We start from the raw sequence: 144179 nt of genomic DNA on the forward strand, positions 1-144179 counted from the left end.
CCAGTGGTGAAATCGGCCTCGTCAATAGGAGTTTCTGTTGGGTTGGGTTGAATTTGGTGATGGAATCTGGGAGAAAAGAGTATAGAATGACTCTACAGTGTTTGACCTGAGCAGACAGATGATCAGACAGTGGATGGAAAAAGGGTAGCAGATGACTGTTTGGCCCATTTGTAGGGATCATTTTTACCCCAGACAGGAAGCTTTGAAAATGTTTGGGGTGATAGTTTAAGGGATATTATCAATGGGTTTGTAAATCATATCAAACACAATTGTATTTATAAGAAAATCAATTAAAATGGTTTTCAATTGACTATTAACAATAACTAAATATCTAAACGCAATAAATTTCATTGATTTTGTAAGGATGTTTTGTAAGATGCTGTCCTAATCGTAGATGCTGGTAGGCTGTTGGAAGTGTCAGTTTTTGATAGGATTAAAATGTTGGAAGCATTTGGGGCGCCTGGCTGGCTCAGTCAGTTGGGCTTCCAACTCTTGGTTTCAGCTCAGGTCATGATCTCAGGGTCGTGGGCTCAAGCCCTGCATCCCACTCACTTTGGAGTCTGCTTGTCTCTCTCCCTCTGCTCCTCTCCCGATCATGCTTGTGCATGCACTCTCTCTCTCTCAAATAAATAAATACATAAATCTTTAAAAATAAATAAATAAATGTCGGAAGCATTTGGGGCACCTGGCTGGCTCAGTCAGTAGAGCATGAGACTCTTGATCTCGGGGTTATGAGTTCAAGCCCCACGTTGGGTATAGAGATTACTAAAAAATAGAATGTTAAAAATAAGTAAGTAAATAAATGTTGTAAACATTTGTGAGTGGCGCTAAGAGAGTACCTGGGGAATACATAAGATGACTGACTGGCTTCAGAGGCCCAGGCACAATATAGGTCACCACCAGGTAATGCTCTGGTTAACAATCCAGATCAGTATATCCCGACAGAGCCTTAAATTCCAATTCCAACAGTCTGTCCCCACTTATAGCCAGCTGCCCTTCCATTCATTGCTGTGATAAATATCTATCGACTGGCCTTTCTATCTCAGCTATTGGTCTGGAGATAAAACCCTCAGCAAAGTCCTGACTAATGTGGGAAACAAAGGCAGAAGAAAAATTATTAAATTTCCTTACTACTTACAGCTGATGGACAAGTCCTTGAAATAGGCAGAGTGACATTCCTCTAGGGACTCAGCTGCCTCGATGTTAATACCTTGCTGAGGGCAAAAGACAATCCAGGATTCTGTAAGTCTACTTTAACATATAGAAATTCCTTTGGAAGCTCCCTTTTTCTTTATCTCCCCCCCACCCCCTCCAAGAGACATGTTAGGAATCATCCTCCAAGCATATAGCCCACTGATATATATCTGAAGGGTCTCATGACTGAGAGTTTACTAAACAGTAATAAATGACCTTTCCTCACAATAGCTAGGCCCCTCAGGGTCCTTGAAAACTTGTTTCCAAAATACCTGGGAAGTTTGTTCTGTCCCTAACTCCCTCCCAACTTGAAAGTCTATAATGGACTACTCATGACCCCAGTGCCGCTCTTTCTGCCCACGGGTCCTGTCCCCAGGGTTTAATAAAACCATCTTTTTGCACCAAAGATGTCTCAAGAATTCTTTCTTGGCTGTCGGCTCTGGACCCCAACAACACTACTCCAAAAAAAAAAAAAAAACACGTCAGGGATGGTGAGAAATTATCTTTTTTGAAGCTGAAGCCAATAGGAGTTGCTGTTGGGTTGGGTTGAATTTGGTGATGGAATCTGGGAGAAAAGAGTATAGAATGACTCTACAGTGTTTGACCTGAGCAACTGGGTAAATACAGATGCTTTTTATGTAAATGGGTAAGACTTGAGGAGGAGCAGGCTTTGAAGGGAAAGGTAAGAGTTATTGATAGGCTAAACTTGAGACACTGTTAGATGACAGTGGAGATGTCAAATGGGCAGCTAAATATGGAGGCTGGGGCTGAAGGAGAGGTCAGGGATGAGATGTTAATTTGGGAATCATAGTGTATAGATGGCATCCAAAGCCACTGGGCTGGGCGAGATCACGTAGGGAGTGGGCTTGGCTAAAGAAGATGTCCATGGCCCAGCTCTCCCCAGTGAGGTATCATGAAGGTGAGGGGGAGTTCAGCCAAGACTAATGAGAAGCCAGGGAAGTCGGAGGCAAGTCAGAAGAGTGCAATCCAGAGATGAGAGGGTTTCAGCAAGAAGTAGAGCGTGACCAACCCTGGCAATTACAATCAAGATTGATGAAGACTGTGAGTCAACCCAACATTGGATTTGGCAACATGAGGGAAAAGAGTTTTTCAGGGCACATAGTGGGAATAAAACCTGATGGGAAAGAAAATGGGAGGAGAGCAAGTAGAGACTGTGAATATAATCAACTCTTGAATTTTCCTCTGAATAGAAGCAGAGAAATCAGACAAACTGGAGGTGATCTGGGGCCAAAGGGTGGACTTTTTTAAAAAATGGGAGATATTGTAGCATGTTTATTTGCTGATAGGAATGATTCAGTAGAACAGAAAAAAAGTGATGATGCAAGAGTCCGGATGAATCCCAAAACAAATAGCCCAGTTACTCAAAGCTTTGGGATTCCAGGATGTATGCTCCCTTCCTTCCTCAACGGCTTCACTAATACCTGGGGTGTAAATTGGAAAGGGTCCCAGATCTGGAGCAGATAGATGACAACAACAGGTAATACATGTACTTGGATGTTCAAATTTCTCTTGTAAATTATTACCTCATTATATCTTGACATTTAACAACAGGATTTTACATTTAAATTTACATTCTTCAATCTTTTTTTTTAAATCTTAACACAACAAGAAAAAGTGAATTGGACCATTGTTGGGTGGATACCTCAGGTTTCAATAGCGACACCTAGTGGCAGTAAATAGCACCAGCTAAAAAGAATTGAATTTCTGACAAGCCAGTTTTCCCTTTTTTTCTTCCTCAGGATGGTTGCAACTGTATTGTATTAAATAAACATCCCTAAAGTTTCTTGAAGTGGTCCGAGGAGGGACGTCTCCAGAAAAGGGAAAAATCTACTTGCCTGGTGGATAGGATGGGGGTCCAGAGTCATAATTTAATTTGAGTAACAAGGCCGGGCGCGGTGGCGCGCGCCTGTAGTCCCAGCTACTCGGGAGGCTGAGGCAGGAGGATCGCTTGAGCCCAGGAGTTCTGGGCTGTAGTGCGCTATGCCGATCGGGTGTCCGCACTAAGTTCGGCATCAATATGGTGACCTCCCGGGAGCGGGGGACCACCAGGTTGCCTAAGGAGGGGTGAACCGGCCCAGGTCGGAAACGGAGCAGGTCAAAACTCCCGTGCTGATCAGTAATTTGAGTAACAAGGACAAACTATTCATCTTCTGAGCTTAAATGCTCTTTGAGTAATTTTGGGGTGTTGGGTTCTCCCCTGACCTGAATTTTCTGAGGAGTGGTTTGGTCTGTTACATATAATTGTTTTGCTGAATAAACTGAAGGGAGGGTTGGAGTAGACTCTAGCCAACAGAAGGTCTCACCTTACGACTTTGAACTATGGTGTAAGGGCAGTTGCTGGGGCTCACGTCCAATGAATTTTTGTTGACTCTTAATTTATAGCTTCTCCCAAGACCCCTAGAAGATGGCTACAGTGAGTTTTATTTTATTTTTTTAAAGATAGATTTATTTATTTGAGAGAGCACACATGAACGAGCGGGGCAAGGAGGGGGCAAAGGGAGAGAGAGAATCTTAGGCAGGCTCATGCCCAGGATGGAGCTCGACTGGGGGCTCAATCCCAGGACCCTGAGATCATGACCTGAACCGAAATCAAGAGTCGGTCCCTTAACTGACTGAGCCACGCAGGCCCCAGTGTTAAAGGCAGGTTTAAATTTCATCTTTTCTGCCAATAGCTTGATGCTGCTGAATGTCCTCAAGAATCTACAATTCCCCAAATGCAAGAGCTCATGCAAGTTCATTAGTGTCAAGGCACATCACATTCTCAGTCTTTATTTTAAATAATGAAAAGAATAAACTGGGCAAATAGATGAAAACATTCAAGATGATAAAGGGAGAAACACAGCTGAAAAAATGTTTCTACCCTGAAGTATTTACCATAATACTACCACAAAAGATCACGACACATATGGGATATTACAGGGATTAGGAGAGAAATAAAATTCATGGATTGGGTTTACAAATCAACTTCTCATTTGGATTCTGAGGCAAAAAACAAACAAACAGAACAACCAAAAACCATGAGGCAAAGTGCCAGTAACTGTAGATTTGCGGTCATTTGGTTTTCAAGTACTTTGTGAAAACAAATTTCTTCCCATCCTATTCCAGCCTGGTATGTATTTTCGTATGAGCTTCGTTCTTGGCACTTTGAATGTGTAAGGAAAAATTTGTGTTTGGTTGGAAATTATACATTGTTTGTACTCTAGAGGACACCCCTCTGGATGTTATGTGATTCCAGTGACATGGAAGCCATTTTGTAACTTTGTAAATTATAGATTACTGAGAACAATGCAGAATAATTCCTGTGTATAGACATGCAAATTCCATCCAGTCTAGTAGAGATTCAATTGACTTCCTTCTCCTACAGTGAAAGGGGTCAGTTTTGCCTCTATTTGTGCATTCATTTCAATATTCCTACTTTAAAGATATTTCATTTTTTCAACTTCTCCTTTAAACTGGTTGTGAGACTCTTCCCAATTTCATGAATAAAATAACACATTTTCACTTTATAACTGTATTTATGTCATGATTCTACCTTACTTTGAAAATATCATTTTTGAAGTTACCAAATTATTTTGAAAATAATCTTTGAAAATTATCATGGTTTCTATCTTTTTTTCCCTAAAAGTTCTTATGTTAATTCTATTTTATATTGCCTTACTGGGGGCACCTGGGGGGCTTAGTCGGTTAATCGTCTGCCTTCGGCTCAGGTCATGATCCCAGGGTCCTGGGATCGAGCCCCGCATTGGGCTCCCCACTCCGCAGGAAGCCTGCTTCTCCCTCTCCCACTCCCCCTTGCTTGTGTTCCTGCTCTTGCTATCTCTCAAATAAATAAATAAAATCTTTAAAATATATATATATATATATTGCCTTACTATATTTTATGTAGTTTTTAAGTTGCCCTTAAACTCTTTATGAAATAAGTTAGGGTATAAATGAATAGAGTAAGTGCTTAACAATCAAAATTTTTGTTTGTTTGCTTGTTTCTTTAACAAACAAAATGTTTAGGGGATCTCTAAAGTTCTTTCTTTGATATTCTATTCATCTGGGAACAGGAACTTCCGGGTAAAGCTTTTTGTCCAATATGACTTTTTTTATTCTGGTAAAATATATAACATACAATTTGCCATTTTAATAATCTTTTAAGGCATATGCTTTTTAAAAAGGAGGGTATGATAGTTCCTTGATAAAATACATTGATCTAGGGGACAGTGATGTCTTAGCCATGTCCCAAGTTCAGAATTTGATCCCCCTGATTTGCCACTGGGAGGGTCCACCAGCCCATTTTCATGATTTGGAACAAAGGGCATTAATACCATGATGCGGTTGGGTAGAGAGAGCTTGGGTTACCCCACTTCCTACTGTCACTGTTGGAAACCACAAATGCTTGATTTAAATAAATTTTTGAAGACAGAATTCAGCTATGAAATTTCCTGTGATAACCATGCTTCCTGTGACAACTTGGGGGGGGGGGAACTAATCAGAGTAATCAGCTTCTTGCAGGAAACTTGTGATATATGCTGACTGTTGGTTTTGCTTAAGGAAGTTGGGAAAAAATGAGGGAGGGACCAGCTTGCCATTGGCCAGAGTTTCAATCATCTGTATAACTCAAGACAGAAAACAAGTCTTAGTGGTTTTAGAAAAGACTGTTTTATGATCTGTCAAAATTGAAGGTGTCTTGATTGCCTGGGACAGACCCTTCATCATTGTCATTATTATTTATGAAGAAACTAGAGTGTCAGGACACTCTGAGACACAGGATGGACAAAGGATGCTACCGTCCTTTTTTTGTTGACAAAATCCAAGACTGAACGTGACCCCGAGGTCATCTGTACTGCTTCGGCACCTCTGCCTGAAGGGGCGTGTCTTAATTATCCAAACAGTCCAGAGCACCAGAACCCCGGGCATATGGGGGCGGGTCACAAAGGGATGGGGCTGTCCCCACTCCAGGCCACCGAATCTGCCAAGGGGAGCAGGCGACTGTTCCAAAAAGGGAAGGTGTTCTGAAGGCTTTCATTGCTTTCTTTGGGACAGAAAATGTGAACTAGAAGCACTCAGTCTTAACTCTCAGACACGATGGGTGAGATTTTTTTTCCTTAATAGAAATATTTTTTTAAATAACCAGTACAGTCTTTTAATAGAGACATTCTTCATAGGAAAATTGCAAACATTACAAATTCCCTTCTGAAGAACAAACTCATAGTCTGTGTTCTGGGAAGGTACACAAAGATGCTGACAATACTTCCCTTGAGAAAAATAGGTAACAGTCAGTTAAATGTCTGCCTTCAGATCAGGTCATGGTCCCAGAGTCCTGGGATGGAACCCCACATTGAGCTCTCAATGCTCTCTGCTCAGCGGGGAGTCTGCTCCTCCCTCTTCTTCTCCCTCTGCCTGCAGCTCTGCTTACTTATGCTCTCTCTGTCAAATAAATAAATAAAATCTTTAAAAAAAAGAAAATTTTACAATTATATATAATGTCATAGAAAGTGCTTATTATAAAACAAGTGAAAGGATGTAGAATTATAAATTGAATATGATTAAAATTATTTAAAAAATATTATGTATTGAAAAATAACATAAAGGAAATCAATTAAATATTAATGGCAGTTGTGTTTGTTAGAAAATTTAAGTGATTTTTTTCTTTTTTTTACTTTTATTTTCCTGTTTTCTTTGTGATAAAAATAAAATACTATTTTTATTTTATTTATTTATTTATTTATTTTTTCTTTTTTAAGATTTTTTTATTTATTTATTTGAGACAGAGAGAATGAGAGACAGAGAGCATGAGAGGGAGGAGGGTCAGAGGGAGAAGCAGACTCCCTGCCGAGCAGGGAGCCCGATGCGGGACTCGATCCCGGGACTCCAGGATCATGACCCGAGCCGAAGGCAGTCGCTTAACCAACTGAGCCACCCAGGCGCCCAATTTTATTTATTTTTTTAAAGATTTTATTTATTTATTTGACAGAGACAGAGATAGTGAGAGCAGGAACACAAGCAGTGGGAGTGGGAGAGGGAGAGTAGGCTTCCCGCCGAGGAGGGAGCCCGATGCGGGACTTGATCCCAGGACCCTGGGATCATGACCTGAGCCAAGGCAGACACTTAACGACTGAGCCACCAGGCGCCCCTAAAATACTATTTTTAAAACTAACATCTCAGGGTGCCTGCTTGGCTCAGTTGGAAGAGTGTGTGACTCTTGATCTCTGGGTCGTGACTTTGAGCCTCACGCTGGGTATAGAGATTACTTAAAAAATAAAAACAAAACTTCTAAAAAATTTAAAAACCAACACCTTTTTTTTTAAAAGATTTTATTTATTTATTCGAGAGAGAGTGAGTGAGAGAGAGAGCACAAGCAGGGGCAGGGGGCAGAAGCAGAAGGAGAAGCAAATTCCCTGCTGAGCAAGGAGCCCAATGTGGGACTCAATCCCAGGACTCTGAGATCATGACCTGAGCCGAAGGCAGACACTTAACCGACTGAGCCACCCAGGCACCCCTAAAAACTAACATCTTATCTTTGTTTAGCATTTTCATGTTACAAATGTCTTTCATAAACTGCATATCATACTTAGAAATGCAGTGATCCTATGCGATAAGTAGGGCAGAAAATATTAGTCCCGAATTACGGAAGAAGAAATTGAGGTTCAATGATTTGTCCAATATTACATTTGTCCAAGAGTCTGCATAATGGATGCATGAAAAGTAAGTAATGTTTTTAAATGCCTATGAGGGGCTCCTGGGTGACTCAGTGGGTTACGTGTCTGCCTTCGGCTCAGGTCATGATCACAGGGTTCCTGGATTGAGTCCCCGAGTTGGGCTCTCTGCTCAGGGGAGAGCCTGCTTCTCTCTCTCTGTTGCCCCTGCTTGTGCTCTCTCTCTCTTCAAATAAATAAACAAAATCTTCAAAAATAAAAATAAAAAATAAATGCCTGTGAAACTTCATTTCAAAATACAACCATGTCCATGAATTCCTTATGATTAAACCTATGTCTATGAAGCTATTTGGATTGTCATCAAACAGGAAATGGAACAATCTTATTAATAACCATTAATTTCAATGGCAAGACTTATGTGAACAAAGAGCAACCTCAACAAACCAACATTGTGGGCTCTCGTGTCTTATTTAATTTTCACAACTTTATATGATGGGTGTAATTATTCCCATTTAAGAGGTAAAGAGGCTGAGGTTAAGATAGGTTAAGCAATTGCCCAAGTTTGTACAGATGATAATTGGCAGCTGGGATTTGATGCTAGATCTTTTGACTCCAAGCTCAGAGGTTATTTTGTTACATGATAGTTGCCCATCACAGCCACATATCCTCTCCTCTCTTCTTCCAAAATATTAGCACATTTCTTTCCATTATCCAGGCTAATTGCTCTCTATTGAGGATTATTTCCCCTTATCACTGAGGTGGACTCAGTGCCCAAGATGGTTCTGGCATTGGGAAAACATAGGCTGAGAAGAGTATGACCAGCATTTCCTTCTGACCTCTTTGGTATAGGGCTTGAAGACCTGAACTAATGGCTCCAGGAACTGCTCCAGCCTTTTTCATTCTACCAAGCTCTTTTTTTTTTTTATTTAAGATTTTTAAAATTTATTTGTGAGACAGAGAATGAGAGACAGAGAGCATGAGAGGGAGGAGGGTCAGAGGGAGAAGCAGACTCCCTGCTGAGCAGGGAGCCCGATGTGGGACTCGATCCCGGAACTCCAGGATCATGACCTGAGCCGAAGGCAGTCGCTTAACCAACTGAGCCACCCAGGCGCCCCTACCAAGCTCTTTAGAGAATCTACTCACTATCTCTGTATCATCCATGACCTTCTTCATTGGGGGCCTCACTTATAGAGCATATCAGGACCTAAAAAAGAATTTTTAATGTTTTATTTAAAAAATTACTAAGTAATAACAAATAATAAAGAATAATTGCTAATTACTAATTTATAATCAAATACAAATTTTTAATGTTTAACTTAGTTACAAAAGTAATATTTGTTCATTAAAAGTACAAGCCAAATGTATAAAACCAAATATTAATCCTCTCCAACTTTTCTCCATTCTTCACACCTGAGGTAACTGAAGTTAATAGTTGATGTAGAACCTTATAAATATGCACAAATATGTATAGGTTACTTTGTGGTTTGATATTTACAAATATAGGATCATAGTGTACATATTGCCCAACAATTTGATTTTTTTTTCCACTTAATTATATTTCATATATATCTCTTCAAGTCAATGGATATATTTGTTTGGATATAAGTTTAGTTGCTATAACAAAGGGATTACAAATTACGGAAACTTAAATGAGACAAAGTTTATTTATCCAGTCAACCTGACTGGGCTAACGCAGCTATTATAACTATGTTCCATGAGCATAAGCATGAGTTAAAGTAAACATACTTGAAATGTATGGAAAAATAAAAGTCCTCAGCAGAGATACAGAAGCCATGTAAACCTCAGAACTAAAAAATATAGTATCAGAAATTAAAAATTCACTGGATATGCTTAATGTCAGGATGGAGAAAAGAACCGGTGAACTTGAAAGTACATCAATAGAAATTATCTACTCTAAAGAGCAGAGGAAAAAAAGACTGAAAAAAAATTAAACAGATTCAGAAACCTGTCAAAAGGTTGAACACATGTTTCCTTGAAGTCCCAGAAGAAGAGGTGAAACATTTGGCTTAGACAAAAATTTTGAAGGAAAGAGATGGCTGAAAACTCAGAATTGGTGAAAGACATACATTTAGAGATTCAATAAGCTCAGCCATCCCCAAACAGGATAAATTAACACACAACCATTCCTAGACACTTCATAGTCAAATTGCTGTAAAAAAGAAAAAAAAAAATCTTAAAAGCAGCTAGAGAAAAAGGACACATTACATACAGGGGGGATCAATATAGGATTCTCATCAGAAAACCAAGAAGTTTTTCTCATCAGAAGCCACAGACAATGGAGGAACATATTTAAAGTGATCAAAGAAAAGAATTGTCAACCTAGAACTTTATAGCCTGAAAAAATTACCTTCCACAATGAAGCTGAAATAAAACACATTCTCAAAGGAGAAAAACTAATGGAATTTGTCTCCAGCAGCCCTACTCTAAAACAATTGTGAGAAGAAGTTCTTTGGGCTGAAGAGAAGGGATCCCAGAAGGAAATATGTATCTTCAGGAGTGAAAAGAGCAACACAAATGGTAACTATCTGTTCATATAAATATGAAATATATTATATATAAACATAAAAGATCATTTTTTTTCTTCTTGAGTTCTTTGGAATATGTGTGACTGTTGAAACCAAAAATTATAACATTATCTGGTGGGGTTTTCAATATATACGCATGTATTAGAAATGACAACTATAACATAAAGGTCAATTGAAGGGGAGTTAAAAGAAGTATATATATATATTATATATATATATATAGTTACAAGGCTTCTATATTTTACTTAGACTGGTAAATATTAACTCTAAATTGCATACGTTTAAAAATGTATATATAATTCTAGAGCAATTATTAAAGGGGAAAAATATGAACAGATATAGTCAAAAAGCCAATAGATAAGTTAAAATGGAGTACAAAAAAAATGTTTCTAATAATCCAAAAGAAGGCAGAAAAGAGGAACAGAGAAATGAAAAACATGTAAATAATTACATTAAATATAAATGGCCTGAACATATTAATTAATACTGTCAGATTGAATAAACAAGACCCAATTATATGCTATTTACGAGAAACCCATTTTAAATATGACACATACATAGGTTAAAAGTAAAGGACGGATAAAGATATACCATGCAAACACTAATCAAAAGAAAGCTTGAGAACTTACACCGATATCAGACAAAGTAAATTTCAGAAGAAGGGATACTACCAAGGAGTGATACTATACAATGATAAAAGATTAATTCACCAAGACAACATAACAATCATAACTGTGTATGTACCTAATTATAGGGCTTCAGATTGCATGAAGCAAGAGTTGATGGAATTACCCGAGAGAGAAAACTCTTCCCCAATCCTAACAGAATACACAATCTTTTCAAGTCACAAGAAATATTCACCAAGATAAACCATTATCTGGGCCAGAAGAATCTTAACACATTTAAAAGAACTGAAGGGCGCCTGGGTGGCTCAGTTGGTTAAGCGACTGCCTTCGGCTCAGGTCATGGTCCCGGAGTCCTGGGATTGAGTCCCACATCGGGCTCCTGGCTCAGTGGGGAGCCTGCTTCTCCCTCTGACTCTCTCCCCTCTCATGCTGTTTCTCTCTCTCTCTCTCTCTCTGAAATAAATAAATAAATAAAAATCTTTAAAAAAAATAAAATACAATAAAAAATAAAAGAACTGAAATCATACCAAGTGTGCTCTCTGACCATAATGGAATTCAACTAGAAATCAATAACAGAAAGATGTCTGGAAATCCAAAAATCTATAAATGAAAACTTAATAAATATCACTTGAGTGTTTCCCCAAAGTTTTAGCAAAGCAAATCCCCATGTAGGAGTATGTTTGTTTCCTGGAGAGAACTTTTTTTTTTCAAAGGTGGTTTGGAGGACAAATGAGACTCAGGAATTATCTCTGGTACAAATACCTTAGAAGAGGGAGTATATGAATAGAAATAGCATGGGGTCTGGGACTGTCTGTGTGACATTAAGGAAAACACTCCACCTCTGTCTCACTTCCCTGTGGCAGAGTCACTACTGAAGACTCTAGAATCTGAATATTGGGCTTCCAATCCTGACACCATCACTTACCCGTGTGTGATCTTAGACAAATTAATTGACTTCCCTGTGCTTCAGTTTCATCACTGGTGTAATAATAATAGTAATAGTAATAATAATAATAATTCAGGTCATCATATGTCCTAGTTTGCGACAGTCCTGTCTTATGTTTGTTATTTGGCTATAATTAGTAATAGTGTCCTGATTCTGGTGATAAATTATATGCTCACTCTAATAATAGTACTTATATATTACAGGGTTGTTGAGAGGATTGAATTTGTCATTATGCAGAGTGTTCTAGAATGGTGCAGGCAGTCAGGCTTATATCCATCCTTTCAGTATATTTGATTGCCTGCTGTGGTCCAGGCGCTTTCCTAGACGCTAGGCTATGGTGCAAACACCACACTCAGGGTCGGGGGCCTGGCATAGTGATCAGGTGCACAGACTCCGATGCTAGACTACCTGAGTATGAATCCTGGCTCTACTCTCTAATAGCTGTGTGACTCTGAGCAAGTAATTTTAGTTCACATTGTCATATGCGTTGTTATGAAGATTAAATGGGTTAAATTTGCAAAGCACTTAGATTAATACCCGGTACATAGTAAGTGCTATATAAATATTTGTTAAATAGAACTTATATTCCCAATGTTGGAAGATTAAATGCATTGGTATATGCAATGTTTATATGTATTTGTACTGGATATTTACCTTTCATTACTGAAGGTGTCCATTCTGGTATTTTTCTCAACACAAAGGAAATCTCCAAAGGTGTATGGGTGGCTCCCCTACTTCTAGGGACAGTAGACTTCCAGCAACTTTTAGAGGACATTTTGTTTTTCTAGATTAAAAAAATATAGTCCTGTTATAGTCTCACAACAACCGTAGTATTATTAACATGGTTCTTACAACGAGACAGGCTCAAAGACTCGCCAAGGTCACAGAGCATTGCGTCTTTTTGATCAAGTCTTTGGCAAAGATGTTAAGGTAAGTGTTGCATTTCAGTGTGTTTCTAGAGGACAGGAAGCAAGCTTCATTTGCTGAGCAAGTTCAAGTAACACATTATCAAAACCAACATGAAGAAACTAGATTGTTCCATTATCGGAGATAGAAAAGCTGTAATAATGAAACCTTAATTCAAATACAGGCAGTCTAGCTCCAGAGACCATATACAGAAAATTGCTGCACTAGGAAGAGAAGAGATCCTGAAGTTGCTGAGCGCTGTAAATACACTAGTTCGCCTTCCCTGTCATGGGATGGGGCAACACCCCCTCTGAAGTGTGCCACCTGCAGCCTAACTGTATCTGCCACAGGTTAGGGACCCTTCCCACCCACCAACTCAGAGCCTTCAACTGATTTCACCCATCACTGTTTCCAACATCCATACGCCCAGGGAGCACTTTATTTTCTGCTCAGGGACTCCAAACAATTCCAATAGCTAATGCATGTGGGTCTAATTCAGGCTTTGCCAGCTGTAACCTGACTACAGTGACATTTATATGCCATAATACATGCAACCGAGGCACTCAGCAATGCTCCCTCCTCACCCCCAGCCTCTTGGAATGTGCAAAATGTGCCTGTTAAGTAGCATAATCCTTTTTACTTGGAGTGCCTTTCCCCCTGGAGCCTTGCAAGTACTCTCCGCTAATGGCCCATTTTTAAGGATCTCCTTGAGACCAGAGAGGGCACCGGGCCTTAAATCTAAGAGCACCCGAGCCTGTCTCCGTTTCAGACATTTCTAATACGCTCAGAAAGAGGCCTTGAAAAAGGGACTATCTTTATCCTTGGTTTCTCCTGTGCCCTCAGGAAGCCCTGATTTAGAAGATGCCCCTCACTTAAGCTGAAGCTGCTGCGGCTGATCAGGCACATTGGACTTAGAGCTGGTGTCCAATATGCCCGAAGCAGGCCGTCAGCTTTGACCCGTGTCCCAGCCTCCTCTGGATAAATGTGTGGTGTTTCATGGATCTAAAAGGAGAGGAATAAAGAGCCCAGACTAAAAATTTCAGAATGGTAAAAAAAGAGGAAGAATCAGACATTTTTCTCTTCAAATACTAATCATTTTAAATGAGCAATTTTAAGGATGCATTGACCCTGCCTGGCAGTCCTTGCAAGGAAATCTTCCTTTCCTTTCTTCATTCTCTTCTTGGACTCCCTCCCAGCTATTAGCTCAAGCCAGAGGTGAAGCCCCATTGAATGAAACTGCTAGAAATGCTATGATTCACTCAGTGGGTGGCTCTGAATTAATTGTTGAATTGGTGGTGGGTGTTACTTTTTCTACCGGGTAGTGAGTTTCTAAATCTTGAGATGCCAGGCAAAAGCACTTGTGAGAGAAAGCACAGGGGAAAAGGATGAAGAATCTGAGATGTGCTTTCTCACCCCTGGAGCCTTTTCTGTCTTCATGCCATAGGGAACAGCAGAATCATCCACAACCCATGTATAATTAGTGGTAGTGAAACCGGGAGCTATGGGGAATATCAGTCCTGAGCAAAGACAACAGTGGCAAATCTTGATCAATTTTGCAAAAAACACAGGACTTTTAAAAAAGTGTAAATACAGAGTGTCATATATTCGTTGCTAAATTCATACGGCTCTACTTAAGGTAATTTTTAAAAAGTAAATGTTATGCTTTCAATTGTGTTTGCAGCCGCCGCCGCCCCGCCTGTAGCCCGCCGAGCGCCGAAGGAGAAGGGTGGTAAGTAAGGAGGTCTCTGTACCACGGCTCCTAGGAAGCACAGACTGCCGCCGGCAAATCGACCGGTGGTAAAGCACCGAGGATGCAACTGGCTACAAAAGCCGCCCGCAAGAGTGCGCCCTCTATTGGAGGGGTGAAGAAACCTCGTCGTTACGGGCCCGGGACTGTGGCACTCCGTGAAATGAGACGTTAGCAGAAGTCCGCTCAACTTCTGATCTGCAAACTTCCTTTCCAGCGTCTGGTGCAAGAAATTGCTCAGGACTTCAAAACAGATCTGTGCTTCCAGAGGGGCAGCTATTGGTGCTTGGCAGGAGGCAAGCGAGGCCTCTCTGGTGGGCCTCTTTGAAGACACCAGCCTGTGCGCTATCCATGCCAAACGTGTCACAATTATGCCAGAAGACATCCATCTAGCGTGCTGCATACGTGCAGAACGTGCTTAAGAATCCACTACGATGCAAAACATTTCATTCTTTAAAAAGAAAAGAAATTCTCCCTGTTACTTGTGGTTCTGAACGTTATTTTTTTTCCACAGGGTCAAGAGGTACCTAAGTATATGACTGCAAGTGGAAAAATAAGGGACAGAAATCAGGTGTTGGCAGTTTTTCCATTTTCATTTGGGTGTGAATTTTTAATATAAATGCGGGGACATAAAGCATTAATGCAAGTCAAAATGTTCCAGTGAACACGTTTCAGCTGTTCAACTTTATAACAATTATAAATAAACCTGTTACATTTTTCTGGACAATGGCAGCATTTGGATTTTTTTAAACAAGTAAATGTCTTACTGACAGCAACTAAATGGTGTTTGTGGCATTTTTATCATACAGCAGATCCATCCATTCACTATACTTTTCTGGGTTGTCTTACATGCAAGTATATGTTTTTAATGTTGTCTGTCTTCTGTGCTGTTCCTGTGAGTTTGTTTTAAAATACATTAAACTATAAAAAGTAAATGTTATAATGTCATAAGGGAAAATTCCCTTTAAATTTAAAAGAATATATATATCATATATATTTACCTTTATATCTATTATACATATATGTGTGTGTGTATATATATATTTTGTTGTTGTTGTTGTTATTAGGAGTGACCTTTTATTTGGGAAACTGCCAGAACCACAGCATGTTACTGGTCTACATCATCCTGATTAATGCCTGCTCAATGAGAGAAATTCAAGGGTGAGGTATTCAGGGTTGTCAGTGAACTGACCACATTGGGCTCGAGGGTTTTGTTCAGGACATTAAGTTCTTACTGTCACCTAATGTAGCCACCAAGGAGAAACTTGTACTATCTCTGTGTTTCTTCACTAGGGGCAGAGAGGACCCAATCAGAGTACAGGTTTCCCTAGTTATCTGAAACTAGAGTGTTCTTATGAAACCTGAAAGCAGGAATGGCATAAATTGAAGAAGCTATTACCATTAATTTATATGGTAAATTTATTGAGCATCTCCAGACCAAAAGCATAACCTCTCTTTGGCTTTTCTGATACCTGAGGACACATCTTGCTAACAGATGCACAAAATAAATCAAGACAAAGCCCAGATGCTCGCAGACACAGTTCAAAGCCCGGCAGCTTGCAGAGACGTGGCTCCCAGGGAAGGAGTGTGGCGGGCCATTCTCGCTGCTTGGGGCATGCTGCTGCTACAAACCTCGCCGCAGAACAAATGCCGAGTGCTATTTTCACTTTTCGCCTTTTTTCCTAAAAGCAAAAATCCTCTCCGGATTACGTTCAATTAGCGAAAACCCGTACTTACGTTAGCTCTTTCGTAACAATGGTGCGCTGTGCGCTGTCGAAGAGCCGGAGATCTGGGTTACAGGAGCGGTGCCAGGAGCTCTACCTGCAGGGGCTTGAGTGGAGCCAGCATGTGAGCTCACACGGAGGCCTCCTCTGGGTTCTTTATTAGACTTGTCTTCCTCCTCAGCTCCAGCACCTCCAGTGATGCAATTTGGTTTTCTCCCTTTCTGCAACGAGATCCATCCAATGGGTCACGGGCTGTTTACTGCATTTACTGCTCAAATGCAGGCACATCAGCCCATTTACCTGCTCTGAAAATACTGTGCGTTAGGGGTACCTGGGTGGCGCAGTCAGTTCAGCACCCAGCTCTCGATTTTGGCTCAGGTCTTGATCTCAGGGTTGTGTGTTTGAGCCCCACAATGGACTCCATGCTGGGCTTGGAGCCTACTTAAAAACAAAACAGAACAAAACAAAACTGTGATTTAAGTTTGTGCTAATAGAACATGCTAATAGAACTCTGGAGCTTTCTGGCATTCAGAAGCAGAGGAATAAGTCATGCCATACTTAATAATCAAGTTTTTATTATACAGCTCTGTACTATTTACAACAATATTTTTTGGTGCTTCCTTCAGCAGTATGTATATTAAATTCTTTTTACCAGCATCATATTAATTGGTGGGCAGCCTTGTTTGGTGGGGGAAGACATGCTTTGGAGTAAAGCAGAGCTATGTTTTAACTCTGGTGCTTCTACTCAGCAACTCTGGAACCTCAGGGGCTGAACGCTTTACCCCTCTAACCTCTGTTCCTCATTAGTAAATATGGATGATGTTTCCCAGCTATGAGGAGTGAAAATGATACCTTATTTAAGTTCTTAGTAGAGTGGATGGTCTGAGGAACACACTTTGAGAACCGGAGACCTATTCTCGTCTTACTGTATTTTGTATTTAATAGTAAGAGTATTCTTGTCTTACTGTATTTTGTTTTCTTAGATAGGACATTAACCTCCCATTCACACTGATATGTCTTGCTTTTATTCTTTTTATGACTACTGGAGTTTTTAAATTACTTGACAAAATCTCCTGTCTTTAGTTATTAACGTTTTTTTCTGTTACGAATGGAATTTTTATAAAGTTTATAAATTTTAACTTGGCAGACAAGGCAGTTGATTTGTGTGGATTTCTCTTATATTCCACGACTCTCATTAATTTTTCATTTCCTTCATTTTGTTGTTGTGTTTGTTGACTTGCCTAAGTTTACAAATAACAGTGTAACAGGTACATGAGGGAGTTCAGGCTGGAAAGTTTACCATCTGGTGCAGGAGTACTGATGTATTTTGATGATTGGTTCAGCCATACTGGTGTAGATGAGCTCAGGATCAGCCTTATTCTTTTTTTTTTTTAATATTTTATTTATTTATTTGAGAGAGAGAATGGGAGAGAGAGAGCATGAGACGGGGGAGGGTCAGAGGGAGAAGCAGACTCCCCGCCGAGCAGGGAGTCCGATGCGGGACTCGATCCTGGGACCCCAGGATCATGACCTGAGCTGAAGGCAGTCGCCCAACCAACTGAGCCACCCAGGTGCCCCGGATCAGCCTTATTCTTAAGTAATAAAAAATCGACTGGTCATGTCTAGTGCCAAGTCGCTGATTAAAACTTTATCTCGTATATTAGGCAAAATGCTAAACTTCATTTCACTTTAAAGTCTTTCCTCTTCCCCAACTGAGGAAAGAAGGGAAAATCAGCTTCTTTCTTTCCTTCTGCTCCCCTCTTTCCCAGTCACCAGGATGACTCTGGCAACTCCCCGACTGGGTTGGGGGCCGTGGAGGCAACTGATTAGAACCAGGGAAGGTGGGACTTTCACAGGCACAGATGTAATCTGGAGCTGGTGTCTTTGATGTTGGCAGTATGGAAGACTGTCTGTGAAAAGCAGAGAGCTACTGCCTTCATTTCTAGGACTGTACTACGTGGGAGTGTGTGTTAATAGGGGCTGTAGTTATGAGGAGATAGGCAGCCGGCGGGATCGAATGTGGATATTGCCACCCACTGGGCACAGAGTGTAATGCAGCACTTTCTCAGAGCAAACTGGACAATAGTCTATGCTTTTAAAAAAGCCCATGTTTTTAAAAAAGAGAGAGAACGGTAAAAAGAAACCTCCGCGTACACATCACCTGGCTTCAGCAGTTACCTGCTTATGGCCAAACTTGTTTCATCTGTTCCCCACCTACCCCTGCCTTACCCCTGGGCTATTTTGATGCAAATCCAGACATCATATCATTTAATCTGCAAGTATTTCTGTGTATACCTCTAAAAGAATAATTTTTTAAAAACAGCACTGTAGCACCTAAAAAACCCCTAACAATTGTTTAATATTGATTATACTGTTACTGTTCACATTTCTCCAGTTGCCTTATAAATTAGGACACATCACAATTGGTTGAGGTTTCTAAGTCTTTTTTTTTAAATTCTTTTTTCTATTCGACAGAGAGAGAGAGAGCAAAGCAGGCAGAGAGGCAGGCAGAGGGAGAGGGAGAAGCAGGCTCCACACTGAGCAGGGAGCCTGACATGGGGCTCAATCCCAGGACCCTGGGATCATGACCTGAGCTGAAGGCAGCCACTTAACCGACTGAGCCACCCAGGTGCCCAAAGGTTTCTAAGTCTTCTAACAGTAAGTTTCCCTCCATCTTTTGTTGTTGTTCTTATAAGGTTTTGTTGTTGGTTGGTTGGTTGGTTGGTTTTGTTCTGTTTTGTTTTGTTTTATGATGTATTCATTTGTTCTGTGGAGTTTCCCACAGTTTGGATTTTGCTTATTGCATTTTTCAGAGTTGTTGAGTGTTTTCCTTTGTCCCCTGTTTTTCCTATAAACTGGTGGTTGGATCTGGAGGCTTCACCAGTTAGGATCTGCTGCTTTGGGAAGAAGAAGTCATAGGTAGTGCTCTGTACTCTCGTCAGGAGGCACAGAATATCCAGATGTCTGTTGCATTTTTGTGATGTTAGCTGTCACTGATAATTATTGTCCAGATCCATTAATTCATAGAGGATTGGGAAATGATGGTGTTCTCTCTTAATGTAATAGCTGGAATACTTTTATAAAGAAAAATTTTCCTTTATCAACTTTTTGGTTTCGAAGGGTCAGGATGAATACTTGATCATTTCCCTTTATTTAGGTCTTCAAAATACTGTGCCCGTTTCCTGGCAGTGAGCTCTGTTTGTCTTAATATCATTTTGAACTTATGCATTTAAACATATTTGATGTGTTTCAGTCTGTTGTAGTTACTGTGGTAGGCCATGTCCCATGTCCATGTCCTGATCCCAGGAAACTGTGAATATGTTCCATAATATGGCAAAGAGAAATTAAAGTAGCAAATGGAATCAAGGTTGCTAACCAGTTGACCTTAAAATAGGGAGATATCCTGGATTAGTTGAGTGGGCCCAATGTACTCACAAGGGTCCTTAAAAGTGGAAGAGGGAGCAAGAAAGAGGAGGTCAAGAGTGATGGGAGCTGAGGACTCTACCATTGCTAGTTTTGAAGATGGAGGAAGGTGGTCATGAGTCAAGGACTGCAGGCAGTCCCCTTGCATTTCTTGGAAAGTCATGCTGGAAAAGATAAACTGGAAAAGGCAAGGAAACAGATTTTTCCCCTAAGGCTTCCAGAAAGGAATGCAGTCCTGCTGACATCTTGATTTTAGCTCAGTGAGACCTGTGTTGGCCTTCTAACCTACTGAACCATAACTTTGTGTTGTTTCAAGCAACTAAAGTGTGGTAATTTGTTATAGAAGCAATAGAGAACTAGTACAGTTACTATCCTTATTGATGTCATATTGATTCTTCTTTGGCCAGTGCTATCCTTTTCAAACTGGCTTCCAGATCCTTGAGTTTTCTTGCTTTCTAGTATGACAATATGTTTCCAGCCTACCTCCTGGTAAACTCTTGGAGTTTGATTTCTACCTAAACTTATCTTGTTCTCCTGACTGTAACCAGTGATCTTAAATAGGAAAATCCAGCCTTTACAGTGTCTTCTCTGCAGCACTTGACATTACTCCTTTCCTTCCCAAAAGACATCTATCCTCCGCTATGATAGCGCCACAGGATCTTGTTCCGTTGCCTTTCTTGGGTCTTGCTTCCTAACCCCCTAAGGCTGTCCTCAGGCCTCATTTCTTCTTTCTCCACACTGGTCCTTAATAATCCCCCCATGCCAGTGGTTCCTTCGCTTCTATTTCTCTCCCTCATCTTTCCTGGTACCAACATAGGACCTCATTTCCAACTGCTTGTCATTGATGGCTGTCACCTATACAATAACCTGTACCTCAAATTCATGGCAAAACCTTAACTGCTATAGTCGCCCATCTCTCTTCTATTTCTGCTAATGATTCTGACACTCAGATGCAAACTCGGGGTGCTATTTTAAAATCTTCCTTGTCCTGCGACCCTCCTAAAACAAGAAATATAGCTGCCACCAAATAATTATATTTTCACTTTTGTTTTGATATAGGAAATAAGAATTTTTAAAGTTTGTTTTGCCCTTGAGCATCCATTTATGGACACAGACCTCCCATGAGAAGCCAAATAATCTCCAGAGGGTGCTTTGTGAGCATGGAACTAGAGCACGGGAGTTAGATGGTTTGAAGAGTTAATGGTGTTCAGCTAGGATGATGTGAGTATATGGGTCTTCTCATGGGATTGCAACATTTGAAGTCTTTGCTAAGCCTCCCTCTTCACTGAGAAAGCTTAGGGGGTTCCTACCAATGCTTCTGCAACCTTTCTATGCCCCCACGCCTGACCAAACTTCTTTTTATTTCCTTAGAAATATTAGTATCTTTCAGGCATAAAAAAATCACAAAATTAACTGAGATGGATGTCTACTAAATTAGGGGTAGATAAGTCTCTGTTTAACACTTTATATAGCTTTTTAAAATTTCTTAAATTTATTATTTATTTATTTTTTATTAACATATAATGTATTATTTGTTTCAGGGGTACAGGTCTATGATTCATCAATCTTAAACAATTCACAGCACTCACCATAGCACATACCCTCCCCAATGTCCATCACCCAGCCATCCCATCCCTCCCACTTGATATAACTTTTAATAAATATCACTTGAGGGGCACCTGGGTGGCTCAGCTGGTTAAGTGGTCGACTCCTGATTTTGGCTCAGGTCAAGATCTCAGGGTCCAGGGAATCAATCCCTGTCTCAGTTTCCCCACTCAGAGGAGAGTCTGCTCAAGGATTCTCCCTCTCCTTCTGCCCCTCCCCCTGATAGCTCTGTCTCAAATAAATAAATAAACCTTTGAGAGACAGAGAGAGAGAGAGAGAAATACCACTTGAAAACTGCTATTTGTATGTATGCCACGATGCTAGATGCAGGCCTTAGTGGCCTATGCATCATTGTGGAGCTTAGCGCCCTCTTGTGTTCACTACAAAGCCAAGCACAGCAGCTCTCCAGGATTTGCCAATCATATTTTGAACCGCATCTTCTATTTTATGGGGACTGTCTGAATTTGGCTATCAGTTTTTAAAAGGACCTGTCACCCTGAGAATCATATGTACACAGAGACAGCTCTAGGAAAAACCGAGGATGTAAAATTCTTGAGCTCCTTTATTTTCTCTTTCATCCTATTCTCCCAACACTTTCTTTTCCCCCATTTTATTCACTCCAGAGCTCCCATATCATATCTGATCCTGTGACTTATTAAGTCATCTAAATTTACATATTTTTTATGCTTCCAAGAAATATTTTCATATATTGGGCACCAAACTATGTTGTTTAGATGGACCCAAAGAGAACTCAGTCAGCTGTATCAGATAATGAAGAGCACCGGGGGGGGGGGGGGGGGGGGGGGGGAGGAAAGGGGAATGAGGAACAGGGGAGCTGGGAGGCAGTTCTACTTCTCTGTGAACCCCAAATAATGCCCTGTGTTCTGAAAGAGTCTGGAAAATGACTAAACATAGGTGGGTAGAATGACCAGACTGACAGCCATGGGCTTTAAACCTCCATCACTATACTCACCAGCTGTGTAAACTTAGACAAATTATTTAACCTTCCTGAACTCTAATTTTCTAATCTGTAAAATAGTAATAATATCTACCTCACTGGGCTGTTAGGAGGACATCAAATACTGTATGTAGCATATTAATAGTATACAAAAGGTATACAAAAAATTCATCTTGAATTAAAAAAAACAGACATAAGGCAAACATAACACTCAAAGGCCAAATCAGGACAATAGGAAATTGCTTATTTTTGTACTGAATGATACAGAGAGAGAAAAGGACATATTGCTCTGGTAAATGGTTATTTAAAAATAAAGTGTCACAGCTCTAGGCTCCAATGGGAAAAACGTTTAACCTCAGAAACGAGCTGGCTCTTTAGTCAAAGGCACAGAACTGACTGTGAAGAAAGGGACAGATTCACAAACTTCCAGAATCTCAAAATGGCAATGACAGCTACAAATCAAAGAAAAGGACATTTGTACCCTAGCTCAATGTTAAGGCCCAACCAAATATCCAGGACACACTAAGCAGGATTAAATTATACACAGTCATGAAATTCTTCTGGCTCTCCCTTCAGATAACTTAAATAAACATTTATTTTGAACTCCGTGTAAGGCCCTTAACGGACATGCCAGTCACAGGGCCTGCCAGGCCCACTAGCTACTTCCTCTCTGAGAATCCAGAGCTAACTGAAGTAGGCTCTTGCTAGATTGTTTTTTGCGTTGAAGAAGACCACCAATTAGGACAGAGGTGGGCACCTGGAAACTTATGAAGTGGCTTGGTTTAAAACACTCTACTTATCAGGAATAATTAATAAGGTAATTGGATTTTTTCCCTCAGGTAGTTGAATGGAAAAGAGTCGCCTAGTTGATAGCAGGGGTAGATAAGACAGAAAAGAGAAGAAATCTAAAACAGGAGTCACATTAATGGCAGCATGTTAGGTTAGCATCTTTAGATCAGCAATTCCTGCTGGAGGAGCAAACATGTTAATCTGGCCCTGAGAGCTGCCTTCGACTGAGAACTTAGAAGCCTGCATGATACCAGCCTCCGTCCCTGCAATGAGTTTTTTCCAGGAAACGCCCACTACTTGAGATAGTGCGAGATCTCTGGCTCGTGCAATCAAAGAAGAGTAATTAACAATAGTGCGGGGATTGAAATTAAAGGAGAGTCTCTGCCATCACTGAACTTAAATTGTAGTTGGGAAGATCGTGCATATTAATTCATGGCACATTAAGTTTCCTACTGTCGAATAGTATATTAAGTGCTAGGGATACAAAGATAAACAGAACACGGACCCTCTGCTCCAGGGGCTCAGAGACTGCAATGGGAAATGGACAGTGTGAAGGGAATGCCCAGCATGCAGAAGGGATGGGGGAGGGGCAAATCACTAATGGTTGTACCAAGAATCTGGTTGTTTTTTTTTTTTAGAGATAACAAGGTACTTAAAAGCCTCAATCTTCTTTGTGTGTTCTCAGCCACTAACTAGTACTTAGGTGTAATAGTCCTAAATTTTGTTATCAGCGTGTACAAATGTTCTGTGTGTCACTGCATTTTAACTGTTCAGTCAGGGTGATGGACTGTTCTGCGTCATCCACAGCCTCACCAGGGGTGGTTACGATGACTACACCGGATTAAGGTTAGCAATTGTGGCATCAGACACTGAGAATTAGGGGCCAGAGGGCAGAACTGTGTTAGAAAGAGTAAGGGCTTGGGACTCAGACTTGACTTTGATTCTTAGTTCTACCACTTGCTAATGAGCAATGTAACATTTCTCAGCTCCATTTCCTGATAAAGTGTATTCAGTAATCTCCCCAACCCTGCCCTGCAGAGGATTGTTGTGTTAAATGAGACCAGGCACAGAAAACACCTGATACCCATGCAATGGGAGCACAAAATCTCAGAACTATAAAACAGCTACCATTCTTGCTTTTAATAGATCTTTGACCCTGCTTACCAAACATAGTCACAAACTGACTCATTTATAATTTCTGGAAGAGAATGCAACCTACGAGAGGGCTACTAAGGCTTTTATTTCAGGAATAATTGGAAAAACAGAAGGAAATATATATATGAATGTCAAAATGAGCCTTTTTTCTTGCCTGATTTGGAGGTGGCAAAGCACTTCAGAATTATCAACAAGGAGAGAGGAGGATTTAGAAAGCAGGCAGTCCTGCTTTGCCTAAGTGTTACTCACTCTGGCCTGGGATGCAGAGTGACACTGGTGTGGTGTCAGGAGCTAAACTGGAATGAGACACTGGCAGACTGTGGGGAACGAGAGAGAACATCAGCCCTCTGTCATTAAAGCAGGGCTCAGATGCCAGGCAAATTCTTTAGGGGCAGGTCACAGGTAGAGCCTGAGAAGAGCGGTTCAGGTGGCCTAGAGCTCACCTCTCTCACACATGTGGAGCTACCATGAAGTAGATTGCAGCTACTGTTTGAAGATAATGGAGAAGCTATCAGGTCTTGAAAAGATAAAATCTTAGAGAAGGGAGGATTTGAGAGAGAGGTGAACCCACAGTGTGTAGCTGCATTTTCCTTCTGGGCAATTACTGATCCCGGGTGTGGGTCAAAAAGCCTAAGAATCCAGTGGAAGGGCTTGGGCAGAGGACCTCTACTAAAAGGTAGAGAAACTTCTCAGGGATGAAGAAACATTAAGTAGAAAATGGAAGGGTGAATGTCTCTAAGAAGGGGCAAAATGTATACCCAACATCCTGCCCTTAAGACATTTGCCAAATTTTTAAGCTGACCAAAGAAGCCAAGCAGACAGGCTCTAAAGAGCACAATGGAGTTCGTGTCAGTCTAGGAGTGCTGAGCAGACAAGGGTAGATAGAGTTCAAGACTTATGTTGGGATGAGCCCAGTCAACTCCCCACACCCAATCTTAGCCAAAAGGCTGAGAAGTGATCTGCTGGAACCCTTAATGGTTACACTTTAACAGCAGGGTTGAATCAGACCTAGAAAAAGCCTTTCCAGAATTTCAGTCCAGCCTTGGGCCAGCTCAGTCTCTAAATGGATTGAGATAATTAGCCTCCATTCTAACTACCCTGCAAAGAAAGGGTAAACTTCTACTGGAGGAAGATATCATCCAGAGCCACTATAACTTTTAATACTCCATGTCAGCATTCAATTAAAAATTACTTGGCATGTCCCTAGGCGTGCGGGGTGGGGGGGACCACATGATAATCACCTGTGACCAACAAAGAATAACCAGCCCCTAAAAAGGAAGTAAGCCATCAAAGTGTTATCAATAGAGACGTTAAAAGGATTTAAGTTCCCTGGTTAGCTTTCTATTTTAAAAGACCAACACTAAAGGCCCTCTTGGCAACCCTGCCCCAACCCTGTTGGGACCCCTCTCACCCTTTGAGAGCTTTTTCTGTATCTTCACTTAATAAACTTTTTTTTTTTAAAGATTTTATTTATTTATTTGAGAGAGAGAGAATGAGAGACAGAGAGCATGAGAGGGAGGAGGGTCAGAGGGAGAAGCAGACTCCCTGCCGAGCAGGGAGCCCGATGCGGGACTCGATCCCGGGACTCCAGGATCATGACCTGAGCCGAAGGCAGTTGCTCAACCAACTGAGCCACCCAGGCGCCCCCACTTAATAAACTTCTTACACACACACACACACACACAAAATTACTTGGCATGTCAAGAGAAACATCAAAATGACTGAAAACTGATGAGGAAAAAAAATACAATAGATCTATAAGTGATCCAGATATTGACACTATTAGTCAAGACTCCTTAAGGACAAAAAAGAGTCATATCTTGAAGATATAAAGTGAAGATTGCAATAAAGTAATATTTACAGTAAAGCAAATGAATTTTTTGGTTTTCCAGTGCATATAAAATTATGTTTACATTATACTGTAGTCTATTAGGCGTGAAATAGCCTTATGTCTTAAAAAAATGTACATACGTTAATTAAAAATACTTTATTGCTGGGGCACCTGGCTGGTTCAGTAGGTAGAGTGTGTGACTCTTGACCTCAGGGTGTGGGTTGAGCCCCATGTTGGGTGTGGAGATTACTTACAAATAAAATCTGAAAAAAAAAAAAAAACTTTATTGCTAAAAAATGCTTTCAGTGAACTGTAATCCTTTTGCTGGTAGAAGCTCTTGCCTCCATGTTGATGGCTGCTGCCTGATACGCTAGTGGTTGCTGAAGGTCGGATGGCTGTGGCAATTTCTTCAAATAAGACAACAGTGAGGTTTGCTGCATCAACTGACTCTTCCTTTCACTGTAGAACTTTCAAAATTGGAGTCAATCCTCTCAAACCCTCCCACTGCTTTATCAACTAAGTTTACGTACTATTCCAAATCTTTGTTGTCATTTCAACAATCTTCACAGCATCCTCACCAGGAGTAGATAGATTCAATCTCAAGCAACTACTTTCTTTGCTCATCCATAAGAAGCAACTCCTCATCTTTTCCTTTGCATTCACAACTTTACTATTTGGCACAAGAGGCCTAGCTTTTGGCCTATCTCAGCTTTTAGGACATGCCTTCCTCACTAAGCTCAGACATCGCTAGCTTTTGATTTAAAGTGAGAGACTGACTCTTTCTTTCACTTGAACACTTAGAGTCCATTGTAGGGTTATTAACTGGCCAAACTTCAATACTGCTGTCTTGGGGAAAAGGGGGCCTGAGGAGAAGGAGAGAGACGGGGAAACAACAAGTGGAGCAATAAGAATATACACACTTCTCAATTAAGTTTCTCCATCTTAAATGGGTGTGGTTTCTGGCACCCCAACACAATTATAAAGTAACATCAAAGATCACTGATCACAGATCACCGTAACAAATATAATAATATGGTAAAAGTTTGAAATATTGCAAGAATTACCAAAGTGTGATACAGAGACACAAAATGAGCAAATGCTGTTGGAAAATTGTGCCAATAGACTTGCTTGAGGCAGAGTTGCCACAAACCTTCAATTTGTAAAAAAAAAAAAAAAAAAAGTAGTACCTGCAAAGTGCAATAAAATAAGATATGCCTGTAGATTTCACCAGGGAATTGGAAATTGTAATGATCGTGACTGGAGTGGTTTAAGATAGGAGGCAAGGAAACTAGTTTTAAGACTATGGCAGGCTTTCTCAATCTTGGCAGTATTAACATTTTAGGCCAAAGAATTCTTTGTTGTGGGTGCTGTTCAGAGAACTCTAGGATGTTCAGTAGCATCCTTGGCCTCTACCCACTTGATGCCAGCCAACAGCATCTCTGCACAGTGGTAACAACCAAAGATGTCTCCAGACATTTGCCAAATGTCCCCCTCCTCTGCCCAAGGTGCCACATTTACCCCCAGTTGAGAACCATTGTGCTACTATAATAATACAGATGGAAGATAATGCAGACAAATTAGGAACTGATTTGAATGACAGTTAATACATAGAAATGAAAATACAAAGTGATGAGTGAAGGATGATAGAGTGGGGCAAATCTAGAATATACGACTAACTTCATATATTTCATATTTTGGATGCTATAATACTCAAGATAGGAAAAGGATCAGGTTTTGGGGGAAAGTTAATGAATTTATTTTAGGATATGTTAGGTTTGAGGTGCCTCTATCAGTTTTCTATTGCCATTGTAACAAATTACCATAAACTTTATATCTTATGGTTCTGGAGGTCAGAATTCCAAAATGGGTCTCAGTGGGCTAAAATCAAAGTGTTGGAAGGGCTGGTTCCATCTGGAGATTCAAAAGGGGAATCCATTCCTTGTCTCTTCCAGCTTCTAGAGGCTGTCAGCATTTCTTGGTTTGTGGCCACATCACTCCAATCTCTGCTTCCATTGTCACGTTGCCTTCTTCTCTGACTCATCAAGCCCATCCAAATAATTCAGGATAAATTCTCCATCTCAGATCCTTAACTTGATCACATTTGTAAGGTCCCTTTTGCCATATAAGGTAGCATTCATAGATTCCAGGGATTAGGGCATGGACATATTTGGGTGGCCCTTTTTCAGCCTACCACAGTGCCTAGGGGTAATCCAAATAAAGATGTCTAAAAGGCAGTTGAGCATATGGCTTTTGAGCTCGAGAGGGATTTGGACTGTAGTTATAGATATGAAGTCACTGGCATGTGTGTAGATATGCCAAAGGGGGAAATGTAAAGAAAAATATCAAAGATGTAACTGTGGGGGGCACTGACATTATAAGGGGTGGGCATCCGTTAGGATTAGAATCAGCTGCATATAACAGAAACTTAAGTAGCAATGGCTTAAATAAAAAGGAAGTTTATTAAACTATTAAAGAAGTCTGGGTTAGTATGGCACTTTGACCACATCACCAATGTGCTAGTTCCCTCTATCTTTCTGCTCCACCATCCTAAGGTATATGGCTTCCATCTTCAATGATGCAACATAGTCAAAAATGGCTGCCAGGGTTTGGCCATCTTATCTAGTTTCTAGGCAGGAAGAAGAGAAGGGGTAAAAGGGCAATCCTTCTAGCTGAGTCAGATCTCTCTAGAGATTTCTTGTTAAGTCCCACCCAACTGACTTCCACTTGACCCACTGACCGCACCTAGGGAAGTTGGAGAGTGTAGTCTTTTATAGGTATATTACCACCCTAAAAAAAAGAAAAGAAAATCAAGGTTCTGTTACTAAAAATGAAGGGGAGATGGGTATCAAATAGGCAAAGAGCAGTCTCTTTGAAAATGGACAACACACACACACACACACACACACACAACCAAAAAACGCTACAAATGAGGCTGAGAAGGAATGATCAGTGAAAGAGGAAACGAACCAAGGGTGAGGAGTTTGGAGCTGTGTCCTGGAGGGCAGTTCCCTGTCAAAAAGTAGCTGGACTCAGAAATTGCACCTGCATGTAAAAGGCCAAGGGTAAAGTCATTAGCTGTCTACTTTCAAGATATTCTGCTGGAGAACGAGCAAGGGTAAAGGAGGCAACTGCTCCAGCTAAGAGGGTTTTTTAGAAAATCACACACCTTACCTGAATTCTCTTGTATCTTCCAATAGAGGCCTTGGTTGTGAACTGCTTCATCAACTTTAGGATGGAAAATAGAAAGAAAGCTATCAGAATTTTCAGGTAGGGTATCTACAAAAAGGAGTTGGCATATGCAAGCTACCTTTTGTTTTGCTTTGCTATAAAAGAGCACTGGAGTCTTTACCTTACCTTGATTTACAGTACTTTATCTTGAGAGATATCACGTTGGAAAAGGGCAAAGTGAGCAGACCCTTCCTGTTTTTCCACGAAACACTGGTTCTTTAAAATCCCTTTCCCCCCTAATATTATGTACATACCAAAAAACCAAATATCTTAACCTACTCTGATTCAGGAGACTCACAAATTAAAAATCTTTCCCACAGGGACGCCTGGTGGCTCAGTCAATTAAGCGTCTGCCTTCGGCTCAGGTTCATGATCCCAGGGTCCTGGGATCGAGTTCTGCATTGGGCCCCCTCCTCAGTGGGAAGCCTGCTTCTCCCACTGCCTGCCGCTCCCCCTGCTTGTGCATGCTCTCTCTCTGACAAATAAATAAATAAAATTCTTAAAAAAAAATCTTTCCCACAGATCTCTTCCCATACTGTCTCTAACCTGGGTACGTGTTTGTTTGGCTAGAATAGTGATATTTTGTTACATCACACATGACCCATCCAAGAATTATACAAGGTGCTGGTTTCCAGAATCAACATTCTTTAAAAATACAACGACTGAATGTTGCTCATGACAAGTTGTAACCGCTGTGCCAAGACAGGAAACAGAAGCACTAGTTCTTCACAGGCAAGGGACTTGCTGGTATTATCTTACTATGACCTGGATTAAGCCTCCAGATAAATCCTGGGAGGTGGAACAGTGGAGGGCTGGAGTCAGCCTCCTAAACATTGTCCTCTAAGCTGCCTTTATTATTATTACTTATTTGAGAGAGAGAGCGTTAGCAGAAGGGAGAGGGAAAGAGAATCTGAGCTGAGCTCAGAGCCCAATGTGGGGCTCGATCCCAGGAGCGAGATGTCATGACCTGAGCTGAAACCAAGAGTTGGATGCTTAACCAACAGCCACCCAGGAGGCCCTCTAAGCTGCCTTTAATGCACATGGTCCCATCTTGATTTGTCTCCTTTCTTGTTGAAATTACCTTTAAAGATTCAGAAGTTGGCAGACTGGCATAATCCCAATAAGTAGGCATTAACAACTAGGTTGCTGGAAAAACTAGACACACGAGTGTATGAAAATTAGGTGCCCATTTAATCCTTTGATCACATCTCAGGCCACCCTCCAAAAAGGTAAATGGAATTGATGGATGTTGCACTTCACTGATTCTTGTTCCTGGTCACGAATAGGGAATGAGGCATCACCCCATGAGTGAGTTACTAGAATTATGGTCTGGAGTCATGGATACAAATCTCTGATTCTAGGCACTTCTCTTCCATTTTACCACTTCAGTTAGGAGTCCTCTTGGTCTCCCTTCCATGCAATCTGTCCAGCTATTAATTTAATAAATTGTGTACTGCCCATCCAATTAAAAATTAGCTATCATTTCAGTGTATAGAATGTCAGGCAGCATGCTAAGCACATTCTCTTGTTTAATCCTTACAACAATCCTGTTGTAATTGTCAGTTTACAGATGAGTTAACTTAAGGCACAGAAGTGTTACTGTGCAGGAGTCCATTAAGCAGCGTCAGCAGAGGGTTCAGATCCTTGGGCTGTCTTCTTCCAACACTCACCAAAAGTAAAATTTATCTGACAATATGATATGCTCCAACTCAGGGAGCATATCAGTGAAAGAGGAAACGAACCAAGGGTGAGGAGTTAGAACCAAGGGTGAGTGACTTAGAAAACCTATAGATTTCCCCTATCCTCCCCAAATTGTAAAGATTTTTTATCTCTTGGTTCAAATGTATTACCCCTGCCAAGCTACAATTTCATTAAACTAAGAAAAGCTGTAACTTCCAGAACGTAAGTGTATTTTTCTGTTGGAGTATGGGTCCCAAAGTGAAGCTCCTGCATGGAAATGAAAGCAAGCATTTACCTCTTCAAACTTCTATGGGAGAGGAAGCAGAAGACAGAGGGTTGGGAATTGGGACACATCTGGAGCTCCTGTTGATGTAATTGAACATTCTGAACCATATCTGAATTAATAACAGTGTTGAAGGTGGGGGATGGGAGACAACGAAACCCTTCCTTGTAGTCAGGAAGTAAAGAATTCGTATCTGAAATGGGAGGCAAGGTCATCCATCTACTACGAGAACAAGGAACACTGGAGAGATAAGTTTGAGGAGCATGATTTTATAACCATGAGGAAGACTGGGAAAGAATGGTTATATAAGGACAGTTGTGCTGGGTGTCTGCTGGTTCAGTTGAATCAGAGGTTTACAACAGTGTGCCAATTGGCAGATGTGTGTGATTTTCTCCAGTAATGCTCAGATTGGGTGTGGAAGTGGAGAAATCAGATAGCTGGGCTGCTCCCAGGCCGGGTGTGCATAGAGCAGATGCCCCAAAAGGCAACACAGATGACAACGGTAGAGGGTGCAGGCAATGCAGTGACTGAAAAGATAGAGAGAAGTTGGCTAAGGAAGGAAAGCCACAAGGGAATGATCAGGGACTGGGGTTTTGAGGAGTTCAAGGAAACAGAGATTAAGAGAGAGATGTTGTAGTATGAGGTTGTATAATAGGACTTCAAATTTCAGAAGTGGAGTAGTTCTGGAGCAATGACAAGTTTAAGTTGCAATGAGGAGAAAGAAGCACTGAGTTAAAATCAAGTAAAAAATTTTGAGGTTATAGGGGCGCCTGGGTGGCTCAGCCGTTAAGCTTCTGCCTTCAGCTCAGGTCATGATCCCAGAGTCCCAGGTTCAAGCCCTGCATCGGGTTCCCTGCTCCGTGGGAAGCCTGCTTCTCCCTCTCCCACTCTCCCTGCTTGTGTTCCCTCTCTGTTTCTCTGTCAAATAAATAAAATCTTAAAAAAAATTTTTTTGAGGTTATAATTGCATTAAGGACAGGTCATTCATTCACTTTTATGTAGTTATTACCAGTATAATTTTTTTAAGAGTTGGAGTACGTAAATTCTCAGTTAATGTAGTGAAGGTCCAGGAGTACAGAAAACAGAAAAGGATCCACAAAGATATCATGAATCTCACACAGGTAGTTCTGCCTGTGAGAGGAAGAGTAATGATCTGGAAGATGACAAGACCACAGTGGCCTCTGTTGTGAACAGTGTGAGAGGACAAGCAGGCACCACCTGCAAGTACTGCAGAGGTTTAGACACCTGGAGAACGCAGTCTTTTTTTTTTTTTTTTTTTTTTAAGTTTTTTTTTGAAAAAGAGGGAGAGAGACAAAGCATGAGGGGGAAAGGTGAGAAGCAGCAGACTCCCCACTGAGCAAAGAGCTGGATGTGGGACTCAATCCCAGGACTCTGGGATCATGACCTAAGCCGAAGGTAGAAGCTTACCGACTGAGCCACCCAAGCGTCCCTGGAGAATGCAGTCTTTAGTAAGAAAAGGAAGTGTGAGTTCTGTAGAGACTAATAGATGACCCGGTTTAAATGGAGATGGAGTTTTAGAAGACAGTGTAAAAAAGGCAGGGTCAGTTCATGTGATACTACTCCAAGGTAATGCCTGTGTGACCTTTGACAGAAACCTCTGAGCCTGTTTAAATATAAAATAGGAAAGATACTTGTTCCATACACCTAATGAGGTAGTGAAGATAAGCTGAGAAGTGAATGAACTTTATAAAGCAATCCGAGTTACAGGGCTAGAATTTGGCCAAAATGTCATGTGAAAAAAATGAATTTGGGTTAGCAACAGATTACAGCGAAGTGTGTAAAGACTTTACGATGCCTATTTTATTCCACATTGAGTGGGAAACTACTTAAACCAAGGGAGATTAAAATAACAGCAGTCAAGGGTGTCAAAAGTCCTAGAGATCATCAGAGCTAATTGAGAATATGAAAGAACACTAGATAGGAGAATTCGACCACTGCAACCTTGGAAGAGGTAAATTTTCACTCTTTCAAGGAATTTGACATGGCTATAAAATTAAAAGTATTCCAGTGCTCACCAGTTAAGTGCTTTCACAGATGTCAATGCTCAACAGCAATCTTATAATGTAGCCATCTATGGCTATGTAAATTTAGTCATAATTCAAGGGCTTAATCGCCAAATGTGGTTATTGGCTACTGTACTGGACAGCCCAAGTACAATCCATCATCACAAAATTCTATTGGACAGTGCAAAATCCAGTGTAGGTGGCACTTGGGAAACACACCTTAAAAACCTGACTCACTTGTGATAGCACCAAGCCACCTATAATGGAGCAATAGGAATGAAAACATGGGTTAGACAGTGCTTTTTTTTGGTCTTCTTTTTAAAGATTTTATCAGAGAGAGCACACAAGAGCAGGGGAGATGGAGAAGCAGGCTGCCCACTGAGCAGGGACTCAATCCCAGGACCTTGGGATCATGACTTGAGCCGAAGGCAGATGCTTAACCAACGGAGCCACCCAGGCGTCCTTGTCCTATTTCTAAGAAAGCATATATACTTCATAGATGGGAACCTCACTTCCAAATTAACTGTAGATCACTTAAACGTTATATATAAATCACCAGGGACACTTAATGAGTACAATTGGCCTAGAACACAGCAGGTACTTAGTAATTATCTCTGCCAACACAGGCTTTAGTTGATGTAGGAGGCACAGAAGTAAATCAACTCCCTGGCCTCCAAGTCTTCCCATAATGATCTGTACTTCTTATAAGCTAAATTGCTGTACTGTCTCTGAATACCACTAACTTCTGCAGTTACCAAGTTCTCTGTTACGTAGGCTTTTCCTCTGAGTTACAGCAGGCTTTGTTTTGCTTTCCCAAATTGTTTCTGCATGTTTCGTGACTTCTTTGCTTACTTACATTTCTCTGATGATTGAAAATAAGATTCTTAAGCTACAAATTGCTTTGTCAAGCCTTAACAGGCTATCACCCCCATCACCTTTGAAACCATTAACAAAGCCTCTTCCCACTCTCCTTGTCCCAGAGATGGCTCTCATCGCCACCAGATTTCCTTCACTGAGAATTTCACCATCTCCATAAAACCTCCAGGGCCTACTCTAAATCGTATGGCATGGACCACGTATGAAATAACTTGGTACACAAATTATACAGTTATATACCTCAAAACTATAACTAGAAGCACCTTATCCTATCCACATTTGGCATAAACACTCCAGTGCTCATTCTGGCTGAGGAAACTCTAAAGATAAATTACTGATGTGTTGTTCTAGTTCAGGGTGTCCTAGAGGACTAAGTAAACACAATTGAGTACTATAACTAGTAACACTGCTCCACAAGTACTTGGAATGGTTTTACTCAAAATTTTGGCATCAGTCATTAAATCAGGCACATTAGAAAAATCATGATCTGTGATTTTGTTTTTAATTATCTCAAGCCTCATCACATAATTTACAAATTTGTGCTGATGATAGATCTCTTTATTTTAACCCTTCTAACGAGTTGGCAAAAGCACCATTACCGATCATACATATATGGTATTTCCACAGCTGTGTCTTTGCATAGCTGTTTAGAAGACAATCCTGAATTATAACTTAGTCTGACTTAGTAGAGAATTCACAAGCCAAGTCTGCTGCTATATGTTGTCACACTGAATTTTAAAAGCATCTGACCTTACAGATCATCTATAAAATGTGAGAAGTGTTAAATATTCTTTAATATTGAACATAAACCACACTAAAATGCCTTTCATTAAGCAAAAGGCAACATTTTAGATACAGAGAATTTTAATTAAATTGGCATAGTTAAGACCAAAAAGATAAAGTGGACATTGCCAGCCTATCTTCAACCCTTGCCTTTAACAGGCTAACAAACACAACTTGAAACACAGCTGAGTCTTGCTGGTTCTGAGACAGTGAAGGGATTTCTTCAGTATTTAAATATATTAATATAACCAGTTATATAAATCTAAATATAAAACCAATCTCCTATAAGTTTAGAGATGGCATTTACCATCTCTGCGAAAAGCTGAACATTACTAATCAATTCCAATCATATTTTAAGAAGGGGAAAAGTGACAGCACTTGCTGAACCAGAATTACTATCAAAGTTCAAAAAGCTGATCATGTTCTTTTAACCACAAGCCAATCTTATCTAAATCAGGACTGTCCAAAAAAATAGTCTGTCAGCCATTCATGATCTGAATTCTGGTGTATGCGATCAATTTAAATACGGTACACACAAAAAAAAGTCATGAGACACTTTTGTTTTGCAATAAATAAGGCAATAGCCAACTATTACTCCTTAGTAGCTACTTTGAGATAAGCTATCAAGTCTGCTCTTTCCCCTGTCTTCTTAATGCCAGCGAAGATCATTTTTGTTCCAGGGATGTACTTCTTGGGATTCTCCAAATACTCCATCAGTGTCTCTTCTCCCCAGGTGATGCCTAAACAAGGAGGGATGTATTGTTAAGTATTTTACACTCCCGATAAAGGTCTCACCATTGGTTATATCCATGCAATTTGTGCTTCTGTTATTTCAAAACTGACCCCAGCCCCCAGCCCCTTACCTTTGTTCTTGTTGGCATCCGTGTAAGAAAATCCAGGGGCCTGACCTGTCTTTCGGCCAAATAAACCATGGAGATTTGGCCCAGTCTTGTGCTTGCCTCCCTTTTCCACGGTATGGCACTGGGCACACTTCTGAACAAAAATCTTCTTGCCCTTCTCAACATCACCCATTTTTTAAATCTAAAAAATGAAAGACTCCATTTATTACCTTTTTCTTCCACGTAAAAATCCAATGGAAACCAATCAGTGGTCAGTCTAGTGACTTAATTACTAATCCACTGCACATCTAGGATGTAAGTACCAGGATGAATCTTGTTTTACTCCGTACACTTGCAACAGACTCTTTAGTACCAAAACCACTAGGTGAAAGGAGAAATTCCTGAAATACACATCTATGTGTACTCAAGTGATGGAATTAAACCCCAAGTAAGCCAAGTGGGAACCTAGTTCTAATTCAAAAGTTGAGGTCAAGGTCACAGAAAGTCACAACTCTGAGTAAGTTAAAAACCATGATTACATTAAACCAAAACTACCAAAATGTCAACCTTCAAGAAAGCCTAATTATTTACTCATACTACAAATTGAAGCCACTTCTGAGAAGTCAAAATACGTTTTAAAAAAACAGAAGTGGTGCTTGATCCAGCCTGCTCAGGTCACTATAAACTGCCTTGCTGTGTGGGTGGGAGGGCAGTGGTGGGCTGCGAGGTTTCCCAGGGACCCCCATCCTCCAGTCTGGATCTCAGGAGTCAACCACGAGACCACCCAATTAGGCCGATTTCAAGAAAACTGATGAAACCTACCTTCCCGAGATGCCTAGGCAGGTTAAGGGGAAAAGCGACAGGTGACCCAGAAGAAAAATAACCCCCTTTTGGAGGAGCAGCAGTTTTTGCTCCCTTTGAAGGAGAACGTGAGGCGCTACGCGCCGTCCCTCACCTTCCCGCCCTTATCTCGGGAAGTCTTGTCACTTCCACAGCCCCTCAACCCCGACTACGAGAACTTGGGTCTCAGTCGTATTGCAACAAGGTCTCCTCCGGGCTTTCAGGACCCTGAACAAGTCCATTCCCCGACTTAGATGGGGTTCCGCCCCACCTCAAGCCGTAGCCCACCGGGTTCTGGCTGACCACAAGCTGGGGTCGTGACTCGTGGGCCCCACCCGCAGAAGCCGGCGCTGGCCTCCGCCTGCCCGCGCACCCTTCAACCAGTCGCGCGCCCCCGTGCTCGGCTTGCAGCCCGCTGCGGCCCCCGCGCCGCGCGCTCACCGCTCTTTTGTTGCGCGCGAAACCAAGGTACCCACTCGCAAGCCGGACGTCCCAATCTCTAAGTCCAAGGGCACGCCGGTCCGCACGTAAGTACCGGTGTTGGTGCAACCGAACTCTCTCCGTCCCCTCGCAGCGGGACGTGCGGCGGCGCCCCCTAATACGTAGTAACGTCACCGCTCCTCATTGGCTTCAGTCTCCAGGGCCTGCGTCAACGACCTGCACGTATGCCGGCTAGCAGGGTAGGGTGTATCGCGTGAGTGCCCTTCTGCTCTCTTGACGGCAGTTACGACAACGAGGTGGTGCCGGGAAGGGCTGACATCACCGTTTTGCCCTTGTGTGCATGCGTGTACCCAAGGGGAGGGTGGAGCGGAGTCGCGTGGTGGATGGAGGGCGTTATCCTGCCAAGGTAACGGCTCTTGTGCTAGTTGACGTAATGCGCTTTGAGGGGGGCGTTTTGCCTGCCCGGAGGGGAACGCCCCAACTCTACGCACGTAGAGGTCTCCTGGCTACCGTGCCTTCAGCTGGCGACCTTTACCAGTTTCTGTGATGGTTCCACGGCTGGCGCCAGCCGCACCCAAAATGGAGAGCCTGGAACCAGGAATTTTAAGAGTTGGACCCGAGCTCCCGACATGTTCTTGTTTCGCCTTCCCTCTGATACTTTAAGTCATGTTTCAAATCTCCCCTTGATGGACGCCCCAAGACTGGGGAATGGGGAAGGTGCTGCAGCTGCGGCAGAAACTGGATTGTAGCTCTGGCCGCATACTTGCCGGCTTTTGTGCCGGCACCCGTCTCTCCCTTGCGTTTATGTACGGAACAAGGAGGATTTATAGGCTACATTAGGAAGAAACATTTTTACATGGTTAGAGAATTGTTGGAAATCTAGAGAGGATTTGCGTCTCGTCCAACCTAGGTTGAATGACATGTTCCAGTAAGAGAATGTGGTTGGGGTCGTGAGAAAGCAGGTTTGATACCACCGCTTCCAGGTGTACTTTTCCTCCAGAACTAGCTCCCTTTCCAGACATACTCAATTCCACTGGCAGGCTTCTTCTGGACTCCCTTGTCCCTCCGATTCAGCCCCCAAATTGTGAATGAATTTTTCCTCCCATATTCTAGCACTGCCATATTCAGTCAAAGGTTTATTGAATGCATATTATGTACCTGGAGTAAATAAATCATTGAGGACTCTTTCTCTGGTGGAGCTTACATTCTAGCAATCTTTGTCCTGCCCCCAATTTAAGCAATAGATACTATTGCCTTACACCCCTTCCAAATCACTGGTACTATGATAACTGCTCCAGACCACCCATCTCTCCATATAACTGGATTATTTTGTTTTCTGTGTCCTGATTTCCAGTTCCCTCCTCTCTTATTGCACACGCTACTGCCACAAAAGGGTGCTGTGAAACAGCAGAAATCACACTATTCAAGATCTTCTGTGGCTTTTGGAAGCGACCAAGATAGCATTTAGGTGTACTCCTGAAGTAGGCTTATTTGGCTAACCAAGTTTTTAAAAGACCAAGCTTAGCAACACCTTGCAAATTTAACCTGTACTTCGGAAGCCAAGTACTGATATTCTCACCCATATCCCTCCAAGAAATACATGGTCCTTAAACAGGTATAGTTCTATCAAAATCTGTTGTGTTTGTTATATCAGAAGTTACTGTCTTTGTTCATAGGGGAGTTAACTCATGGGGAGTATCAGCATTGTGCTGATACTGCAGATCGTATAGATGTAGCATTAAATCACTTGGCCCAGTGAATTGATTGATATCATTTAAAATTTATTCCCATGAAGGGGAGAATAGAAAACAGAAGTTCTTAATACTTTTAATTAAGGACATTGTGGATAAAGAGTTTTGTTATTGAAAGTAATGGGAAGATGAGGAAAAAAGTAACAGCAAGAGTAAATACTTGACACATTCCTTTAGTAAAGCAGATACCGTAAATTATGTTTTATAATACCTATGTATTCACGTTTGGAAGAGACACATAGTACTTACAGTTTACTCAAGATACCTGAGAGAATTAGTTGAGAACAATAATATTCTGTTTTTTATTCTATGTAGTATCTGTTCTGTCTACTTCCATCTTATCCCATAGGTTTGGTAGTGGCTGGTAAGGGGTAGAGCTATTATAAAGCAAATGTCTTAGATATTTCCTTCTACCAACATAATGGATGCCATTTTTTTTTTTTTAAGATTTTATTTATTTATTTGACAGAGAGAGACATAGCGAGAGAGGGAACACAGCAGGGGGAGTGGGAGAAGGAGAAGCAGGCTTCCCGTGGAGCAGGGAGCCGGATGCGGGGCTCGATCCCAGGACCCTGGGGTCATGACCCGAGCTGAAGGCAGACGCTTAACGACTGAGCCACCCAGGCCCCCCTGGATGCCATATTTTTAAAGACCCCGGATAAAAAAGATCTAATAAGATACCCTCCCTCCAGATCAAAACATTTAACAAGGTCACAAGAAAGTAAGAGAAATCAGGTTAGAGGCAGGGGTGAGGTGGGGAACAAAACCTGAAAATGAACAGGGTAAGCTTCAGCTGACTTTAGGGCCACCCTAAGGACTTTTGCTGAAATAAAAGAACTTTAGGCTTTAGCAGCAGCTCAGCAGAATGAAAGTAAAGCTCATAAAAGGTGAGAGTAAGGGGGTGAGGAAATAAGCTCGGCTGAGACCCCTGCATAATGCTGAAACACTTGAATCCAAAGGATAAAATAACAGTCTGTTCACCAGCAAAGGGAAGAACCAGGTTAGTCTTGTCTGGCTTGGCCTTAGATGATGTAGGAAAGAACATTAGGGTTTGAAGCTGATGACCAACAAAGAATTCCTGAGATGTCTTTGGTGCAAAAAGGTGGTTTTATTAAAGCACGGGGACAGGACCCGGGGGCAGAAAGAGCTGCACCGGGGTCATGAGGAGCGGCCCATTATATACTTTCAAGTTGGGTGGGGGTGTAGGGATAGCGTAAGTCTCTAAGGAATTTGGAAGCGAGGTTTCCAGGACCTTGAGGGGGCTAGCTATTGTTGGGAAAAGGTCATTTATTACCGTTAATAAAACCTTAGTCATGAGACCCTTCAGATGTATATCAGTGGGCCATATGCTTGGGTTTGGGGTGATTGCCAACACGTATCTTGGGGGATTTAGAGATAAAGGAAGTTTCTAAAGGAGTTTTTATATGTTAAGTAGATTTACAGGATCCTGGGGGTGGGGGTGGGGCTAGGGTTGTCTTTTGCACTTAGCAAAGTATTAACATTGAGGCAGTTGAGTCCCTAGAGGACTGTCACTCTGCCTGTTTCAAGGACTTGTCAATGGGCTGTAGGTAGTAAGGAAATTTAATAATTTTTCTTCTGCCTTTGTTTCCCACATCATTAGTAGGTACTGAGTGGAAGGAAAAAGTGTTCCCTGAGAATTCATAACTGCAGGTTGGCCCTCATGCAGTTTTAGGGTTTGATTTTACTCTACCTGCATGGCCTGGGAAACCTCTAGCTGAAAAATTAACACAGTAGTTGTGGATGGGCAGTGTGTTCTGGTGTCTGAGAAGCAAACATAAATCTGCAAAGGACTATTTTAACCCAGGCTCTCAGGATTCCCGCACTTAAGAAATGCTAGGCATGAGATCATTATGAAAAACAACAAGGAGCAAAATTACACCCACAAAGGGCCATAGGAGTTGGAATTATTAGATATCATTGGGGAAGTAAGAAACTTACCAAGAAAGAGATGTCTCCTCACTTTACTATATTATGAAAGTAAATTTGTTCATTATTGAGTTAAGTACAATAAAGTGGTTGTATATAGGTAGTTCACAAGGAACTACCCAATCAGAATAAAATTTCACACGGTTTATACAGCTAAATTAATTATAATGCTTTTATACCATGCAGTTTTTAGCTAGCATGTAACAAACCTGAGGCTTTAGGATCAATAGTAGCCTGTTTCCCTTTTGGCAGCACAATTATTGCTTAGTATTTGGATTAATGGTAACCAGTTTTCTGTAGGAGGACTGTCATCACAGTTTGTGGCCAGATCCTTCTTGGTTGAGTTTTTGTTTTTTTCACATTCTCTCACCCTAAGTTCACTCAGGAATTGGGGTAGCCATTTGTTTAATTAGTTTTCCTCATCCAAAAGAATAATAAAACTTATTTTCCCTAGAAACAAGTAGATACACCTACTTTAAGCTCCTAAGGTGAAGCTCTGTCTTCCTAGGTGTTTACATACCAAAAGGGATAAAGCCCAGACCACTGAGAGAATCTTTTACGTTCTTAAAAGGCTGGAGTGAGGACTTTGGCCTTTTGGATTTTCTTTTTTTTTTTTGGATTTTCAAAGGAAACAGTCCTAGAAGAGGGAAACGAGAAAATGGTGTCATTTTCCTTTAAAAATAGAGAAAATTTTTTATTTACCTCTTGAATGGGTAATATGAAATGACATTTAAAACATTTGGACAAAGCAGAAAACAAAAGCGTTTGCAATGAACAAGAGACTATCAAAAACAACCAGGCAGATATTTTTTTTTTTAAAGATTTTATTTGACAGAGAGAGAGAGAGAGTACAAGCAGGGGGAGCTGCAGGGAGAGGGAGAAGCAGGCTGCTGCTGAGCTGAGAGCCCACTCGGGGCTCTATCCCAGGACCCTTCCCTAGCAGAAGGCAGACACTTAACCGACTGAACCACCCCACCCGGGTGCCCCAACCAGGCATATTTTAAAAAAGGCCAAAGCTAATTTGTAGACAATAACAGAGCAGATTTGAAGAAGAATCAAATAGAAATTCTAGAACTGAAAAATAACCAAAATGAAGAGGATACTGAGACAATATATAATATACTTTTTTTAATTTTTAAATTTTTTTTATTATTAAAAAAAAATTTTTTTTTTAAAGATTTTATTTATCTATTCATGAGAGACAGAGAGAGAGATGCAGAGGCAGAGGGAGAAGCAGGCTCCCCGCGGAGCAGGGAGCCCGATGCGGGACTCGATCCCAGGACCATGACCTGAGTCGAAGGCAGACACTTAAATGGACTGAGCCACCCAGGCGTCCCTATAATATACTTTTAAGTGGAGTCCCAGAAGAAGAGAAGAGAGAAGGGGTAGAAGCAGTATTTGAGTGAAAGATACCAGTCCATAGGTTTAAGAAACCAAATAATTCCTAATACAGTAAAAAAACTAAAGACAAAGACAGTAATAATGTAAAAGCAAATTGAGAGAGATACTGACATTCAAAGAACTCAGACTGACCACTGAGTTCTTTACATCAATAACGGAAGCTAGAGGTCTGTATATGGATATTCTCAATGTACTGGAAGAAAATAACTGTCAAATTCTTTATCTGGCAAAATATTTCTTAAGAAAGAAAGAAAGAAAGAAAGACATTTCAAACAAAAACTGAGTTTGTTACAGCATATCCACAATGAAGGAAATTCTAAAAGGTGTTTTTTATACAAAAGGAGTATTACAGATTAAGAGATCAAAGATGAAAGAAAAAATCAAGAGCAACAAAATAGGTAAATACATCGTTGAATTTAATGGACATTGTTCAAATAATGGTAATGTCTTTTGTAGCTGAAATATATACAGAGCAATGCAAGATGGCAGCCACGATTGACTTGGGAGTAAAAGTCCCCTGCAATGTTAGACTGTTGGAAGAACTGGAAGGAGGCCAGAAAGGAGTAGGAGATGGCACAGTTAGCTGGAGTCTGGAAGATGTGATGTCATGACACTTACAAGATGGCCAGGGATGATAATTGGGCCTCCAAGAACGATTTATGAAAACTGCACATACAGCCTAAAAATAGAATGTGGTCCTAAATACCCAGAAGACCCCCCCTTTTGTAAGATTTGTAACAAAAATTAATGTGAATGGAGTTAATAGTTCTAATGGAGTGGTGGAGCCAAGAGCCATATCAGTCCTAGCAAAATGTCAGGATTCATATAGCATTAAAGTTGTCCCGGAAGAGCTCTGGCACCTAATGATGTCTAAAGAAAACATGAAACTTTCAGCCGCCCAAAGGACAGTGTTAACAGCAATTAATCAAAAAGAAAAACCACACGACCCCCTCCCTGCCCCCCACTTCGATTTAAGCAGTCTTCATTTTCCATAGTAGTATATTTTCTAGGTAACGTCTTAAAAACCTCAAAATACTGGGAAGGATGCTCCCATTCAAAGGCAGTTTATCTTAAGATACTGTAAACGATACTAATTTTTTGCCCATTTGAAATATGTAAGTTGTGGTATAACAAATCATCCTGTCAAGTGAAACTACTGTCCACATACTTGAACTTGTGGGATCAAGAAAGTATATTTAAATTGAGTCCCATAACCAATGGGGCACATCTGAGTCAACTATGAAAAGACACATCACATAATCACCTTGCTGCTGATTACATGGCCTGGGTTCTCTGCCTTCTACCCTTCTCCCTCCCTGCCTTCTCCCTCCCTCCCTCCTTGCAACAGCCCTCCAGCTGGGGTGGCTTGCTAGAGTAGGTGAGAGGTTTCAGGTCACAACCTGTGGGACTACTGATGGGTGGGCGGAGGTACTCCATCTGCACCCCTGGTTTCTTTTTCTTAAGTCTTAAATGATGCTCTCTCCCTTCCTAGCCATTGTCCTTTCTTCACTTCCCACTACCACTCTTGGCCAAAACATAGATTGTAACCCCCTCTGCTCCCCTCTGAAATTGGCCTTTTGTGAGGAATTCAGGGCTTTCCCCATATCTTCTCCCCCACCTTAATCAAGGGGTACTGCTTTTTCCTTCTTCCTCCTAACAGCCCTTTTTGTACCATCACAACCCAACACTTTTCATGATACTTCCTTGCTTTGGCCAGAAGCCATCAGGTAAGGTTGGAAAGAGCTTCTGACTTCCTTCATTTAGTTTTGGAACCGCATTTACTCCACCAGCCTGGGAATGAATATTGGGTCCTCAGCCCTGCTACCCTCTGCTCTCATCATCAACTGATGGCAGTTTTTTGTTTTTTTTTTTTAAGATTTTATTTATTTGATAGAGAGCATAGGCAGGGCGGCAGGCACAGGGAGAGGGAGAAGCAGGCTCTCGCTATGCAGGGAGCTCCCCGACGCAGGTTCGATCCCAGGACCGTGGGATCATGACCTGAGCTGAAGGCAGCCGCTTAAGCAACTGAGCCACCCAGGCACCCCTGATGGCAGTTTTTTAGCTCAGGTTTTGATAAAGTGAAAAGAACAGTCACCAGGGGTACTCAGACCTTCCAGCTCTCAAAATTCTTGGTGGTGAAACTTGGAGAAAGGCCACAGAAGACACCTGTAAGCAAGCACACACAATCCCTCTGAATGAATTGTTTTCTTTTCCTGTAATTGCTTTTGCTTTTAAAACTTGAAGAAGTTTTAAACAGGGTTCTCATTTGGTAATCTTGCAATCCATTTGAGTCTAGTTTGGAATCTGACAACTGGGACAAAAAGAACCTTGAATTTGGTGCATATTTTGGTTTTGGTGCTGCTGTTTCTCATGGTCCTCAGCAGAGATTAAGAAAGAACTCAGTTTGCACAGCAGATCCCTGAAACTGGTGGGCTTGACTCGCTGGCAAATTGCTGCGTTTTTCCACTTTTCTGTTCAGGACCACTAAATGCTGAGATATAGATGCATACCGAAATAAAAGCATTTCATTGTGTTCTAAAGTTTTTTTTTTTTTTTTTTTTTAATTTAGTGTTTGTGTAAAACCACCTTTGAAGCAGCAGCTATCAAGTCTGAAAAGCAATTGATGTTTCCATTAATCTTTTTCTGGGGAAACCTTAATTCTAAGGATTTAACCCCTGAAAGTAAAGTTTAACATAACAGTATTCCATAAGCAGCTTTTTTATTGTCAGACTATTTTAATACAATAAAAAGTGTACATTAATATTAGAAAAAATATATATATATACATAACTGTAGCATATAAATCAGAAAAAAACACAGTACAGTGGTCACGTATGACAGATTTAAACCGCTCATACAGAATGTAATGGTTCGGGTTACAGTGTGGTTGGGGTTTTAACGCCAGCTGTCTCCAGTACAGATCTTCATCTTTTTAGTATCCGTGATTTTTGGAAATGTTTTTATGTCGCAAATGTTAGATCTTTTGTTGGGTAATGAGGTGGGGATGCATAGGTAGATAGCAAGCTTTGTTCTTGCTTAATCTTGTATTCTGGATGTTTGTCCTTTGTTAGATATGTGGTTTACAAACTATTTTCTCCCAGTCCGTGGCATAGCTTTTCATCCTCTTAACAGGCTCTTTCACACAGCAAAATTTTTAAGTTTGATGAAGTCCACTTCATCAAGTTTTTTCTTTTATGTATCACATTTTTGGTGTCAAGTGTAAGAACTCATGTCTGAATGAAGCGCATCTAACAAACATTTTCTCTGTAAAGCACATCAAAGACTTCTTGCTCTTAGGGATATTAGACAGCACTTCAGCACTATGCTTGAGGACCATCTTAAACAGCAAAATTACCAACAAAAGATAGAAAAATGTGAAAAACATGGCACGAAGTAGACTGAAAAGGATACTTTTTAAAAATTTATTTTTAAAGATTTATTTATTTGTCAGAGAGAGAGCGAGCACAAGCAGGTGGAGTGGCAGGCAGAGGGAGAAGCAGGCTCCCCACTGAGCAAGGAGCCCATTGTGGAACTCAATGTGGGGCTCTATCCCAGGACCCTGGGATCATGACCTGAGCTGAAGGCAGATGCATAACCAACTGAGCCACCAGGTGCCCCCCCCACCCCCAAAGGGCACTTTTAATATGAGAACTAAAATAAGAAAATAAGAGGGCAGTGTGTAGCCTTGTTCAGCCTCAGCTATGGATTCTCTCTCTCCTGGAGAGCTGATATTTGTCAGTTTTCTGGAAGCCTAGTGTGGAAGGAAGCTGCATGTCTCAGCACTGAGGAGTTGGTATTTATAAGATCACTGTTCTGGTTATTTTCTTCTTGCCTGTCTATATCCATTTTCCACCTTTCTTTGCCTTAGTACATTGGTATCTAAGGACTACATCACCTGAGTCTCCTTGCTCTCTGGCTTCTGGTTGGGTATATTAGTGGGAGGCACTGTAATACTGGACCCTCACCTCTCCTAAAGGGTTGGGAGTGGTAAGGCTTCTTGCTGTTGCTGGTTCCTGGCTGCCTCACTATTGGGGGTTCCCTTAACCCTGCCCACATCTTTGTAAATTGTTCCTTTACTAAACTCCTCTCAGTGGAATCCTTTGACAAGGGTCTGTTTCCTGCTGGGACCTGACTGATCCAAGTACTTATTCCTCCTGGTTTCAGAACAGCATCCAGTTCTCAGCTATGCCTGGTATTCTCCATGCCAGAAATCCTGTTTTACCCTTCTTCAGAAAATTATCCTCTGGACTTCTGCCAGGGTGAGGGAAGTTGCCTAGCACTGTGGAGTGAGACAGGGCAGGGAGAGGGTCTAGGGAGCCAGCTGTGTCTTAGCTTTTGTCCAGTCTTCCTTATTTAGCAACGTCTCACTCCAACCCCACCCCTGGCCTTTACTCCCAGACCCAGAAGCTCTAGGTACTGATTTCCTAAACCTTTTGAGGAGTCTGCTGTGTAAATCAGGCTGTTTTCCCCACTGCCGGTTTAGAGTTCTTAGTGTCTTCAGCTAGTTAGGATCTATCTTTCATTTATCTCCTTTCCAAGATATTCCTAATGTCTTGGCGCTATTCCCCTTACTGACCTGGCTGGTTTATAGTTTTGTGTATAGGATAAAACAAACAAAAAAATACAGTAAAAAACCAAAATAATTTACCAAAGTTTTAATGTGCTTTTTAGAGTGAGATTAAATACATGGATTCAATATATCTTAATCTGGAAGACTCCATAAATATTTTTCAAAATTGAGCTTATGATGAGCATACTTGGAGGGTAGGTATTCACTGTCACCTAGTAAGGCCTTAACAACCAGAGAGTTAGGAGTAGGTCTGACATCCTCTTAGGAGTATTGAGAAGGGTGGCTAACACAGATGTGTGAAGAGAAGTCTGTGTCACTCCTGCATAGAGGTGGATGGAGTGAATGCTCATGGTCCTAATGCAATTCTGTGTCCCTGCAACCCAGGGGAAAATGTGCAATTAAAACCCACAATTCCTATACTGCAGAATTGCATCTTCCAGAGTTCTTCAGAATTGTCGTCTGATGATAACCTCTAAGATAAAAAGATCAAATTAATTTGAGAAATGTGTATATCTCCCCCCCTCACATTCCCAAATATGTTTCATATTAAAGGCTATGGAGAATCCTGTGATTAAGTAATGGGATTGGTTTTGTTACCCTCGGTTTTCTCCAATATTATTTTACCATGTAACTTTTTGCATCCTGTATATCCCAATACTAGTGCTCTAACTATACTATAACTAGTGCTCTAAAATAGAGATTGGAAAAAATTCCATAATTGTAGTCCAGAATAGTTTTAAAGGAGGTGTAATTAAATGACATGGTCATGAAACATAAAAATTAAAAGAAATCTCAACAAAATACTCCTTAGAAATTCCTTATGAACTTTCCATGATAAACTATGTCTAAAATGTGCCTGTTGGCTCATTAAATGAGTTGACTTGCATTTGAGGGTTAGCCAAACTCTTGGTAGACAACTTCCAAAAATATTTGGCTTTAGAGTAATTGATATCAAGCCATCTGCTATGGTGTGCATATTTATGTCCTCCTAAAATTCATATGTTGAAATCCTAACCCCTAAAGTTTATTAGGACCTTTGGGAGGTGGTTAGTTCATGAAGGTGGATCCCTCATGAATGGGATTAGTGCCCTCATAAAAGATGCCCAGAGAGATTCCTTGCCCCTTCCACCATGTGAAGTGGGAGAAGTTGGCCGTCAGTGGGAAGCTGACACCAAATCTGCCAGTGCTATGACCTTGGATTTCCTACCGTCTAGAACTGTGAGAAGTAAGTGTTGTTGGTAAGCCACCTAGTTTATGGTGTTTTGTTTTAGCAGCCCAAACGGACTAAGACACCATCCTTTCTTGCCACAGTTAGAACTCACCAGTTACTAATTAAAGGCATTGTTAGATCTTCACAATAAAATCATTTTTTTTCCTGCATGAAAGAAATGGTTATGTTTCTCTATCAGAGGGCTAAAGGAAAAGAAACATCCAACTTTGAATGTGTGCATGCAAAGCATTTTCAGTTTCATTTTTTTCTACCAATTTATTTTGTCCACATGTTTACATTAAAAAAGGGCCCGTATATTTAATTAATTAAGTTAATGTAATTTATAGAGCTGTCTCTCAGTTAACTGAGTTTTGTCTTTTGTATTTGGTGTTATTTTGTACAAACATTTACAGAAGGGGACATTGTTCACATATTTATTTTATTAGGGTACTATAGTTTGTATAGACATCTGTCAATTATTGGGCATATAAATTTCAAATACTCATTTTTATAAAACAATGATGTAAACTTTGTCATACACATTGTTTTTCAAGATTTTGGAAAATTTCCTTGGAGTATAATTTGAAAATGAGATTAAAGACTATAAATTTTTCTGGTTCTAATATTTTATTGAATTTGTTAAACTTCTCAAGAAGTAAGAACATCCCCTTTTCTGGGTTCCTCTGACCAGATCCTAACTTAAGTTCCTGAAAACAAACTTCATTAGCAAGATCATCATGGCTCTTCTAGAAAACAGAATCCAACAACATGGAAGAGGTTCTTTTATATTTTTACTTTCCTTGCAAGAAGCTGAGTTTTGAAGGAAAGGATGAATATCTCAATTATAGAAATAATAGGAATTATGGCCATAGAATTGGTGTTTCATTCCTGAATACTCCTTATCCCTGAGGTCTTTATGGTCTTCTAGAACTGATTTATGGAAATGTTTTTGTGCACCAGTTTTTGAAAAAGAGTTCTTAAGCTCCAGCAGGTCAGTCTGAGGCTTGGCCACTCCAGCTCTAGGAATCCAACCCAGAATAGGTCTTGTTTCCTCGTTGTTGTCTGTGTTCAAGGACATCTGTTCTTCTCGCTTACTTAAAAAATGGTCTAAATCAAAAGCTTCCAAGTCTGGTTTACTTTCTAAAATACTAGGCTTACTAAGGCTAACAGAGTTTTGACACATAGTACAGTGGTCACGTATGACAGATTTAAACCGCTCATATGGAATGTAATGGTTTGGATTACAGTAAGGTATATGTTGGGGTTTTAACGGCAGCTGTCTCCAGTACAAATCTTCTATCTTTTGAGTATCCGTGATTTTTGGAAATGTTTTTATGTCACAAACGTTAGTCAGATCTTTTGTTGAGTAACTAGGTGGGGATGCATAGGTAGATAGCAAGCTTTGTTCTTGCTTAATCTTGTCTTCAATTTCCTGTTTTTTATGGGTGACACCCGCCACTGTGTTATCTCGAAGTGCCATCATTTCTGTAGAACTGGGTACAAAGGTATGAAAAGTACACAAAACCCTAGGGGTACAATCTGGACAGGAAGGTGGTCTTTGCTGGACAGTAGCCTCCAGAGGACGTCGGTTCTGAATCAGTCGAGCAATTCGTCCTTCCAAGGGTCTGGGAGGTTTTAAGACGGGATGGAATTTTTCTTGCTGTAGTGGTGGGATAAAAAGGAGAAAATCAGTTAATCTGGCATTATTAAGTTTATCGCTACAAATGTCAGGTCAAAATTCATACCCATTTTCACTGAGTAAACATGGGATGGGTGTAGGAGTGCATATTGCAATGTTTATTTATTTATTTATAGACATTGACATTTGTGCCCTAATAAACACATGTTTTTCTCATCTACTGGTTTTTGCTGATAAAGGGGGATAGATATTTTTACTTGGCTATAGAAAAATTCCTCCATCTAGGAACTCTTTGCTTTCAAACTTTCAGAGATATTGAAAGAATCTCAGGAGCAAGACTTCTGCCATCCCCAACAGATGATGTTAACAGTTACGTGCAGTTATTTAAATCTCAGCGAAAGCCTTCCTTATTGCCCAAGCCAAGGGTTCTTAAACCTTGGTTGAATCAGAATCAGCTTTGGAGCTGGGAGAAAATGAGATTCCTAAGTTTGATCATCTGAGATTGTGATTCAGAGGTTCATTCAGACTTAGGAAGGAATCTGCTTTTTTTTTTTTTTTTTTTTAAAGATTTTATTTATTTATATGACAGAGAGAGACAGTGAGAACAGGAACACAAGCAGGGGGAGCAGGAGAGGGAGAAGCAGGCTCCCCGCGGAGCAGGGAGCCCGATGTGGGACTCGATCCCAGGACCCTGGGATCATGACCTGAGCCGAAGGCAGATGCTTAACGACTGAGCCACCCAGGCGCCCAGGAATCTGCTTTTTTAACAAGCATCTTGGGTGATGCTGCGGCCAGTGATGTGTTTTGCTTAGAGAAACACTGGTGTGTGGGGAGCTAGTCATATCTGTGCTTTTTGAGATGTTTTACAAATATTGTGAATCATGTCTGGTAACTTCAAAAGTGTGTGTATTTAAAAGGTTATTAATAGACATATGTCTGTGGTTGGGGGACAGGAGGAAGATGGGGGAGTTGATGAGGAAAGGGCATGTGGAAACTTTCTGGGATGATATTCAATATATCTGTAGGTGGTTGGGTAACAAAAGTGTGCATTTGTCAAAACTCACTGAACGTATACTTAAAATTTGTGCAATTTCATTGAATGTGTATTTTGCCTTAAAAGAAAAACTGCAACAAATTGAACTCTGTTTAATGATATGCGTGCTGAATGTTTAAGGCCGAAGTATCCTGTTGTCTGCAATTTACTCTGAAGGGCATAAAACATTAAGTGTATTAATGGATGGTTGGAGGGATGGAAAGATGGATAGATTATGTGATAAAAGAAGTATAGCAAAATGCTAATGGTAGAATCTAGGTGGTGGATATATGGATGTTAATTGCAAAATTATTTCAAATTCTGTATGTTTGAAAATTTTTATGACAATATGTTGAAGAAAACTAAAAAAGAATGGATGGATGGTGAGGATGGAATTGATAGCAGAGATAATATAAATGAGAATGGTGAGAAGATTGTAACTGTAGTTTGGATTTAGAAACAAAACGGACTTAGGAGTGTCTTCTTGTCAGTATAGGGTTTTTCTAGTATTAGATAATATTTGCTGCCAGTGAAACATAAAGAAAAAAACCCTTCTATGAATGATAAAGCACAGTCTGTGGAACTACTTCAGGTGTTATGATTTTTTTTTTATCACCTTGGGAAATACTGAAGCTAATGTAAAATAAATGAGTCCAGTCTAAAAAGAGTTCATACTGAAATATCTTACAGTCACTTTTTATGGGTCTTTCCACAATTTATATCTTTGAAAATACTAATTTTGTTTTAAAAACTTTGTAGTTTTATAGGATAAAATCTAGGCCCTAAATAAAACAACATATATGTGTACTATTACTTCATTTTATTTCATGTATATAAGTAAGCCAACAGATGGTAATTTCTGTCCCTACGGGCTTAATCATTTCTTTCAGGCCATTTCACATAACCAGTTAAGAAATCTGTATTGATATTTGCAGAGAATTTATTGGCTTTCAATTGTAATTCAGCCAACTCTCAATTATTGTGGGTATCAGGAAGAAGCCTTTATCTCTTCAAAAGCAGTGATAATGTACAAGATATACAAATCTATAAGGATTTGTAGAATTTATTAAGAATCTCATTAAATTAAAGGGTAAACATTTGTAAACTGACTCCTTTGTAAATTTTAGAAGAGTAGCATAGTAGAAAATCTGTTTTAAAAAAACACAAAACACCAGCACTGTGAATAGGAAAAGAAACCTGCCCTGTTCTTTGAAATAGTGGACAAGGATATTCAAACCGGTTCAAATCAATTCAGAATTAACTTCTAAGATGAGTTAAATTTTCCCTTTGCTAGCTTGGTCACCATACTCATGAAGCAAAGAAAAAGTGGCAAAACAAGAAGGAGCCTAACACCGGGATACTTTCCCCCTAAATAACTGAGAGTTGACTGCAATTACTTACAGGCTCTGGGTCAAATCCTATCTGTCCAGTTAACTCTGCTACCTCCTTTTCATGGTAATCATCCAGTTCAAGGGGGTTCATGGGCCCCAGACCTTAATGGAAACATCACATCTTATTACTTTGTTAGAGTAAATGAAGGATGACAGTTAAATGACCTTTTATAGAAAAACTTACCCATTTCTCTTTGTAATATGATTAGAACAAATAAATTGAAAATGAATTTTACCTCCCAGTTTCTTACCACGCACCCTAACTTCTATTAGTACTTAGATTAAGAAACAGGGAAAAACACTAGAAGATGCAAGCTTGTAACAGCATTTGTCAGATATTCTAATTTTGTTCTTTTTACTTGGATTAAAGTAAACTCATACCTGTAAAATCGTGAGTGTATGAAGTGATCCAGTGGGACCTCTCAAGATTTCTTTGTATGTTGGCTTCTTTTAGAGAGCTAATAGGGTCCCACGAATTTAAAGAAGTGTTAGGAGCGAAGGTTTTAGGAGGTTTTGGGTAGAATACGGGCTTGTTTCTCTCAACGCATTTAGGAAACTAGAACATGAACATAAGTTTATTGTCGTTAATGTTATCTAGTAGAATAAGGGCTGATTCACTATGTCAGCAGGAAGGAGGGTAAAGGAAATTCCAAGCTGAAGTCGGATACTATTTTTTTCTTCATTAATTACTAACATTCTGCAACTTAACCACATATAGAGTTAAACACAGTATTTTACCAAAGGAATGGTGAGGTCTTTTCTGAAAGTTTTTTGCTTTAGTAAGGACTCTGTCTGATAACGTACATTGGAGAAATGTCCCTGGGAATACTCTGCCTCCAGTAACCTTTTATTAGAGACATAAAGGGCTCTGAGGTACTCCTTTGGCTAAGTACAACAAAAGTTGTGTGCCTCCCACTTCTCTTTCCTTGCCTGAAGTGGCACCATTTGATATATTTTATGGATTTCTTTCTTTCTTTTTTTTTAAAGAGAGGGGGAGGAGGAAATGAGGAGAGGGAGAGAGAGAATTTTAAGCAGACTCCACGCCCAGGGCAGAGCCCGACACTGCTCAGTCATGACCCTGAGATCATGACTTGAGCCGAAATCAAGAGTCTGATCCTTAACCAACTGAGCCATCCAGGCGCCCCCATTTTATTGATTTTTGATGAAGTTTAAGTCACTCAAATTCAAATAAAATTTTTTATTCTGTTGACATAACTGTTTACTATGGAGTTTATTTTGTATTTTCAAAAGGAGGTCTAAAAGTAAATGAACGAGTGAGTTTCATTACAGGCTTTTTGGCAGTTTAGAAATTCACTTTTTTCAGATTGATGACACTCAATATTTACTGAGTACCTCTACGTGCAAGGTAGTGGCAGGGAACAAGGATGGATCAGAAACAAGTCATCCAGGAATATTGAATAGAGGGGAGATAAGGCATGAACATAAATGACTATAAGATGGAAAGTAACTCTTTGTTATAAAAGAAGTTAAGAAAGAATTATTTGTTAAAAAAAAAAGAAGAAAGAATTATTTGTAAATTGAGGGGAGGAAGAGATTGATTCCAGCTGAACAGGGAAGTAGGGCTGGGATCAGAGAAGAAGGGAGGAGACAAGAGACCATGTTATGTCATATTACAGAAATAGGCCTTTGAGGACATGCAGAGATGGGGAGGCCGAAGGAACAGTAAGAGCAGAGGTATGGATGGCGGTGGAAAGTATGGGATTAACATTCTTGAACACTATGCACTTGTCCTGACAGTCAGGCCCACCCTTAATATTTGCAGGTTCTGGGGCTAGAGTATAGTGAGAGCCCACATTCCACTAGTCTAACTAGTTTAATTTATAAATGAAGCAAATAAGCTGTTAAAGAAATAAAGTGTGTTCCTTTCTCCTACCTTGACAAAATACCTTCATGACAACTTGGAAGACTAAGTTCAAATTTAGACTTCTTAGACTATCCTAATTGTATATTGGGACATGGTAGTTCAGAAAGAGCTAGTTGCTGGCCCTTGGCCTCAGCATCCCTTACTGCTTTCTTCCTACCCCCAATTCCATCCCAAATTATGAAGTGTCTTGGATATGAGGGTACCCTGGCCCTCAAGTTCAAGCTCCATTATACCTATTATCCCTGCTTGCAGCAAACAGCCATCACTTGGCCAGCCCTTTGACTTAGAGGTATATACTAGCTTGGAAGCAGTGTCAACCCCTGCTGAGGACCTGAGGAAGAGACCCCATGAACTTAGTTCAAAGCCATTTGGTCAAGGATTTCTGCAGTCCAACATCAGGCTGGGGTGGGAGACTGGGGAGCATGGGCTCTTGATAGATATATCCTTGTGTTCCCATAAACATCCTGTGCCATAGGGAGGGGTATAGCCAGAGGAAGGCCAGAGCTGGGCAGAAAGGCATGGGACCTTCTAAAGTTCCTGGATCTAAGGGTGATGCTGATTATAGCAACACTGTGAAGTTGGAATGATCCTCATTTTCCATGTATGGAATAGTCATGGTAAAAGGCACTTGACAGAAGACTATCAAGTATTAAGTAACCACCTCTATAAACCTTTAATAAATATGTGGCTTGCTTATTCTTTGTTCTTTTTATCATGATTTGCAAAGCCAGCTTAGAAATAAGGACTTTTTTTTTCAAATATTGTTCCAAGGGGCTGGATTAATCCTGTGTCTTAATCTAGTTTAAATAACAGCAATGATCTACTGAAATGCAGGCAAGGGCGCAGAGGAAGAAAATAGGGGATGTGAGTTTTTACTGTAACCTGTGGTATCTTGAGAAGAGTTTAAAGAGTCAGGAATATTTGAGAGTAGAGAGCTCACCAATTTTCAGTATGTTAAGCTAATGGTATTCTGAGAGGATAGTGAGAGAGGGGCTGCTGGTGATCATCCACTCAATAGGAATTAATTGGTTAAATGTACTATTCACAGGGTGAAGTTTGTGTCAATATATGCAAGATAAGTACAAAAGCAGGAAGGAATTCTGGTTCCTGAGATGTCGGTATCTAGGCAGATACTCTAGTCTACAAAGGAGTGATGTTAGTTGTTTTAAATTTGGAGTACATTTTCAGAGGAGTAGTGCCATATAAATTGTAGTTACATTCCCCAGTAGCCCATAAAATTTATGTAATTCATAAATTGCTTAATAAACATTTACTGAATACCTATTACATGCACAATTATGTGCAAGCTTCTAAGGGCCTGTGGTAAGCACCAAAACTCTGTTAGTTGCCACAAAATAACAGAAATTAATACTATTGTAACACATTAAAAAAAACCAAGAAATTAAATATAGTTTTTTGTTCTTAGTCTTGAATGATGGTGCTTAATCAGGCTTAATAGGGGAACAAGAACAGGTTTATTTTGGAGACTTTGCCCTTTGGAGAGCTTAATACTGGGTACGGTGGTTCCTTAGTGGATCGTGTTTCACTTAATTCTTTTGTATCAGCATCATTTTTACATTAAGAAGTTGTGATTAGGAATTTTTTCATTTACATACGAAATGAATAGAGAGAGTGTTTGTAAATAAGAGATGAGAGACTGGCAGAGATATATTTTCCTTTGGTATCTAGCTAGGACTTTGGAAGAGAGAGTTGAAGGGAGAAGAGGATGCACAATGCGAGGAAAGGCTGCCTGAGATGGAGGAGGAAAAGTAGAGGGGAGGGGCGAGACCATAAATGGGGAAGCATGCAGGGTAGAGAAGAGAGAGCCTACCAGTTTATTTCCCATTCTGGATGCATTGGTTGTTGCTGGAAATGAGCAGGTGGGAGGATGGGGCCCAGGGTGCTGGTGGTGATGGAGAGGTGAACTGTGGGCAGCCAGTTATTTGAGGACACATTCCTAAAGGAGGTACCTGTGTCCTTGCCAAATCCATTGTGGTTATTGGAGGATGAGTGTGGATTATGGGTGTTCTGGTGGAGAGACAGAACTGTCCTAGGAATGAGGAATGTATCTCTAGGAGGGGGATGGGCACTTCAGATTAGAAAGGTGGCAAGATGGTTCAAGAAGGAAACCACACTCCTCTGTAAGGGTGATATGAGTGGATGATCTTTACAAGGGAAGCCAAAGGTCTTTCCAAATATTTACAGTTAAGGAAAATTGGATAGTAGGCTCAGTTTGGCTTTGAAAATGGTTTGTTAAAATATTTCAAACAGGCAAAGGTTAGAGAGGTTTATGGCACTTGACCTCTGTGGTTATTATATCTCATCTTACTCAAAAGATGATTACAAGGGGCGCCTGTGTGGCTCAGTTGGTGGAGTGTCTGACTCTTGATTTTGGTTCAGGTCATGATCTCAGGGTCATGAGATTGAGCTCCTGCATTGGATTCTGAGCTGAGCATGGAGTCTGCTTAAGATTTTCTCTCTCTCTCTCTTCCTCTGCTCCTCCCCCCTCAAAAAAAAGATTTCAAGGTAGATTTTATCCTAAAGAATATTTTCGTATTGCAAAAGCTAAGACCAGACGCTTGAGTTCTTGAGAAATAGAACAAAAATCTTCGGCCATTTGAGGAAGTAATGACAAAAACAGTCCAGAAGAGTCAAATATTTTAACCTATTTGTTTGCCAGTTATAAGAGGAAAAGGAATGTCCTGACTGGCTTGGTGATGGCTAGAAATGGCCAGTGGGAAGAGGTCACCGAGGAAAGAGAGTGGTTCGGAGGAGAGGCCGTGGCTAAGATGAGGGCAGCGCAATGGTCAGCGGCCTTGCTGGGGAAAACTGGACCAGGCCAAAGAGATAAGAAGAGAGGACAGCTCTGGGGCCTGGGTGGGAAGAGGCACCTGGATTTTTGCGATGCCTGAGTAAAAGGATGGGAGCAAAGTGAGGTTATAGTACTGTTAAAATTAAGGCCTAGAACTGAAAAGGTTAAACTTTTTTTTAAGAATATTCCCCTTTCCAAGACTACCCATTTCTTTCTTTCTTTTTTTTTTTAAAGATTTTATTTATTTATTTGACAGAGAGACACAGCGAGAGAGGGAACACAGCAGGGGGAGTGGGAGAGGGAGAAGCAGGCTTCCCACGGAGCAGGGAGCCCGATGTGGGGCTCGATCCCAGGACCCTGGGATCATGACCTGAGCTGAAGGCAGACGTGTAACGACTGAGCCACCCAGGCGCCCCTACCCATTTCTTAATCTTCTAGGTCAACAAAGTGTTATAATTATTGGAATAATAGCACTGGCAGAAGCTAACACTTAACTCTAAGCTTTCTGTCTGCTAATATGGTGCTGAGTGCTCTTACATGCATTTCATTCTCAAGACAATCCCTATGAGGTAGAGTGCATTATAACTGCTGTTTTATCTATGAGGAAATTGAGGTATTAATGGGTTAAATATATTATTCAGGGCCATACAATTGATAAATATTAGAGCCAGGAGCTGTGCCACCTTAAAATTTATACTCTTTCCAAATGTTACACATGTTGTCTTATTGGCTTGGATAGAAACTACTAAAATCTGGCTTCTGGGGTTTTCTGTTCTGTAGCCAGGAGATATATTTTTGGACCTACTTATTTGTGTCCCTGCATCTCCTCCCACCCTCAGAGAATGATGATTATAATTATGTCATCAGTTATGATGTGGGTGGGGTACAGCCTGAGAATTGGGATTTTTGAAAGCACCCCAGGTGATTCTAATGTGCAGCCAAGGTTGAGAACCACTGTTCTAGCAATAGGAAAGGTAAATACTATAAAAATATTCTCCTTTAACAAAAATAGAACATGACAGATAAAGTTGACCACTTCCCCCAGTGAAGTGGTGAAAGGCAGGGGAGGACAAGTATAGGTATTATCCTAAGCGGGGGTGGGGTGGGGGGAGATGAGTCATGAGGTACTCCCATCAAGCTCAGTATCAATTTTATTTTTATTTTTTTTGTCCAGCAAAGTGCAAAACTTGATTAGAATTAGGGATAAACCAGAAGAATAATTGAAAAGTTGAAAAGATTAGAACAGATTAAGAAAGTCAGATTAATCATTGGAAGAAGAGTCAGATAAATCAGTCAAAAATATTTACATACAAAGTGCTGTGGGGAATATACATATTATAAAATATTCCATTTTTAAAGAGCTTGTAATTTAGTTGACGAGATATAAAATACATGAGAAAAGTTATTGGTTATAGTGAATGTTATAGAAAGTCAGAAGAGGGGAAATCATTTCTATTGGAGTAATAATGCTTATAAATTATAGCACTTTCTATTTTTCAAAGTGCTTTTATATCTTTCATATCCTCATATCCTGTGAAGTTTATAGGATAGATTTTACTGAAATCTTATAGGTACATTTTATTAGTGAAAGCTCAGAGAAGAGAAACAATATCTCTCATATCACCAAGAGAACAAATGGCAGATACAGGAATAACTAGAACACAGGTCTCCTGATTTGGTTCACTTTCTGCTCTGCAGTGCAGAGAATTAGAGTTGAGCTGAGGCTTGAGGAATGAGCAAGTTTGAGATAGGCAGAGAGGCCGTGAAAGGAGAGCACTCCAGGAGTGGGACATGGCCGTCCACCTGTTCAGGGACCAGTGAGCTGAGCCAGGCTGTAGGAAGTAAGGAAGGCCAGACTCTGAAGGGTTTTCAGAGCTCAGTTAAAGCCTTAGGATTTACACTTAGGTAAACGGGAGCTAGTCAAGATTGTTGCAAAGGGGTGAGATATGGGGACAGCAGCGTTTTCCTGAGCAGGACGAAGGGCGGGAGATTGAAAGAAGAAACTAAGCCACAGAGCTGAAGACTTTGGCTATAATGTGTAATGATGGAATGGTATCGAGAATAACTTCTCATATTTCTGGGTTGCTTTGATACAGATTTTGCTTGAAAGAATGAAGAAGTCCAGTAAGATAAATGATTCTTTAAGGATTTTTCTTGATGTATAACTTTACAAAGAACAAACACAAAATTGCTTCCTTTGGAGATGACCGTGTGACACTGCAGGGACCACACTCTGGCCTGCCACAGTGGTCATCCCAAGTAAAATTCAAATGTTTCTAGCCTTGCATAATTATTTCTTGCCTACCTCATAGATTCTTAGATCCGAGAGGATAATATATGGAAAACGCTTGCCACTGCCTCTCACAGACTAATTGGTCAATGAATGTCAGCTGTTACAGTTTTCAAATGTGTGGATCTTTTCCTTCATGATTTAAAATTTTTCTTCCTGTCTATGTGGAGTCCTGGTACAGAGGTTAAAAGCAGAGACTGGAGCCTGACAAACTTGAATTCTATGATTATAAGATAGCCACAAACTCTCTGAGCCTCAGAAATGAGAATGATGATACTAACCTTTAGGAGTTATTGTAAGGGCTAAGTGACCTACTGTATCTAAAGTGCTTAGTGTGTAGCAGTTGCTCAGTGCACAGTGGCCATTGTTTTATTTTTGATTCTATACAAATACAATGGTTGGGACAATAAATTGTAAATCTTTCTGAAAAATTTTCATTTACTCTGTATATTTGGAATTACTTAATATACTATGAATTATAAGAATATAGTTGGGGGATACACAGTGAGTGAAACACAGCTCTCCACCTTCTTTCAGTGGGGAACCTTTTTTTGTAATCGTGGAAATGTTACATAACTGCCCAAGGTTTGTGAAATCAGCTAAGAAAACAAAAAATGTGAATCATGGTCAAAATCTCAAGTTTTTTAACCAGATAGAAAACAAAAGAATCCATCTTTTGGGTTTTTATAAGTGTATACAGTAAAAACATTTTTTACTTTGTTTTAAACACACATTTTAAAAGATACTTACATCATAATATACACCCTGGCCTGGCCAAGTCAAGGCTTTCTTCTTTGAATCCATTGGAAGATCAAGCAGTTCATATCTGTAAGGATTACCTGAAATTTTTCAGGAAGAGCACTGTTATCCCGAATATTCAAGAACAGTTTCCTATGAATGGGGTTTTGGGGTGCAGTGGATAGAAACGAGATGATAGGAGGTAGAGAGCAATGCAGGTGCTACTGTTAATAAGCTACTGTTTTAGCTACTGTTAATAGCTTTGTTTGAATTCTTGCTCCCCTTAATGAGCAGCACGTGGCCACACACAGTGAGACTGTCTAACCCGAGGTGTGGCCAGCAGCATAAGAGAACCCTGTATTGCACCTCTCTGATTAATGAAAGGGATTTGTAGGTAAGTTGTAACTTTTAAATTTAAGTTTTCCTGGATCCTCTTTCTGGTCTCTGAATGCTTAGCAAATACATTTCTATACCACCTGATTTGGGCTTTCCCTGACCAAATATCAAGACATAGAATTAGTACTTGCTTACCAAAAAGATATTGAAAGAGAACATTTTAAAGATTCTAGCTTCTTAAGTATTAGTGGTAGTTTGATAAGCTTTATCAAACACAGCATGGCCTCCTCTGGTCCTATAGTAAGTTCCACATTAAAGAATGCTCTGAACATCCATCCTCAGGGGTAATAAGAGTGAAGGTTGGCATTTAGTGAACATTTACCATGTGCCAGTACTGTACTAAGTATTTTATATCTATCATCACATTATTATGAGGAAGGTACTATTATTTCCACTTTAACAAACAAAACTGAGGCACAAAGAAAAGAAGCAGTTTGCCCAAGATCACACAGCTAGTAAGTGGAATAATTCAAACTCAGGCAATTTGGTACAAGGGCCTGCACTCTTAATCCATATAGTATTGATTTCTATTAAAGAAGAGTTAAGGTAAGTGTAAAAAAAGAGTAGAAAACCTAATGCAATAGTAGTTTTTGGAAAGGTCTTTTATAAGGGTTATTACAATATACTCATCTTTTTAAAGTCCTCTAAGAGAGACTTTGCTATGGTCCATGGTAAGTGGCAGAGCTAGAATTCTACCCATGCAGTCTGACTCCATAGCTCTTAAACACTCCACTATTATGTCTCTCGAAATGTTACTATCTCCTGATAAGGTACTGAAGCCAATATTGATGATGGCAAACATTTGGGCCTCAATATTTATGTACAGAGGAACCGCATTATAGGACAGTTCTTGGGTCTTCCCTTCCCCACAGCCTAAATTTATTGAACAAATGTTTTTCTCTGCCAATCATGCACCTGTTCTGTCACCTTCAGTTACCTTTTCTCTAGTATCTTCAGTCTTTCTCCATAGGTTTTTTTCTCTCTTTTAAGATGTCTAGTGTGGGAGAGTCTTGACAGACTAATGTATGGGCTTACCATCCTAATAAAACACATCTGGAAAGACCCCTAGGTTTGCATCTGAAGAAGATGCCCCAAGGTGTTAAGAGGACCTAAACAAACTGTTCCTGTTACCTTCTAAGTTTTATTTCAATGACAGTCTTTCAGTTTCATCACCACTGCTATACCCGTGTCTAGACCCTGATGATCTAAACCAAATATCATCCTTGTGCTACTCACTTGAGCTAGGGTGAAATCTTTAAAAGCTAAACCATAAGAGAGGGGAGGAAGGAAATGAAGATAGAAAATACAGGTAAATAAAAACAATTAATTCTGCAGTGCTTGGTTTCTGATTCCACCATGGAAGGCTCTGTATAAAGAAGAAAAGTTAAGAGCACCTGCAGAGAATCTGATGTACTTGGTCTGTGGTAGGGTCGCAGATGATTCTAAAGTGCAGCCACAGTTAAGAACAAATTTCATAATCTATTGGTGGGTCACACTTTTGTGACTTGAATTCTTTGCCCTACCTTATTTAATTTTATTATTGAATACAATTCAAATATGAGAAGAATCAATATTCTTATATCAAATCACATTTTACCTCTTGTTTTCAAAATCGTTGTATCATAAGCCTTTGTTGGCACAGTGGGAGGAAATGGCTGTTGGCTTCGGGCTTTAATGCCTGTGTAGAGATCCTTAGGTGATGTAAAGGTCGGGAACATGGCACCGCGGGAGATATGTGTGTGGTATGGGTGTTCAGTCGGATATGAGCAACAGATTTCTCTGAGATTTAGTTGAGCAAACAAAACAGAATAGAAAGAAATGCAATTGAAAAAAATTAATCATCAGTTATTTATTGGGATCCTTTTTTGTAGCAGGTACTGTTTTTTTGTAGCAGGTACTGTTCTAATCCCTGAGGATATGACAGTGAGCCAAAGTCCCTAGACTCATGGAGTTAGCTTTCTGGTGGAATATATTCCATTAAACATGAGATTTTCTTAATTTTGCGAGACAAATTAATTTTTAAAATAAATCATACTGAATTCTTTATCAGGGAATAACTTTCACAACTAATGCAGAAGATACATGGAATTTGTAGTTTTTAGAATGCTATAGGAAGAATTTCTAGTTGCTTTCAATTTCTGCCTCTTGTTTAAGAGGATCCCAGTACTTTATTTTATGGGATCATTTTGGGCATTCAGTATGCGAAGTGATTTCTCACCATCTTGCATTGAACTTTCAATCCAGGCCATCTGTTCCTTTTAAGCAGTCAATCAACAAAAATATACTGCCTGTTTAGAGTACACAGTACTGTTTAGAAATCAAAAAGACTAGTATACTGATGGGAAAAGAAACAAGTAACCCACAGGGATATAATTTTCTTATGATTTGAAAAACTAGCAGAGTTCTTAAAAGAAATAGTAGAGGTTTAAAAAAATTGTGATAGCTGGCTCAGATCTGGGCCCCTAATGCTTGCTTACTTGGCTCACTGATGCAAATCTGTACTGAATTCAGCAGTCTTGGCATCTCGATGGACCTCTGAAATACCTAGCAGTATAATATTTCAACAAGTTCCTGGTCTGTCCTAGATACCACAAGAAGTTAAGGTTGATGTGTAAGAGAGAAAGTTGACTCCAAGCAAAAGTCATTTACGAGGCCAGCTAGTTCTTTCTGTTTTTGTGTAAAGTGATTTGGTTTTCTTGCCCGTGTCACAAATTCTCTCAGTTGAACACATTTTTGCCTTGGGTGTAGCATCATTTTATTGTGAATCACTAAGCACTTTTCTGATTTATTTACTTTGCTTAAAAAGCACCACATCAACTACTACATGGCTTGGTACAAGGCACAAGGTCGTCAACTCTGTGATGACATGAGAACATAGAATCAAGACTTTCATTCCTCAGTTCTAACTAACTGATGCCCCTTGTAGTCATAAAAACACTAGCCTAGAAACTGCTTTCAGTGAAGCAATGCTTCATTTTATAGAAGACACAATGATTTCCATTTATTCTAAATAAATATTTTCATTGTCTAATTTGGTGGGTTCTATAGTTAACTATCCCTCTCAAATTCACTTCCCCTTACAAATTGGCTTGAAAATAAGTGATCATTTATAGTTTGAGCAAACTATTTGTGTGAATAAAACAGGAATGAACACATTTTTGCTCATGGAGAGAGTATCCAGTCTAAGGAAAGGATGGAGTTCACTGAGGTCTAGTAAAAAGCCCATGTTCCAGGGGAAGTTCTTAGACATTCAAAGCCTTGGGGGACTGCAGGTGGAGTGGTCAGGAAGCAGGGGACCTGGACAAGAAAGATAAGAGACCCTGGGGACAGTGAAGAATGAAATGAGAAATGCCGGGGTTCAAATATTGTCCAACAGTCAGAGGCATAACAAAACATATTGGAAAGAATGGCTGAGTAAATAGAGTGTAATGATTGTCTCAATATGTGCTAATTAACTTATCTGGGAAGAAGATTCATCCTGATTCTCTTGGATTTTTTCCCAGTATGTGTCAGGTTGACCAAAGATGGAAGAATTAGTGGGAATGGGGAATCAATGAGGGATTAATTTTTAAACTTCCAATACCATTTCCCACAGACTTGATGAAGTTTAAGGAAATGTGGTATGAATATTTCACAAAATGGTCACATTTGTACACTGTCCCTACAGAATATCTCTGGGTAATGTGGGAGGTCCTGAGACATTGTAACTACTGTATGAATAGGAATTGTACTCAGAGGACATTGCCTTGAAATATTTTTAACTCCAGCAATAACTACTACTACAACAACAATAAAGCATTTATGTGCCGGGCCTTGTGCTAACTGCTTTATTTCTAATCTTTATCAGAGTATCATTCAACAAGTTAAATAAATGCTAGCATGCTCCCAGAGGCCAGGGCAGGGTGGCCCCATTTTCTACTAATCTGATGTTGGTAAGGACTTCCTGACAAAGGCCATTACCTTGGTTTTCATTGTATCTTGCTCTCATTACAAAGCCATGATCAGAAAGTAGAGATTGACTTCTTAATTAATTCTAAAGTCCAAGATCATGTTAAATTACAAAAAAAGAACCAAAAAATTTCATAAGCCATTTTTTTTTTTTCCTGGGGATTAGTCCCCTTGATAGAAGAAAGTCAATTTGCAAAATGTGTATACATCGTTATTGGGTCCTTTTGGTTTTGTCTGTAGCCAGGATTTTGGCTTTGTGAAGAAGGGATAAAAGGTAGAAGTTAGGAAGGCAGGGAGAGGCCCCAGTTAATTCTGATCATTTGGGATTAAGGCAGAAATTTTTTCCCCTCAGATTCTAGAAACTATTTCTTAGTTAATAGTATTGAGTTATATCTGGTAATGATTTAGCAAAACATACTTTACTCTAAGACCTGCAAGCTATGGACTCTGTGTCTTGAGTCTATGTATAATACAAGATTTCATTCAATATCTTGTATATATTATAAAGGTTATTTTTGTTAAAAAAATCTGAATAAAGTAGGATTTTAGTTAATAACAATGCATCAATATTGGCTCATGAATTTTGACAAATATACCATACTAATATAAGATGTTGTTAATAGGGAAACTGGGTATGAGGTCTATAGGAACTCTGTACTATTTTTCAAATAATTCTGTAAATTTAAACTGTACTAAATTAAAAAGTTTATTAAAAAAAGGTTAGCAGAGTATATAATACCAGCCTCTTCTTCCACTTGTTAAAAAAAAAATCTTTCATGAAAAGGCACATTTATCCTCACACTGTCTGAGACATATGGATTGCCAATATGTTTTTCTTGATTGTAACAGAGAAGGAAAATGTAAGTATATACTTACCCTACTGTTGAATTAGGTGGTTTGGGCATCCTAGAATAAAAACAGGAAATAAATCCTATATTTATATTAAGAACTTTTTAAAGCATACATTCCTATTGGAAATTTGCTTAAGAATAATGATGTATCCCATTTTCAAACTACAGTGTCTTTAATATTGTTGATTGACTTTCTGGAACACTGAATATTGACCAGACAGAGAGATATGATATCCTTATAACTCAGTTCTGTTGATCCATCTGACTTCAGTCCCACTCGCCACTCATTTTGCATTTCCTATTTGCAGTGCAGGTGCAGGACTGACTGCTTCTAATGATAATATGGTTCTGCTTCTTATTGACATTCACCTTCATAATCAGGCAATTGCCAGAGTACGTGGAGGCAGCCTGACACCATGTATGGGTACAATTACATGACCTAAAGTGACCTGAGTGTGGCCAGGTGGACAAGATACATAAGTACTGTGTGTACCTTGTGTGCTTTGTCCTTTTGCCCAGGATTGTTGATCTCTCATGATAGTAAATATTGTCCAGTTGACAGAAAGGCTAGAACAAAACTGAACAAGTTCCTGGAGCCATGTCTTTTCTGACTCAGTTCATTTGAAAGTTGTGTATTTACTAATTACTCTGAGCCCTGCCTGCCAAGAAATAATACTGAAGCCCAGGAACAAAGTCCACACTAGAGAAGGACTGTCACCTGCTTTTACTGGATTCAACACTTAGTTTCAGCCTGTGAGGATATTTCTGAAGTATTTCGGGCATGAAAAATGAATACAGTGTTATCCGTTGATAGCAAAGATCCATAAAATGGAATATACTATTCAATATTTGTATGTTTATTTAGAAAGTGGTACATAAGCTATATAATTTTTTGAGTCTACAGTGTATTATAAATACATAGTTCACATTAATTTTAAGAGGTTTATATCTTTCTTTATTTGGACTCCAGGTGTGTAGGCTTGGAACTAAAAAAAAAGAAAAGACCCAAAACATGTCTTCCAGTTATATTTGTGGTTGAGTTGGGAAAGGGGGGGGCAATGAATATGAAGAATCCAAGGGGTCTTGAGTTGGCTATGAAACATTAAATAGGTTAAATCAGCATCTAAAATTTTTCTCATGTGACAAATTTGGCTATGATATTGACAAGTGTATACCTAAAATGCATTCTGATTCAAAATGGAAAAAACAAATTTAAAGGAAAGCTATTTTAAAAATTAAAATTTTGAAAGGTTGAATAAAAATTAAAAATGCTCAGACACTAGTTCCTTGACTTGAACCAGTCCATTATTTTACTGCTGCATTCTACATTTACTTTTCGAAGTTTACTGATCCCAAAGGGATAAACAGAGCCTAGCAACCACAAAATTCATGTCTTCTTGCCTCCCTCTTGTGGCTAAACTCCATATTAACTTCCTTCCTATAAACTTTCCTAACGGTTCTAATAATTAAAGAAGTGATATTTTCATTGTTACTTTAGTATTGTCAGTGTTTTATTTTTATCTGAAAATTAAAAAGTATGCTTTTGTAATATATATACCAAGTTATTTCAAAGAGGAAAAAATAATTTAATATACTGGAAAATAATTCCTCTAAGCAAAGGATAAATTAAAAAGTATTCCTTATCCAAAAAGGAGACTTAGGGAGTAATTTTATTACAAATTATTTGTAGATTGTCATAATTAACCTCTATCCTCATAAGATCCTGATGAAAAATTTTGCTGAGGGCGCTGGGGCATTTCCTATGAACCTTTAAAGAAATTTAACAGATTCTTATTAGATTAACTAGGTCAAAGGCAGAGGAATGGACCCAGATGACTTGTGTGAATTCTTTCAAACATTACTATTCCATATTTTGTATTTTTTTTCTTGTTAAATTCCACAAACTCTTAGTGGGTTTTGGTTTATTTTATTTCTGTTTCTTTGGTCTTGGCTTCTATTATTAATGATCTCTGTTAAAAAAAAAAAGGAACACTTTTTCTGAAAGATCCCATTTTGGGGCTTTTTTATTTCTCATATAACTCATTTTCACTTAAAAACATTATTTGGTCCAATATAAGGAAAAGAAACCCCAAACTTACAAAGAATCATTTCCATAGATGCCACTTTTTTTATTCTGCGTCAAATAATAGAATTGTTCAATAGGAAGTTTTCTGAAAAGAAAAGATTAAATTGAACATCTTTTCAAATTAACATAGTGATGATCAGATAGTAAAAGACAAATAGACTAATATACAACCATGTATATATGGAAATTCAGTATATGAAAAAAGGTGGCATTTTAAATCAGTGGAAAAGAATTTACTTTTCAATAAACAATGCAGGAAAAATTCACTAGCCATTTGAAAAAGAGTAGATTTCTATTTCATACTATGCATAAAGATAATTTCAGATTAAAAATCTAAAGATTGGGAAAAACATACAAATATTAAAAGAAAATATATAAGAATATGTTTTTTTCTTTGTGGTGGGGAAAACTTTTTTTTTTTTTTTAAGGGAGAAAGAGGGGAGGTGATGGGGAGAAGGAGAGAGAATGTTAAGCAGGCTGCATGTCCAGGGCAGAGTCCAATGCAGGCTCAATCTCACAACCCTGAGATCATAACCTGAGCTGAAATCAAGAGTCCAGTGCTTAACCGACTGAGCCACCCAGGCGCCCCATGTGGGGAAAACATTTTAAATTAGATTTTTCTTTTAAAATCCTAATCCAAAAGGAATTTGATAACATCAGAAGAAAAACTTTTGAAGATAAGATGGAATAAAAAAGCTCAGATAAAGTTTGGAAGAAATTTTTGTAATAAAGATATGTAAAGGATTACTATCTAGAACATAATAAGAATCCATAACTAAAAGACAATAAAAATGGGCAAAGAATAAGAACAGAAAAGAGAATGTAAATGACCATACATAAGAAAACAAACATAAGTACTCAACCAAAGAAATGCATTCTGATAACCAAGATAAACTTTATACATATTAGATGGGCAAAAATTATGGTTTGATAATATAACATAGTTGTCCAAGAGTATGAGGGAAATGGATACTTTTACTTACCACCATGAGAATATAAAGCATTTGGGCTATATTTCTAAAATTGAAAATATTCATATATTGTGACTCATAACTTTCACTAAGGCTTTTCCCTAGAGAAACATTTGTGCATGAACTCAAGGAGGCCTGTACAATAATATTCGTTACATATAGTTAATGCCAAGAAGAGGAAACAATATGAAAATCGCTAAATAGTCTATGATGCATCTATATTGTGGAACACAAAGAAAAATTAAAAAGAATTAAATAGATCTGTGTTGGGGCGCCCGGGTGGCTCAGTTGGTAAAGTGTCTGCCTTTGGCTCAGGTCATGATCCCAGGCTCCTGGTATTGAGCCCCATGTTGGGCTCCCTGCTCAGTAGGGAGCATGCTTGTTCCTCTCTCTCTCTCTGCCCCTCCTCCCTCTGCTTGTACTTTCTCTCTCTCTCAAATGCATAAAATAAAATAAAATAAAACAGATCTGTATTTACAGTCTCTAGATTATAGAGAGAAAAAAAGAACCAAGTTGCCTACTACTATATATCCAGTGATTCCACACATAAACAATATAATACATATATTTTCAATGGGTACATGTATAATTATGTAATTGTGTAACAAAATGTGTGAAAGGAGACATTTCCCCTTCCTTCTCACTATACTTCTGTCAGTACATCACCAGTGGACTTACTGAATACCTTCTTCACTGCATGCCATCTTAAAAAATACTACTTTTGACTAAGGAACTCAGTTTACCACCAAAGAAATAAGGCACTGATTGAATTTAAAGGACTCAACTGGTCTTATCCTATTTACAGAATGTAGACCAGCCTAGTGAAGATTCTTTTGTGGCTGAAGGAGTGTGGCACATGCTCTGAACCAGTGACCAATAAATGGTTTCTCCCATAGGCAGAATGGATGGTCTAAAAAATGAAGGGTGAAAATGGGAGTGGTACCTCTCACTGTTATACTTACTATTACACTTGAGAGAAATTTTACTTCCTTCCTAGCCACCTTGAGTTTTGCTGGTTTTGAGGTCAAAGGAGAAATGCTTCATCGGGAAACACAATGGTCCCATTGAATTGGAAGCTGAACTGATGATGTGGTAATTGGGGCTCCTTATGATTGGGGGAAACAGGCAAGAAGGGATTATACCAAATAGATTGGGATGATTGATCCTGAATGTCAAGGGTAAGAGGATTGCTGTTATGCAATGATGGCGAAAAGGAGTATTTCTAGAATCTAAAGAATCTTTTAGACACCTCCTGGTATTGCTTCTAGTGGCATAAAGTTAATGGAATACTGGAACAGCCTCCCACAGGCAGAACCACTAATTGCTAGATCTCTCAGGAAGAAAATTGGGGGCACTCCACCAGGTAATGAACTCCTACCACCTCAGGTGCTGGCTGAGGGCAAGGGAACTTGGATGTATGTATATAATTATATAATATGTATATAATTATGTTATATATAGTATGCTTTTATATACTATAATATATAATTATAATATGAAAAGATTATAACATATAACATGTTTATTATATTTATATGTATTTTTTTTAAAGATTTTATTTATTTATTTGAGAGAGAGAGAATGAGAGACAGAGAGCACGAGAGGGAAGAGGGTCAGAGGGGGAAGCAGACCCCCCGCTGAGCAGGGAGCCCGATGTGGGACTCGATCCCAGGACTCCAGGATCATGACCCGAGCCGAAGGCAGTCGCTTAACCAACTGAGCCACCCAGGCGCCCCTATATTTATATGTATTAACTAGTTTTATTTTTTTCATTCACCCTTTTCCCTTATTTCCTTATTACTCTATATAGGGTGTTGGTGATGGTTTACTTCATTAAGTGCATAGCTGTGGACTATCAGGACAAGATTATGACTGAACTAGAGAGGAGAACATCACCCAGAGATCTTGGACTTGGAGCTGGATGCAAGAACTGATGAGACTCTGAATTTCCCCTTTTGGGGAGGTGAGTACATTTTCATTTGTATGAAAAAATCTTGCATTTTCTTACACTGGCAGCAGTTCTCAAACTTTGCTACATGTTTGAATTACCCGAGGGATTTTCTTAAAATGCGGATTCTCTCTCAGTCAATCTGGGGTGGAGTCCAAGATTTTGCACTCACCATTTCCTTGATGCTGCTGGTCCATGGGCCCCATGGTGAACAGAAAAGCATATTATTGTTGTGGCTGCTATTATGTAGCATGGCAGCCAGCTGGCTGTCACAGATGGCTAACATCTTTATAACACTCTCTCTACATTTTGTTAGTTTTCCACATTTTTAATATACCATTTGCCCAGGAAGAATCCAGAAAATCTACTTCCCAGCCTCTTGAGCAACCAGGGTACAAATGTGTGCCCTAAGTTCTGCCACTCAACCATATCTGCACTAGACTTTGATTTGAATGTGAGTAGCCTGAGCACATAGGCTTCTTCCTTTATGAATAAAATAATGTAACCAGGTTGTATCTCAATGTCAGTAGCTCCACTTCCATTTTTTCCATTGTATGGCATATCCTTTTGATTTTCAGAACCAGTTCTTAATTTCTTTTCATTTTCTTTTTTTAAAGATTTTATTTAGTTATTTGAGAGAGAGAATGAGAGAGAGAGAGAGAGAGCGAGCACGAGCACGAGAAGGGGGAGGGTCAGAGGCAGAAGCAGGCTCTCTGCTGAGCAGGGAGCCCGACGCGGGACTTGATCCTAGGACTCCAGGATCATGACCTGAACCGAAGGCACTCGCTTCACCAGCTGAGCCACCCAGGCACCCCTCAGTTATTGATTTCAAGGGACTTTTCTTGTGTATCTCTGAGTATCTATTTCTGTTAGATTTACTTATTATTTGTTGTTGTTCTTGTTAGATGATCTACATTTGGGACATCAGTTTTCCTTATGATAAGTAATTATGCTTGTTCTTAATAGCATAGCTTTTTATTTTTATTGCTTTAATATCCTTATCTTTCCCCTCTGCCTTATCAATTTTAAGTCACATCTATTCTGTTTCTTGCTGCTTCTTTTTGGACTAGATTTGTGAGTTCTTTTGTGTAGTTGTTTTTCTCATTTTTCCCCTTAGCCCTGTGATCTTCCCTTTTATAATGTTCTACCATTTAATCATCTTGGTTTTTTTTATTAGAATCACATACTTATTTTGTCCTTTAGAGAATCTACTTTTGTTTCCTGGGCTGTGTTTCTTCTCAGACTAGTTTCTTCATGTGTTTTATGTATTAAAAAAAAAAAATATATATATATATATAAATGTATATATGTAATATATATATGTTGTACATATATAACATATATATCATATTTTTTCTTTTTTCTTCCTGGTTTACAAAATTGCCTTACCATATGTTCTCATATTACATGTGTTTAATTGGACAGCTCTGTTTAAACCCAGCTATTTGCTATGATACAGTGTGAGTGAATTCTTGATTCTGTCATCTGAAATCAGTTTGCCTTTCTGTCTGTGCTACAAGCTTGACGACTGAATGTTATTGTCTCCATACGTCTTTAGCCTGATGGGATGGAGGTGGCAGAGAGTAAGTGCTGAGATTGTGTCAGATAGGATACAAGCATCTTGGGTACTACAGTCTAAAATCCTATTAAATGTCCTCTATAAGGCTCATTCCCTTCTGTTGGGGAAGTAGCCATACCCTTGGGCTTCTGCTTATTCCCTCAAGTCATCACAGTATTCTGGAAGAGTACACATTCTGCACAACTTCCGTCTCTCTTGAGATCGTGTGTTTTAAAATAGAGGCTTCTATTCTTGAGGCTTTTTTCTATTCTAATAGGATTACCTACCCAATCTTTTAATCTTCTCTTCAAATTGGAGAAATATCAGGATTTTGTTGACTCACCTTGTCTCCATATATATTTGGAATGTAGGGATGGGGTTAGGTATGGTGCCTCTCAGTCAGTAGTAATGTGGCTTCCCTCTGTACCTCCAGCACTTCCAGGGAGGTCTGGAAGTATGTGTGGCTGGGTTTATTTTGGTTGTCACAATGAATGAGACTGGTATTAGGTGAAGGGCCAGAGATGTTAAATATCTTACAGTATATGGGACAAAGAATTGTCCCGCTCCAAATGCCCTCTTGAGAAACATTTAGTTAGAACTGGAATAAACTGCACAGAATTTTCTTTCCTTGGCACATTAAAATGAGTGGCATAAGATGTTCTCCTTGTATTGTTTAGGGGGGTGCTGGTAAATTTCCTATTTATTTCACTTTTAAGTAACAGGAGAGGGATATTCTGTGATTTTGCTTCACAAGCATTAACCTTCAAGCATCACCACCACCACCACCTCCACTACTACTACCATTACTATAGAGTGCTAGTTACAGTTAGCAGGCATTTCAGAGTATTCTTTAGTTCACAGAGCACTGTATATCTATTTAACAGCTTTTTAACATTTGCCAATATGTTAGAGGAAGATCCATTTCTTTTTTCTTAAAGTAAAAACTTAGCTACTTTAGGGGCTCCTGGGTGGCTCAGTCATTAAGCGTCTGCCTTCGGCTCAAGTCATGATCCCAGGGTCCTGGGATCGAGCCCCGCATCGGGCTCCCTGCTCGGCGGGAAGCCTGCTTCTCCCTCTCCCACTCCCCCTGCTTGTGCTTGCTCTCTCACTGTGTCTCTCTCTGTCAAATAAATAAAATCTTTACACAAAACAAAACAAAATTTAGCTACTTTACTAAACTTATAAAAAAGAAGTGTTTATGGGGGTGCCTGGGTGGCTCAGTCCGTTAAGTGTCTGACTCTTGATTTCAGCTCAGGTCTTGATCTCAGGGTTGTGAGATCAAGCCCCACATGGGCTCCGCGCTCAGCACAGAGTCGGCCTGAGATTCTCTCTCTCTCCCTCTGCCCGTTTCTGCTTTCGCACACGCACACTTTCTCTCTCAATAAATAAATAAAATCTTAAAAAAAGAGAAGTGTTTATGGAAGTGAAAACAAAAGTGATAAATTTTTATTACTTTGTAACGTCATTCTTCTAAGTGAATGTATGCTGAATTAGGTGATGACAACTTTGCCTGGAATTTCTGAAACTTGCCCCTGTGGTTAAGTAGATACTGTTAAAGTTCCTTTAAAAAAGTTTTACTTAGGGGCGCCTGGGTGGCTCAGTTGGTTGGGCGACTGCCTTCGGCTCAGGTCATGATCCTGGAGTCCCGGGATTGAGTCCCGCATCGGGCTCCCTGCTCGGCGGGGAGCCTGCTTCTCCCTCTGACCCTCCCCCATCTCGTGCTCTCTCTCTCTGTCTCATTCTCTCTCTCAAATAAATAAATAAAATCTTTAAAAAAAATAAAAAAAATAAAAAAGTTTTACTTAGATATAGTTATGTCGCAAAGCACTGGAAGGAAGAGTGATGTTGGAAGGGGGACGTTGCATTGGAACATGCATATATAAACGTATGTGATTATAGTTCCATTAGTAAGCCATGTTCTTTTGCTTTCTTAACCTCAGATGACATACTGTCGGATATCTCACTAGATATTTTCCTAAGCAGTAGGTACTTTCAGTTTACCGAGTCATATGACAGGAGGGTTGGTGAGGCAAAGCAGTGGTCCTGTTCCTGATAAGTGATGCATATATGGCACCATAGCACCCCCTGCAAATCCCCTGCAGGGAGGGTGGTAGGGCGTGATTGGTAGCACAAGCTTTTATCTGGACCACATGAGGCCTGACCCCTCAGAGAGCTAGAGAATATCCTGTTATTTTGAATAAAAGGCCCTTTTTTGGGAGAAAGAAAAATACCGTGACAGAAGTTATTCCCTACTAGGAAACAAGAAAAACCTATTCTGTAGTTGTTTGGCAAGGGATGTGCATTGTATCAGAAAATAGGACTGTGTCCTAAATATATTTTTAAGAGATAAAGATGCCAAAATGGTAACATTTGACATAAAAAGATGTGAAGAGAACAGAACACAGGAACCTGCATTTCTGAGCTGGGGATGATGGGCGTTCTTATTGGAACTAGTACTTCATCTCCTGGTGGCCTGCCCAAGGCTGCATTCAGTGAGGCAGCAAACACAAACGTCTCATTTCAAACTGGATTTCCCTTAAGAAACTCATCTTTGGCTCTCTTTTTACACTCTGGGATTCTGTGAATACAATTCTGATCCTTTTAGAATGTTGTGCATTTTTTTAATACATAAATTTTGAGGACAATACATGTAAACTCCATGAGGAGCTATACCTCTAGTATCTAGAACAAGCTTGCTGTACTCAAATTACTGAATAAATGAATAGCTGGAGTAAATGATGAATGGAATGGACAGATGAAAAGAATTTGCTTGGGCTTTGGACTCAAAGAAACGTGGACTTTAGTCCCTGTTCCACAACCTCATAGTTGTCTGATCCAGGGGAAGGTACTGAATCTTCCAGGTCTCCGTGTATTGTAAAACCAGGATAACAGTAGTTTCTTTACAAAGATATTATAAATCTACCTATATTATATTATAAAGTAAGTTCCATGAGAGTGGGGACTTAAAAAAATGTGTTGGATGAATGAATGATCTTGAGGTCCTTGCTATCTGTAATGTGTTGATATTTGCATATTTCCAATTGGACTGACAGACCTTATCGTTTGCCCGCTTTTTATTGCTTCACTGAGGCTTCATTAAGGTTGTTGGCTGTCACATGTCATTAATGTGGCTGTTTCTCTTTCTACTTGCAGCTTGTCTTTCCTAATTTATTTTTTTAAACTGCTTTAGCTAGATTGTTATAAACTAGGTAAGCAGGATTATTAGATAAAGCAGGAGTAGGTAGGCTCTGTGTGAAGGTTTGTGCTTTGAGTAAATTTCATAGTTTTTTTTTTAAAGTTTCATGTTTTTAGTAAATAATGTGACATTTAATTTGCTACTCAGATTTTTTGCTTTCTCTTCAGTTTTAATGTGTTTTGAATAAAGTTGCTGAAAGAGTGACTTTAAAAGTTATAAATGATTATTGCAATATTTTAATACTTGAAAATGGTGCCCAGTAGATTCTAATGAGTACAGATTGATGAACAAATTAGAAATCAAAAGTTCCATAAATCAACAACATCTGTACAAATTAGGCCAGCTATTTGCTCAAGAAAAAACATTTTTAATTTAATGTCTCTCAGGAATATTCCCATTTAGTTCTAGATAAAATGTGATTAGCAAGGGAATTAATCAAAATTTCTGACCACAATACTTAAACATCTCTAAGGATAGCAAAGTCATCCATAAACACAGATTTTTTTTTTTTTCTGATTTCACAATTAGAAATTATATAATTGGTTTTTCCATCTGTGTCTTTTCATAAACAGTAAAAAGTAAGTTTGGAGGTAGATTTAACAAAGGACTCATAATAAAAATAGAGAAAAATGAAAAATAAAGACCTCTGTGTGAAGGGCAGAAAGTTTACTTACCTCGGCCAGGTTTCTCCACCAAATCCATAATGCTGATGTCCTTTGCCCATGACATGAGGAGGTTCACATTTTTGCCTATGTTCCTCAGGGAGTGAAATGGGCATTATCCCACCATATTCCCTATCAGCACCCCATTGAAGTCTATATTGTTGGAGCGACTCCCTTAATTCCTGATACCTGTGAAAAAAGAGAGACTTTTGAAAATCATTTCAACATGAAATGCTATGGTCAGAATGTTTTTGTCCCCCCAGTTCAGATGTTGAAATCGTAATGCCCGATGTGATGGTGTAAGAAAGTGGGGCCTTTACTTAGTGACTAGGTCGAAAGAGTGGAGCCCTCATGAATGGGACTAATGCTCTTGTAAAAGAGACCCCAGAGAACTTGCTTGCCCCTTCCACTATAGCAAGAAGGTGCCAGCTCTGAATCAGGAGGAAGGTTTTCACCAGAAAGTGACTATGCTGGCATTAGGATCCTGGACTTCAAGCCTCCAGAACTGTGAGAAGGAAATGTTGTTTATAAGAAGCCACCCAGTCGGGCGCCTGGGTGGCTCAGTCAGTTAGGTGACTGCCTTCGGCTCAGGTCATGATCCCGGAGTCCCGGGATCGAGTCCCAGGATCGAGTCCCACATCGGGCTCCCTGCTCGGCGGGGGGGTCTGTTTCTGCCTCTGACCCTCCCCCTCTCATGCTCTCTCTCTCTCTCTCTCTCTCTCTCTCATTCTCTCTGTCAAATAAATAAATCTTTAGGGCACCTGGGTGGCTCAGTCGGTTAAGCGACTGCCTTCGGCTCAGGTCATGATCCTGGAGTCCCGGGATCGAGCCCCGCATCAGGCTCCCTGCTCGGCAGGGGGTCTGCTTCTGCCTCTGACCCTCCCCCTCTCATGCTCTCTCTCTCTCTCTCTCTCTCTCATTCTCTCTGTCAAATAAATAAATCTTTAGGGCACCTGGGTGGCTCAGTTGGTTAAGCGACTGCCTTCAGCTCAGGTCATGATCCTGGAGTCCCAGGATGGAGTCCTGCATCGGGCTCCCTGCTCAGCAGGGGGTCTGCTTCTCCCTCTGACCCTCCCCCCTCTCATGTGCTCTCTCTCTCTCATTCTGTCTCAAATAAATACATAAAATCTTTAAAAAAAAAAAAAAAAAAGAAGCCACCCAGTCTATGCTGTTTTGTTACAGCAGCCTGAACAGACTAAGAAGAACAACCAAAGTTCCTGTAGCTTCACAATTATTTTTGGATTGCATTTTCAAAACACGGAATTCTCCCTGCTGGGTAGATTATGAGAGATACTGTTGCTCTAGGTGATATTTCATGCCTTCTCACATGCCGTCTCAGAGATGCGCCCTTCCTGCCCCTATTCACTACCCTAAACTCTGTCCCATTGGAACCAAACTACCCAGAAGACCCCAGAATGTCCCCATGTTCAAAACTGGCTGATGGTAACACAGGAAAGGGAAAGCAAGATGGAGATCACTTAAATGCCAAGCACTATATCATGCACCTAATATATGAGAGCCCTAAGAGGTGAAAGTAATAATGATATGCCCAGATAATGGGGCAGTAGGACACCAGGGGAGCCAACTTTATTTCAAGGGTCAGCAGAATCACAAGCTCACTAAGAATGATCTGTAGACCAAATAAATAAAAACATCTTACGAATACCACACTACCAATTTTCAAATACATGTAGGCATTACATACTTAAATGAAATTTCATTGTAAAGCATTATCAAATTCATAAAAGCTTCTGGTCATTATGGTTTTTTACAGTTTCAATCAATGAATCATGACACACACGAACTGTTGAAAAGGAACAGGAAAACAAAGAGATCCTCATCTTTGAAAAATATTGAGAATCACTGCACTGTAGTATTATAACTACACTGAGTCCACAGCAGAGTCAGTACCTTTGGGACAATGCTAAACTATTTAGAGTGGTATTCTTACCACTAAAAGCCTACTTTCTGCCGTCAAAGTAATTTAAAACTCTAGACCAGGAAGTCAGTACACAGATATGAAAGGTATCATCAGATTGCTGAAAGAACAAGGTTAAATTCTTGAGGGCCTACAGATTATTATTTTTTACAGTTGTAGTCCATGTGCTTATTTCTTTTAAGCATCTATATTGAGATACAATTTACATGTCATATAATTCATCCATTTAAAGTGTACAATTAAATGGTTTTTAGTATATTCACAGATATGTACAACCATCATCACAATAATTTTAGAACATTTTCATCACCTAAAAAAGAAACCTTGTACCCTTCAGCCATCATTTCCCACTTTCCCTTCCCCACCCAAGCCCAAAGCAACCACTAATCTACTTTCTATCTGTCTCTCTTTTTTCATATAGCCCTCCCAGTGCATGTGAAGTAGTACCTCTTTGTGGTTTTGATTTGCATTTTCCTAATGACTAGTGATGTTGAGCATCTTTTCACATGCTTATTGGCCATTTGTGTATGTTCTTTGGAGAAATGTCTATTATTCAGATCCTTTGCCATTTTTAAATTGGGCTCTCTTTTTATTACTGTGTAAAACTATTAGATACCAGTCCCTTCTCAGATATATGATTTGCAAGTATTTTCTCCTACTTGGTCTCTACGTTGTCTTTTCATTTTCTTGATAGTGTCCTTTGAAGCACAAAGTTTTTAATTTTGATGAAGTCCAGTTTATCTGTTTTCTCTTTTGTTTCTTGTGCTTTTAGGGTCAAGAATATAGTGCTGAATCCAAGATCATGAAGATTTACCTGTATGTTTTCTTTTAATAGTTTTTATAGTTTTAGCTCTTACACATTTAGGTCTTTGATCCATGTTGATTTGTTGTTAATTTCTATACAGGGTGTGAGATAAGGATACAACTTCATTCTTTTGCATGTGGATATCCAGTTGTCCCAGCACCATTTGTTGAAAAGAATAGTCTTTCCCCATTGAATGGTCTTGGCTAGAGACTGTTTGTTTTTTTTTAAATATAAATTCAATTTAATTAACATATAGTGTTAATAGAGTCTCCCTCTCTGCTTTCATTTTATTTTTCCTTCCCCTTCCCCTATGTTCATTTGTTTTGTTTCTTTTTTTAAAAGATTTTATTTATTTGAGAGAGAGAGAGAGCATGAGGGGGGGGATGGTCAGAGGGAGAAGCAGACTCCCTGCTGAGCAGGGAGCCTGATGCGGAACTCGATCCTGGGACTCCAGGATAATGACCTGAGCCAAAGGCAGTTGCTTAACCAACTGAGCCACTCAAGCACCCTCTGTTTTGTTTCCTTAACTCCACATTTGAGTGGAATCATATGATATTTGTCTTTCTCTGACTGACTTATTTTGCTTAGCATAATACCCTCTAGTTCCACCGACGTCGTTGCAAATGGCAAGATTTCATTCTTATTGATGGCTGAGTAATATTCCATTATATATATATATATATATATAAATACCACATCTTCTTTATCTGTTTATCTGTCGATGGACATGGAGATTGTCTTTTGATTTTTAAAAATGGAGAGTCATGTAAAGGAGCAGAAGCCCTTGCTCCTAAGCTTTATCTAGAGCTCCTTAATAGTGGTTCTCAAAGTGTGGACTGTGGACCAGCAGCATCAGCATCTCTCTTTTTTTTAAAGATTTATTTATTTATTTGAGAGAAAGAGAGCACACAAGTGGAGTGAGGGGCAGAGGGGGAGGGAGAGAGAGAGAGAATCCTCAAGCAGACTCCCTGCTGAGCATGGAGCCTGACACATGGATCAATCCCAGAATCCCGAGATCATGACCTAAGCCAAAACGAAGAGTTGGCTGCTTAACTGACTGAGCCACCCAGGCACCACAATATCAGCATCTCTTAAAACTTACTAGAAATATAAATTCTCAGGCTCTCCCTCAGGGCTAGGAATCAGAATTTCTGGGGGTGGGCCCCAGTAATCTGTTATAATAAGCCCTCTAGATGATTGTTAAATTGTGCTAAAGTTTTAAAAGCATTGCCCCATTCAACAGTTACCTTTCATAGGAATCAGGTCTCATCCCTTACAACTGTACCACTTAGTGGACTGGACATGTGGAAATTTCATAAATTGGCTAGTAGGCCTTAACCTGATCTTGAAAACTGGTAATTCAGATGACTTTTTCTGCTCTTAACAAGAGAGTGGAGGGCAGGGAGTCGATCTAGTTCACTGTTGTAAACATGCTTTGTAGGAAGTACTCAGTGGAGTCTGTTGAATGAGTGCCTATATGAGTGAATGAGTGAAGCCAAAGAGATGGTTTGTTTCCTGGACTGTAGCCTGTGACATAGGAATGAAAGCTTTTTCCTTAAAAGCAGGCCTCGTAAAACACTTAAGAACATGTGGCAAAAAAATCTGCTTCCTAATTAGCAAGGATTTAATGACTTCCAGTTTCTAGTAATGGCAGTCTAGATTATTTGGAGTATCCTTCCCACTGAAAACAACCAAAAGTGCTGAAAAGGGAGCTTCTGGTTGGTGAATACCTGGAGATGTGGGGGAGAGTAGTGCACTCAGCATGGAAGCACCATGCACCTTTCCACATACCTTGCCCTATGCATCTCTTCCATCTAGCTATTTCTGAGTTACATCCTTTTATAATAAAACTGGTAATCTGTCACCAAGAGATGAACAGTACAATATTGTAGAGAACAAAGAACATTGATTCGTCACAGTTTCCATAGCAGAGGAAAAAGGACAAGTCACCGTAGATAAGGACTCTGCCACACTCACGGATGGGCACAACTACTCTAGTCGTTTTACACAGTGTGGAATCCATGTTGTGGAATCCATGTAGAATCCCCAGGATATAGAACAGTGTCTTGCAAATATATGATGCCTAACAAATATTTATCGACTAGGTAGTTTTCCTTGAGAGCAAGGAAATGTAACTCTTAAAAAGGGAATCAATTACTTTGGATTAACTTTTCTTGGAGAAGTTGAATTCTATTTCTATCTGACCTTATTGATTTACCTGGAGAAAACAGACTTAAAAACAAAAAACAAAAACCCTGAAAAGAAAAAAAGAAAAACATCTTTTTAAAAGCAACTAGTTGTTAACAAGACAGGAAAGAGTTACCAGAGCTCCATAAGAAAATAGGACTCCAGAGAGGTAAACAAGCAAAGGAGACACTTTTGCCCTTAGGGCAGTGCCCATTCTTGCAAATTTTATTTCTGTTTTAAGGAGGTTTCTGGGTGAGGGGTACAGAAATCAGCCAAGTGAGAAATCTAAAGGAGACCATCTCCACAATCAGTTGCAAAAGGTTACTCTCTCATATTAAAGATAAGTTAGAAGTAAACCACCTCTCGTTGTCTGTTGCTCAAATTTGCATCTGCCCACCATCTGACCTTGGTTTTAAGTGGTCCAGGATAGACAGTATACTGCCAGGCACCTTGCAGGACCAAGATTCCTTTCTGGAGGAAGGACTCTTGGGGGAATCACTATCTAAGATGAGTTCTAAAGAATGAGTAGGACATGTAGGTGGGGGAATAACACGTCAAAAGGCCTAGAGGTCAGAAAAGTGATGGAATTGAAAATTCCTGACAGTGTTGGCTCCAGAACCCTTCTTTGGAAAGGATCTGTTTTGTTTGATAAAATATTTTGTTAGGCCACTTGCTGTAGAGGTTGGGATTCTGCAAGTATGGGTGTTGGTAAGACACGGAGCCACCTAAGACTGATTAAGCTGCCCTGCAGAGGGAAGGATTTGGTTTTTTACTCTTGTGAGAGGAACATGAGAGGAAAGTAGAGTAAAGGGACATGAAGAAGGGAGAAGCCGGCAAGGTATTAGGAAGCCGGGGACTGCACTGGGTGAAAAGCCAGTGAGGAGGGGTGCCTGGGTGGCTCAGTCATTAAGCGTCTGCCTTCGGCTCAGGTCATGATCCCAGGGTCCTGGGATCGAGCCCCGCATCAGGCTCCCTGCTCGGCGGGAAGCCTGCTTCTCCCTCTCCCACTCCCCCTGCTTGTGTTCCCTCTCTCGCTGTCTCTCTGTCAAATAAATAAATAAAGTCTTAAAAAAAAAAAAAGAAAAAAGAAATGCCAGTGAGGAACCCCGGTGACAGCTGGGTTCAAGAACTTTTGAGAATACAGAAGTTATGGCTAAGAAGGGGCTTTAAGTTATGTGTTATATGGTGTGATGTGATTCTTTCTTTTGACCCCTAACTAATCAGGAAAGTTTACAAGGCTCACAAATGCTCTGTGTGGATGAGGTCTTTGGAGGAAACTGGAGAATGACTGTGTTTCACATCTGGGTCAAAGTGTTACTGAACAGAAGCAGCAGAAGTGGAACCAAAGGAAACCAAAGTCAGAAAGTCATTAATGACCAACCCCACCCCTATCCTGGGAATGTGGAAAGTTTTGAGGAAGGCTTTGGACTTCCAGAAGGTATGGAATAAAGAGTTGAGTGGAACTTATCTAAATCTTAAGGCCTGAGAAAATGGAGTTGAATTTTGGGCCAAATCAGTAGAGATGATATAGAATTCAGGTATTTAAAGCACAGTAGAGAAGAGCTATGGTAGGAGGTGAAGCAAGAGAGGAAAACAAGAACAATAGCCTATGTTGTTCAATGGTCAATTTAAATAGTTATATTTATATTATAATTATAAATTATAAATATAATTTAATTATTATAAATAATTATAAATTATAAATAGTTATATTTATATATATATATAATAGTTATATTTAAATAGTTATATTTAAATTAGATGAGTCAATTTCTCAACATCTGACCTCCATATATATTACATTATCCTAGGAAGATGAGCCAGTAGAAAATGTTAATCATTTGGGTGGGCATCCATCTAAAGCCAGTAAGTTGCAGGAAACCATTTAAAATAAAAGGCAAAAGCAAACATAAGTCCTATTTCTCCTTTATTTTAGTGTCTCACATATCCCCTCTTAGCTTGAATACTAACTGCATCTTATAGAAGGAACTAATTAAAATAAATATTGAAGTTTTAGGATTAAATAATTTGAAAGCTTAAATAATACATGTCTCCACAACAAAGAAAATAACAGTAAATTGTTAGTACTGCAAGTTGTGGCCACATAAAATTAAGTGTTTACTTGTTTTTGAGATAGATAGGTTTCCTATGGATGAACAAGCATCTTTCTTTGGAGTCACTGTGGAGTTTTGAGCATTACATTCTACTTGGGGGGCTGAATTTAGCCAGTAATTATTGGAAGGAATGATTAAAGGAAAGCTCAGAACAAACATATTCTCATTTTTAGTTGGCAGAGGATTTGTAGTAAAAAAAAAAAAAAAAGAATCCTAAAGCAATGGAATGAATCCAGAAACCAAATGGGAACGTTTGATGAAATCTTAAGCAATTCTCAAGGCACTGCCTTAACTGATGTTTGTTTGTTTAATGAGCTAGAGAACTTGCTAGAGGTAAGGAGATGTCAACTGAATGGAAAACAGACATCTGTCATGATTTTGAATAGCTGTATCAGCCATTCTTGAATTTTCAATGGAAGGAGTACAAAAGACTACCACTTGTTTACTGATATATATTTTTTTAGTTTTATTTTATTATGTTGTGTTAATCACCATACATTACATCATTAGTTTTTGATGTAGTGTTCCATGATTCATTGTTTGCGTATAACACCCAGTGATCCATGCAGAACGTGCCCTTTTTAATACCCATCACCAGGCTAACCCATCCCCCCACCTCCTCCCCTCTAGAACCCTCAGTTTGTTTCTCAGAGTCCATGGTTACTGATATTTTTAAAGGAGATCAAGTCAGAGTATATATAATAGTGACTACTATAATTGCTCTAAAATACACCAGTGAAGAAAGTAACTGACTCCCCTTTGGCCAGTGGGTAAGCCAGAACCATAATCCTGGTTTTCTTACTGTTTTCAGTGCTTTCTGCTAGCCTAGTGGTTCTCAAAGTAAGCTGAAAACCTTCTAAAAATGAAGATTTCCTAGACCCACCTCAGACCTTGTGAGCCAGAATATCTCCAGATTGAGCCTGGGAATCTCTATTTTTAGAAAGCTGCTCATGTGGTTCTGATGTGTCCTGTCTGCATACCAGTGCGGGGAGCTAGACTGCCTTATTCTGAAAAGAAAAAAGTATGCTGATATGAGGAAGTCATTTTGCATTGTTGTTAAAATGGCTGAGTTCAGAACACATGATATTTTTTTTTTTTTTAAAGATTTTATTTATTTATTTGAGAGAGAGAGAATGAGAGACAGAGAGCATGAGAGGGAGGAGAGTCAGAGGGAGAAGCAGACTCCCTGCCGAGCAGGGAGCCCGATGCGGGACTCGATCCCGGGACTCCAGGATCATGACCTGAGCCGAAGGCAGTCGCTTAACCAACTGAGCCACCCAGGCGCCCAGAACACATGATATTTAAAAAAGGTATCCCCTTAAGTACATCCAAGTTTAGAAAAGTAAACTGTTGAGAGCTAACATATGCTAGGATTCATACCCTTACCATTATGAAGGGTAATCCCTAAAGGCTAGGAGCTTTTTGTCTTGTTTTGCTCTTGAGATACCTTGAGGCTTGAGTTGGGAGCCACAGACCCTGACCTTGCTCTGAAGAAGTAAGCCTCAGCATTGACAGCAGTTCAGAAGAAAAAGAGAACTTCTGTTTCTGTAAGCTGCCCAGCTGCTTTTTAAGAGGAAGTTAAAAGGAGGGGTTGTGAGAATGCATGATCATCCTGGCTTTCCAATTTGGGGACGATGATAGGAAAAAATTCACATGGATTAAAGGGAAAGAAAGTTATTAGGAATCAGGAACATGGTTGTACCTACCTTTTGCTTCAAGTAGTACCTTACTGTAGTTTATAGGTAACTGAACATATGTTGTATTTAATTTTAGAATCAGTTAATAAAAAGCAGCATTTTCTTAAAGATGCTTCTCTTAAATTTCATGCCAGTTAAAAGGTTTTGGAACCAATTACTAACCAACCATAGGTTGGTAGGTAGAAGAGGTAAACATTTCAGCGAGAAGCCTTACGAAAGTGCTTTTGAGGGGATAGTGAATTTATTCAGATAGGATAGCCTTAAATCCCTACTCAGATTCTTTTTGGCTAAATATAAAATTTTACCTTGCTTTTGAGCCAGGGACAGTTGCCTATCCCCAAATCATGCACAGTCTGCTAAGGGTTCCCTTTGACTCAAGGGAAGCCCTCCATAATCTGATCCCCTTGGAGCTGAGTAGTAGGACTTCAGGGCTCACAGCCACTTTTGGGAATCAGGTAACAAAAAAGCACATGCAGCAAGGACTGACTCAATAGAATAAGTTGAGTCTTCTTTCTCACAAATATGAAAATATTCCTTTTCATTAAGTGAAAATACCAGTTTACAAAAAATATGTTAAATATCATCTTTAAATTTTTAAAAATGGAGAAGACACATATTGAGATGTTAACGGTGGTGGTTATTCTGGATAAAGGAAGTACAGAGGTTTTCTCCCTTGTGCTTTAATTTCATAGCTTTTCCTTTGTTAGAAAAATGGAAAATTTGCTTTCTTTATGGATGTCCATGATTTCTAAATTATTTATAAGGAACATGTGTTAGTTTTATCACTAGGAAAAAAAAGTCGCCTTCTTTTTTCATATAAAAAGCATGTTTACAAACTAGACTAGATCCATGGACGTCTGATCAAGATGGTGAAAGCCTCGATGGAAGAAAGAGTAAAGTCTATAGAGAACCAGTGTTTAGTCTGGCAAAGAGAATTCTTACAGAACCAAAGGATCTTCAAACTTTTGAAGGGCTGCTGTCATGGAGATGATAGATTATTCTTATTCTGCAAAGCTTTGGAGAGAAGAACTAGGATCAGCAGGTAGAAATTAGGAGGAGGAAAAAATGTTCTCAGTAGAAAGAATTACCTAACAATCAGTAGCATTCAAAATTGGGATGGGATTGTCTTTATGGTAGTGACATTCCGTTTTGGAAGTGTAAACTGAGGCTGAGTGGCTTTCTGTGTGATTTCTTAAAGAAGGAATTCTTAAATGAGAGATTTGACCAATTGAAGTTATAAACAAAACAAAACAACCACACAGGCTATTTTTTCACTGTCCAAGTGTTTTGAGATTTTCTTTTGCCTCAAAATGATTCAAGTAAAAACAGAAAGCTGGCACTAAGATCTTGGAAAATTACTTATTTGTACCCATTACTTCATATGTAAAATGGGGATAATAATAGTACTTATAGGGTTGTTGTGAGGAGTAAAAGAACTGCTACATTCAAAGCATTTGGTTCAGTGCCCACTCACAGTAATTACTCGGTATACGTTAGGTGCAGTTTTAATAATAATTTGTAATTAATGTGTTACAGGAAATTCAGTAAAGCAAAAATTTAGATAGCAATCATGAACAACAGATTCTGGGAGTGTTTTGAACAGATGGTGTTAGGGGATGTTAGGGAACCACTACACTACTCCTTATAAAATAAAAAGTTTGATTAAACAGATTAATTTTCAAATGAAGGAAGTGATCATTCTGGAGTTCCAGAATGTAGTGGATGAAATTGAGGTCTGCCTTGTAAAAAGACACACCAACTTACTTTTGATCAAGTTCCTAACGGATGTGGAGACTTTACAGTTAATTGTCATGTTATGCCATCCCTATGATGTGAAAACAGAAGAGCCCCCTAACTGAATGTTTTTTTCTCACATATATCACATATAAAAATAAACTAATGTATTAAAGCCCTTTTTAATTATTTACATTCTCTAGTTTTTGTTTTACCTGTCCTCTGAGGCAGTTGGACGAATAGTTGTTTGTAGCGGAGTGTGCAGTTCATTAGAGTAGAAGGTATTGGACAGTGTGTCAGCTCCTTCAAGCTCTCTGCAACAATAGGGCCTGCCATGAATTACCTCCATGTTTCTTGACTAAGATGGCACAGACTGGAAGAGAAGAGGAGGGCACACTCCGTTCAGCAGTCAGCTTGATTTGGTCACTATCACAATGACCCTCCCTCAGGGAAGGCAGGGAACATACTTTATACTCCTGAATTGTTCAAGTCACCACTGCATAGAAATCACTTCACCAACAGGCGGTCTGTGGACCCTCAGATGATCACATCAGTAATAAATAGCAACTTAAATTCTATGGAAATGAATTTCAATGGAAACAAATCCACAAGTGGAAGATGTTCCTTAGTACAATCTAAACACTATGTGGATGACATGACATATAGGTCCATATCCATAAAAGGCCACTACTGACATCAACTGAAATTATATTTTTGCCTCAAAATTTACCATAACTATTTAAGAAAGCTCAGCTGATCCCCCACTCCCTCCCCACCCCATAATATTTCCAAAAAGTAGGCAGAATCATCCAAAAGAATCAGCAGCTGTGCTTCTAAAGGTTTCAGGGATCCGGAATGAGAGAAACACTTTGCAGAGTGGAGAAGCAGGGGCGCAGCACGAGCAGGACGCCAAAGGGGTGAGAATCCCACCCTCTCCCTCAGACTTGGAGGGGGAAGCCGAGGAGGCACCTTGGCTGGGACCGCGTGGCTCCCTGGCCATCAGCGTCCTGCCAAGCAGTGTGACTAGGGGGTTCGGACGCACCTGAGACATCCGCCTGGGAGCGGCTCTGGACCGCGTCTCCCCTTCCCCAGAGCTGGTGGGCCTCTGCGGGGCATGGAATCCCGCTGTCATCCGCACCTGCGGGCCCGGGGAGCTTGCGGGCTGGGGGCAGGTGCGGGTGGGAGAGAGAGAGGGACCGCGGACAGGCCAGGGGTGGGGTTGAGGGTGCCTGTGACGGCAACCGTGACCGTGGCACTAGGTAATGCATTCTTGCGGGGCAGCGGGCGGCTCTTAGAGGTTTCGCAGGCTCGCTCCGCGACCCGTAGGAATGGGAAGTGGGACGTGAAGCGTGGAGGGAGGGCTAGACATCCAGTGTAGAGGTGAAAGGAACTCTTCCGGCGACCCAGGCCCCCGGCCCCGCCCCCACGCCTCGCCCCGCTCTGACCCCAGGCGACCTCTCGTGGCGGCTTCATGTTCTTCTTTGTGGGCTGCCTGTTCTAGGCTTTTCCCCTGGCCGAGGCGTTCGCTCGTGTGGACCGGGCAGAGGATGAGCACAGGGCCAGGATTGAGGGCCAGAGGACACCCTGGTGAGGCGGGAGCGACCAACCCATGTTCCCCCTCCACCTCCCCTTGCGGGAATGGAGAAGAGTGCCGCCACATCCAGGGTGGCTTCTCAGATCTCTGCACGCGCAGCTCGCGGGATTGCGCCCTGTGAGAACCTCAGCTCTTCCTCCGCTGGGTGGGTGCGGAAGTGGTGAACGGGCAGGTTGGCCTGCGGATGCCCTATGCAGTTCCCAAGGATCTAGCCCCACCTTGATGTCCTCAGTTACCCGCACCCCTGCCCTTGCCTTTCCCCCCCAGAAACAAATGTGAACCACGTTTCTGCACTTAAGGAGCCATGAGTTTCTCTGATGACTGAGAACTGGGCTCCCCAGAGGGATGGGGGCGTGGGAAGCTTAGGTTTCGGGAGAGGCTAGAACCAAGCCTGCAGGAACACAGAAGGATGTGGGGGTAAGAGTGATCACCACCTCTAAGAAGGGAGGTGTGACAGTGTCCTCGTTCTCTGCCTTTTTTTTTTTTTTTTTTTTTTTTTACAACTTTTTAATCAGCCGACCAGTGGGTATTCATTTTATGCTGTGCCTTCTAGGTTAATGTTAGCTGATGTGAGGGAAAGAAAGGTACACTGGAGTAGGCAAGGTAGTCATTTTGTATTTTTGGTCAACTTTTTAGTCCCGGCACCTCTTCCACAACTCCACTTGCAAGAGTAAATACTGCTGGAGATAAGAGTTGTGAATTAGGTGGTTTGCCTATACCTTTTACTCCTTTAAACATCTTGCCCCCACCCCAAAAAACTTCTCATGGAAGTCCATCCTAACCTTTTTTTAAATTTTATTTTGTCCTTTTGCTGCTCTAGGGTTTTCAGGATTTCCCTTTAAATTCCTTCCCATTAAATTTCCTGTCAGCTCAGCCTATTTCCTGTGCCCAGCCTTCCATTAATTTACATATTCCACCTTTCAATTGTGCTTGACCTTTGTCCCATTTCCTTATGGCTTGATTCTTCCTGGGAGGTAATAATTGAGCATAATAGATTGAATCAGGCATATCTGCTGAAGCTGCATCACTAGCCCCATGTTTCTATGTATGTGAATGGTTGTGGTACCAGGGAAGTTAGGGCAACAATGGGTTGATTGACCAGGATATATGGTGATAGTCTACAGGTTCTACTGGGTTTGAAATTTTATTTTCTGTCAAGTGGGAGTAAAGGGTAGGGAAATATAATTACTTATTTTTAAATTTGCTATTTCCAAATAAAACTTATAGGCAAGAAAAAAATTCATTGTCAGGGGGTGCCTGGGTGGCTCAGTTGTTAACCGTCTGCCTTTGGCTCAGGTCATGATCCCAGAGTCCCGCATCGGGCTCCCTGCTTGATGGGAAGCCTGCTTCTCCCTCTCCCACTCCCCCTGCTTGTGTTCCCTCTCTCGCTGTGTCTCTGTTAAATAAATAAATAAAATCTTTAAAAAAAATTCATTGTCAGATCTTTATAAAACAAGGGTTCACTTTGGAAATCCTTCCCTATCTGAAAGTTTCCTGAGGATGTCAAGACTGGGTCTACTTGACCATGCTCCTTATTCTAGGCTTTTTTAACTTAACTCACACCGCCTCAGCCATCAGGTGATATATGTGACCCCAACAACACAAAGTAGCCACTTACGGGGAGGTGCTCAAAATAACTGACTTAGGTCTCTCACCACCACCAGTGGAGTCAGTAGCCTCGGATCACTTTCCTACTTCTGACAGGTTGATCTCTCCTTCATCACCTCATTTACCTTAATATATTCTTTGAGTCACCACTAATCCTTCCAGCAGGGAAAATGAAATTTGGGATTGAAAAAATGTATGCATAGAATATTGTGGCTGGATTGACAAAAATTCCAAACCCCTAAAGTTAGACCTTTAACCTTCAAGGAAATAATATATAGGAAGACAATAATAATGTAAATTATTAGTTATACTCTGTAACCTTTGTTTTAAATCTGTTATCGAGACTTTTATTTTTTATTTATTTATTTATTTTAAGATTTTATTTATTTGCGAGAGAGAGAATGAGAGACAGAGAGCATGAGAGGGAGGAGGGTCAGAGGGAGAAGCAGACTCCCTGCCGAGCAGGGAGCCCGATGCGGGACTCGATCCCGGGACTCCAGGATCATGACCTGAGCCGAAGGCAGTCGCTTAACCAACTGAGCCACCCAGGTGCCCTATAGAGACTTAAATAAGTGGTATTTGATAATGAACCAAATAAGGTTTTGAGATATCTGGTACTTCTTGGTAGATAGGAGTATTTAAAAAAATTCCCACCTCTCAGTTTTGATATAATTGATATATAACATTGTATAAGTTTAAAGTGTACAGCATAATGACTTCATATATGTGTATGTTATGAAATAGTTATCACAATAATTTTAGTTGTTAGCATCTGTCACCATGTTTAGTTACAAAAAAGACTTTTTTTCCCTTGTGATGAAATCTTTTAGGATTTGCTCTCTTAATAACTTCAAATATACCATATAGCATTAACTCTAGTCATCCTGTTGTGCATTATCTCCCAGTACTTTTTGTATTTGGAAATTTGTACTTTTTGACCACCTTCACTTGATTCCCTCATCTCTTACCCCCTGCCTTTGGTGACTACAGATGTGATCTTTTTTTCTATGAGTTTGGTTTTTTTTTGGATTCCACATATAAGTGAGATCATACAGTATTTATCTTTCTCTTATTTTACTTAGCATAATGCCCTCAAGATCCATACATGTCATTATGAATGCAGGATTTTTTTTTTTTTAAGATTTATTTGTGAGAGAGGGAGAGGGAAAGAGAATGAGAGAGAAAGTGAACAAGCAGGGAGAGCAGCAGGCAGAGGGAGAAACAGACTCCCTGCTGAGCAAGGAACCAGATGCAGGACTTGATCCCAGGACCCTGGGATTATGACCTGGCTGAAGGCAGATGCTTAACTGGCAGAGCCACTCAGGCACCCTCATGAGTATTTTTTAAAGGGAAAAAGTTTGAGTCTTATTCCTTGCCTAGAAGATGGGTTGGGAAGTCTCTTTCAGTGACTTTAAAATATACATTTAAAAATATTGCAAAGCTTAAAACCTCATTGATTCCAATGTATATATCCTACTTATTAGGATGACAATTAAAAATACATATTCTGCTGGCTTTAAAATTGAACTGATTACAAATGAGTTTAATGACACTTTAATTAATAGTAAATTGAGTTTTTTTGCCTTAAGTAGCTAAGGAACTATGTAGTCATTGAAATGACATAGATGCAGATATTTATAAAATGTGCTTATTTAGTAAATAATCCCTAATTGCCTAGAATGTGTCAGGGATTGTCCCAGTGCCTGCAATCTCGGGATATGGACCCAGGGACCAGTTATAGTCCAATGTGTAGGTGCAGCATCGAGAGGCAAACACTCTTGCACTTCTAGCCTCAAGAATTATGGAAGTGAGGACTGTAGTCATGCTGTGTATTTTCTTCCTAGTCTAGGTGGACTAGGCTCCAAAGATGGCCCCCAGTGAACCACAGCTCCTGCTATTAATGCTCATGTGTACTTCCCACCTACATTTGAATGGGCTGGTCTGTGACTCATGTTAACCACTTGCATGCAGTAGAAGTGGTGCTGTACCAATTCTAGACCTAGTCTTTAAGAGGATTGGCAGCTTCTACTTTCTCCTTCTTGGAACATTTGCTTTTGGGAGCTCTGAACCACCATGAAATAAGTCTGACTACCTTACTGGAGAGACCCTGTGGAAAGATTACATGAAGAGGGAGAGAGACCCTGTTGTCATAATGTCCCTGTTATCTGAAGAGATGACTCCAGTCCCACCTGTCATCTGACTCAACCACATGAGAGGCCCCAGGTGACACCAGCAGAAGAACTGCCCACATGATCTCAGTCAACCTACAGAATCACAAGGTAATAAAACAGTTGTTCTTTAAAACCACCAAGTCCTGGGAGGGTTTATCATGCAGTAATAGATAACCAAACACTTGTTATGTAATGTTTGTACATATTGTGTGATTTTTTGTCTTTCTTATTTTTTTAAATATTAGAATGTTTTAATATTTTAATGTTAATTAAAGGATGTTTGTTGGTGGTTGACTTTACAGTGTAGTATTTAAGATGCAGAATATTTTGATGGCATTGTAACTAAACTAGGAGAGGAAATTAACATTATTCAGAAGTAGACATGGTGACTGTTAGGACCTTCTGGGGAGAGAGTGATAGTATATTCATTTGTATGAAAAATAATTTCATCATTTTAGGTGGAAGCATGCCATATTATTACTGCATTGATGTTTAAATATGGGTAGAGAGGTGTCTGTGGATACTGAAGAGCCAAAGGAGTGGACTTTAGGCTAGTTCATGCCACAGTAACATATAACCCCTGAATCGAAGTGGCCTAAAATCTCAGTAGCTAGTTTCTCCTTATGCTCCAGTACTGCAGGGGGCCTCTGCACCTTGTCATTCAGGGGTCTAGGTTGATGGAAAACCTACTGTCTGACAATTCTGCCATCTCAGTATGGGGGCCTCAAGATTTGGACCAGCAGAAGGGAGTGTAGATAATTAAGTACCAGCTCTTAAATGTTTCTACTCAGAAGTGATTTGCATCAGTTTCTAAACATTTCAGTGGCCACAGGAAATAACAGGACGTGGCCTGGGATATGTCATGTTCCTATGTACCTAGAAAAAGAGGGAACTGGAAATGTTAGTGAGTTTTAGAAACATCAGTTACAGTGTTCTACTACTTTGCCTTCCTCCAAGTTTTAGCTTCATCCTATCATTCTCTACACTGCCACCTGGGAGACTTTTGTAAAATGCAAATCTGAGATGTAAAATGCAAATCTTGCTTGAAAGATATGAGTTGGCCAGAACTGGCCTTTAGAAGTGGCCTGCCATTGCGGGAGGGTACGGGCTGGATACAGCTGCTGGTGGAGAGAGAGTGGTCTAATGGCACAGCTGGAACTCTTCTTTGTAGCCGCTGGGCTCTGGTGGTGAATAATAATAATAGAGGATCAGTACCTGAAACAGAAGTGTCTTATACTGTTACCTTTGCCTTGCAGGGTCATTCCAGTACCCTCTATTGATGAAGTTTAAAATTCTGCCACCTGACAAAGGAGAAGCTTTTGCGGGATCCAAGTCCACTATCACAAAATGCAGGGCAAAGAAGAGTGAATTTGGAATGGAGAACCAATAAATTGATAATTTGCACACCTTAGCAAAGATAATTTATTTAACACATACTATGTGCCAGGTGCTATGATAGAATTATGTGTGTGTGTGTGTGTGTAGGTGTACATAATTTTAAATCCCACAGCAGCCCTGTGAAGTAGATATTATTCTTATTTGACATATATGAAAAATGATCCATGTTTGTCTGGACATCAAAGCTATGCTCTTTTCTGCTATCCTGATATTCTTTTCTTCTCTGTGGAAAGTTAAATGCACCCTCATGTCTTCCCCTTTAGTGCTTGCCTCTGTATTACAACACTTACATTGCAGTATCTATTGGTTTGTATGTCTACCTCTCTCTATAATATAGGAGTTTGTATGTCTACCTCTCTCCATAATATAGGAGTTCCTAAAAAGCAGGATTAGTGTTTTTCAATTCATTTTGGGTTCCTAATGCACACCTTTAGTGCTTAGTACCTAACAGGCACTTAAATGCTCATGAAAAGAATAATTGTTTGGTTGTTCCCTCCTTGAAGCCAGTGCCAGTGGGCTAAATAATTCTGGAAACACCTAGGTAGGTACCAAGTAAATCTGTTGAATTGGGTTGAATATTTGCCATTGGATTAAGCTAGTTGGGTCTTGTTGAGTCTTGAGAATAGGGAAAGCCTTTCTTGTTTTTATTTTATTTTATAGTTTGGTTTATTTATTAATACTATAATGTGGTGGGAAACTGTCTATTTAAAATCTCTTTGGTATGTTTTTGTGCCTAGGAAATCTTTGATTCCTAAAAAACACTTGGCCCATAGTATAATGGTACAATTTTAGTTCACACTCATGGGTAGGTTCTGATGTTGGTCATTCCATTAAATTTCCTTTAGGTCCACATTTTACCTCTGTCACTTTTTCAAGTAAGGAATTTTGGAATCATCCTTTGGATTATGTTGTTGGTATTGAAAGAGTATTGAGTTTTTTTCTGGCAGGCAGTTAAATTACCAGCATGTATGAGACTTGGTTTTAGCCTTTATTAAGGTGGGTCTATTTCAACTTTGCCCCTGACTCTTTGCCCCTTTATAAAGGGGCCTTAGCTGAATGGCCAGAATGTTCACCAAAGTCCCTTCACTGTCCCTAGGCCTGAACTCCAGTGTGTCCCCAGCACTCTTCAGTGTCTAGAATCTTTATTCAGTTCTCATGCTTCCAGCAGCTATTCTAGTCCTGGATTTTGCTGTGTGTTTGAGACCCTCCCTCACAGGTCAGAGTTAAGATTCATGAGCTTTCAGGACTTGGTAACCCCTAATTTATCCTCTGCTTCCCCAACTTATTGTCATTATTATTTGTTTTGTTTTTTTCTTTTTTCTTTTTTTTTTTTTAAAGATTTTATTTATTTATTTGAGAGAGAGAGAATGAGAGAGAGCACATGAGAGGGGGGAGGGTCAGAGGGAGAAGCAGACTCCCTGCCGAGCAGGGAGCCCGATGTGGGACTCGATCCAGGGACTCCAGGATCATGACCTGAGCCGAAGGCAGTCGCTTAACCGACTGAGCCACCCAGGCGCCCTTTTTTTCTTTTTTTTATTTATTTATTTGACAGAGACAGAGACAGCAAGAACAGGAACACAAGCAGGGGGAGTGGGAGAGGGAGAAGCAGGCTTCCTGCTGAGCCGGGAGCCCAATGTGGGACTCGATCCCAGGACCCTGGGATCATGACCTGAGCCAAAGGCAGTCGCTTAACCAACTGAGCCACCCAGGCGCCCCTGTTTTGTTTTTTTCTATTCTTGTTTTGGTACATCTCTGTCATCACTTTTCTATATTTCATCTCTGTACATTTCAGTACATCTCTGTCATCACTTTTCTGTATTCCCTCTGCTGAAATGCCTAGTTCCGTTTCTGTTTTCCTAACTATACATATTGTATCACACATAGGTAAGAAAAACTGTTGAATAAAAAAGAAACAGAATAAGATCTAAAGCTCCATAACATTTATTTAAGTTAAACACAACGGAAAAAGTGACATAATCAATATGGTGACATAGGCCATTCTTCACTTCAGTCCCCCTATATAAGAAGACCAACTAGCAACTATCTATAGACAAGACATTGTGAAAATCGCAGAACCCAGGGGTGAGGCTGAAGCACTTCCATGTCTGCAGAGATTGAGAAGAACCTCATTAGGAGAGTAGGAGGAGTGACTGCACTCTGATTCTATTGCCCCTCCATGCCTGGATGCACTGAAGTCCCCCCAGGGCCTATGGTTTCACAAGTGGGGAAAAATATAGAGCCCTAGGTGGACATCCAGCCTCTGAGCATTGTGGGATGCTTCCCAGGAAACCCACTTGGGTCTTCCTTCACAGAGATGGCTGGGAGAATCTGTGGGGCTCAACCACTGGGGATAAGATAGAGATGGAGAAGAGGTTAGGGCTTACAGCAACTGAAGCTCAGAACTTGGCAAATCACATTCCTGCTTGCAGTGGTGCCTGAGCAGAGGTCCTAGCCAGTGGCCCTGTCTGGACAGGGAACTTGGTTGGCAGTTCTGCTTGATTTGGGTCCCTACCTAACAGGCTTTACCAGCTGTTGAGCCTGTTCTATGCCTCCTCACCCGAGGCAGGGAAGCAAATTTCCATCTGCACCCAATTCTTGAATATAGCTTCCAATCCCACCTGATCAGGAAATCCAGGCAACCACAGAGTCCATCCTACAGCCATGCACAGGCAGGGAGCCAGGTCAGCAGTTTTGCCCAACTATTAAGTATAGCTCTGGCCCCACCCCACATAACCAGGGAGTGTGAACAGTGACCTTAGGAAGGCTTGCAGTCAAGCCTATATTACTGCCCAGCTGTGGAGCCCAGCCTAGAGCCCAACCCAATTGCTGAACCCAGTCCATGGCCTTACCTAATAGGGAACCCAGCCAGTTACCCTGCTAGACCTCAGTGTACACTAGCCCCACCAAAGTACAGGATACAGCTGGACCCCTCCTGACCAGAGAGCACAGCCAGCAGCCTACCTAATCATGAAGCATAGCCTGTATGCTTATGTATGGTTGCCCAGCTTCAGGGTCTGTGGCCTTGCCTCTTCATAGGAACTAGCCTGAGGCCTGTCCAACCCTGAAGCTCTGCCTGCAGTCCCACCCGAGCACAGAGTCCAGTCAGCAGCATCATCCAGTTGGAGAGCACAGTCTGAGATCCAATCTAACAGGAGCAATTGCAGAGCTCAGCCCATAGCCTTTCCCAACCGTGGAGTTCAACCAGTGGCATCACCCACCATGGAACATAGCCTGTGACCTTGCCTGACCAGAGATGATTGCAAAGCCCAACTAGTGGCCACATCTGACTGTGAAGCACAGCCAACAGCCTCACCCCATGAGAGAGCCCACCCAACAACTTTGCTTGACATGTGGCTCAGCCAGGAGGCCTACCCTGGAGCTCAGCCAGTGGCACCCTCCCCCCTTACAACCTCAGAGCATAAGCAGTGGCCTCGCTCAACTAGACCCTGATAGCAAGCCCAGTTGCTCACAGACTGTGCCAGCTGACCCATCCAGTCCAGCTGAGCTGACTAGTGAAGATCTTTCTCTGCTGAAATGAACCTGTAAAGTATAGAAGAAGACACTGCTATTCAAATGCATAGATACAAATGCAGGGAATCAAGGATCATGAAGAATCAGGGAAACATGACTAAAGGAAACTAATAAAGGTTCAATAACTGACCCTAAAAAAATGGAGATCTATGAATTGTCTGATAAAGAATTCAGAATAACCCTCTGAAGAAATTCAGTGAACTATAAGAACACACAGAAAGTTAAACAAAATTAGGAAAACAATGCATAAACAAAATGAGAAGTTCAATGAAGAAATGGAAACCATAAAAACCCCAAACAGAAATCCTAGAACTAAAATAGAATGACTGAACTGAAGAATTTAATAGAGAGCTTCAACAGCACACTTGACTAAGCAGAAGAAAGAATCAGTGAACTAAAGGTAGGGCATTTGAAATTACCCAGTCAGAGGAGCAAAAAGAAAAAAGAATGAAAAAGAGTGAAGAAAGCCTATGGGACTTATACCATCAAGAGAAACAGTAAAATGGAAATCCCAGAAGGAGGACAGAAAAAGAAAGGGACAGAAAATCTATTTTTTTAAAGATTTTATTTAAGAGAGAGAGTGAGTGGGGAGAGGAGCAGAGGGAGAGGGACAAGTGGGCTTTGTGCTGAGTGTGGAGCCCCATGCAGGGCTTGATCTGACGACCCTGAGATCATGACCTGAGCTGAAATCAAGAGTTGGATGCTTAACTGATTGAGCCACCCAGCCACCCCCAGAAAGTCTCTTTAAAGCAATAATGGCTGAAAACTTCCCAAATTTGGGGAGATAAATTGACATCCAGATTCATGGGGTCTAAACAACCCCAAATAGGTTGAACCCATAAAGGGCTACACTAAGATATTATAATTAAATTGTCAAAATTTGGAACAAAGAATCTTGAAAGCAGGAAAAATGAGTTGTCACATACATGGGAGGCAGTCGGGGTGTCTGCGTGGCTCAGTCATTAAGTGTCTGTCTTCGGCTCAGGTCATGATCCCAGGGTCCTGGGATCAAGCCCCTGCATTGGGCTCCTTGCTCAGCGGGAAGCCTGCTTCGCCTTCTCCCACTCCCCCTGCTTGTGTTCCCTCTCTTGCTATATCTCTCTCTGTCAAATAAATAAATAAAATCTCTAAAAAAAGAAAGAAACTTTGCAGTCTAGGAGAGAGTGGTATGATATATTTAAAATATTGAAAGAAAAAAAAAAACCTGTCAACCAAGAATACTATACCTGACAAAGCTGTACTTTAAAAGGGAACAGAAAGAAAGACTTCCCCTAAGAAACAAAAGCTGAGGGAGTTCATCACCACTAGACATGACTTACAAGAAATGCCAAAGGGCATTCTTCAAGCTGAAATAAAAGGATGTTAATTAACATAATAAAAAGTGAATATGTAAAAGTCACTGGTAATGGTAAACATATAGTCAAAGTCAGATTTTCTAATATTGTAATGGTGGTGCATAATTTACAACTCCTGTTTAAAAGTTCAAAAACAAATGATTAAAAATAGCCATAACTACAATAATATGTTACTGGATACACGATATAAAAAGACATACATTGTATCATCAATAACCTAAAATGTGATAGTGGGGGAGAAATAAAAGTATAAAGTATCTGTATGCTACCAAAGTTGAATTGCTATTAGCTTAAAATAGGATATTATAAGATATTTTGTGTAAGTCTCATGGCAACCACAAAAGAAAATCTGGATTAGATACACAAAAATTATGATAAAAGAGTCAAAGTATACTACCACAAAAAGTCATCAAGTAACAAAGGAAGACAGCAAGAGAGGAAGCAGGAACAAAAAATCTACAAAGCAGTCAGAAAAAAATGAACAAAATGGCAATAGTAAGTCCTTGCCTATCAGTAATTGCTTTTAAAATAAATGGATTAGGGGTGCCTGGGTGGCTCAGTCGTTAAGCGTCTGCCTTCGGCTCAGGTCCTGATCCCAGGGTCCTGGGATCGAGCCCCGCATCGGGCTCCCTGCTCGGTGGGAAGCCTGCTTCTCCCTCTGCCACTCCCCCTGCTTGTGTTCCCTCTCTCGCTGTGTCTTTCTCTGTCAAATAAATAAATAAAATCTTTAAAAAAAAAATAAAAAAAAATAAAAATAAAATAAATGGATTAGATTCTTCAATCTAAAGATAGAATGAATGCATAAAAAAAGATCCAATGATATGCTGCTCATAAGAGACTCACTTAACTGTAAGGACACACATGGACTGAGAGTGAAGGGCTGGAAAGAGATATTTCAAGCAAATGATAATCAAAAGACAGCAGACATAGCTTTACTTAGACAAAATGGACTTTAAGCTAAAAATGGTCTAAAGAGACAAGGTCATTATAAAAATGATAAAGGTGTCAATTCATCAAGAAGATACAACAATTGTAAATGTTTATGCAGCCAACATCAGAGCCCCTAAATACATAAAGCAAATACTAACAGAACTAAAAGGAGAAGTAAACAACAATGAATAATGAATAGATCATCCAGACAGACAATCAATAAGGAAACAGCGATTTGAACAACATTCATCCAACAGCAGCAGAATACACATTTTTCTCAAGTGCACACAGAACATTTTCTAGAATGGATCACAAAGGAAGGTTAGGTCACAAAAGAAGTCTTTAAAAAGATACTGAATCGTTCAATATCTTTTTTGATCACAATAGTATGAAACTAGAAATAAATAATAGGAGGAAAATTGGAAAATTCATAAGTGGAAATTAGAACACTTCTGAGCAATGAATGGGTCAAAGAAGAAATAAAAAGGAAATAAAAAATATCTTGAGATAAAATGAAAACACAGCATACCAAAATACAGGATATGCAGCAAAAGCAGTTCTAAGGGCTTATAGTGATATATGCATACATCAAGAAAAAAGAAAGACCTCAAATGAACAACCTAACTAGTTCCTCAAGGAATTAGTAAAAGAGCAAATTAAACCCAAAGTAATCAGGAGGATGGAAATAAACATTAGAGCAGAAGTAAACTAAATAGAGAATAGAAAAACAATAGAAAAGATTAACAAAACTAAGAGTTGGTTCTTTGAAAAGATGAACAAAAAGGACAAGCCTTTAGCTAGACTAGCCAAGAAAAAAAGAGGACCCAAGTTAATAAAATTATAAATGAAAAAGGAGGCATTATAATTGATACCACAGAAATAGGATCATAAGAAACTACAATGAATAATTAATTGTACACCAACAAGGTGGACAACCTAGAAGAAATGGATAAATTCCTAGAAGCATGCAACCTACCAAGACTGAGTCAGAAAGAAATAGAATATCTGAACAGATCAATAATGAGTAAGGAGATTGAATCAGTAATCAAAAACCTTATAACACAGAAAAACCCATGACCAGATAATTTCATTGGTGAATTCTATGAAGCACTTACAGAAGAAGTAACACCAATCCTTCTCAGACTCTTCGGAAAAAAATAGAAGAAGGGTAACACTCTCACACTTATTTTACAAGGCCAGCATTACCCTGCTACCAAAGCTTGCTAAGGACATTACAAGAAAAGAAAACTATAGGTCAATATCCCTGGTACATATAGTTGCAAAAATTCTCAACAAAATACTACAAAACTAAGTTCCACAACACATTAAAAGTATCTTATCAAGTGAGATTCATCCTTGGGATGCAAGAATGGTTCAACAGATACAAATCAACAAATGTGATATATCACATTAATTGAATAAAAGATAAAAATCATATGATAATCTCAGTAGATGCAGAAAAGCATTTGATAAAATTCAACGTTCATCCATGATAAAAATTCAACAACTTAGATCTAGAAGAAGTATACCTTAATATAATAAAGGCATATAAGACAAGCCCAGAGCTAACATACTCAGTAGTGGAAGGTTGAAAACTTTTTCTCTAAGATGTGGAAAAAGACAAGATTCCTACTCTCACCATAGTACTGGACATCCTAGCCAGAGTAATCAGGCACAAAAAAGAAGTAAGAGGAATCCAAACCACAAAGGAAGAAGTAAAATTATGTTTGTAGATGACAAGATGTTATATGTAGAAAATGTTAAAGACTCTAATGAAGAGTTGTTAGAACTAGTAAATGACTTTAGTAAAGTCACAGGAAGCAAAATCAACATACGAAATTATTTGCATTTCTATATACTAACAAATTATCTAAAAAGAAAACGATAACATTTACAATAGCATCAAAAACAATAAAAGACATAGGAATAAATTTAACCAACCATATGAAAGATCTGTACTTAGAATTATGAGACAATGATGAAAAATCGAAGAAGACACAAACAAGTAAATGGAAAGATATTCCATATTCATGGATTAGAAGAACTAATATTGTTAAAGTGTCCATACTACCAAAGCCATCTATATTTTCAATGCAATTTTTATCAAAATTCCAGTGGCATTTTTTACACTTGATCTTAGCCAAAAGGCCGAGAAGCGATCCAGTGGCATTTTTTAAAGAAATAGAAAAAGCAATCCTAAAATTTGTATGGAAGCACAAAAGAACCTGAGTAGCCATAGTGATTCTGAGAAGAAGAAAGCTAGAGGCATCACATGTCCTGATTTCTAACTATATTACAAAGCTATATGATCAAAACAGTATGTTATATGCATAAAAACAGACACATTGACCAACAACAGAATTGAAAGCTCAGGATTAAACCCATGCATATATGTCAGCTAATATTTGACAAAAGAGCCAAAAATAATCAATTGGGAAAAGATAGTCTCTTCAATAAATGGTGCTGGGAAAACTGAATATTCACAAAGAATGAAACTGGACCCTTATACTACTCACAAAAACGAACTTGAAATAGATTAATGACTTAAGACCTGAAACCATAAAACTCCTAAAAGAAAACATTGAAAAACCTCCCTGACATTGGTCTTGGCAACAATTTTGTGGATATGACATCAAAAGCACAAGCAACAAAAGCAAAAATAAATAAGTGGGACTACATTAAACTAAAAATTAGCTTCTGCACAGCAAAAGGAATGATCAAGAAAACGAAAAGGCAACCAATGGAATGGTAGAAAACATTTGCAAACCACATATCTGATAAGGGGTTAATATCCTACATATATAAGGAACTCATACAACTCAATAGCAAAAAAACAAACAAAAACAAAAACAAAAAAAGAAACAAAAACCCCCAAATAATCTGGTTAAGATGGGCAAGGGGTCTGAGTAGACATTTTTTCCAAAGGAGACATTCAAATAGATAACAGGTACATGAAAAAGTGGTTAAGATCATTAATCATCAGGGAAATGCAAATCAAAACCAAGTGAGAAATGATGCCATACCCGTTAGAATGGCTATTATCAAAGAGACAAGAGATAACATGTGCTGGTGAGAATGGAGAAAAGGGAACCCTCATGCACTTTGATGGGAATGTAAACTGGTGCAGCCACTATGGAAAACAGTATGGAAGTTCCTCAAAAAATTAAAAATAGAACTACTATATGATCCAGCATTTCCACTTTTGAATATATATTTAGAGGAAATGAACTCATGATCTCAGAGATATCTAGGCCCCTATGTTCATGCAGCAGTATTTACAATCACCAAGACATGGAAACAACGTAAGTGTCCATTGATGAATAGATAAAGAAAATGTGTGTGTGTGTGTGTAAAATGGAATTGGTAAAAAGAATTTTGAGCATTTTGGGCATACACATATGTCACACACATACACATACACTTTACCAACATATACTACGGTTGACTCTTGAACAACACGGATTTGAACTGTGTGGGTCCATTTATATGTGGATGTTTCACAGTACGGTACTTTCTTATGATTTTCTTAATACTTTCTTTTCTTTAGCTTACTTTAAGAATACAGTATATAATAAAAATAACAAACAAAGTACCTGTTAGTTGATTGTTTATGTTACTTGTAAGGCTTCTGAGCAACAGTCGGCTAATAGTTAAGTTTTGGGGGAATAAAAAATTATACTCGTATTTTTGACTGCTTGGGAGTGTGGTGCCCCTAACCCCTGTATTGTTCAGTAATGAACTGTGTATATATATTTGTACACAACTTTTAAGACATTTGGTGGTAAAATATGCATATTGAAATGAGAGATTTTATATGCTTATATTTATTGCTTACCAGATTTATTCTTTTTTCCACGACTTCATTTATTCTATAAATGTTAATTGAACAACTGTGCGTTCAACATAGGGGATGCAAAGTTGAAAATGTCTGATCCTTGATCTCAGAAAACCGCAGTTTAGTAACCTGTTGGATTCCAAAGTGGGGTGAAACATTACCAAGATGGTACAAGGTGATCCAATAGGGCATGGAAAAAATAATTAGAACCTCTATATATTTTACCCAAACATTTAAATTTCTACTTTTACTTACATTTTATACTGGACTTTGTTAATTCTGTGATACACATAAAGGAAGTGTATGGGGAAATAGCCTCTCATTTATTTTTCAAGGGAATATAATTGGTACAATATAAATGGAAGGCAATATAATGGAATATATTGGAAGGCAATTTACAATATAAATGGAATTTTCCAACATCTATCAAAATTGTGACTGGATAGCATTTTGACCTAGAAATTCCTTTTCTAGGAATTTTCCCTGCACACATGCATACCCACAGGGCTCAAGCAGTACAGCATTGTATGTAACAGGAAAAGATTTGATATAACCTAAAGTCCATCAACTAAGTTATATCACATCCATACAATGCAATACCATGCAGCCATTAAAAAGAGCGATGATACTTTTTATTTATTGTCTTCAAACAAGCTCTGAGATATATCTGAAGGGAAGAAAAATCAAAGTATAGAACAGTTATAGGGTATGCTACTATTTGTTAGTAAATGAAAGAAATTGATATATTTTCTTTTTTTTTAAGATTTTATTTATTTATTCATGAGAGACAGAGAGAGAGAGAGAGAGGCAGAGGGAGAAGCAGGCTCCCAAGGAGCAGGGAGCCCGATGTGGGACTCGATCCCAGGACCCTGGGATCATGACCTGAGCCGAAGGCAGACGCTTAACCATCTGAGCCACCCAGGCGCCCATAAATTGATATATTTCCTAATAATTCTATGTATATATATACATACAACATTTCTTATATATGCTTAGAATATTTCTAGAAATATGCACAAGAACCTGGCCACATTACATTGATTGACCTTGGGAAGGGGAAGTGGTAACTAACTCAGTGGAGGGAGGGAGGGGGTTTACCATATTCCCTTTTTGCAACTTTTGAGTTTTGAACCATATTACTTATTTGTTGTAGATGAGGTTTTCTGGAAGCAGATGCTGAGTGGGAGTTTGGGGTACAAGATGTTTGTTAAAGACAACACCTGTGGAAGGGAGGAAGGGAAGCAGGACTGGGCAGAGGGAGAAGCCTGTCTGTGTCTCCAGCCTGACAAAACCTTGACTAACCCTCTGGGGAGCTTTGGAGCACAAATGGCCTGATGTTACTTTTCCTAACCCTATACTTCATTGAGAATTTGGGTGGATATAAAATCCCAACAGTGTGAAGGAAGAAAAGTTATTCTTAGATTAGTAAGTCTTGGAACAATGTATCTTCCAGGAATCTCTTTCAATTTGTTTAAGTCAGTGATCCTCCCCACCTCATCCCTGTCTTTGAATTCAAAGGTAATTTTTAACTGATGCAAATGTATAATCATGCTTATTTGTTTGTTTACAAATTTGACACCATATGGAAAACTGGGATGCAGTCACCCTAATGCAAATCCTGTAGAATTCTTTTGACTTCTTAAACTTTGTTCACCTATTTCTTTCTAAACATAAAATTAATCTTAAAAGAAGACTCAAAGTTTGGAAGTCAATTAGTATAACTTCACAGGCCGTGCAGAAGTGCTGTCTGTGATATTCCTGATGTATAACCATCCAGTCTTTGCTCACATTTCCTTAGCTTATATAAGTCAGATCAATTACTGGGCAGCTATAATTGTTAGAAGTTCCTTTCAAACTTCCCAATTTGTAACTTCCACCAATAGGTAGTAACACAGAAGCCTTTCTCTTCTCTGACTAGCCCTGACTTTAGAAGCACGTTGCTTTCGTTAGTCTAAAAGAAGTGACATGACACCTCCACCATGTCCTACCCCTCAGCTTTTCTCTGCCACTTTGCTGTGTTTATTAGTATTAGAGTGAACAGTGCTCAGAGACCTGAAAAGTGAGGAGAACAGGTTTGCTTAGGGTAAGAAACAAGACTTCAGAAATGATTTAGTGTCTTGAGTAAGGTCATGCATAACACTACAAGGTAAAACCCTTATCCAGTTTGATTGGCAAGTGAAAGGCTCATGCGTCAGAGAAATCGCCGACTTCAGTGATGTATAATCCCTGGCTCCATGCCTGCCCCATTCCCCTATGAGGAGAGGGCCATTGCCCTCTCGCTGTCCTGTGATGTAGGATATGGCCAAGACTGACAGAGAAGGTTGAAGGGGCAGTTGTTAAAATGTCACCCACCCGGACTGAAATCCAAATGGCTTAATTTAACATGATGCATTTTAATTAATGAGAGTGAAAAAGTGAAGAGGTTGTGGTTTCTAATCAAACAGAGTAATGCTTTAATTACTGAAATGCAAATGGCTTAATTGGGAGGGAAATAAAAGTTAATTAGATCAAAAAGATATATTAAGAGGAGACTAAAAACATCTTTGCCAGAAGTAGATCTATAGTCGGTTTGTGGTAAAAGAAGGTACATATCGGAATTAAAGGGTCTGGGGTGCCTGGATGCCTCAGTCGGTTGAGCATCAGACTCTTCATTTCAGCTCGGGTCCTGGTCCCAGGGTCCTGGGATGGAGCCCCACATCGGGCTCCCTGCTCGGCGGGAAGTCTGATTCTCCCTCTCCCTCTGCCGCTTCCCTTATTTGTGCTCTTTCTCTCTTTCTGTCAAATAAATAAATAAATAAAATCTTTAAAAGAAAAAGAAAGGCTCTAATGTACATATTTTAATATTTGATCACTTTGTGACTTGAGTGACTATTTCAATTTTATAATAAATATAACCTTTGGATTTCATTACAGATATTTTAACATAGATCCTTGCTGATTCTCAGTGGGTGCTGTTTTTTTTGTTTGTTTGTTTTTTAAGAGTACTCTGCTTTTCTGGGTGCCTGGCTGGCTCAGTTGGAGGGGATTGTGACTCTAGATCTCAGGGTCGTGTGTTCGAGCCCCATGTGGGTGTAGAGATTACTTAAATAAAACTTAAAAAAAGATAAAGTACTCTGCTTTTCCTTAAGGATGTACCAATTCTCTGATGCTGATCATCCTTAACTCATAGCTAGACTGAGGCTGCAAAAATGTTTACTTCTGCCTCCTAAAAACTGTTGAATTGAGGTGATTATACATTAGTTTAAAAATTTTAAGTTGTTAACTGAGCCTTAAGTGTATAGTATACTGTACAGTATAAAACAAGAGGCTTTTAAAGACTTTTTGTGGTTGTGGTGGTGGTTATTGTTGTTTTTGGTGTAAGAATTTAAAATTGGTTAAGTACAGGGTTGCCTGGGTGGCTTAGTCAGTTAAGCGTCTGCCTTCGGCTCAAGCCATGATCCCGGAGTCCCAGGACGGAGCCTGGCATCGGGCTCCCTGCCTCAGTGGGAGCCTGCTCTGCTTCTCCCTCTGCCCCTCACCCTGTTCTCGTGCGCTCTGTCTCTCACTCATTCTCTCTCTCAAATAAATAAAATCTTTTTTATTTTTATTTTTATTTTTTTAGAGATTTTATTTATTTGACAAAGAGAGACACAGCGAGAGGGAACACAAGCAAGGGGAGTGGGAGAGGGAGAAGCGGGCTTCCCACGGAGCAGGGAGCCCGATGTGGGGCTCGATTCCAGGACCCTGGGATCACGACCTGAGCCGAAGGCAGATGCTCAACGACTGAGCCACCCAGGCGCCCGGTCAAATAAATAAAATCTTTAAAAAAAGAATTTTTTTTTGGTTAAGTACAAATGTGGAGCATTTTCTGCCCTCTAGTGGTTAAAAGTAATTTTGCAATATCTGTTATATTTCAGTGCTTTAAATTACAGGGGAAAAGCTCCATGATATTTCATAGTTTAAAAACGGTTTGAAATTATGTGGGCGCATTTCTGTAGCTAATTACTATGGTTGCATATTTTAAGAAAGACAATAATTTTATGTTGTATTAACCACAATATGCTAATTCCTAGAAATCTGGTGAGAAATAAATTTTGAGAGAATTGTTTTTCAGGATTAAAATAATACTTCTCTACCTCTATGAAGAGAGTATTAATTTGACATTGATCTCATTATAACTTAATTCCACTCCTAATTCTAATAGTGATTTTCCTGTTTGACTCCTTTCATAGTTCCTGTATGTAGGAAGAGACAATTGGGTGATAATCCCGTCCATTTCCTAAGCATAGGATTGGACATATTATCTTGGTGTTATAATATGAGAGGAAAACTTCGTAATAGATGAAAGACAAGAATAGGCTATTAAGAAGAATGTGTTAGAGCCCTGAGGTTCAAAGAAAAGTGCTGTAAAATAGCAAGCATATGGATAATTGTTGACCATTCTTTATTTCTTAGGATAATTTTCATTACTTCTCTGAAATAAATGTCTCCTCATAGCTGACTGCTGATAGAGACCTTTATTGTTCCAGGTATTTCCAGAGAAGCACTAGCATGGTCCCGGATGAAACCAATATATTATAAGCTGGTGAGATGATAAAATAGTTCAGGAGGAAAAAAGATTAGCAACAATAACCCCCTTTCCAGACAAGCTTAAAGGGAATATAAAAACAACTTAATGTTCTGGTGAAAGATGTGACATTCCTAAATAATGTAGGAGTCTGTCAGAGTCGACATCTCTAAAAACATCAGTCTTATTGTTGTTATAGAAGTTTTTTTGGTAGGCAAAATCATGCTAAGCTTTGGATGTGGTTATTTAGGTATTAATAGTGTGAGTATAATTAGAGAAGAGTGCCAAACTACTTAAAAAGACAAGTGAAATGTACTTAATGCCACTGAATTGTACACTTAAAAATGCTTAAGCTGGTAAATTTTATATTGTATACATTTTACCAGAATAAAAAGGATACATAAAAAAGGCAAGTGAAATCTCCCTGATTTTTTTAATACTTCTAACAACAATGAATAAAATGTGCAACATTTAGAAAACATTTTACGAACTCAGGGCCAAATTAATACATAGTAAGTTAAAATAAACATCGGATATAATAAAGAGGGACAGACATTCACCACATAATATTTTCCTAATTCAAGCCTGACTCCAAAAAGCAAAGTGATTAATAACAAACATCAGTCCAGGTGAGAGATAGGTAAAGGGTGCGATACCTGGATACTCCTGAGATCCATGTCAGTGGGCTGGGGCAGCCTTCCTCCTGATTTATTTTACTGCCTTTACTGCTTTTTTCCAGTTCATGAATGAGATCTGTGTGAGGTGGCAAATAGCCCAGGGAGTTAAAGACCTATCAGGCCAACTCTACCTACTAATGCCTTTTGCCCCATTCCACTTGCCAATGACTACATATGTTAGCAGCTCTCTTGACCAGTTCAGTTCTCCCACTGAAGCAGAAACTGATAGTTGAGTTTCATCATCAACAAGAGCACTTGGTGTGCTACGGGGAAAAAAAATTATTAGTTAATGTTTCTTTAGAGTTTATTCTGTGATGTTTTTATCCTTTATAATAAAGTCTTTCATTAGTGATAAAGTAGGCACCTCCTTACCTGCTCTTAAGGTAGATCCTTTAGGGAACAGCGAAGTTAGAGCTGTCCAGGCATCTGTGGTCTTTGTTTCTTCCTTCCTTCCCACCCTCCCTCTTTGTAAGATCTGTATATAGTGTTCTAAAACACTGAAGATGTATTCCTGGGCTCCAGTGCACTTGTGTTTTCTTTTTTTAAAGCTTAATTCGACAAATGTTTCCTGAATGCTTCAAATGTTTGGGGCTGGAGGGGAGGTGGTTGCAGGGTGGTGGACAGGATGGTGGACGGAGGAGAAAGAGCACAAATGTGGAAGTCAGATCTCGGTTTTGCCCACTCCTTAGCTCACATTTCTTCAGAAAGTTCTTTCTGAGCTTACTTCTCATGTATAAAGATGAGTACCACAGTAATAGTTACAACAGCATTAGATGTTAAACCAGACATAGTTATCGTAACAATAAATCATCACTATTACTAAGCCGGGGAGAGGTACAGAAACACGAAAGTGTGTGTTTCTAGGAATAAAGCATAGTTTAGTGTGTTCATTAAATAACAGGGTGAGTTCCAAAGGAAGAGTGTCACATAATGTCTGCAGAAAGAGCTTCAGTACAAAGAGAAAACACACATGAGGCAAGTGGAGGCCAGTGCTCTCACTTTTCATGCCTATTTCATTTTGTTGGTTACACTTAGGTGAACACTGACCTTTCATTTTTCTCACTGAGAAATTGGTCCCAGAGTCAATACATCCCCCCCCTTTTTGTATTTCTCAAGGTCATTGTCATAGTATGATGTATGAAATGTGGATCTGAGATCACATGGAAGTCACTTTCCATGAAAATCGTTGGTGTTGTCCACCCCAGCTTTCCTGAAGCCCCTACACTTTGCTCACCTTTACAGGCTGACTGAGGTTTAGGTCAGGACCAGTCCAAATGGAATATCCTTGGGAAAGAAGGGAAGTGTTGGAAAAGAGGAGGAGGGGTATAGAATGGGATATTTTGGGGATGTGCCTAGGAAAGCACATCAAGGAGAAGTGCATAATTACCATGTCATTTCCATTTTATGCTACTGTAAAAAGTCAGAATTTGGAGGAAGATCAGGTTAAACCACTTCAGTGATTCTGATTTGGCATTACGTTCTCTGCATTTGATTGTCTTATCAGATAACAATATTCATTTATAAACTGAATTAGATGTTAAAGTAATTCTAGAAATTAAAAAAACTTCTATTGCAGTGATTCTTAAACTTCATGGAGATCACAAACACCGCTGAGAATTTACCCAAGAACTCTGAACTCTTCTTCAGAAAAATGTGCATATATGTGTAATGATTCAGAGAAAATGTCATTTTTAGCATCTGTAAGCATTCCTTATAAGGAGAGGTCAATCACTGTTGCAAAGGATGTCAAAATGAAGTTTTAACCGAATGCCAAAATCTAACAGACTTAAAATCCCAAAGCGAGATCACCATTTGCAGACTCTGAAGGAAGTGTTTGGAAAGAGGTTCCATTAGTCCTCAATCCCCTTACTTACGTGGAAACTATAAAAGGGTAGGATTTGGGTTTATGAAGAGATTTCTTTGGAGAGCTTTGTTCCCTCTCTCTGAATGACCACTTCCCATGCCCCGGTGTCAGAGATTACTGCATTTCTTACTCTTCACCAGGGAGGGGCTTCCATATGATGAAGAAATGTCTTCCATGTGGTTGAGAGAAAAAAAGGACTGGTACCCCAACTCCAGGCCAATAAGCTAAATCTTCTGGGGGCAGCAGAATAGCAGAGGTGAGTTGGAAGTGTGGAAGGTGAACCGTGTGTGACCAGACTTTGGTAAAGAGAGGTTTGTGAGAACCATCAGGAATCCTGCTGAAGAGGCTCTTCAGAAGAAAAATGGGCATGCATGGAGTGGGTGGCTGTGTCCTAGGGCAGGAGCTGAGGCCAGCTTGGGGGTTGAAAATTATTATGGGAAACAGAAGGTGGAGGGAGAGGGCCCAGCAATGGGTCCCAGAGGTGAATCCATCATTCCCGGTAAGAACTGTCCTATCCCCTTGCCTTTCATCTCAAACTGTCTTTCATCCCAGTAGAGTTCAACAAAGCAGCCAGAGTGAGGAATTGGGTGAGCCTAGAAGAGAGGCAGAAGTTGAGTACAGTCCTGACCCCAAACTCAGTCCCTATGTGGGAATAGTGGAGAACGAATGAATGGGTGGCTGAACACAGACTGAAATGCTGATTGCAATGGAATTGAGACCCCATGTTTTTGACTTAGACAGACTAAGGGTCTGATGTCACTCAAGAGTTGTGAGGTACATGGCGTCTGTCTATATGTCCATCCAGGGCCAGGGGAAAATTGCTGTATGCCCTCTTCCCTGTCCCTTAGATTTTAAAGTGGGTACTAGGATGCAAAAATAAATTTGCATTTGACTACATCTTACAAGTTGTGCAATTATATTGTTACCCACTGTAGGATGTAAGCAGACTTCCCAGGCTCGTGTGACCAGCTGGCCCTTGGGTTTCATGTGGAAAATGGGAGCTGCTCTGATTAATAAACATGGGGAGGGATGGAATACTAGAAGTGTGGGAAGAGCCAGAGGGACAAGTCTGGGGGAACAGGACAAACGACATAATTTGAGGGGCCTGATGCAAAATAACAATACTGGCCCCTTATTCAAATTTACTATGAATTTCAAGAAGGCAACAGCAGAGTATGTAACCAATCGAGGGCCCTGTGTGACTGCATGGGTTGCACATCCATGAAGCTACTCTGGGGTGAGGAAGGAGGGAAACCTACTAGTTGTCCAGTTAAAGAGATACTCAGGAGAACAGGCTTGTCCAATTGAGACTTTCTCAGTGAAACGCTCTGCAGTGTGATCCCCTCCTCAAGATCCCACAAATCCTTAGCAAAATTGCGAACTCCCTTATGTGAATGGTTTCTTGTGGAAGCTGGCAAAGGGGCTGGTGAGCCGTGAGGGACTAAAACAGAACAAGCCAAGTAGGTAAGGGGACAGCTGAGGGCTGGTTATTTACCTGACATTTCCCATGTATTTCAAGGGTTTAGGTAAAGAACCCATGTTATATGACAAGAAATTTCCCCATGTCATATAGTGTCAAGGGATCACATGGCCTTTTGTTTATTTCTTTATTAGTGTTATCAGGATGTTGTGTGATACTTTCTCTGTTGCTCAGAATTGGTGACTAGGGACCAAACCTGGATATACAAAGGTGCCAAAATACCTAACATTATAAAGAAAACTGTTGATGGTGGGGGCCAGACACCCCTTCAGGGTTTACAAAGAGGTGGTAGAGCCACAGCAGTCCCTCCCAGCTGTATACGAGAGGCTGGCCTGGAGGAGGCCCTGCTATAGCAGCTCCTCACCCTGAAGCCAAGCTAGAGAAGTTTCTAGAAAACCCCTCATTGAGAGCAGGGGCATGAAGCGGGCACTGGCAGTTCACTTCTGACTGGCTGTCTGCTTAGGCAGTAGACTTACTGATCTGCCCTTGCCCCTCCTAAGCAGGGCAAAGAGGACTGGAGACAAATGGGCTCAGCATGGAGCAGCCGAAGGGCAGCATGTAGTCCAGCCCTTGGTATACAAGGATGACTGCATTTTCTATGGATCAAGTGGACACTGAGAAGGTGGTTGGCTCTAGCCTTTCTTTCTGGCAATAAGAAGCTATGGGGAGTACAAATAAGGTAATGGTAGTTGGAAGAGATCAAGTAGCATCCAGGTCTCTCAGGTCAGTGACCCGGGTAGGGCTTCCTGAAGAACTCGCTTGTAGAAGTGAGACTATAGTGATTATATAGAGAAGACAAAAAGGCTACTCTTGATCCCTTACTCCATCTCTCCTTTGCCCTTTCGGACACCCTGGAGAAAATAGGAGAGGAGATTGTTTTCCAGAGACCTACCATTTTGCCTCTTACCACCCTACCTTTGAGATGAGGAGAGGGGGAGGGAGAGAGGAAGAGCAGAGAGATGCCCCTTTCACCACTTCAGGTCCTTCCAGTCACTGGCCAAGCCGGCAATGGGGGAGGGGAAACTTTGCTTTGGATATGAGGTTGGCATCTTTAACGGGACTTCATTGAGTTTTTTTTTTTTTTTTAAATTCCAGTTAGTTAGCATACAGTGTAATATTAGTTTCAGGTGTACAATATAGTGATTCAACACTTCCATACAACACGTGGTGCTCATCAAAATAAGGGCACTCCTTACTCCCCATCACCTATTTAACCCATCCCCCCACCCACCTCCCTTCTGGTAACCATCAGTTTGTTCTCTGTAGTTAAGAGTCTGTTTCTTGTGGACTTGACTAAGTTTTTTAATATCAGGAAGTGACCAAGGAAGTTATAGAATCTGTCCAGGGTCTCTCATTAAGGGATCACTACCCAGCAGGGAAAGGAGATTCAACACAGCACAACTGGGGGCCGGATAGGAGGAAAAATAACACCATTTCTTTTTTTTTTTTTTAATTTTTTTTATTCTTATGTTAGTCCCCATACATTACATCGTTAGTTTTAGATGTAGTGTTCCATGATTCATTGTTTGTGCATAACACCCAGTGCTCCATGCAGAATGTGCCCTCCTCAATACCCATCACCAGGCTAACCCATCCTCCCACCCCCCTCCCCTCTAGAACCCTCAGTTTGTTTTTCAGAGTCCATCGTCTCTCATGGTTCGTCTACCCCTCCGATTTCCCCCCCTTCATTCTTCCCCTCCTGCTATCTTCTTCTTCTTCTTCTTTTTTTTCTTAACATATATTGCATTATTTGTTTCAGAGGTACAGATCTGAGATTCAACAGTCTTGCACAATTCACAGCGCTTACCAGAGCACATACCCTCAGTTTGTTTCCTGCGATTAAGAATTCCTCATATCAGTGAGGTCATATGATACATGTCTTTCTCTGTTTGACTTATTTCGCTCAACATAATACCCTCCAGTTCCATCCACGTCGTTGCAAATGGCAAGATGTCATTCCTTTTGATGGCTGCATAATATTCCATTGTATATATATACCACATCTTCTTTATCCATTCATCTGTTGATGGACATCTTGGCTCTTTCCACAGTTTGGCTATTGTGGACATTGCTGCTATAAACATCAAAATAACACCATTTCTTATTTGTACCCTATGGACTTGAGACTGTTCAATAAACCAGCTATATTTGGTTAGGGACTTCATGTTCTTATGACTAAAGTTGAATAACTGTGCATTTGTGTTATGGTGTACTGTGTTTATAAAATTTTAGTTTAGGAGTTACCAGATTATTTCTGCAAATCAAAAACTTGAACTATTAAATGGGGAGAAAAGAGACACACCAGAAGGCAAATTTCCAGATAGAGGAGACACTTAAAGAGGTATCTAATAATTGCCTTTTTTTAAAAAAAATCTCCTTTTAGAAAAATTACAACCTATCACAGAATCACTAACAATTGATGCAATAGAAAAAATGGGTGTATAAAACATGTTTGTAAGTGATTTGTTATTCTTGTTCATTTGTCAACCATGTTACTCTCTTAAATTATTTAAATTTCATAATAATATTTGTCAGGCTACTCTCCTATTTAATTTTTTACTTCAGTGTGGCTGTATCTATGATTTTTACATAAGATGGTGAGATGGCTTCAGCCTCCCCCCGTGCCCTTCTCTCCCTTTCTCCCCATCACCAGAGGCTTCTTAAGTGTTTGCCATGTTCTTTTTATTTAGACAAAAATTATTTCATCTTTACATTACAATATTCTTTAAGTTGCTTTTTAAATAACTTTTAAGATACTAGCTCTAGTGACAAAGAAAAATTGTTGTCAGTGATAAACCATCAAAAGAATACAGTGACTCTTCATCCATTGGTGTCTTCACTATAGAGTTGTTTGCAGATTACAGACCACAGCTTAAATCATCTTTAGGGCCAAGCTCCAGACTTAATTTTCTTGTTTCAGTTCTGCATCATCTATTTTCTTGAATCCCAGTCTCCTAAAATGTACGCAGTACACGATGTTCTCATCCATCATAACAATGGCATGAGTACATATAAAAATACTAGCCATGATCCTGATTGCTTAATTATACTTGAGTTGAATTGTGTTGCACTTGAAATGAGTGAGATGTTGATGAGAACCTGAATTTGTAATGGGTGCGTACTCAGACTTACCACCTTACCCTTGACTCATCCCTCTCCCTCATGACTGTACCACTGCCAACATCTGGTGAGCTGCCAAATTCTACCTCCGCGTAATATCCCAGGACCTCAGCAGAAATGTCAGTGGTTCTCCTTTCCTTGATGAATAGGGTCCAAAGTCCTTTAGTCAGCCCTGAGTGCACTCTCTGCTCTTACCCCAGCCTCCTCGCCTTCTTTCCTTTCCTCTTCCTACCCCTGCTGCTCTTGCCAAACTGAACCCTAGCTGTGCTTGGCTCATCTTGATCATACTCCTCTCTTTGCCTGAAAGTATCTTCTCTCCTCCCGCCAGTCTCTGAATATTCAAAACAGAGCCACCTTTCAAAGTTTAACTCATGAAACGTTCCCAGATTTCCACATGTAGAAATACTCTCCTTTTTTCCCCCCTCTTTTTTTCTGGGCACTGGGGATATGCAGTGGACAAAAAGCATGGGATTTATGGACCTGAAATTCTAGTAAAGGGGAATGGACTCTAAACATATGTCAGATGGGGATAAGAGCCATGGTAAAAAATAAACCAGGAATGTTCTGAAAACGTCTCCCTTATAAGGTGTCACAGCTTGCTGCCTTCCTTTCTACAGGCCTTAATTAAGGTGTCATGTTCTACTTTACAGAAATTTGTTGTTTTTATATATACTCTATTAGAAAATAATAGGTAAGTTGCCTATTAATTTTATGAACCTCTTGCTTTCTAATTTGTACATAGTAGATAACTTAATACTTATTAATGCAAACAATGATTGTAATAGAACTCATTTATAAAATGAGATCCAGAAAAAAGAAAAAAATTTTGATTTAAAGTTGAGGAAGAAAACCTTCTGAATTTGAGACTTGGCATATTGTGATGCCTTCCTTGTACTTGCAGATAGCTCCCTCATGCGGGACCTTTCACATTAAAGAGGTCAAATGCTGGGCAATATGTCATAGGCCTAAATTCCCAATCCTGTTATCGAATCTTCTTCCTACTCAGCGTGTGGCTATAGAGTAGTGGGATTGATGCCCATGTGGGGCTTAGGGGAAGCCACCTCATTACTTTCTACCTCTGGTCATGTTTGTATCTGGCCTTCTGTAGTTCTCAGTTTAGGTATTTATTTCCCCATCTCTTTACTTTTTTCCTTCTAAGAAACTTAACTTTCTTAGAAACTTCTTTTGAAAAGAGGTAATCCTTTTTAACGTCTCTGGACCAGCTATATATAACGGCCCATGCATTTTAACTGGTTTTCAGGTATTTACCATGGGTGTTTTTGATCAGGATTCTGGATTTCTTGAGGCGGGCAGTTCATGGAGTAAAGTAACTCACTGGCAGATGGTGAATGCATGGATTGTTGGAGCAAATCACTCAATGTCTTGGCGACACTTTTGGCTGCTGTTCTGCCAAACCTTTGGGGCAGATTAGGAACATGTCTTGAGATGCTTTCCTTTATATTTCTTCCAAATCTCAGAGGCAGGTTGGCCATTACCCCAGTGCTTCTTTCTTCTTCCATGGTCCTCCCAAATCTCAATGGCAAGTTGGCTGCTGAGTGTGGCATTTTGTTGACTGTGGGTGCACTCATCTTAATGACAGTTTTTGGACGCCAATCTTTTAGTTCTTCAAAATTGAGACTTCTTTCCTTCTCCCCCTTAAGGTCTCCTTCAGGCTATGATTAGAAATGAATATTAAAATAAGTTATTGTTGGGCGCCTGGGTGGCTCAGTCGTTAAGCGTCTGCCTTCGGCTCAGGTCATGATCCCGGGGTTCTGGGATCGAGTCCCACATCGGGCTCCCTGCTCTGCGGGAAGCCTGCTTCTCCCTTTCCCACTCCCCCTGCTTGTGTTCCTGCTCTCGCTATGTCTCTCTCTGTCAAAAAAATAAATAAAATCTTAAAAAAAAATAAGTTATTGTTATAAGCAATAGGTTTAAACTCCAAATTAACTTAAATCCAGACTTCAGTTTGCGGAACTGGTAAAGCTATAAACAAAGTTTGTGTTTCCATTTGCAGAATTTTTAAATAAATAATTCGTATTCGGTTTCTTAAAGCAATCCAGTTTCTATGTCCCTGGACAGATTTTTTATTTTAGAGAAACCTCCCACTGCCTCTTCATGTCTCTTGTGTCTCCTCTTTTTAAACACCAAAGTGGCGGATACATGGAAACAGAGATGCTAGCTAGGCTTTGGGGTAGAGTTAGAGGAGGCTCCCTTGTATTTCTTTCTTACCTGCTCATATTCAGAGCTCCACTCTAAGAAACTGATTGTATTTTTATTAGTATACAAGTTACATTTTTAGTAAAGCACTGGTTGGTTTGTGGACTACTGCACCACTAATATACCAACTTTAAAATAACCATTTAAAATACAGCAAATATTTAATTAGATTTAGCTTACCATGAATATTTGTCCCTATGAAGATTTATAAATGGTTGTTTTTCTGATTGTAAAAGTAATACATACTCATTTCAGCAAATTTGGAAAATATATAAACATAAAGAAGAAAATAAAAATAACTTGTAATTCTACCATCTAAAGATAAATACTTTACTTAGATATAGATTTACCATAAACTTACCAGCTCATCATTACTAAGTAGAACATATAATCCTTGTATTTTTGTTTGTTTGTTTGTCTGTAGTTTGAAGACAACTCAAATGTTCAGCTGAAATGTATCAGATCTTATTTCTGCAACTATTTATTACAACTGTGTACTTCTGAGTCAATTGAGAATTATTAATTACAGAAAATTATTAATTACACCAAATCCTGTACATAACTTGTCATTAGAGAGGCCAGACTGTTTGCTGTTGTGTTAAAAAATACAAGTTACATCAACGCACTGTCATGGAAGGCTGCAGTTGGACAAACAACAAAGCACAAACGAACTTATTCCTTACTCTTTATAAAATACAAAAGCATTAGAATTAGGACAAATATATAGTTAATGCTAGTCATGCTAAAGTTAAAAAACTTACCTCAGAATATTTGTCATAATTTTCTTTGCTGTGAAGATTGGACATCATTAATTCATCTGTACAAAAGATGTTTGATGTTAACAAGCTTGAAGTGGCTAAAATCACTAAAATAAAGCATTTTGATGAAATAACTTTCATTTTGTTCAGAATCTAGAATTAAGTTTCTATGTGCAGCCTGATGTCTACGAGGAAGGGAATCATGGTCTTTTTATACTGTCTAAAAACAAAGGAAAGTTTGATTTATCAGTGAAACCAATCCCACATGTTTTATGTACTAATATTAATTAGAGTGTTTAACTAAACTATGTATTTAAGGAATGTGGGTAATTCATTCTGGAAAGACAGCAACGTTCCTGTTTGCAAATTCATTAACTTTGAAAGTAATTTTCCTCACTATAAAGGAGCTTCTAATTAGATAAGTTTGGGGCCATGGTAATTAAGATTCCCAACAAACAGAATGCTTCATTTCTTTGAGCTCGAATGAAAAATATTTCAGTGTTTGCGTCAATTCTTGAGAAGGAAGAAAAGTAGTATTCAATACATGCTAGCTATGTTAAAAATTTTTTTTTTTTTACCCACACAAAAGAGTTAGGCATAGTATTTTCAAAATGTCAAACAAAATTCAGAATGTAAAAAGAGTTCTAAGTCGCATAATACCCAAATAAAATGACATTAATTAACTTTTTGTAATGCTGTTTGGTTATTAAAAAGAGTCAGGAGTAAATGTCAGCTACGACGTGAAAGGTGGGCACAAGACCATGAGTTAGGTGTTTTGACAAACGGGCTGTCTCAGGAGAAGCTGGAGGCAGTTCTAGGCCTTTTGTATCTTCCCCGTGGGCCTTATTTGGCAAAACTGTATAAATCACTGGGATTGTATTTCTGTGATGATGCCATATCCTACCTTCCTCCTCAGAGCCCTTAAGAACCCTAGCAGAGGTTTGGTAAGTCACACACATGCTAATTTTGTTGCTCCCCTGGCCCATATTATTTAGGTAATCTCACATTGCCAGAGGCACACTGACATCATGGCATAAGAAAAGAATTTATAGAAATAAATGCTTATTTCCTGAAATGCCAAAGCGAGTCTCTTTGGAGCAGATGACTGGTATTCTTAAAGACCTGCCTTATCATGAGACTGCCTAGGTTCTAGAGAAATCCTTACTTGTTCTCATTTGCCCATTCAACGCTCTCAGGAGAGAAAGACCTTACAGTGATTGATTTCTAGCTACTTCTAGACACAGACACTTAGAGGTGAATTCACAAAAAAGCAAGTCATGAAATCGCACCTATTGTGTCAAGGACTGAACCACCTCGAGCCACTCCCACAGCCTACCATAATTTGAGGTTTGTGATGGGCGGAAGTGAAGACCCTACTCTGTATTATAGATCTCCAGAATAAATTAGAAAAACAACAATGGGTAAACTCTTGGGTACCCCAAGGTCACACTTGCCCGCAGCCTCTCTTAAGGCAGTTGACATCATTGGCCTCATTTGTTTTGGTCTGTGCTAGCCAAGAATCCCCACAGTAGGAGGCAATTAATTCAATTCATAGTCTAGGGTTAATTTTGTAACACTGTTATTGGATTATTTGGGTTTAATTTCCCCGAGGATTTAATGCATTTCTCTTTCAAATTGTTCCTTTGCAAACTGCTGATGGAACTTCCTTTTTTTGTGGTCAGTAGATCCAAACTTTTGAGAAATGGGTGAAGCAAGGAGCGAGTTATGTTGGCTGAGTTCACACCCTGCAAAGAGTGAGTGGAAGGGGTCAGCCTGGAGCTCTTTCAAAGTGTGTTTGTTATCTGGTCATTTCAGAGGGTAGCAGTGCACCAGTTTTCGATACTGCTACTTGGGGTTTTGGCACATCTAGGAGTTTTTCTGATTTCAGTCAGCATCTAGTGTAGCCGATATGACTAATTATTTCCCTGCCTCCACCAGGTTCAAACTTCCAAGTTTGGAGTGTAATTAGAGTTATTAGTACAGGGCTTGGCACTTTTCAACCATATTTTCAGTTAGCTTCGAAAACGTCGATATAAAACAACATGACCTGACATACACAGTAAGAAATCACCCTAAATCCTTTGATGAAATGTGCTCCTACATACATAGCCTATTTAGGGATTCTTGATGAGACATAGGAACATACAAAAAAATGAAAAAAAAATCTATCTCCTGGCTGTGACATTTACATACATGCTTCATTTACTAAGACTTTGGAGACTTGAAGGCCACTCATGTCTGAGACTCCCTCTCCAGCTTGGACACTTCTGAGCTTTGGACCCCTCAGATCCTTGGCTTCCTACCAGATGGTGCTGTTGGGATGTCTCACAGGCATCTCAAGTGCTCTGTGTCCAAATTGGGATTTATCTTTTTCACGCCTGTCTCTCTTCCTATGTTTCCCATTTCAATGAACAGCACTGTTTCTGTCAGGGTCCAATCAGGAGATAGAATATACATAGTAATTTGAGCAATATAAAGAATTATTAATTATAATGGGGATTAGCTATAAAATGATAAAGAATACATGAGGGCCAGGGGACAGAGTATCCAAGGAAAGGACAAGCTGATTGGAATGCAGACCATATTGGAGGAAGTATGGATGGCAGAGAAATGTGCTACTCCACGCCAGAGCCTGTCTCTAGTCACAAGTGGGAGAAACTCTTCTGGGGTGCAGATGGGTCAAGGCTGGGAAGGCAACTTCTGGGATAACTCTGAGACTCACTGGGAATCTGCCACTGAAACCCCCTTGGGGATGAGTGCTACCAGATGCCTCCTACATACACCACTGGCAGCCATGTGTAGGGGCAAAAAGGAGCAAATGGAAACCCATTTGAGCCAGAACGAGATGTCCATTCCTTGTGTAGTAGTATACCCCTGTAGTGCCCTTTACTGGCAAAGCTTAAAATTATGCCTGCTGAAAGGATAAATGCTTTCGGGGTCCATCTCTATATCTCAGAGCACGAAATCAAGAGTGGATTTGGAGCTGAGAGGCAATAAACAGATTAACCGGCACAGGCAGCCACCCCTTTGACCAAGCCCAAATCCGTGGCGAGACCCATGCCTATTTCCTCCCCATTTCTCCCTCATCCCATTCTAGAGTTAATGAAAAACTAGTTTCTGGTTTTGAGCTATTACACTCAATAATACTAGACACTATTTTTTTGAGCACTGACCCCATACCAAGAACTGTCCTGAGTACTTTGTGAATTAACTTGTTCAGCTTTCATAATAATCTCGTAAGCAGCTACAATAACAACAACAAAAACACCTGCTGCTATGACTGCTCTTATTATTCCTACTTTCCGGAAAGGAAGACTAAGGTGCAGAAGGATGAAGTAACTTTCTCTACAAATGGCAGGGCCGGGATTTGAACCCAACCATTCTGAACACGTTCTCACTCTGCCAGTCTGCCCCATCAAGCCTGGTCTCTTCTAACTTCTAATTGATCTGTTCACATCTCTCCATCCCCAGTGCCAGTACTCGGTTCACTATTTTCTCCTGCCTAGACTTTCTCCTTGGTCTCTCCAATTCTTCCTCTATAGAGCAATCAGAAACGTTTTTACAAAGTAGAACATATTAGTGATTTCTTTTTAAAAACCTTTCAGTGGTTTCCCATTTTCCTTGGAATCACCTAGGCCACTTTTCATTACTTGTAGTCTTCTTAACGTCTCCCGAGTTTTCTCTCCCACTGCTCCCTGCCACCTCTGTGCTTTATGACAAACTTCTTTCTATTCTTCCAAATGGATGCAATTTCTCTTGCCTCTGCTCATGATTTTCCTGCGCGTGGAATGTTCGCCCACTCCCCTCTCTCTTTCTTACACCTCTTCATTGTTTGAGACTCAGTTGAGGCATCACATGTTGTGAGAAGTCTCTCCTGACTTCCAGCTCTGATAAATGGCTCTTTGTTCTTGCCCAGTTGTCGCTTTTTTACTCAGACTTGTCCTGTACTGTACCTTGCCTCCCCTCCCCCTGTACTGCTCGGGGAAACCATGTGAGGGCAGAGCCTTGCTTGTGTAGATCACAGTGACATTTCCATTGCCTAACTCACAGATGTTAAGGATACTTTATTTCTATTTTTTTAAAAGATTTTATTTATTCATTTGAGAGAAACAGAGAGAGCACAAGCAGGGCGAGTGGCAGGCAGAGGGAGAGGGAGAAGCAGGCTCCCCCTGAGCCTTATGTGGGGCTCAATCCCAGGACCCGGAGATCACGACCTGAGCCGAAGGCAGACGCCTAACCATCTGAGCCACCCAGGTGCCCCAGGACACTTTATTTCTAAATGAGTGAATACATTTTTCATTGGTATTAGGAATAAGGGTTAAAACTGAAGGTGCTTGTTCACTGTTTTTCCCCAGTTTTGGCTGTTGACCAGAGTTTCCTCTTTACTGTGACTTAAACATTATTAGAGCTTAAGTTTGTTGGCTTATCCTGAAATCTTAACATCTTAACATTTTCCCACTGAGGATTCGCATCTAAGGCTTTCCCAGACTGAGACCTATATGAGGACAGTCAGGTATAAGTAGGTTGAATGTGAGTGTAGGTTTATCCTGTTATAGTGCAACATGCAGCTTGGTAAGTTCAGTATGTTCTGATGGATCTTGCTGTGTTAATGGGTCCAAACACCAGGAAGGGTGTGAAAAGGGACGACACAGCCCTAAGGAGGGCTTCCTGACGATGCTTAAGGGTTGTCCAGTAGGCGGACTTCATAGGCTCCCCTGGCTGAAGGCAGAAAAGGGTTCTCTGATTGCTCGTTATTTTTCCACGCCCACCAGATGCCCCCAGCCTCTGGCAGGCAGTTAGAATAGGGGACAAATTCTTCCTACCAATCAGGAACTGAGCTGACTTGAGTTGGATTTAGGACTTTGTAAGGTTCTGGTTTATCCTCACCTCTAGGACAATATTTAAAATAAGTGGTTGTTTTGTGCCATGGGCTGCAAATTTTTATTTAAATTTTTATGCAGCAGAGCTAGCTTCCTCCACACATTGATCCATGCCCCCTAAGGCCCTGGTGAGGTCTACGGAAGAGGTGGTGAATGTTAATATGCAGAAGAACTTTGTTATAGAACCCTATTCCTTGCCCTCAGCCCAGCAGTTGACTCCTAGGCCATTTGCCTCTTGATAGTTTCTTTCTCCCTCTCCATCCAAGCAGAGTCCAATTGCTGCACTCTGCAGAAGAATTTGTGGGCATCGTATTTTGCATCTTCTTATTTTGCATTGGCATGTTTGCAAAGTATTTTGTAACCATTTGTTAACTAATTTCAGGCCCCCTTTAGAGGTGGGCGGTGGCATTACTGTATAAATATATTTCAGTATATTGTGTGCAGAGACAAAGAAATACCTGCCTTGGTTCCAAATAAAATCATCCCATGCAAATTGTATAACACTACTATTTTAAAAATGCGTGGTGGTGCCTTTGTTTCAAGATTTATGAGTGGCTTGTTATAATGAGCTTGTCATATTTTGATAGCCAGCTTGTATTTACTTCTCTGCTTTTTGTTATGACAGAGTACAATGCAAGGGCCTTGGAGGTGCTGATGTGAACGTGAGACAAGATGATTCCTACGTGTAGTAAAAGCAGTTGAAATTCAATTCTAGTTGGAGTCGCTTGAAGAATCGGTTTGTACAGGAATATATATTAAATAATTATAAAATTAATTCATAAGATTTATTCTTGAAGGTTGATTAAATGGCAAGGTCCCTCTGTCTAAAGGACATATTTTAGAATAATATACTGAACAAACTTTTCAGTATTAAATCTTTCAAGCGATATGGAGTGGTAATGTTTTAAAGAATTTTTACAGCAATTGTGTAAGGCTGATTAGGAAGCCGCCTCTCTATAGCACAGCTTTCTAATTCAAGCTTTTATGCTTTTTAATGTTTCATTTTTATTGACATTTTTTCCTTGCAGGAAAAATGTGTGATTTTTACTGGCCTGGCAGGGGGTTGTGGTACCTTTTGCCAAAGTGTCAAGAAAACTCAGAATTCTCTACATGAGGGACAAAGACCAGATGTTTAGTTAAAACCACACAGAGCTTTTATACAAATACAGGTAATGGAAACCAAGACCTTTCCTGGGATTTTTTTTTCCTCTTTTTTTAGCCAGTTTTGCCTTTGATATTTTTAAAATAAGCAAGCAGCCATCTTGTTATTCTAACCTGAGCAGAAGAATTTAGTTCTTTACAAAGTGTGTGCCTTTTCAATATCTTGTTTTTGTTTTATCTTTGTTTTGAAGGATCCCGCTCTAAAGTGTGGAATGTGCTCTTCAAATAATAATTTGCTTTTTAAAAAAGATTTTATTTATTTATTTATTTGACAGAGAGAGAGAGAGCAGGAGAACACAAGCAGAGGGAGAAGCAGGCTCCCCACTGAGCAGGGATCCCAGGACCCTGAGACCATGACCTGAGCTGAAGGCAGATGCCTAACCGACTGAGCCACCCAGGCGCCCCAATTTGCTTTAATAAAAAGAAAATTTGAGACTTTTAGTAGTTTAGGAAGGACCTAGCCTAATTCACTAGCCTGATTTTTCCACTAGCCTGAACACATCTTCACTGGGGAGGAAATTTGTTGCTTAAGCCTACACTGATGCGGTTCCTGGAGGATGTTTTAAGTACAACTGTTTTCCCATTTCAAATAGGAGTAAGGGCAGATGGCTAACTAATAAAAATGAGTGTCATCACAAATGTGGACTTTTCTAGATGCTTTTTCATCTCTGATGGAAAGAGATGATAAGGGGGCTACTTGAGATGTACACGTGAATGGGTTGTGGTTTGTTTTTTTCTTTTGGTTAGGGGTCATGTGTCTTCTGTGCTCCTGAGTACTACTGGTTAGAGTTTCTTGAAGGCCCACAGCAGCCAGGCAGTTGCTGTTCTGAGCAGAAGCTGGCCCTTGTGTTAACACACTGGGCTTGGACTTTATTCTTCTCTGTTACCAGTCCTTTGGCTTTGGCCATACTGCCTGCCTCTCTGTTCTAGGTCTGAGCTCATGTGGGTACCTCATACCAATGGGTGCCTGTATCCCTTAGATCACAGTGGCTGGATTCCATTACTGAGGAGGGGTTTACACTTTTCTTCAACACCGGTTTTATTGGACCCTCAAAAGGATGTGTCCATGACATAGCCAGGAATGACATCATTGCAGTTCTGCTGGTTAAACTCAACCAATTCCAAGCAAACAAACAGAAAAACTCTCAGTCAAATGGTTGTCTTTGGAGGAGCACTCAAAAGCATACTTTTAAATCTATAGTGACTTGGAGTATAAATTTAATTAAAGGAGAAGATTTTCTGGCAATCTTCTGATTCTAAAAGGTGAGATCTAGACAGAAAATTCTGTACTTACTTGAGGTTAAATGAGCTAAATAAATGTTAATACCTAAAGGATTTAATTTTATACTGGGTTTTATACCAGATGAGTTTAAGAAATCAGGTATTTACCCTTTGAGAAACAATAATAAAGAAAACAGACAAAGCTGGTAAGGGTTTTAGAACATACTTAGATGTACAAGCAGCCGTACCATCTCTAGGGACAATAACCTGTTGTAAACACAGGCTTGAATGACCCAGAGCAGTTTATGATGGTGGGCTTTGGCTGATGAGCCCTGTTGGAGTCCTCTCTGATTCATCGATAAGAGTAGCTGATGATCCATGATCTAGAAGCATCCAGCTAGGAAACTGATGTGGATCTTTCAGTGGATGCTACCTCTGTCCCTGCCCCATTCCCCAATATCTAGGTCAAGAGCAGGGGAACTGCCCTTCCTATGCTCCCATATTCTTTGGGTTGATTTGTTTGTTTAAATTTACCACTTCAAAACTTCCCTTAATGATTATCTTAACCTGACCTAACTTGGATAAAAATAACCGAGGAGGAGGAGCCCAGAATCCTGGCCATGGTGAGAGATGAAATAGGGAGAAATCACTGTGGGCTTACCTTGGACCTCCCTGCCCCTTGAGCAGTTTCCTGGTCTTGTAAATGTTTTGTGGTTGAGGCTTTTCATATTGGCACAGCTGCAAAACTAGCTCTCCTTTACCTGATACATTACTCAGAGCTTCTTGGTTGCATGTAGCTGAAATCTCTAATGTGTTTAAGCAAAATGTAGAATTTATTATGAGGATATGGGGATATCTTATGAATGGGGTTGGGGCCTATAGAACATCTGGAGCCTAGGACTCAAATCACCATTGGGACTTTCTCCTTGATTTTCATTTCTTCTCTCAATGCATCAGTTTCATTATTCCTTCCTACTGCTGTCTTGATTTTTCTACCTCTCAGCCCATTTGTTAATACCTTCTGAGTTTACATATCTTCAATTTCAGTAACCTCATGAGAATCTGCTTTATCTCAGTTCTGGATTCAAAATAACCAGGGGAGGATTCTGATTGGCCCAGTCTAGATAAGGAGCCCCATCCTGAAGCAATCATATATGGCCAGAGGTGGGTCACATTGCACTAACATTGAAAATCCTATTGCAAACCTGTGAAAGCATTGGGGTAAGTGTTGCTACTGGGAAGACAATGCAAACGTGTCTAATACAGCTGGATAGATAGAGCATGAGGAAGAATCTGGACTCTTCTCTTCCTGAATCCAATTCCCCAGGCGGAGGAAAACTGCTTCCTACGCGGGTGAAAAACTGAAGTTCTAAGTTGCAGTTAGAGGACCACTTGGCCATTCTATTGTGGGCATGTCTCTGTTTTTCTTTAAAGATGCTGAGGAGATCTCCGTCCTAGCTCAGTGATACTAGTAGACAGTGTTTTCATCTGTGCCATCTGGGTCTTTGTTTTTGCAAGCAGGTGTTCTTGTGAGATATTTTTGTGGCTCATGTGGGGCTTTGATGGTAAAAACAAAACAAAACAAAACAAATTCGAGATCTTCCTCCCCAGGGGCAGCCGAGGGCACAATTCCCAGCTATTTCTCCATATATCCATCAAAAGCAGTGCCAACTTTGAGAGCCTGTAAGATTCCCTTTCTCCCCTGGCAGGTAAGAGGCCTGGCTTAGGTGTTTCTCTTTGGCATTTGGAGGCGCTCCTGTTTCCACCATTATGCTCAGCAGCAGATATGAAGCACTGTCCTGAGAATTTCAAGACCAGGTGGTTTGGTCCCTAAATGGTCCTAAACTCTTTTTAACTTGGGCCTCTTTCCTAAGTGTTTCACACCCTTTATTTTGCTGTGGTGCTCCTGGCTTGCTTCATTTCTTCTCGCTGTGTTTACTGAGGTTGAGTGAATTCTATGACCTGGAGTAGAGTGGTTCATTGCTTTTTGAGGAAGCGAGTTTATTTTTCTATTAAGTTGGCAGACTTGCCATTCTCTGTCTGACACTTGGGTAGTCTTTGGAAACACTCCAAAATTCCCTTTCCTTAAATAATGGACTTTCCTTAACAGATTGCCTTAACAGATTGGTAAGTGTTTATTTTGGAGATAGTAAAAATAAGACTCTTGTGTATAATTCCAAATATAAGCATATATTCTTTTGATAATTAGCTTCATTGTTTCCTGTCAATTTTTTTGACAATATTTACACTAAATTAGAAACAGTAATAATGGGACATCCTAGTTCAGTCCTACAAATATATCTGTCTACAATAAAATATTTGCTTCAGTGACAGAAAGTATTTTAGAAGTGTTCATTAAAACAATTTGAAAACTGTGTATCCATTATTAATAACCCAAGACAGGAATTACATGTTACGTGACTCATGTAACCAATAAGGAAGCTGCCATTTCCATAATTATAAAGAATTCATACCACATCCATTTTACTATTCTGTATCATTTGACCCAGTTATGGCTCATTTTGAAAGAGAAAGATTAAAAAATTTATAAAGTTTTTTGAATGAAAAATCTGCCAGGTAATTTTTCCCTTCCAACTGCTTACAGTAGGTGCTCTCTATCTAAGAGCCTGGACCATTTAGGTCCCCTTAACTAACCCCTCTCCTTAACTACACAGTAAAGGAAGTTCGGGATGCTCTGGGTTATGTCGATCCTTCTCCTTCACCTCCCTCTCCCCACCAAGCCTTCTGAGGGATAAATTGTGGAAGAAGTTGGAGTCCAGGAGGATGACGTGGGTTGGCCCCATTCTGGAACAAATGGAAACTGTAGGGTGAAGGGCGGCTAGTCAGTGTCCACATGCTCTCTGTTCAGCTGCCTGCAGTTTCTGAATGGCCCGTTTGGGGAAAAAGTTGAGCAAATGCTCAGCAGGGCTGCCCCAAAAGTTCCTTCAAAATGTTGGTTACTGATCGCTGCTACCCCTCTGCTTTTATTCTTACTATCCTCTAGAGTTAACTGTGGGGTGGAAGGAAGATGAAGAGGGATGCAGGCTGGGAGGGAGGAGAGCATCACTGGAAGGCTGGTAGAAGATGAACTTCTAGCTTCAAGGTTTACTTTTGGGCACGGAAGAGAGAATCAGTCCTAGCGAGTGATTCTGGGCCTGTTATTCTTTTCCTTTACCCCCATCTCAAATCTCAAAAGTAGTTGAATTCGGAACTTATTGTAATTAGGGTCAAGGAGACCCCCAGATCTTTGTCACACCTGAGAACCTGGGGCAGCACTGTTCTTAATACATGGTAAATTAGTACCACGAGACTCCAGCTCCTCTCCCACATGGTCCGATTGCATCACCCTCTTTCCCTTTGGTCAGGTCTGTGAACAACAGTTGCTGAAGTGATTTTGATGAGATGTGACATTTGCAGACTGTGGCCACCGACCAAAGAATCTGAGCTACAGTATCCAACATTTTACAGGCTACAAAATATAAGCGGGCCAGCATTTATTGCTTGTCCTAGCAGCTCGAGCCAAGTTTCCTAAGCCTACGGAGCAGACCTCTTGCTGCTGCTAATTTTACTATCAGCAAACAAAAGGGAAGTAGGAAACAATGCGGAACAGCTGAAGGAGAGCGTTTGTGAGAGTGTTACAGACTCAGGTGATCTGAAGAGAGTGACTTTCTTTTTTCTAAAACCAAAAGGGACTCAGTTTGCACAGAAATAAATGGAAGAAAAGATGTAATGTAGAAAAAGTTGTAAGCAGAGGTTCTGCACTGGTCTCCTAGGATGGCAGTGATTTTCATATTAAGGCAGCCACCAGGGAAATGTTAAAAACTCTCTAGGAAAATTTCCAATATGATGGATAGAACTTTAATATTAATATAGGATTCATCATGATAATGTAAGTCATAGATCTAAAGCTCCCTTCGTCAATTGAATCAGTCCTTTTCCAGCCTATTATACAGGTAGTAAGTACATGCTTTAAATAGTGTCATGTCACAGGCCTGGAGTCTTTCTTTATCTGCAGTTTCTGAAGTTCTGTTCACAGAAATAGTGACCCCGTGAATCATTCATCTCTTACTATGTTATCTAGACCATCTGCATTTTCCCCATTTTTATTAATATTTAGGACTTCTTAAAATATACTTAATTATACTTTTTTTCACAAATACAAAGAGCATAATTCAACACACACATGCAGTGAGTGTGAAGGGAAGATCTGATAATCTATTTGTTGGTCATTATACAAAGAAGAAAAATGATTTCTGGGTTGCTATTTGGTTGAGTTATCTCAGACATAATTACCAATCAAATGCATATGTATTGCTCAGTCATTTTACTCTGGGTTTTCTGGTCTTCTTCGAACACCGACACCAAACAAAATGGTGGCATAGCCTCTCTCGAATTCTGTAAGACAATGACAACCTTCAGGAATGAGAATGATTGTAGTGTTGATGGCAATAATAATAATGTTAAGACTTGTCTGCTGCTTTTTCCAATAGGGATTCGAACATTCACTGGTGGAGCATACAATCACCCTTTCCTAGTCTAAAACACACGTGAAAATAAATCCACGAGTACAGACCATGAATATAGATGTAAAGTCTGTACACAGACAAGTAGACCCTCAAGTTCTATAAAGAAAAGGGGACTTTCCTTAAGCCTGGGAATCACTGCATATTCTGTCCCTCCTTTCTAGATTCCTGTAATGCTCACTGATTCCACTCCACCCCCATTTTATACCCATGGAGTAACCAGTGTTCAAACTTGGATGTATCATTTCATGTATTTTGTTGGCATAAAATTTGAGGGTGTAAAGTTTCTGAGAAGTCCTGCTGTAAAGGAAAATTTCATGTTGTAGAATCCAGCATTTCCTAAACTTTCTTTTGACCATGGAATCCTTTTTTTTTTTTCCCTCTCCCAAATACAATCTATAAACACATTGAGAAATGCTGGCCTAATGGAGGTATTCATAAACTTGGCCTCTTCTATTTTCAGGTTTTGATTTTCATTGGAAACTCTGCAATGAACTCTAACTTCTCCCTAAGTCCTGGCTCAGGTGTTACTTCCTCTGTGAAGGTTTTCCCACTTGCCCTAGAATAGATATGTAATTGTTCCCTTTTGCCCCCTACCCCCCCCCACAGCATTTTTTTGTCTGTGTGGAAAATCTATGTTGATGTTTAGATCATGAGCTAATTTATTTATTTTTTATTTTCCCCTTCCAATCTACAATATCCTCTATTTTAAGGAGTGTGTTTTTTTTCCTTTCTTTTTCCTTTTTTTTTTTTTTTTTTTTGTTCTCAGTGCCCTATGGAGTGCCTGGATCCTTGTAAGAGTTCAACAAATATCTGGTGAAGGAATGAATGAACAAGTAGAGTCAGGGAACTTAAGCAGAAACATTATCTTTCTGGTGTGTTGATATGTGATTAATGAATGAGCCCTTTTGAGTTAAGTACTTTTTCTATTATAGTGATTCATTTCCATACAGTTGATTGGATTGAGACTGACTCAGATGTGAAAGGGTTAATCATTTAGTCTGCCAAAAATACAAGATTGACTGTTATTCAGTCTGTTATCCCCCTTGTATAGACATGGGCGGTATATATAAAAAATTCTAGCACCCAGTCATAACAGAGACATTTTTCTTTTCTATTCACAATCAGTCCATAACTCAGAATTTCCCAATTTTTAACTGCTAAGGGAAAAAATGGAATTTATAGACCTTTTCACCTTTCATTAAAAACCTAGCCTTATAGATTTAAAGAATTATAGATTTGACTATATTATGCCTGTAGCCTTTTTATTTGTAATATATACTCGAAATATTTTTTTCCCTGATATACTCTAGGTTTCAGGCTTACAAATTTTATTGTGGTTTAGGCATGTTTTCCTCCCATTTTTCCTTCCTTCATTTCCCCTTCATTTTTTAAAAGATGTTAATAGGATGAAGATAGTAACCTCCCTCTCTGGCTGTACCCCACTCCAGTTCTACACCCATGGAGTGACCAATGTTAACACTTTAGTGTATCACTTCATGTATTTGGTTGGCATAAATTTTGCGGGGAGGCCAAGGATAGAGGATAGATAACCCAGGATAACCCAGGCCAGGATAGAGGTTAGCGGCTACCTTTATAACATTCTCTTCTACATTTCCTTGTTCTCTTTTGAAGATGGTTCACAAAGCTGCAAACTGGTGAGGGCATTAAGAAGAATTAATATGCCTAAGAAACTTAATTATGTTTCTGTCATAGAGACTAGGCTGGCCAATAAGCTAGGGTTAAGTCAGCTCATTCTGTGGTGTTGTCCAAATGCAAAAAAGAGGCAGCACACCTGATTGGAAGAGGAGGAGGAGAAAAGGTTATTAGACTGGGGTCAGGAATGTCCACTATCTGTCCCCACTCCCCATCCCTTAATTTTTTTTTTTTAGCAATGAAGGTTACCGCTGCAGATAATTGACACTCATGGGTTCCCCTGGCACCATGCAAAGGCCTAAAACTAAAGCAAAAGCAACGAGAGTAGTTGGGGGATAGGAGAGGGGAGGGAGGAGAGGAAGACAGAGATAGAGGAAGGGGAGAGTGAGACTCTGATGTAATGAGAAAAGCACTTGATTTGGAAAGCAGATTTCAAAAAGCACTCTATTTAGAAAACACTCAATTTAGAAAATTCTAGTTTCTGGCTTCTGCATAACCTTGGGCAGTTACCTAGCTCATAGTTTCTTCACAGGACTGGTTTGTGGATTGCCGGATGATCACTCAGGACTATTTACCTCTAAAAATCAATGTTGATGATATGAGATAAAGAATTTGAGAGAGTTGGAGAGAAGAAAGAGATATGTGTGTATGTGATTGATAAGGGTCACCCAAGTCAGGTGCCCCGGAACTTGTCTGCTCGGGAGCAATTCCTGCTTCTGTAAATCTGGGGGACAGTTGATTAAATCTTGAAGTTTCTGTTCATTAGCTGGGGTGGAGATGAGAATCTGGCTAATAGAGAAAGCTGTTGTACAGGCTGTTTTATATATAACCCCTGCCAGGAGGCCAAAAGATGGTGGGCAGTAGATAGAGTCCTCGTTAACCAGATAATTCTCACACCTGCAGGTTTATCCCAGGAAACCAAGCATGAACATGGTGGCTGGATCCTCAAACTTTCATCTTTAGATGGGTTAATTTTTGACAGAGCACAAAATTCTTGGCTAAGAACCAAAGGTTCTTGGGAACCAATCTCTGTAGCAGGTGTTCGTGTCAAGACTGTTTGAAGGCCCAAACAAAGAGAATGAGTTTCACATTTTCATGAAACTGCTCTCCTTGTCTGACTTCCAAAGGTGCTTTAGAAACAGAGCTCAGACTTGGACCCTTGACCATCAGAGTTCTCCTGTGGGCCATTTCAGGGTAAGCTGGGTGAGTGTCAGCTATGGAATGTTAGGAGCAGAGAGAATACGTTTCCAGGGCTGTAGGCTGTTAGTTGATTTCCCAGAAAGTAGTTCTGGGAAACCATTCTGACTTTTACATATGGCATATCTGAAAAAGGGGTGATTCCGCAATTGCAACATTTTTTGTTTTATGTGCCTCTGAAGGAAAGATATGTTTTGTCCTCCATCAAGTCTTAAAAAATATTTATCCTGGCATCTTCCCATTTTTCTTTCCACATGGGAACTCTGATATTTTTAAGACTAGTTGTGAAATCATTCCTAGGTATGCACATTATATGGAGATCTTAGAAAAACTTTTAAGGAAAATGAGTATAAGATGGAATTTCTTTTATGTACCAGACATTACAAACCATTCTTTTGTTGGGCTTTTCTTGATGAGCAAGGTGTAATAAAATGATGTATATTCTCACCCTGTGGCAGATACCCTTTTTCTAGTGGGACAGAATATTGAAAGCAGCATGGAAGGTTAAAAAAAAGGGGGGGGCGGCATTTGAAAAATTGTCCTCATGATAGCATCATGAAAGCAATGCTATCTTCTGGTTAAATAAAGCATGAACAATAATTTTGGGTTAGGTATGTTCTTCAATTATGCATTTGATTTTGGTAATAAAAGGCGCATGTTTTTCAATAATGTTTGGAATTTAAATACACTGTTCCTTTTTCCCAGTCTTCAGGATAGTACTTACCAATGCAAAAGCTACCTCAAACCCATTCTTGTCCATTAAAAATTAAATGCTTTTACAGTAAATTATTAAAAGAGCTAGGTTGGCTGCAAATCATCAAAGGTACCATAAACCATTATGCAAGCAAGCGAGAAGTCTGATTAAATCTAAGGGATCAGAAGGCATATACATCCCTCGATATCCATCGCAAATTCTAAACTACAAAAGCAACTATAAAATGCTCCATTAAGTGACTTTTAAAAACTCTTTCAGGATTTTCAAAATTCAACAGTAACTTGCCTTTTCAATTAAGTATGAACTAAAAACCTTTACTGCAAAGCACAGATAAACCACTATTTAGAGGTTATTTCCACTTTCTTTAAACCTGCAGTAAAATTAGCCTCATTTTTCCAACTGATATCACTCACTTAATGGAATTGAGGCATTGTAACAGAGTTTGCCAAAAAACTAGTTATTAATTAAGTCCTGTTTCCCCAACGTGTCTTTGTTATCTTTTGATTATATTGGAAAAGAAAATGATGGGTCCTGAATGTTGCAAAATCGCGCTGAAAATGTTGGAAGTACTTAAATAAGACATGTTTAAAGATAAAAAAGATAATGCGTGGTTTTAGTTTAAATGAGATAATATATAGCAAATACAGGATGCCTAGCTTAGTGCCTGGCACATAGGAGACAATAGAGGCTTTTCTTGTTGTTAGGTCTATTTTTCATTTGAAAAACTCAGGCTCCACCAAAGCTAACTTGTCCAGTGCTCCCTGGATGGTGTGAGCCCAGCACTGATTGATTTTGAAGCCCATGCTCTTTTCTCTGTCAGTGTTATGGCCTTCTTAGTCTCTGCCCATGCAGGCAACTATCTGGCTACTCGTGTATGCATAGATTGGTCTATTGAAACAACTCCTTGACAAATAAAAAGATATAGGAGAAAGAAAAACATAAACATTGAGGTAACATTTGGCCAAATTGTGATAATTGTGGAGAAGGGGAACAACAGCCAGAACAAGCATTTATAGTTGGGTTTTAGAGCAGGGTCTGTTCCAAGTCTCCCACCCATTGTTCCCATCTGCCAAGTGTGGTAAGGAGAACTAATTCTGCAGCTTCGCTGGGATTGGTTTGGGTGGCTAATAAATCTGAATGAATAGGTGAAAAGCAGACATTGAGGGCCAAATGAGAGTCAGGTGATTTCATTTGTCAGTGGTTTTCAAACTCTAGTGTAGATCTAAATCCCCTGGAAGGCTTATTAAAACACAGATGGAACAGGGCAACCCCAGCGTTTCTGCTTCTGTCAGTCTGGGGTGGGTCCCAAGATTTTGTGTTTCTAACTAGCTGGCAGGTGATGTCAATGCTGCAGATCAAAGGCCCTCACTTGAGAACCACTGATTTAGGTTATCTTAAATGAGATAACTTGTCACTGCACACTGTGATGTAGACGTTATTAGCCCCATTTTATAGATGAGAAAACAGGAGAGTGGTGAGTTTGGGAAACTTGTCAGAATAATGGTTTGAATCCTGGTTAAAGAGAAGCTGAGATATTGCCTTCAAAGAATCCTCAGATTTTCTGGATCACTATGATAGGTGACAGAAATGCAAGACTATGGCTGTTCATTCCTACTCTCCTATCACCCTCCAGAGGCAAGGACGTCATCAGAATGAGACAAAAACTGTCACGGATACATGCCCAGCACTGAATGGTCTACAGATGAGAATGAAAACTGAAGCCATTCTTTCCGAGATTCTTGAGCACTATAGATGGAGAAACTGAGGTATGGAAAGGTTTAATGATTTGTCTGATTATACATAGTGTATGAGGGGCAGCATTGGGATATCAGATGTCCTGAAACCCAATCAAGGTTTAATTATAAGAGGAAAAATATGGAGCTTCTGTTTGCCATCTTGATTGCTATCTGCCGTGTCTGCCATCCCGAAAGTGACTGAATGCAGAGGCAGCATAATGAGATGGGATAGGTACTAACACAGGACCCAGAATTCATTTATATATCCTATATTTATTGACTATCTTTCACATGCTTGGCACTTATAGGTGCCGGGGACAAAGGGGTAAACAAGATAGGTGAAATGCTTGTTTTTGCGTTCTAAAAACAGTGAGACAACCCATGAAGTAAGGAAGGAAGGAAGGAAGGAAGTAAGTAAGTAAGTAAATAAATAAATAAATAAAAGGCAGGCCCTGGAAATTTAAGGCATTTTAATATTATGAAGAAAATTAAAGCCAGATAATGTCAGAGAAAATGACTACAGACTCAGAAATTTATAAGCATGGGTTTAATAGTTTACTAAAGATGCAGAAAGAAATGTGGATGATTGACTACCAGTCAGAGGTTAGGACTATCATACCGCAGTTCTCAACATTTCAGTTTTGTGGGTTCTCTTTTATCCATGAGTATAACCCAAGATTTCCCTTCCAGACTTCTCCAGAAATTATTTTAGGATCCTCAGATGAGGGAGATTCTTGTACTCACAGGTGAACAAACTTTGAAATGTATACCTTTCAATGTATTTCAAAGACAAGGGCAACAATCATAGAAAAAATTGATTCAAGCAACAATTATCAATGAATGGTCCAGCTAGTGTGTACGCACATCTTTTTCCAACTTTGACTTGAGTGATATCACAGTGGAAGCTTGAAGTCAGCCGTGAGGTAGTATTTAAGTCAGGAAATTGGCAAATGATACAATGCAGATCTCTGAAAATTACTACTTTTCCCCCAGAGGGCTGGTTGTTATTGGGAAAAACTCCTCCATAAGTTTCTCATGCTTCTATACATCTTGTTGTGTATACCAAGAATGTAAGGCCCTGACCTCTCTTTACCCAGGCTATTTCTCAGGTTTGTATCTGCAATGAGCAGTTTTGAAGATTAAGGTAATGTTTCCCTCTGGGACAAAAGGTAGACTTGCTTACTGCTTGCTATAATATTGGTAGATTCTTGAAGATAAGTGTTTCTTTCCTACAGTGCAACACACTGCATATGTAGGTATCCATCTGGGTCATCCATGTTGTCCCCATGGGACCTGGGGACAAGGGGAACCAATGTAAGCATGCTGATGCTCGTGGTGCTTACTGTGTTGTGAGTAACCAAGTCCATGGTCTGTGATACAAGCGTCTTGTGTTTTCTATAAACATCCATGAAACAGCAACCGGATAACTTCGTAGCTTATAAAACTAGGGTAAAATCAAATTGCAATTTTGACAGTTTGGGGGACAAGGATGGGATACTAACAGAGATCTGACTTTCTGGAAGAGGAAGTTTTCATGAACCCAGTTCAGAGAGATGAGAAAACTTTCTTCAATCTGGTAGTGAGTATTCTTGCCCAGGTGTGGGGAGGAGGGGTGTGTCTGGGAGGTGGAGGTGGAGGAAGGTTTTCCTACTGTCCTGTTAATGAACACAAGTTGAATTAATGCTTACAGGCTGAGCAACAAGAAGGGGGATTAAACAAGCTACCCAAGTGGTGCTTGATTATTGTTTATTCTTTCCTCTGCGGGCAGAGGAAGGGATGTTATCATGACAACGGGCAAGCAAACTCCATGGCCCTAGCTGAAAGGCAGTATGTCTGTGGTTACTGAGCCAGGAGTCCCCAAAAACCAAACAATTGGTGTCAGCAATGAGGACCTTGTTATTTCAATAGAACTTTGGGTGAACCAAAAAGATTGTTTTGGATGAATTGAAAGCACTGGTTAAGTCATAAGCAGGAGGCCACTCAGAAAGAAAAGTGAAACCAACACCTTGCCTAACAGCACAGAGACACTGCACTCATCTATCTGCCCCTTTTCACAGCTCAGCTTGGTTGATGAGAAGATGGGGCGCCAGGCACAGGGGTCATCAAAGCCCCTCAGAACAGCTGGGTGGGACTGTCATGGCATGTATTCAGGGGCAGAAAGGAAAAGGATCCTGGGTCCTGGTGCTTGCTGGACAGCAGAAGTGTCTGAGGGAGGAAGTCGTGCTGTGCTTAGGCTCTGATCCTAGGGTGAGGGATTGAAAGGGGAGAAAAGGCCTAGCAATCAACTTCCCTTTCTGCTGCCCCTGCCATCCTACCATAGCCTAGATTCTCCACCTACCCATCTAGGAAATAGTATGATTGGGAATCTTGTGTAGGCTCTGATGTGCATCAGGTTAGACTCCTTGGTGCCTGAATTCAACTTAGGGGATTTGGGCACAGTTCAGAGTGGGGAAGGGAAGCTCAGTGGCCTACTGCGTGGGGCTTCTGGGCCACTTCACTATACTATTATTGTGGTTTCCACTGCTGAATGCATAATTGGCAATGCTGTTTTATATGCTTGTTTATATGCCATAAACATCAGGGAATTTTTCTACTCAGGGACTACCACATGGACTGTCCCCTCCTGGCTGGTTCAACAGAAACAATATATAAACCTAGATGGAAAAAGAGATATCTCAGCTTTAGTTAAGGGTGTAATGATTGCTAGAGTATTGGGAGGCCACTTTTTCATACGATAGACCACCTTTCTGACGGCCACCAATTGGTGTCTCCCCTCCACCCCCCTTTTTTAAGGTAGCTGCTAATCTGCTACTAAGATCTTGTTGAAACTGCACGCCTCATCAATGGAGGCCTCGTGACTCTCAGGCTGGGTATACCCATTTGGGGATGAGTCAAAATGGACTCAAGAAAACAAGAATGGGAAGGGTCCAATAAGTCTGTCTTGTGAAATGGAAATGGTGTATTTAGGAGTGTAGGTCGAGTGGCATCTGAGTTTTACATGAAAAAGTGGCAGTCATCTCTTTGGGAGGAACTTTATCCCAATTTTATCCCCCACTCCATTGGGGCATCTTCACCAAATAATAAAAGTTCATATTGCCAGGAACTGGACAAATGGAAATTGTGTGCTCTCTGAAAAGATGCAATGGGAGAAACACAACATATATAAGATTCTTGTCAAAAATATATAACTGAATCTAATCTTGAAGAAACATAAGATAAACCTAAATGGAGAGACATACTACAAAATAACTGGCCTGTATTCTTTCAGATGCCAAGGTCATGAAAGATAAAGACATACTGAAAAAAAAAAAGACATACTGAGGAATTTTTCTATATTAAAGAAGATTCAAGGAGACTCATGATCCTAGACTAGAGCTGAGTAGTACAGATATTTTTTTCTAGACTAGATTGAGTAGTACAAATGTTTTTCTCTTTTGCTATAAAAGACATTATTAGGATAATTGATGGCAATTAAATAAGATCTGTATATTACATAGTAGCTGTGTATCAATATTACTTTTCTAGGTTTTAATAACTGTACTGTTGTTATATAAGAACATGTCCTGTTTCTTTGATAGAAATATACTCAAGTATATATGTCTGTAACTCTCTCCCAAACAGTTCAGAGGGAACACACACACCCCCTCCCCCCACCACACACATACAGAGAATAATAAATAAATGTGTTAAAGCATTAACATTTGGTGAATCTGAATCCAGAGTATATGGGGATTATTTGTGCTATTATTGGAACTTCTCTAAAAGTTTGAAACTATTTCAAAATAAAAAAGTTAAAAAAGAAGTGAGGAATCCTAACTGATAAGGTGAAATATCCACTGAAAGATTTAGACATAATTTAAAAAGAAAGGCGGCCACAGTGTTCCTGGTCTTCTTCAGGGGAGTAGGACTTTGAAGGAATAAAACATTAAGAATATTCTTATTCTTTGTGTTTTTAACTTTTAGAGTATTTGACAAAGAGTTGTTTTGATTACGGAGGGGCCGATTTTATACTTAGTTGTGGGAAGGAGGATGTTAGAGGCTTTACCTGGGATGGTTGAACAAAGGCTCCTTGACCTGAGAAAGGATGAGCAGACAGCTTTGCATAGATGTTGGGGCAGTGACAAACTAAAAGAGCCAAGGGGCCCTTTGGGGGGGGCTCAAGACTGCAAGACAACCACTGAGACTGGAAGACCAACATGCTATTCCTGATTCTAATAGCTCGACTTTGAGCAAGTCATTTTACCAATTGTGATGTTACTTTCCGAATTTCTAGTGTAACCCAATCTGTCAGTACATTATAGTTCCTGATGAATATATTAGCTGAATGAGTGGATGAATAAATTAATCTGAAACGAAGGCAAGATATGATATCTCTAAAGACTCTAAAGCTCTAAAACTTTAGATTCATGTAATATTTATTGAATGTTTGCAGAATGCCTGCCATGGTGTCAAATATTCTAAGTTGGAGGAAGACGGCATGAAAGATGCATGGTTCCTGCTTTTGCTATGTTTATAATCCAGTGAAACAGGCATCCAGAAAAAGTGATGCAAAATTTACACAGGAGTCAACTCTCTTCTCTGTTTTTAATAGATATATTTGTCCTTTTGGCACAAGTTAGTGTGCATTCTAGATTTCAGATGTGTGTAGGAAGATTCAGAGCAAAAATACACTTCTACCTGCTTTTTAGGTGAGGAGATCAAATTCTGCATTTTTTCAATGTAGGCAGATTTTTCGCTGAACTGTTGTGGGCTTGGTGGCTCCAGGAAAGAATTGTCTCTGCAGTGAGAGAGCATTTAGTTCTTTTCTCACCAGGCCTGCAAAATACTACTACTACTAATCACCTATAGAAGGCTACTGTGTTCTAGGTGCTGGGCTTGGCATTTCTATTACAACCCTCTCAACCATGCTGCGAGACCGATATTATTAGGTAGAGATTAAAAATTCCTTTTTGGGGGCACCTGGGGGTTCAGTCGGTTAAGCCTCTGCCGTCAGCTCAGGTCATGATCCCAGGGTCCTGGGATCAGCCCTGCATGGGGCTCCTTGCTCTGCAGGGAGCACGCTCTCCCTCTCTGCCACGCTTGTACTCTCCTACTGTCTCTCCTTCTCTCTCTCTCAAATAAATAAAATCTTTTTTTTTAAAGATTTTATTTATTTTTTGAGAGAGAGACAGTGAGGGAGGGAACACAAGGAGGGGGAAAAGCAGCCTTCTCGAGCCCGATGCGGGGCTCGATCCCAGGACCCCGGGACCATGACCTGAGCCGAAGGCAGACGCCTAACGACTGAGCCATCCAGGCGCCCCAAATAAAATCTTTTAAAAAAAATTCTTTTTTCAAAGATGTTAAGATTCTTGCCCAAGTTTCAGAGGTAGTAAGAAGCAAATTCAGGATTCAAACCTAGGTTTTTCTGATGCCACTGCATGCACCTTTTCCACTGTGCAGCGCTTCTTAGGTAATTTTAAATGTTCCTTCTGGTTCAGGCTCCTTATTGCTCAACGATTCTGTGGTTCTCAGAATAAGGCTTCCATGGTCAGCCTGCAGCAGCAGAGATGCTCATGGTAGGTGCTAGGGAAGTGGGTTGACCCGTGTGCGAGACGATCTCCCATGAGTCATTGGGAGTCATTGACTCCCATTTCAGACAGCGCTTCAGGCCCACAGGTGTCTAAGGCTGTGCCGTGTTGGGATAGAGCGAAAGCAGATCCTACAATACAGCGGCTGAAGGAACAAGAACTATTCTCATTCCCAAAGTGGCCCAGCATGGGTAGGTGGGCCTATTTGCTCTGTGCAGTCATTCAGCGTTCCTTCCACCTTGTCTCTTCCTACCCGGTAGGGCACTGTCCTCTACATGATTGAAGCTCATCTGCAGGCAAGTCCATGTTCCAGTTCTTGAGAAAGTGCTAGAGCACCTGTGCAACGTTTTAAGGCTTGGCGGTGAAGGGGCACACGTACTCCCACCTCATATTCCCAGTGGGGAGAATCGAGTCGCCAGACCATGCTTAGTTGCCCAGGAGAGAGTTCAGGGGGTGGGGGGCTGGCTATTTGCTTAGCTAAAGCTCTATTAATGTGGAAGAAGAGTGGAATCGATTTTGGTGAACAGCTATAAATCTTTGCCATGAGTACCCTGTGTAAATCTCTGTCATAATATTTGTAGCATAGTTTTATTTATTTATCTTCCCCCACTAGCCTGGGAGCTCACGGACGACCAAGGTCTGTGCTTTCACTTCCGAACCCTCAGTACCTAGCTCACTGCCTCTCGCAGATGAAGCACTCATTCTATTTTTGTTGAAGAATGAATAAGGCAAGTTAAGAGTGTGGGTTTGGGGGAGTAAGACAAGGGCAAAGATGAGCGATACTTTCATTACCTAGTTCAGAAAGCAAAGCTGAGCCTACCTAGGGCACTGCACACCGAGTGTGTATAAGGCATTTGATGAAAAGCTTTGCCATGAGAAGAATGAAGTAATTCAGCTGAAAGCCAAATAACGGCAAAATTTAAATGTGACACTCTGCAGCTCAGCTCAGAAGAAACAATTGCCCGATTGTCACCAGGTGACCTCACTTTTCTCTAGTCATCAGCCTGGGAAGATATAAAACAGGTGAACCTGTTAGTTTACACAACTTTTAAACAGAGGTAGAGGATGTAAAAGTAGTTTAGGGGCGCCTGGGTGGCTCAGTCGTTAAGCGTCTGCCTTTGGCTCAGGTCATGATCCCAGTGTCCTGGGATCGAGCCCCGCATCGGGCTCCCTGCTCCGCGGGAAGCCTGCTTCTCCCTCTCCTACTGCCCCTGCTTGTGTTCCCTCTCTCGCTGTGTCTCTGTCAAATAAATAAATCTTTTTTAAAAAAAAAAGTAGTTTAAAAAAAAAGTAGTTTTGAAACATACGCGAGGAGCTGCATATACAAAACCTGATTTCCCAACCACAGGGTGAGATCTGAGCAGGGGCCAGGGACCTTCGTTCTTTTGTAGACCCTGCACTCCTTATAGAAGGAGGGTTTCCAGCTGGACTAAGTCAGCAGAACCCAGCAGGGCTACCCATCTTGGGGTCCTGGAGACAACAACAGATGGCAGATAGGCAAAGCAAATTAGTCAAGCCACCAAATGTTCTCAGATTTGGTTTTCAAATTCACGAGGCTAGTTATACATGGCCACTGTCGTTACTGTGCGTCATATTTATTTGACAGCATTGTCCAGCCTTTAGATTTCTCTCCCTGGCTCAAACTAAAGAACATGTGCATTGTATTTCAATGAGCACGTCCCCAAATTCAAGGGAAGTCTGAGGCTAAAGAACCCAGTATGCCAGCAATTCATGTGCAAAGGCTATCCGTGGGGGGCTGTTTCAGTGTTCTAACGTAGCCTAAAGAGCAAAGGCTTCAGCTCAGTCTCTTTGAAACCCAGGTTTTGGAAAAATTCCTTGACCATGTTACAAGGTGCCCTGTTGGGATTCTTGTCCATCTTTCATGACTTTTAAGATCTCTTTCCACAGTCCCTGTGAGAACCTGGCTTATTACGGAGCAGATCATGTAACAGTCTAACCTCCCATCCATCTCCCCCTCTCTGTGGTCTTACTCCTCCCCATGAAAGGCTTTGGACAGTGAGTAGGCAGCCATTTGTCAACATGGTACCAGACTCCAGAGACAGCACTAGTCTACATGGATAAGCGTAGGGTATGGGGTCTGCTCATACAGCATCTGCCTGTGTTGTGTCACTCCTACAGGATATTTTTAGGATAAAAAAAAAAAATGCCTTCTGGGAAGAGCTGTCTAGAGGGCAATTTGGTTATAGGCAGGAAGATAAGGAGCCTGGGTAAAATTAGGGGATGGGGACAGGCATGATGGGCACATCTTTAAGCACTATAAAAATGTTCCAGAGACATGTTATGGTATTTGGATATAGTGACTTCAAGGCAGTGTGGCATACTGGGCTGAGAGTTAGAAGATCCGGGTTCTGGCCCCATTTCTACTACTATCTCCTGTCACCTCTCTGGGGCAGTTTCCTTCTTGTAAGATGAGAGGGTAGGACTACTTGGTTGATCCTTAATGGGCCACATCCACATGGCGTGGCAGGTCTAAGCCAAAATTCATGAGGATGGAGAAGGACAAAAAAGATGAGCTGCAGGCAGGGTCAACTCTGGGAACCTCATTTTCACTAATCAAAGGATGTATTTGACACAGACTTGGCTGGAGAAACCTTAATCAGAATTTTTTGTTTGCTACCAGGAGAGTGAAAACCAGGAAACCAGTTGCCATGATATCTTTGAATCAGGGCTGGTCTTGAGATGAATTATAATACATTATTTTGTTTATATACCACTTTTCAGTTTATAAAGTACTTTTAAGTCTTACTCTTTGGGAGACAAATGGGGATTATTAATTCATTTTAGAGACAACGTTGTGTAGATTCTGAGACCTACTAGCAAAGGGTAGACAGGTTAGACCTAATGATGTAATTTAGAAGGCCACGGCTCTCCTTATCTGTCCCAGAAAAATGTCCTTTGACACTGACAAAGTGCAAGAAGTACCCATTCATTAACCCTTTTTAGCATGGGTTAGTGATCAGACCAAACTGGTTAGCTGTCATCCAATGAATGGCAAAATCCTGGGAAAATCAAGCAGAGATGAGATAACATTTTGTTGGAGGGAAAGGTCTCTAGATGCTCATATAGTGCTCACGTGAGTAAACTAAGTCTGGGTTGGAGCTTCAAGGGAGACCAGGGGCAGTAGGAGTGCACTGATAAACCTTCAGGGCTGTGGCATCAAGAGGGCTGCTTTGAGGAGGTAGGTATAGGGGCAGAGGTGGGTTTGTAATGCATGGATTTTGATACCTTTAGTTATTCCATGGTTTTGTCCAAGGTAGGCCCTGCCTGGAATATTGCATTTAGCACAATGAAGGAAAACAGAGTAAATACTTGGAAGGGAGGTTCTTAAATGTTAGCATGGATAAGAATGGCTGCAACTGCTCCTTATACATCTATCTTCCAAGGCTCTACCCCTGGGATTCTGACAGTATAGGTCTGGGATGCTGGCCTAGGAACCTGCATTTCAAATGATCATGCCAGATGATTCTGATTCAGTGGATTGACAGATTACACTTAGGTAAATATTCGTCTGGATTTTCATGCAAATGGACATGTGATGTAATATCTGAGTGGTATTTAGGTCTTCCCTTATCTGTGGGTATTTTGTACACCATGTGTTTTTGTTCCTGGGAGGGAGCAGTGCCGGCCAAATCTAGAGGCAATGGGCGGATGCTCTATGGCATTTTTACAGCTGCTATGAAAGAGGGGTTTTCCCACTACAATCTCATGCCCCGTCCTTGGATTGGGGGGTGCTATGGGGAGATCCTTCTGCATTTCCTCAACAAAGATACAGCTTAACTAACTTGCCACACTTTCTGCCTCTGAGGCAGATCATGAAGTGGTTAGGGAGCTTCTTGGTGTGACTGGAAGGGAGTGGAAGCTAGAGAGTAAACAGGGAAAGTGAGCAGGAACACAAGCCTCCGATACATCCATTAGAAAATGGAAAGAGCTGGCCAACTTTGAGTTATGGGGCCATAATTCCATCTCAGGATTCTGGCAATAGCGTGAGCTGTGTGAATTCTTTATTGTTAGTTTATGAACACTTCCCCCTCCCCAGCCCACCCCACCTCCTGCCTTGGAAGATTAATGGCTCTGTAAATTACATTGTATTAAAATATATGCATTATATCTCAACATGAGGCTTTCATATGGGTCTGAAAATGCCCTCAACTTACATCTCCTTGGGTGACATGTCTTGCTCTGTGCAGTACTGCAGTTTCAGTTTTGTTAAATAAAAAGGGACTTCCAGACTGACATCAGCTCCACAAAAGACTGTAGGCCTTGAGTCAGACCATTCTGGGCTGGGAAACAGCAAATGCAAAAGCATGAAGGCAAGAAGCAGATGGACATTGAAGGACACCCAGGAAGAGAAAAGTGGCTAGAAGTAGAGACCTTGAGTAGGTTGGGACTATTCGTGTGTGTGTGTGTGTGTGTGTGTGAGAAAGAGAGAGAGAGAGAGAGAGAGAGAGATCCTGAATGTACAAGGTGTTTAGACTTTGAAGGCAATATACCTTTGAAGAGTCATACCTTTGAGGATCTATTTGAAGAAATACAGCTTTGAAGGTTTCTGT

The 144179-nt window shown here is 40.1% G+C and overlaps 3 protein-coding genes, 1 long non-coding RNA gene and 2 pseudogenes across 6 annotated transcripts; 3 read left to right on the plus strand and 3 right to left on the minus strand.

The window, feature by feature from the left end:
* Positions 1-12818: 12818 nt before the first annotated feature.
* On the plus strand, positions 12819-15052 carry LOC110579913 (annotated as a pseudogene).
* A 19637-nt stretch (positions 15053-34689) lies between these two features.
* On the minus strand, positions 34690-37247 carry LOC110579961 (cytochrome c). Of its 2 annotated transcripts, none has more exons than XM_021689596.1 (3): positions 37145-37247; positions 35853-36030; positions 34690-35729 (listed from the first exon to the last, which is right to left on the minus strand). In XM_021689596.1, the coding sequence occupies exons 2-3, from the start codon at positions 36019-36021 to the stop codon at positions 35581-35583; spliced, it is 318 nt and encodes a 105-aa protein (XP_021545271.1). In that variant the 5' UTR covers positions 36022-36030; positions 37145-37247; the 3' UTR covers positions 34690-35580. The 2 variants fall into 2 exon arrangements, with proteins under 2 accessions (XP_021545271.1, XP_021545270.1); XM_021689595.1 differs by having other exon boundaries at positions 37110-37247.
* A 71-nt stretch (positions 37248-37318) lies between these two features.
* LOC110580074 lies at positions 37319-90930 on the plus strand. 2 transcript variants are annotated; one of them, XR_002480307.2, is made up of 3 exons: positions 37319-37362; positions 69839-69991; positions 90915-90930. It is a non-coding gene; the product is annotated as an uncharacterized LOC110580074 (long non-coding RNA). The 2 variants fall into 2 exon arrangements; XR_002480306.2 differs by lacking the exon at positions 37319-37362 and adding an exon at positions 37453-37515.
* On the plus strand, positions 42691-43123 carry LOC110580073 (annotated as a pseudogene).
* Positions 48827-86217, minus strand: C12H7orf31 (chromosome 12 C7orf31 homolog). The gene is made up of 9 exons (XM_021689736.1): positions 86084-86217; positions 75405-75581; positions 67071-67142; positions 64997-65026; positions 61770-61951; positions 59789-59877; positions 52433-52607; positions 52062-52153; positions 48827-49648 (listed from the first exon to the last, which is right to left on the minus strand). Exons 1-9 carry the CDS (start codon positions 86215-86217, stop codon positions 48827-48829), a joined length of 1773 nt encoding a protein of 590 aa, XP_021545411.1.
* A 22780-nt stretch (positions 90931-113710) lies between the features above and the next one.
* NPVF (neuropeptide VF precursor) lies at positions 113711-117139 on the minus strand. Its single transcript, XM_021689781.1, has 3 exons — positions 116956-117139; positions 115247-115650; positions 113711-113811 (listed from the first exon to the last, which is right to left on the minus strand). Exons 1-3 carry the CDS (start codon positions 117091-117093, stop codon positions 113760-113762), a joined length of 594 nt encoding a protein of 197 aa, XP_021545456.1. The 5' UTR covers positions 117094-117139; the 3' UTR covers positions 113711-113759.
* Between the last annotated feature and the right edge of the window lie 27040 nt (positions 117140-144179).

Source organism: Neomonachus schauinslandi, chromosome 12, assembly GCF_002201575.2.
Source record: "Neomonachus schauinslandi chromosome 12, ASM220157v2, whole genome shotgun sequence".
NCBI classification, from domain to species: Eukaryota; Metazoa; Chordata; class Mammalia; order Carnivora; family Phocidae; genus Neomonachus; species Neomonachus schauinslandi.

Coding starts and splice junctions, on each gene's coding strand:
- C12H7orf31 (XM_021689736.1), bottom strand. CDS start 86,217: ATGGAGGTAATTCATGGCAGGCCCTATTGTTGCAGAGAGCTTGAAGGA. Junction 65,027..67,070: donor ATCTATGGAAATGATTCTTT/GTAAGTTTGGGG, acceptor TTTTTATTCTAG/GATGCCCAAACCACCTAATT. Junction 52,154..52,432: donor ATACACTCACGATTTTACAG/GTATGAGTTTAC, acceptor GTTTCCATTAAG/GTCTGGGGCCCATGAACCCC.
- LOC110579961 (XM_021689596.1), bottom strand. CDS start 36,021: ATGGGTGATGTTGAGAAGGGCAAGAAGATTTTTGTTCAGAAGTGTGCC. Junction 35,730..35,852: donor GGATGCCAACAAGAACAAAG/GTAAGGGGCTGG, acceptor CTCCTTGTTTAG/GCATCACCTGGGGAGAAGAG.
- NPVF (XM_021689781.1), bottom strand. CDS start 117,093: ATGAAAGTTATTTCATCAAAATGCTTTATTTTAGTGATTTTAGCCACT. Junction 115,651..116,955: donor ATTATGACAAATATTCTGAG/GTAAGTTTTTTA, acceptor TTCTAATCATAG/CCTGAAGGAGACCTTAAGGG. Junction 113,812..115,246: donor CCTGATCAAAAACACCCATG/GTAAATACCTGA, acceptor CGTACATTTTAG/GAGACTGGGATTCAAGAAAA.